The sequence below is a fragment of the Styela clava genome, chromosome 12 (assembly GCF_964204865.1).
Source record: "Styela clava chromosome 12, kaStyClav1.hap1.2, whole genome shotgun sequence".
NCBI lineage: Eukaryota > Metazoa > Chordata > Ascidiacea > Stolidobranchia > Styelidae > Styela > Styela clava.
The window spans coordinates 14,408,765-14,538,115 of record NC_135261.1 but is presented as its reverse complement, the minus strand read 5'-3'; the positions used below and the strand labels follow the sequence as shown (position 1 = coordinate 14,538,115).

Below are 129,351 nucleotides of genomic sequence, written 5' to 3'. Positions count from 1 at the left end.
CGCCCTACCTAGCAATTTAATGTAATGTATTACCCAGCCATACCTTTTGCCTATAATTCATATTGGGTGTAAAATGTAACGTCCATAAACCACGCTACAATGATACTCCGTCGATAGCATGGATTTATTGATAGCAGATAAATATATGAAGAATTTAAAATGAATTTAAAATTCCATTAAACTTAACCATTTCTATATTCAAGTATTGTCCTCTACTTTGGAAGAAAGCCAAAAAAAATAAAACGACAAGAATTTGAAAAATGGCGGTTATGCAGCAAACAATGGAATTATTTTGTCCGTGTGGGTGGAATGAAAACAGCATTCTTTTGTTAGACCATATCGAAAACCCCCAATTTTTCATTGTTTTCAGAGCGGATAAAAATATATACAATGCTTTGTGAATGTACGAACAAACTGTTGTCCAGTTGTAATAGGAGGATTGAATTATTCTAAGAATGACTTTTCTCCCACGCATGGACGCTTTTAGTAATACCGAAATGGACATAACAGTGCAACAATATCAACAGAAAGTAAAGTTTTGGCCGTAAGGCTTTTGTTTCCCATCTTGAGAATTTGTGTAACTTAGCCTACACACCACCTACGCATTCTGCATTCACAGAACCACGTAGCGTCATAGATACCTCATATCATCACATTGTATTGTGTTATACAGTGCACGTACAGCTGATAATGAAATAAATACATTGATACTACATATGATTTTTGTATTTTTCTCATTAAAGAAAATGACTTCAATATGTGGCCAGTGCAAAAATCATATAGTATATCTGTATAAGTACAAAAGCAAGTCAAATAGTCAACGCAAGTAGAAAATCAGAACCTTTTATAATACATATTCAAACGTAATATATCTCCGTATAAAAATTGAAAAGCTAATTATAGTTTTAATTTATGTATATGTTTTTTTTGTAACGAAAGTATTTTTTGTTTCTCGCTATTTAACACACTTGGCTTACAAGACGGAGTAGCGGAAAAAAACTGTATTATGAGTTGATTCGGGTTTCTCGAGATCGGGTTTCTATTGCTTTTGAATTGAACAACCTACAGTTTTAAAATAATTCCAATTGATCCCTTCAAAGACTACTTAGTCACCCAAGTCAGAAATGTCATATAATTCTCTGAGTTTCAACTTTTGAGCCACATGCAGAATTTTAAATTAAATATTTCATTTAAAGTAAATGCAGTTTTTGAACTTCGGTATGAGTGTACTTTCAGCTTTGATTAAAATTGCCATACCCAAAATAAACCATATAACTTGGTGAGCAATTTAAACAATTTTATTCTTGATAATTTGCTCAAATATTTCACTTATATCAAGTTTTAAAATGGTCGTTTATTATTTAAATTTACCTTACATTAACTTTTTGTAAAAAAAAAACTTGATATTATCCGTCTAAAGATATTTTATAAAAAATAAATTTAATTAGTGTGTTAATCCTAGCAATGGCCTCGTGAAATCAGGTTTTCAAATTCGACTCCACATTAACTAATACCAACGAAAATAGCTTCGTTCATTTTAAGTAGATTTTTGGACAAGAAATGAGCGCACGTGCTGTCGTGTCATGATTTATTGATAGCTTTTATTACACAGTTCTAAGGAATCTTTGTTTAGATAATTTTATGTTTGTTTGTGAGTTCGGACAACGCTCGCGCGCAAATCAGCTACGCCTCTGGTCGCCATGCCGTCGGAATTACGTTCCAAGCAACGCTGTAATGTTGTCACGACAATAGGACGCCAAACAATCGCACGCCAAGTGACCGAATTTTATCGACCGTTATGATTTGTAAGTGTCTTACAACAATAAAATGCTAACAATATACAGAGAGTTTTAAAAAACGAAGACAGTAAAAGATGATAAAAATTTTATGTATTGTCTTATATACATCGAAATTGAACTTTTGCTTACAGGTATCGCACAACCAACAAGTTATTAGCTGAAAATGTTTACTAGCTACCAATGAAATTATACCTAAGATTTATATATTGAATACTCTAAATTAAAGATGTATGACTTCATGATTACCATATTTTTCTTTTGAAACTAATGAGAACATTTGATAGAAAGTCAATAACCCAAGAGACATGTACTGTTATAGCGCATAGAAATCTGGAAGGGCGGTAACATTACTGCCTACATAGAAATCTAGGTGAGAAGTAATTTTTCAAATTATTCTAGGCACGATAAAGTGAACTTCGTTTGTCTTGATTTTATTTCGGAATATTTGAAAATTGAAGCCCACGCTGTCTAAACATTTGCTATGTCCAAACAAACCTTTATGTTCTCCTGCTTGATATCAATTTGGAAAAGGCGATTTATAATAGTAAACCATTCGTTACGGGTGGGGTAAGAGAATTTATCTTCAACTGTCCTAGTACAGACACGTCTTCAAAACGTGATCTATGTGTTTGTACAATCTTCAATTTCATTTTATTAAATGAAACGACCAGGAAAATATTTCGAACCTCTTTCGATTAACAATCAAAGTTTGACTGTTAGTTAAATCTGTTAAATAAAAACATCAGGTTGTTATAAAATTGTTGTATTTTCAATATTTGCAAAGGACGTGTTGAGGGTTTTGTCATCGTTATCTTTTACCCGTCCACGAGTGAGAATATTCACTTGACCATACCTGTAACGTGGCTGAGACTCGAAAATCTTAGTTGGACAAGCCCTGACGAAACACTTCAAAATGCTTGATTGACATATTAATATCCGTGCAACTGCTGCAACAATGAATCTAATGTTGTCGCCTCTTGTCCAAAACCTCGTCCGTGAGCCAGCTTCCATTAAAAACACATTCCTAGATGATTGATATCAGGTTTTTCCGAAGCAGACGATCGAACGACTCAAGATTTAAATTCAAAATTTTCTGTATCAGATGGTGGCATACCTAACAATTTCATTTGATTTATAATATTTCTGATATGGTGAATGTTAAGGATGCTTTTTGTATTGAAATTCTTTTTTCGGTGACATTACTTCAGAACTTTTAATACCGTAGGTCAGAAGTTCATTCCAGTGTGCTCTAAGTGAACAGTAAAAATAGCACTACGCTGAACTTTCTCTTTGCAACATGAGCAAACTTCAATGTTCTTTTTATCCACAGTAAAATTTGGTGATGCATTTTTTTGCTTGCAAAGTTTAGGACCCATGCAAATCAAATTTACCCCCCAAATGATTAAATTTGACGCGTTTGAGTCTCTCTGACGTAGATTAAAAACTAAAATCTTATTTCATGAACAAGTAGTTTGTGATTAATTTTATCAGATTTCATGTTGTCACACAAACTCAAAAATTACTTGTTTAAAAATGGAACGGAATCAGGAGAAGGTAGCTTTTGTATTGAGTTTTCTCATAGTGTATATAAAGTGTGTAAAAGAGCAGATACTAATCAAGAAATACGTATCAAACAGTGTCTGTATTATCTTGAAATATGACACCAAAGGGGTGAAAGAAGCACAAGCGTCAGCGTCGCATCTACTATGACAACGGATTTCTGTTGCGATCCATGTCAACAAGATTTTGATTGTGGTATCTACGCAAACGTTGTTTTTCTTTTTTCTCCTTCGGTAATGTTTGTGAAGAAAAGAAATGTTTGTTTTTTACTCCGGGCTCTCTAGATTTTTCTCTTCACTTGTTTTTATTACTAAAGCAAACATGACACCAATTCGCTCGCTTTCTTTTTTCTCCATCGCATACCCACTTTGTTCTTCTGCCAAACGCGACCGACTAAGAAAAACGAACACACATTGATTGAGATTTACTATTGTGTCGCAAGACTCAACGGTTGTCAACAATGGCGAACATAGTCGGGCTCGGTTTGAAAAGCTTTTTTCGTTTGACAAATATTTTTCTGTTGTGATCAGATTTACACTCGGCCAAACTCCGCCATAATAAGATGCCTATTATGCAATTTTACCGATACGCTAACGACTTTCAATTTTTATATTTCGCGAGGATATTTGTAATGTTTAGTGTAAAAGTTTAGATACCAATGAAGAAATACGTACTTTGCACAGATATATTTTCTTTTACAATATGCTTATAGGTATTCAATGTTGAAATGATCCAATTTTTTTAAATTGAGAGATCTTTATTTTTATACAAATTAATAGACACCAAAATATTGTTACTGGCAACCATTTCTATGTTCAAATTACTGGCAAGAAAATTTTATTCTCATTTTATATTGCTTATTGTCCGACTATGAAAATGACCTGTAGTACTCATTAATACACTGAATGTAAGAATATATTACAAATAACTAAAATCCATGTTTTTTTTTTATATTTTATTGTGTATTGTGATTCAAAAAAGCTTTCAAGTAGTAAGTAGTGTTGTTAGACTGCCTCTAGTGGTCGATCATAGAAAAATGTCGAACAAACATTTCGCCACTGAAATCATGTTTTGATTGTCAATATAGCAGGAAATGTTCAACAAATGATGTGCAGTTACAAAGTCTAATATCTGAACAGCAACGCGATTAAAAATGATGGCCATTACTCACGTTTCGTAAACCACCCATTCCAGTCAAATTTACATGTACTTTTAAGGGACCTGCTGATTGGGAGACTACTAATCAAATTGAACCAAATTAAAAAAATTAAAAATATGAAAGTGATAAAAAATCCTAATAGAGCCTAATAAAGCACATAAATTCTATTGAAGACGCTAGTAATTGTGGAGTATATTAAAAATTAAAAATTAAATTAACACCAGATTCTAATTTATTAAGTGATTATTAGAATGCATTAGGTGCAACTATCTCTTCTTTAGGAATTCCCAGTTAATAAACCAGCTGAGATGTTAACGAAAAAGATGAACGTACCTACAATCATATGCATTCTACTAATAATATGTGCCTGGATTATAATATATAATATGTGCCTGGATGTGGGATGTGCGACTAATTCTCACGATAATGCGATGCTTGTATTATTGCTTACAAAAAAACATTATTCTCATGGGATTATCGACGTTAAATATTAAATGCGATGAAATGAATATGCGTGCCATGTTAATTGCACCATGAATCTTGTCTTTCACATATGATCATGCACAACAAATGTTTGCACTACTAATAAATTTATATTATAATGAAACTACTATAGCGTGTGTGGTCCCAAGGTAAATTCAAAAGATGCTCGTATGCTCTGGCTTTTACCGTACAAACGTTAAGCACGAGTGCTTGGATATGTCCATACACAGTTACATTACGTATTCTGCAATGTTTATTAGCGCCACCGCGCGGAGTTGATAAATATAAATTACAAATAAAAATAATCTATCAATTCGTGGTAAACACTATCACGAATTGCGATAAATTTGCAGATGATTCAAACATTGTGAATAATTTATGTTAATGCGATTTTTGTCAAAAATGTATTTATATGAATCCTTAAACAACATTTGTTGATAACGCACCAATACTTTTGTAAGTTTGGAATAAAATGTATAAATTAGCGAACAGATAACGAATATTATCCTATTAATCTGATTGATTATTTATCAATTATTATGTTTAAATGACTTGGGACTAATTTTGTATAGATTATAATTGTTTCACCAACACAACATTGGTTTTTCTCCACTTCGATATGACAAGTGAGTATAATAAAATCGGATAACACTTCTGCCACAAGCATTATCGTGATTTACAATTTATATTATCACATCATAAAGAATCAGCAACAACTACAACATCAGCAAGCAAGGTACGGCCCGCGGTTTCACGGCCCGCGTCGCTCCACATCAATATACCCCGCTGCATCAAAATGTCACTCGACTTCAAGCAAAATAGACCCGAAAAATTGTCGATTAAAACCACGCCGCCTAAAGATTACGCTTATGTTTCTTGGCATGAAAACATGCTCGAAGACGAATTGATAAAACACGAGGCTATTCAAAAATGATTAAATCACTTTACCTTATTGCTTGACTGAATACGACGTGCAATCACGGCTGCATAAATCGTATATAGCGTATCTTTTTTCTCTTACTTATTGCACCCATAACTTCTATTAATTGCGAGGTAGAACTATGCTATCTCTTAACCGTGTTTTTTACTGTTGTCAAATATCGCAGTTGTTGTCCAAAAGTACCTACCTCTGTATCCCAGCAACATCCGCTGCATCAGAAAGACCATTAACTCCGCGATGCTTACTCATTCCAAATTGCGATCGAGACTCACAGGAAAACATGTGAACAAATTTACCCTTCTTGTATTGCAATAAATTTTTGCCATGACAGTATTTTCTTTATTTAACATGGTAATGTTTAGGTGGGTATGTTTTCTCAGTAAGCTATGTCGAGGAATCGAAATTAAGAATCGAGGATCGTAATCGAAAATTTAGGAATTGGATAAGAATCAAATACTTTTAAGTAGTCATATATACTTATCATTCTTAGCTTGCTAGTCGAGACAACAAAGACTGACTTTCCACATCCATATTGGTATAGAGGCGCATGGGTTTGATGTTTCGTTCATGCGTAGAAAATAAATTCAATTTTTGTTTTTATTATCATTTATTTGTCTATATTTCATTTTCATAAATATTCCCACGAACCTATTTGCTGTATAATTGCTGTATTTCGTTAATGTATCACATAAAATGAGTTGTATTTCGATAAGTTACACACATTTATAACTTCATCAATTTTAGTTGCATAAATACCAAATCGCTTGTTGATACCATAGATATGTTGCATCTCACTGTATGCGGTCACTAAAAAGTCATTTGTCATAGAAGTTAACCGTTACATTTAAACGTATGTGACCAATTCTCGCGACGAAGCAATTTTTTTACAGTATTTAAAAGAGGTCATTATTATTAGGTATTATTACGCTTAATCCGACGTGACAAATTAGTTTACACATCGATGTCTATTTTATTATAAGGTAGCCTATATTTGTATCTTGGATTTGTATATTGTCTTCTTTATTACATTCACGCGAATAATAATCTTTGTGATGGCTGTAATCGAAAATTGGATAACACCTCTAAGTAAAATATGCAAGTATGACCAGGAAGGTGGTAATGATTGTTACTTTAATGAGCCAAAGCTTTGTGTTCACACGATTTAATCGGTGCAACGGTATATATTGATAGTTCAAACTTGATTATTAAATCGATTCGAGCGGCGCTCTTTTTATTCCATTTACTTTCATTGTTATAGTCTTTTCTTGGTGTCAGTGCGGATATCATTACTGAGGTAGTGTCAATAGCTTAATGTTGTGAAATAATTTACAGAAATGTTTTTTTTTTCGATAGATATTGTTTTAATACCCTGCTCTCTTAATCACTAGAACACCCTACTCCAGTGCCAGTTTGAAACCTTGCAAGATTATGATACAATACATACCGGGACGGAGCAAGGTAATGCTGATGTCAAAGACAGAATTATACATTAATCAGTGAGATATTTCTTTCTGGCAAAAATAACACAGAATAATATATATATATGTAACAATTGAAGGTTAAATCTCCAATTACAATCCAAATATCTAATATCCGTACTGGCACCTCTTCTAATTTGTCAATCCCCGAAGTTATTGCAGACTCATTAATTCTAGCGCAGTTATAAACAAACCACGGGAGGAAAACGGATCACACATAAACCGTAAACTGCTAAATTTTCGATTTATTTTTACAAAACTGCTCATGCATTTGAATGACAATACAGTACATGTATAGGCATAGATAGACCACATTCTGAAGCCAGATTCATCATGACCTACACATGTATACAACGCAATCATCTACATTGTTCCAAATAGCATTATATATTTAAACACAAAATATTAGAAAGCATGAAGCATGAACGAGAGAACAAAAAAACTGCATTCAAATCCTGAAACTTTGTCGATGTTCAACTTATTTTAGTCAATACTTCACAGCTCAGTAATGAGCGGTCTATTCACTGATTGAATGTGGAGATAACACCTTTGAAACAATGAGCTAGACCAGGGGTCACCAAACTACGGCCCGCGGGCCGGATCCGGCCCGCGACGTCATTTTATCCGGCCCGCGGCGTCATTTTATCCGGTCCGCAATAACACGCAAAAATGGCTAAATTTTTTCCAAGGAAGATTTTCACGAGCATCGTCGTCCTTGTTTATTTTGTAACATTGGCCAATCGGCAAGATGCAGAAAAGTGACGTAATAATAGGCCTTTCCGCATCCGCTCAGACACTTTTGTCACTCTGACAGATTTTCAGTCGTGGTTGTAAACAAAACTTCGTTTTTGCGACTTTGAATGCTACCAGTACGTAACGTTTTCTGCGATACACTTGTACACTCGTGGCGCTTGCTTTCGACGAAACTGTTTGTTTTTCGTGCTAAAATAAACGTCGAATTTATTTTCGAATTTATTTCGTCGAATTTATTTATTTATTTTGTGCTAACAGTACTGTAATCCCTCGCGTACTGCTCGCGTCAAAAGCCACACTAACTTTTGTACCGCTTTAATGCGGATATTCATGTAGGTATGTTACAAAAAAATTGAAGTTCATCCGATTTAAATAAAAACTGCTCCAGTGGAAAGATCTGAGTAAAAATAGAAAACAATACCAAGTTTGGAATAAACGGTCAAGAAATAACGGAGATATCGGAATTTTAGTACCGCCCGACAGCCAATTTTTTCCATAATGATCCTATTACTTTTTTGATAAGAACTGAACTAAATATGGAAAAACACATATCAATCACTAATCTTTCGATGTGCGTCACATCTATAGTATATTGAGACTATTTCAGGATTTTATTCTGGCAACGGTCATTGACACCGCCGAAAGATCGTCGCAAACAAACGCTGGAGTTGTGCATGATAGTTTGACAGTGGTTCATTGTGGGTAATAATTAACGATGTTCTGATTGTACGAACTTCATAAAAATTGGTAAGTATCAAGTTAGACAAGAAATACACACGTCCATATAAATTGTATTGGTGTCCGTAGACAATATCATTATTTGCACTACGTATAACTGGAGCGTAATTTTTAAAAGCGTCGAATGTTGGGAAATTTATGCGCTATTGAAAAAATTCAAATACCAGATAATAGTTGTTTATTTTATCTAAATTATGTCAAAATTTCATAGAATTCCAAGCTACAGCAGGCAGTCGTTTTTATGAGCGGTTTTTCAACACGGCGTAACGGTAGACGTGATGCGTACATTTTTTGCCGCGGATTTTGTAACATTTCTAATTCATGACAGCAACGTTTTGATAACAGCTACCCTCAGGATAGTTGTCTAGATATAGAAATCTTGTTAATTTTTTTTCCTAGGTTGTTCTCGATCTATGTTCTGCGATATTCCCAACTTTTGTGAATTTATTGTATTGCATTGACAAAAATATTCATCCGGCCCGTTTCAACACAATTTGAGTCATACCCGGCCCGCGGTCAAAAAAGTTTGGTGACCCCTGAGCTAGACAATTAATGAATCATATTTTTGAATAGTATTCATTTAAGTACTCATTGAGATATTGAGTTGCAATGCTGGTAATTATGTAATATGTAAACAGCAGAAACGTACATTCATATATGTTAATTTTTGCGTACTTCTGATCTTCTCAGATATTCTTTCGTGCGTTTAATTTTTTCATTCCTATGATTTTCGCTGGCCCAATCTGTGGCTTTCTCATAAGACTCAACAGCCAACCCGTAATGTTTAATTGCCTCGGCAAATTTATTGTTTTCGCTGTAGGCAAGTGCAGCATTGTGGTGACAATGACCGAATACTCGTCGCTTGAGGGCACCACTGCTATATTCCCTTTCCATGAGTTCAATGACGGATAAGTTGACGGTAACAGATTTCTCTCGAACTCCACAGTAGTAATAGGAGAGTGCGACGTTATACAAACACCAGACTTCGCTTATGAATTTCACTCTGGGCTCTGCATCTACAACGCATGGTACCAATTCAGCCATCTCTAGCAGGAGAGGTAGAACACAACAGTGAATGACATTTTTCATCATTTTGTCATCTTTGGTGATTCTTTTAATAATTGATGTTATTTTCTCAACCGTCTCCTTTATTCCCAGAACAGAGAAATTGCGCTTTGCACTGATACGATGGAGTTTCGCAGCAACATAAAAACAGATGATAGAAAGAATATCCAGACGTTTATCCGCTAATATACTTCCCATGTTCATTACATCTTTTATTCGACCAACAAATTGTCGCAAAAAATCATCTTCTATTACAAGTTCTTCTAGACTTTGCGTTTTCAGATGTTTGCATATTGAAGCCAGAGCATTTCTCACTCTGTCTCCACCTTCCATGTTTTTATCGCGAACGTCTACCATTATCTTATTATAGAGTGTCTCCCATGTTTTACGTACTACTGGTATAACGTTGGCCCAGTCGTCTTTAATTCCTTCTGGCAGTGCAACCACTATTGAATAAAAAAGTTAGTTATCTTATATTTTACGGTCTAATAATAGTCTATGATTCTGGTATCACGGCCCCGCAAGCTTCTGGGGTGCAGTGGAATGTTACGCTCGTACCATGCAACGTTGGTGCAAATGCCGTTTCCGAATATAAGAAAATGAGGGCTTTATTTGATTAGGTTTCAATAAATCCATGGTCACATTAAAATATGTTTTAAACTTGTATAATTTTTTTCAACTTTAGCGCTCTATATTCTGGCCGTTCGAAAAAAAAGGTTGGCGGTTTGGGTTTCAAGGGTTCCATCGTTAAAAGTTAATAAACCATCATTTAGCCCTGAAAAAATCGAAAGACATTTTTGAGTTTTCTTTCGCGCCAAATAATTGGTTCGCATTAAGTTCTTTTTTTCCTATTTTCTCGAGAATTTGTCATTGATCAATTTTCTTGGACATACTATAAGGCTCGCTAACAAACGAGGCAAAATTCTTTCTTTCTATCAATCGCGATCGGTCATTACAGCCATATACATCAAATGACAGTGGACGATATTGGGCAGCAATCAAAATGAGAAAATCTCATTAGACTGAGATTTTTTAACATTTCCTTCTGTTGATTTTAATTCACTTCAGATTATCTGCCAGCGGCAAGTAATACTGTCGAGTGGTCAGGCAATGATATTTGTTCAACGACGAATGTGCGTAAGATCTTCAATGTTAATATCACAAGAGAATGTACGTGACAGTGCTTTACCATATCATCCGCGAATTATATTTGTGAGATTTCGATATATTGAGTTTTATAGAGACCCGTAACGCGTTGGTTAACCTCACTTTCAAGTGAAAGGACCTCTGGCTCATACGCCTATCATTGTACTTCACACCAACCAGTCAATGCGAACAAATCCAACGCAATTTATATCCACACACAAGCACTGGCTTGTCAAATTCTAAAAACAAAAACTGCGACATTTGCGCAATTCAGCAATCAGTAGCAAAATCTCTGCAATCTCATTCACGAAAGATCACGAAAAGACTGGATGCAGTCACATGCATTGACCTACTTTACATTTTGTATCTTTTTATCTTTCAAATCTGTGTTGTATAACAAAAATCGATGAGTTATTACGATGTTGTATTTGTCAGTCTGTGTGTACATAACTGCCTTTCACTATCCACTGGTCTATCTCAGAAAAGGTAGAGTTGGGCCGACACTTTAATAATCTTTTTGTGTAACGCCCTGATTGTGTATAATAAAATTTACAACGATATGGTAAAAAAACTCTAACATATAAAATTGATAATTCTTATTTTGGGAACTTCTCCAACATCGTCTACTCTTTTCCATTTGGTATGCCTGACAAAATAATAAGAACGCGCCGCGCTTCTGAAGAAGGAGAATTTGGTCTATATAGCATTTTAATCATTATTGATAAATGCCAATTTCTCAAGTAAAAAGAACTTTGTCAGAACCTACAAATTGGCGCAAAAAATCCCCAAAATTTTTATACGACGTTTAGTGAATTTTTATTATGATATTTGAGAGAGGGTCAATTTTACTGGCCAACAATTTAACTGTTAAAGAAGATAAGTGAATGCAGCGTTTAAATTAAGTAAATAAGAACTTATTGCGTCGGTTTAAACATGTGTATCATTGTGTTTTAGACGAATAAAAATGTGTTTTGAATAGGTGGGGTGTACTATGTAGTGATTCTAACCAATACTAAATTCAAGCATATTACTCTGTAGGATACCTTCTTTCCGGTATAAGTTGATGGATTTGGACGCTTCTTCATTTTCATGCAAAAGAGCTTCGTGTCCTTCATCAGCCATTTTGTTGAGTTGAGACTTGTCTGGCGCTTCTGTGCCTTTCCCAAAAGTTTGGCTTTCTGTGACCATAGCAAGTCGTTAATTCTACAAAAATCTACAATGAACAGCAATTGTCCATGGCAACGAATAAAAGAATATAATTTGGTATATATAAAGAGTTTGATAGAAAAAAAAATCAATTCACCCAAACATGACAATAACGTTTTTCTTCTTATTGATAAATATTCATAACATAGCAACTTACCCAGTTGAGTAGATGTTCCGCAGCCAGGTTGATTTCTAGAATATCAAATAACAAGAATCGTTACATATCCGAACTGAAATTATGCATCAACTTTACGTCAATTATATTTAAATTTTTTCAAGAAGTCTGCATATAAGCATGCCATTGGCGCATTTAATAAGTTTTTTGCACTGAAGCAATACTATTCTTCAATCTATTCATCGAACTCGGCTTGCCCTGTTCGCTATAATATCCAGAATAATTCTTCGGGGTCGGAGTTTACACGCACCTACACGAAATGGTTGTAATTGGAATAATAAAAATAATGATGATATTTAAAGAGTGGTGGTTCACTTACATGTGATTATGTATTAAATCTCCATGATGATGGTGGTATTGATTATGTATAGTACCAATGTTGTAAACATTGTTAATAACTCGTGGCTCTTCTGTCAGTCGCAAGTCTTCGGTTGGATTCGCTTCCGCCATGTTGGTATTGGAAGCTTGATGCGCTACGGGTCGTTCGTTAAAAGTTTTCTTAATATCTTATAAAAGTGCATTCATCTAAATTTAATGTACATGGAGAAAACTATTTAATAACGGATATAAATCCGAAGTCTATGCAACTTGTTTCTAACCTCTCTCTCAAGTCAATAGTGACAAATGTACATAAATAAATGTATCTACGGCAATGAATACTATATTAGGAAAATATCAGGAATATCTTTTACATTATTCAAAATCAACATGAACATGTTTACTAAAATTACATTGTAAGAACTTGTTATTGCTATATTCGACTACCTCGGGAAATTTATAAAATATTATTATAAATGAAGCAGAGCTAATATTCCACAATGTATGTTTATATACAAAATTAGTAGGTAATAACCTTGAATGAACTTTTTCATAATCAACTACTCAATTTCAGTATTAACAAGAAAGAGTTGACTCAACAGTACACTTTCATGTTGATGGAGTGAACTAATTTCTTAGGTTGGTTACCTGACCTATACAAAATTGAAAGTAAATTATTGACTTCATCTTCCGATATTCTATATAAAAAAAGCAAAATTAACGGAATTGTTGAGTTTATTATATTATTTAATCTATACTGTTCTTTTAATGAAATAATGTTTATTTTAAAAGTAATTCCCCACTTCCCACCTGTGGGAGATGTTTGATATCCTCGACGACACAAGTTGTATATATATTTTTATTTCACAGTGGAACTCTTGAGTTAAATTTGTGTAACTAGCTCTTCACGTTCGAGAGGTTGGTATATTTATTTATCTATTCATGTTTCAACCTGTCTAAGAACAATAAATATATACAAAACAAGATAAATAAAGTATTCTGGTTGGTGCGTGACATTCAACTCATATTCCTTATTGTATCTCAAGTTTGATAGGTAATACACTAGGGAGACAAAATACATACACTATAGCGTAATATTAAATGAGATGGATATTTTCACTCAATTTTCTATGAGTCTTCCTCATCACTTGTAAAGGAAACTTCTATCTAATTAATTGCAATTATATCTATTCATTTTGTTACGTGCGATCAATTTATGTAGTTTTTCTGTAAGTCACGTGAACTGGAAAATATAGGATATGTTCAATATGCAATGAAAGTTTCAAAATAGCATGTTAGTGATGATGAAATGATCAGTATTATTGGAACGCGCGGTCAATTATATTATAATATCTACAAACCTATAATAATTACTTTATATATCATATCCTCCTGATTACATTGATAACAATAATTTAAACATTTTATCAATTACACTTTAACCTGATTATTCGGAACATCTGAATTCACATAAACGTCTATCTACGATATTTGAACTCATTAGAAGTGATATCGAGCGTTAATAGACGCTATTGTGAAAACTAAACCTACTAATGAGATAACAACAATGTTATCGGAATATGCATTAATTTGTGCGATAAAAAGTGCAAGTTATCGCAGCGATACACTTAAATAGGCCGACGTAACAACGGAGAAGAACATATTTTCTTTTTAAGAGTATAACGCACGGTACATTATGAATCTGACTAATACGCATTTGTTCAAGCGACAATACTGTACTATGTTCAACGTCGCTCATTCATTTCGGGGATATTTTGGGCATCCAGAGTATCTTTGTCCAGTAAACGACACTGGATTCTTTTTATGTCCACCAGATTACAACAGAAGAGTCGGGGAAATAATATCAACAGCGATCGTAAATAAGAATAAAAAGCGAACCAGGTTTACGATTGATGCAATCCTCGGCAACGAAAGTGAAGATGAGAAACATAATCCATCAAAAAGAAGAAGAAAGTCCAACGAGTCGTCTGTCAACAATCCTGATACATCCGTTGATTCTGGAGTTATATCCAACTTTGATTCAGAGTCGTCAAACTCCAGCAGTTTCAATGTTTATGAACCGCATAAATCTTTCGATTCAACTTCAGGTCGATACCAAGCTGTCAGTTATCTCCAAAAACAACAGAATGATTGGAAGGTCGCCCATTACGATTCTCCCAATATTGACAATATGATTTCAAGAATACATAGTGGATTATTGCATTCAACTCCAGAGCCCATGGCCCAATATAAACAGTTTCATCCAGACATGAACGGGTCGTTTACGCTTTCTCCTATTGGTCAAGACTCAAAATATAACATGAAATCTCAAAGGATCCGGAATACATCAGAGACTAAAGTAAAAAGAAGCAGAACGGTTTTCACCAACAAACAACTTGAAAGATTAGAAAAAGAATTTTCACAACAACGTTATTTAGTTGGTAAAGATAGAACAGCACTGGCAAAAGTATTGAAACTAGGGGAAGCTCAAATCAAGGTTTGGTTTCAGAACAGAAGAATAAAATTTAGGAAGCAGATGTGTAAGGAATCACCTGTTATTGTCGATGATAACTGAAATTTTTTCTTCATTTTTAAATTTCTGCACTTTGAACAAGTTCCAATGATTTTCATGTTTTAATTTCTTTTCTTTTTTATAATAAAGCAAATTAAAAACAATTGAGTTATGACCAATTTTTCAATCATTGGAACCTCCAAAAATATTGCCCTATCGAGAACCAACGAAAAATACGCTGGAGTAAGGCCATGGCTGAAAATAACGAGTATTGAGCATTCATCAGAATTCAATTGGACTTGGCGGTTGGCGGAACATACTGAGATGTGTACGTGACTTGCATGTAATTCCGCTGCACGTGTAGCTCAAAACTACACAATATCAACCATGGATTATAAGGGCACTTGCTGAAGAAGGTTGAGCTTCTGTTCACGCAGACATTGATTAACATTGATTACGACCTAATCATATACCGTACCGCAGCCTCGCGTTCGGCTACCATGTGTTAATGTGGTTAATTGGTCAGTTATAATTTCAGATGCATGGATTTGAAGGTGAAGGAAGACATAACCGACCAGCGGTTACGAAAACCACCCTGCGCCGGCGATGAGTCCAGCTACCCTCTCGCACGTAATTGTCCCCCGCTAAACCCACACTCCTACATGATTTCAACATGCCTAACCCTACCTGAGATTTCTACGTATAATTTCTCCCGCCAATCTTACCTGAACTCCCCACATCTAACCCCTCCCGTTAAAATCATCAAATATATGCGATAAAAAATAATAAATTTATACGATGGGTACAACTGTTCGCGTTTTGGGTTGATCCAGCTTGATCAATATTAATCCGTAAGTTTTCCTATCAAATTTGAATTAAACAAGATCATCGCGTAGCTTATATGAAATGTGATACATTCAAATATATACAGACCGACCCCTCCTGCTGTGGTACAGGAGTCTTTGCGTATGAGGTCATATCCAGCTATGGATACAGCAGGTGAGGCTTCTCCTGGTTTGGTCTCAGAAACACCTATTACATCAGTTTTCTACCAACACTATTTGAATCAATAAATTAATTTCCAATTGATCATGCGGCTATTGATCTACATCAGTTAGTTATACATGACCAACTGAAAGAATGAGCAGTAAAACAGTATTGATCTTAAAGCCAATTACAGCCATGTCCAGGATGAGATATTTCATGTCCATATCAGGTAAGAGAAAAGCCGATAACAAGAGTTAACTTATCGCATGCCGGGGCCTGTCTTTTTACTATACCAGTCTGTACTTGATTCTGCACTATATCACCCATAATTGTTCTCAACTGAAATCGAAGGCACGCGCACTGCGCAGTATCTTCCGTCAACCACCCAGCCCAACAGTTCAATTATGATATATTCCCAATTTCCAATATTTTGCCCAGGGCCTTACTCAAGCGTATATTCACATGGGTTTCCCACATGACGGTGCTTCCAAATTTCGTAACGATCAAATAAAAATAATTGTTAGAACTCACTTGCTTTATTAAAAATAAAAAAAAGATATAATAGTTTTAAAAAATCATTGGAACTTGTTCGAAGTGCAAAATTTAAAAATGGAGAAAATTTTTCAATTGTCATCGACAATAACAGGTGACTCCTTACACATCTGCTTTTTAAATTTTGTTCTTCTGTTTTGAAACCAAATCTTGATTTGAGCTTTCCCGAGTTTCAATTCATTTGCCAGTGCTGTTCTATCTTCACCAACCAAATAACGTTGTTGTGGAAATTCTTTCTCTAATCTTTCAAGTTGTATGTTGGTGAAAACCGTTCTGATTCTTTCCACCTTAGTGTTTGATCTATTCCCGATGCTAGATTTTGAGTCTTGAGCAATAGGAGAAAGCGTAAATGACTCGTTAATGTCCGGGTAAAACTGTTCATATTGGGTCATTGGCACTGGAGTTGAATGCAATAATTCGCTATACTTCATTGTGGTCATATTGTTAAAATTGGGGGAATCGTAGTGAAACACCATCCAATCATTCTGTCGTTCTGAGAGATGACAGACGGAATGATATCGATCTGAAGTTGAATCAAAAGATTTATGCGGTTCATAAACACTGATGCTGCTGGAGTATGACGACTCTGAATCAAAGTTGGATAGAATTCCAGAATCGACCGAGGTATCAGGATTGTTGACAGATGTCCCGTTTGACCTTCTTTTTGATTGATTATGTTTCTCATCTTCACTTTCGTTGCCGAGAATTGCATCAATCGTAACCTGGTTCGCTTTTTTTCTTCTTCGCAAACGCTGTTGGTCGTATTTTCCCGACTGTTCTGCTGTTATCTGTCGGACATAAAAGAAATTTTGTGTCGTTTACTGGACAAAAAATCTCTGGGTGCCCAAAATATACCCGAATAGTAGGAGCGACGTTAAACATTGAACCGTATTTGTGCCTGAATAAGTGCGCATTGGTCAGGTTCATAAGGTGATGTACGTTTTAGTCTTAGAATGAAACTGTGATCGTCTCTGTTGTTACTTCGGCCTATTTAAGTGTATTGCTGTGATTAACTTCCACTTTTTATCGCACTAATTGTTGCATATTCCCATAACAATGTTGTTATCTCATTAATAGGTTTAGTTTTTACAAATGTGTCTATTAACGCGCGATATCACCTCTAATGAGTTCAATAATTGTAGATAGTTTTTATGTAAATTCAGATTTACCGATTTAATCAATTTAGAGTGTAATAGATAAAATGTTTAAATTATCGTTATCTATGGCCAACCCACAGGTTACAACAATAATTAAACAAGCGGGATTATCAGCCTAAATATCAAGAGATGAAATATGCGACGGGAGTAGGCACTAGATATTATCATATATTTAACTGTGCGTTTCTATAAATGTGATTTATCTCAGTTAATCTCATTTAATATTACGCTATATCGTACGTTCTTCGTCTCTTAATTAATTATATTACCAGTAAAAGCTTAGATACAACAAGGACTTCATAGCCTAAATGTTACTCATCCAACAAGATGGTTTATTTTGTTTTGCTTTTTGTATATACGGTATTTATTGTCCTTAGACAAGTTGAAACACGAGTAGATAAATGAATGTACCAACCTATCGAACGTGAAGTGCTAGTTACACAATTTTAACTCAATAGATCCACCGTAAATAAAAAATATATATAACTTGTATTTGAATACTTGCGTCCTTCAGTAAATTGCATTGTGGAAGATAAGATCAAATGTCATTATGAGCGCGACGATTCCGTTAATTTTGCACTTTTTACAGAATCACGGCACAGGAAGCTTTGTCAATAATTTAATATCAATTTTGTATAGGACAAATAACCAACCTATGGATGAAGTTCACTCTATCAAAATGAAACTGTATCGTTAATTCGTTTTAGTTTTACAGTTGTTCAAGTTTTGTAGTTTTTTTTTTTTGAAGGATTGCACTTATTGAATTATATGCTGTGATTATATGCTATGAATTGTTTTGCTAACTTCTTGTTGTTAAGAGTTAAGATTGAAATTGAGTAGCTAATTATGGTAAAGTTGTTTTGAGGTCATTCAATACTGTTAAATTAATTTTTGTACAAAAACATACATTGTGGAATATCAATCAGCATTGCTTTACAATAGAAAGATCTTGTATGTTATTTTAGTTTTCATGTTGACGTATATTTACGAGAATGTAATGAATATCATAATTTTTTTTAATATAGTCTCCATTGCCGCATTTGTCTTCCTGGGATTCATACCCATTTAAATATGTATATTATATTTGTCACTATTGGCTCGAGTGAGGGCTTCGAGTAGAGCTGCATTAATTCCGAATTTAATCTTCTTTCTTACTGTATATTTTTATCTTTACACATAAATTAAGATGATGAAGACTTCCAATACTGACTTCCAATACTCATGAAGCTTCCAATACTGACATGGCAGAAGCAAATCCACCTGAAGAACTGCGGCTGGCAGCAGAGCCACGAGTTATTAACAATGTTTTCCACATTGGTGCAATAAATAATGAATACCATCATCATCATGGAGATATAATACATAATCACGTGTAAGTGATTCAACACTCCCAAAATATTATTATTTTATTACTCAAATTACAGCCATTTCAAGCGGGTGTTTGTAAACTCTGCCACAGAAGAATTTTAGTTGCCTAGTATTTCCCACTAAAACTTCGCCGTTTCAATTTTGAATTCTGGATTTCGATTAGGACAATACCAGATGAATAAAAAGATTGAACTAAAAAAGTATTGTTTCAACGCAAAAAAAGCATATTCAATACTCTAATGATCAGCTTATATGCAGATTTCCCAAAAGTTATAACATATATGATGTAACATTGACGCGTAATTCAAGGTCGGTTATATAACGATTCATGTTACTTGATATTCCAGATCTCCACCTGCTCGCGGCATAGCTACTCAATTGGGTAAGTTATTGTACTATAAATATATCAATAAGACGGAAATATCCTTAAAAGAATGTATTTGTAATACTCAAGTGGATTGAATTTCCCAATCAAACCTATCTACCGACTTTTATACTTATAATTTGTTGCCATGAACAACGGCTGTACATGGTTGAAAGTAGGAATAACGACTCTCCATGGTCATAGAAAGCCAAACTTCTGGCGGAGGCACAGAAACGATGGACAGATATCAACTCAACGAAATGGCTGATAAAGGACACGAAGCACTTTTACATGAAAATGAAGAAGCGTCCAAATTTATCAGCATATACCGGAAAGAAGGTACAGAATAATATGCTTCAATTTTGTATATATTTTTTTCTTGTCAAATCGGAGGTTCTGAATAAGTTCTTTTTTTGAGAAATTGACATTTATCGATATTAATCAACGTGCTAGAAGCCAAAACTCTACTTTTTGATTGGTTAGATTTAGACTTCGTGCTCTATGCTTGTTATAAATTGTCAACATATATCTTCAACTTTTTATTCGACAGTGGTTGCAATACCGGAAGAAAATAAAGACGATTGGGCCAACGTTTTATCAGTAGTTAGTAAAACATGGGAGACACTCTACAATGAGATAATGATAGACATTCGCGACAAGAACATGGAAGGTGGAGACAGAGTGAGAAATGCTCTGGCTTCAATATGCAAACATCTGAAGAGGCAAAGTTTAGAAGAACTTGTAATAGAAGATGATTTTTTGCGACAATTTGTTGGTAAAGTAAAAGATGTAATGAACATGGGGAGTATATTAGCGGAAAAACAGTTGAATATTATTTCTATCATCTGTTTTTATGTTGCTGCAAAACTGCATCACATCAGTACAAAACGCAATTTCTCTGTTCTGGGAATAAAGGAGACTGTAGAAAAAATAACATCAATTATTAAGAAAATCACCAAAGAGGACAATATGATGAAAAAAGTGATTCACTGTTGTGTTCTACCCCTCCTGCTGGAGATGTCTGAGTTGGTACCATGCGTTGCAGATGCAGAGCCAAAAGTGAAATTTATTAACGAAGTCTGGTGTTTATATAACGTCGCTCTCTGCTATTACTACTGTGATATTCGAGAGAAATCTGTGACGGTCAACTTATCCGTCATTCAACTTATGGAAAAGGAATATAACAACGACGCCGTCAAACGTCGAGTATTCGGACATTGTCATCACAATGCTGCACTTGCCTACAGCGAAAACAATCAATTTGGTGAAGCAATTGAACATTACAGGGTGGCCGTCGAGTCTTATGAGAAAGCCACTGATTGGGCCAGTGAAAACCATAGGAATGAAAAAGTCAAACTCACGAAAGAATATCTGAGAAGAGCAGAAGTACGCAACAATTGACATATATATAATCATATACACGAAAACACGTTTCTCTTGTTCTATTACGTACAGTTCAGTGTTAATGAATAGACTGCTAATACCCGAGTAAAGTGTAAAAAAAGTTAGACCAGCGCCAAAGCTTAAGTAGCTGAATGTGGTAATTTTGTTTTTTCGTCCTTGCTCGGAATTATTCACAAAACTTAATATTTATATTCAATATGCTTTCTAATATTTTGTGTTTAAATGAAAAATGCTATTTAGAACAATGTAGATGATTGCTTTGTATACAAGTGTAGGTGATGGCGAATCTAGCTTCAGAATGTGCTCTATCTTTGCATATACACGTTTTGCAATTCAAATGCATTAGCAGTTTTATACAAATAAAAATGAATCGAAAATTCCTCGTTTCAACAGTTTATGTGTGATGCGTGGTTCTTCTATTACGGGGTCTGTTTATAAATACGCTACAATTATTGAGGCCAAAAGACTGCTGCAATTTCAGGGATTGACAAATTAGAAGGCCTGCCAGTACGGAATTTAGATTGATCTTGGAGATTTGGACTTCAGTTATTACATATATATTCTGACTTATTTTTCTTCCAAAAGAAATATCTTATTGATTATCTTATACTCTTACTTTTGATAACAGCATTGGTTTGCTCCATAACCGTATGTATTGTATCACAATCTTGTAAGGTTTTACACTGGTAATGGAGTAGGGAGTTCTAATGATTATGAGAGTATGGTATCATAACATTGGCTAGGGAAATTTGTGGGCTCCCGAAGTATGCGAACCAAGATGGCGGACATCGGAATGTAATATGTGTACAAGGTTAGGGTTAGGCCATAATTTTAGGTATAAATACTACGGGAGGCTTTTGGCTAGTCTTCGAACTGATAATAGGACTAAAATAAGGAAAATTGGAAAAAAATTATCGCCTAACCCTAACCTGTTACCCATGTTACGTTCCGATGTCCGCCATCTTGGTTCGCATACTTCGGGAGCACCGAAATTTGTAATTATCCAACAACACTGTGCTATTAACACGACCTTAGTAATGATGCTTCCAATACCATTTAAAAGCGACTATAGTAATTAATTAGGTTAGGACGCGATATGATAAATGATTTCCAACGAAACAGTTTGATCCCGATATGACGGTTCATTTACCTCACGGCTTCTCAACGTTGTCCAAGTGGACACAGCGGGAACTCAGGGGGTCAACAGATAAAGTGCTAATTATATTGAATAAGTACAAGTTGTTGCTCTTCTCGTGTGTTGTTGGATAAACTGAAATGAACGGAAGAGGAAATGTTAGATTAGTGCTTGGATTAAAATTGGATCTTGATGTTAGTTACAAAGTTCTCACTGAGACTTCTGTTAGTCCTTTATCAATAAATGTAACTTGTTCCCAATCCCAATCAAACCTATCTACCGATTTTTATCTTTATATTTGTTGCCATGAACAACGGCTGTTCATGGTTGAAAGTAGGAATAACGACTCTCTGTGGTCACAGAAAGCCAAACTTCTGGCGGAGGCACAGAAACGATGGACAGATATTAACTCAACGAAATGGCTGATAAAGGACACGAAGCACTTTTACATGAAAATGAAGAAGCGTCCAAATTTATCAGCATATACCGGAAAGAAGTTACAGAATATTATGGTTCAATTTTGCATATTTTTTTTTCTTGTCAAATCGGAGGTTCGGAATAAGTTCTTTTTATTTTGAGAAATTGACATTTATCAATATTAATCAACGTGCTATAAGTCAAAACTCTACTGGTTGATTGGTTAGATTTAGACTTCGTGCTCTATGCTTGTTATAAAATGTCAACATATATCTTCAACTTTTTTTTCGACAGTGGTTGCAATACCGGAAGAAATTAAAGACGATTGGGCCAACGTTTTATCAGTAGTTAGTAAAACATGGGAGACATGGTAAAAATTGACATATATGAAAACATATTTCTATTGTTCTAATACCTAATTACTATCTCTCGAACTCAATATCTCAATAAGTACTTACACAAATATTATTCAAAAGTATAATAGCAATAATTGCCCAGTTCAGTGGTAATGAATTGACTGCTAACAACCAGAGTAAAATGTGAAATAAATGTGGGTATTTTTGTTTTTTCGTCTTGCTCGGAATTATTCACAAAACTTAATATTTATATTCAATATACTTTGTGATATTTTGTGTTTAAATGAAAAATGCTATTTAGAACAATGTAGATGATTGCTTTGTATACAAGTGTAGGTGATGATGAATCTGGCTTGAGAATGTGCTCTATCTATGTCTATACACGTTTTGCTAATTAATTGCATGAGCAGTTTTATACAAATAAAAATGAATATAAAATTCCTCGGTTTAACAGTTTATGTGTGACGCGTGGCTCTTCTCCTACGTGGTCTGTTTATAAAAGAGCTGCAATTAATGAGCCCAAGAGGCTGCGGCAACTTCGTGGAATGACAAATTAGAAGGCGTGGCAGTATGAAATTTATTTTGGTATTGGAGTTGTTGACATTAGTTATTACATATATTATTCTGACTTATTTTTGCACCAAAAGAAATACTTCATTGATAATCTCACACTCCTACTTTTGATGACAGCATTAGTTTACCCAATAACAGTAAGTATTGTATCACAATCTTGTAAGGTTTTAAACTGGCAATGGAGTAGGGAGTTCAAATGATTATGAGAGTAGAGTATCATAACATTGGCTAACGAAAAAAAAACGTCATTTGTAAATATCTAACAACACTGAGCTATTAATACGACCTTAGTAATGATTAAAGAGTCCAGCTGCACACTAACACAAATGTATTTCTGTAACGTTTCGTACAAATATCAGTGGAGCTTATTTCAGATGTAATTAAAAAAAAAGTTTTATTACTGCATTTACGAAAATGATGGGTAACTAAATGTAATTAAAATTATGGGCACTTAGAGAACGACGAACATCTGAAATGAGCTCCACTGATATTTGTGGTTCTAATTTTCCCATCATTACTTCAACGGCTAAATGCAAATTAAATGTTTATGCATTACGTCATACTTGATTTGATGTTTCAAATTCATTTACAAAATTTATTTCTTGCCATTGTTGTAAACTGCTTGTCTGAGGAAGTCTGACTCTGATCGGACAAAACGGTACAGAAATACATTTGTGTTAGTGTGCAGCTGGACTCTTTAATTGAATAGAATAGTCATGTTTATTCCATTTACAGTATCCTTGCAGTATACGCATACGGATTCACTAGCATAAAGGCATAGAGAAAAGATAGGAAGTTAGTCTCGCGCAACCCAACTCAAACTTAGTAATGATGCTCCTAATACTATCAAAAAGCGACTATAATACCTCAAAATAATAAAATAAAATGAGGAATGAATTTGATTAGGATGCAATACGATAAATGATTTCCAAAGAAATAGTTTTTTTCCGAAATGAACGCCTTTTATTTACGTCAAGGGTTCCCATAGTGGTCCACAGTGCGATTTTAGGGGGTCCACAGATAAAGTGCTAATTATATTAAATAAGTACATTTATTTCATTAATAAAAGTTTTTACACTTCTCATATGTTGTTGGAAAAACTGAAATAATCGGAAGAGCACCTGTTAGGTTAGTGCTTGGATTAGTGTTAAATTGGATCTTGACGTTTGTGAATAACGAGCAATAAAAAGTTCTCACTGAGACTTCTGTTAGTTTTTTTACCAATAAATTCAACTTGAATTTATTTAAAGATGATGAGTTGGGAAGCCCTGATTTACGTTATCTCATTGCTCGAAACTCAAAATCTAGCATGGAATCGCGAAGGTTCAGCAATAGATCAGACAATAAGGTGGAAGACATCAGAACAGTTTTAACCAACATACAACTTGAAAGATTGGAAGAAAATTATTCATTTTTTATTATGTTCTTGGCAGCAATCTTTTCTTGATGTTGACGGCTTCCGCTTTGATTTTGCTAACGTGTGCTATGCGAAAGTCGCTATGTACAACTATTACAGTAACGTTATTCACGTTTACGGCTGATCCAGCTTGATCAATTTCAACTCATAAGTTACATTCAGTTGAATTTAATTAAACTAAGATCATCGCGTAGTCCATATGAAATTTGATACATTCTAAAATAAATAATTATAGAATGACGCCTTCTGTTTATTGCAGGGGTTTTTGCGTATAAATCAGTGTTTCTTAACTTGGGTTCGATCGAATCCCTGGGGTTCGATGAAGCTTTTCCATGGGTTCGACGAAGGTCCACTGAAACAATTGTATATTATGAGACCATTACCCAGCGTACTAATTATACAAAAAGATCTGTAGTTTATAGCAGATATACAAGTTTACACGTTTAAGCAACTCATAAAATAGCCGCGTGTAGCTTCGCATAGATAGTAGATACACGTTTTATTGGATCTGTCAATGACTGTCACACATAAGTTTTTTCAATACAATTCATCGAGAACACATATTGCTACATATATCGTACGCTCGGTGCACGTACTTCTCGGTGATAGAGTTTCGCGATGCTTTCTGCTTGTGAGCACGAGATATCTTGGCTATTTATGACAAACCTAGAAGGTTTAAGTTAATATTTGCGTGAACGACATCTTCATTCATAATTGACTAATAAAATGTAACTCAGTTTTACTAATGAGTGGAAATAAGAAGATAAGTAAGGTACGTAAATAAATATAATATCAAGGCATGTTTGAATTTCAAGTACTGTTTGTGGCAAAGATTTCCAAGCAAAGCGCCAAAGCAAAGATATTTTGATTTCCCCTAAACAAAAAAACACGCAAAACAACACAATGGATACACAGTGAATTGAGAAAATCGGTTGTTTTCTTGGGTCTTATCTCATATCCATTACGTATTTTCTAGACAATCTCAATATGGCGCTGAGTCATATGGTATCTCTATTTCTACAAAACAATGGACAAAAGCCCTTATCCAATTTTGAAGATTTACTCAAGCTACCAACGTTTTTGAGGCATAATACCATCTTTCGTGTCTAAAAAAAAATGCATTATTTTCTTTATTAGTATTTGGCCTTCACACTAGAGATGTAGTGATGTACCGGTATCGGCGATATTTGTCAATTTTTCGGTATCCGTAGTGTATCGGTATCGGCTAAGTTTGGACCGATATATATATTTAGCTTCTAAATATCATTCAGAATGTTTTAAAAAAATAGGTTAGAATACTAATCTTGAAAATTATTTTTTGTGTGGATAGATCATGATCTATGAGCGATTGCACGTTTCGTTCCCACACCCGCTGACCTGTTTTAAGCCATTTATCAGTCAAACTGGGTCAATCAATTTGGGTATTTTCGCTACCGAATTTTTATATTAAAATTTCTAATATTACATGTTAATTATGAAGAATTATATCAATCAAATATTAATGGATGTTCCGATGTGTAAAATTTAAAATACGACGTTATATTGGCACAAAATCCTACGCACGTTACTCAATGTATCAGTTTCATACGATAAGTAGGCTAAACATTTATTTTTTTTACCACCAACAGTAGCCAAAGCCGAGATTACTAGCGCAAGTTCTCAATGCATCTGAATCAATTAACGCATTTGGATCCCAAACATTTACTTCTTATTATGTGACATTTCTCGTTTTTGATCCGAAGAAATGTGCACTATTAATTATGCTCAAAGACTATTGTTTTAAACCGTCCGCCCTGCACAATTGAGGTAATAATTACATAGTATCGGAATATCGGTCGTTTCCGAATATCGGTATCGGCTTTTTTAGCTGGTATCGGTATCGGCGACAAAAGTGGTATCGGTACATCTCTACTTCACACCCGCTTTTTCACTCAACTTATAGAGAACTTGCACGGGTCACGTGACTTTGTTTACTGGACGGCAAAAAAACAAAAACGTCCATTTGGCTCCTGTCAGTTGCAAGTCGGATTATACGTTTCCATTTTGTTTGGCTGTTGGAAATGGTTATTTCGTATTGTTCCGTTGGCTGTACGTATAGTACTATAGACAACGAAATGAATCTTCAGTTATATGCCACTGTTTTCAAAAAATCCGGAACGTCCCGCAGTGTAGATATCATCTATTGGAAGGACTGCTTGGTGTCAAGTCCAGAAATCATCTCGCTTGTGTTTCACTGTTTGCGGACAGCACTTTGTTGATGGTGAGTGATAATGTGCCGTTATCAATTTTTTTAAATATTCATAAGCTCCCTCATTTCAATGGAAAGCAGATGACAAACTACTGTTATTGGTAGACCTGGGCTAGGCGTAGAGGATTGCAGCTCTCTTCCCACTGAGGGTGGTTCACACAACCGCTGGTCGATTACGACATCCCCCCACCATCAAGTCCATGCTTCTGATAAAAATAACTGGCTAACTAATCCCGACATAGAATGGTAATCGTACGATGTTGCCCCTTGCAATCCTCCCTCACCAGATAAATCCTATCCTAAAAACTACCGACATTGGTAGGCATATTTGCGTTTTAAATTGGAAGGAAATCTTCATTAATGGTCAGAAGGTGTTGTCTGATTGTTTTGTTAGTTAGCAGGTAATCTATTACCGGTCTGATACACAAACTTGGCAGTTGGCACTGTTAAATGATGATTAGTGTTTAATTTCTTTTCAGGAAAAAGGTGAGATAATCCATTATCAGCTGCTTATGTCCCATCAATATTTGAATTTTCGCCATCCCCAGAGTGGTAAATAATAGTTAGAAAAAGGGGGATTTAAAAAAAAGGCAGAATCATTTCAACAAATTCTGTTACCTTGTATGCGTTGCAATATCACTTTGCAGTTGTTAGCATAAACATTTAATGTGTCTTTCGACTGGACCTACCACACTTAAAAGAAGCCGCCTATACCCATTTCACTAGAACCATAACACTGTAAAATATTTAATAGAAATTACCCCTAAGGCATCATATCTTCCAATTGGAAGAGCTGTGTAGGCAGATACATTTTTTACTCTAAATTATGGCATGTTACTTCCAGGTTATCTTATCCTTGCTTATAGATATCTTGATGTTAGTGACTCCAACTGACCCATGCATGCCACATTGAAAGTTCTCTTGTGTACCAATAATATTAAGCAGTTGGAGCCTTCAGACGTTGAAAACAGTCGAATCTGAGCACGATGGATGTGAAACACGTAATGTGCATTTATGAGAAAAAATATCCCATCCTGAGCTGCACCGATCGACAACCTCTTGCCTATGGAATCAAAACATCAGACAAATTGGTGTACTGTGCGCATTCATAAATCTTTGCAAACCAAGTGTGCCTTTTGACTAAGGAAAATTTAGCATTAAAATGGTCAATCTCAATATAAACCTGGTATCTGCAGATAAAACCAATTGTTTTTTGAAAATACATTTTTAATGTGCTTTATTTTTCAAATATAATTTATAATTACTGTAAAGTGTGTGATACATTTGGTACCAGGAATACCATTTGCAAATTAGCTTGGGTTACACCCTTCTCAAATGAAAGTTCAGACTCTTAATCATATCTCATAATATTCTTTAAACAAAAGGTTGCGGCTAGCCGGCTACCCATTAAAATTTTCTTTCAGATCACAAAGTCGGAATATTACGCCTCGCTAAGTTTCATCGGCAACTGTATTTGGTTGTAGAATCGGTGTCCAACTTTAGACTGAAACCTTCACTACCAGACCCATCGAAACAAAAACAAAATGGACACTTTATCTCCACCAATCCACAGTAATCACAAGTTACTTTGTCATTACGATAAGCATCAATAAATGGATACTGAGGATGTATTATCAAGTCACGCAAGCTGAGGTCTTGTGCCACTGTGGTCTTGTTGCAACTTATACTTTGCCATCCATCTATTCCATGGTCGCACCCATATTTGTGAGATAATGGATACAGATTCATTCGATATCATGATCCTGCACTAGCTTTGTAATAATTGTAGAGTTTTCATAAAATCTAACAATCAAGTGGTGTGAAATTTATGTCCATGTCCCACCACAAACACTATTTGTAAATGAATTTGATTCCGGGTAGCATATCTTTTTTACCAGGTGCAACAACTAAACATATGGCGAACCACAGTCTCTCATACGATTACCATTCTCTGTTGGGATTAGTTAGCCAGGTATTTGTTTTCAGAAGCATGGACTTGAATGGAGGGGGAAGGTCGTAATAACGAGCGTATTCCTAGATGGCGAATTCAATTGAATTCTGGTTATTTTTTTGCGTGACCACTGGTGTTGAACTTCAGTTATCTATTCAACCTTTCACACTTAATAATAGATTACCTGCTAACTAGGGAAACAATACCTTATGACAATTGATGATTAATTTCTTACACAAGTCAAGTCTGCAAGTAGGCCCACGCCTAGGCCTACCAATAACAGTAGTTTGTCATCTGCTTTCCATTGAAATGAAGGAGCTTATGAATATTTAAAGAAATTGATAACGGACCTTATCACTCACCATCATCGAAGTGCTGTACGCAAACAGTGAAACACAAGTGAGATGACCACTGGACTTGACACCAAGCAGTCCTGCCAATAGATGACATCCACATTGCGCGACTTTCCGGATCTTTTGAAAATAGTGGAATATAACTAAAGTTCCATTTCGTTGTCTATAGTACTATACGTACAGCCAACGGAAAAATACGAAATAACCATTTTCAACAGTCAAATCCAACAGCTACAAATACTACTTATCAGTTATCATACCAGATCCATATCAAATTTGCAGCTGCGTACACCAGAACGTAGTCTGTGTAGCAGGTTAGGGTTAGGGAGTAACTTTATTCCAATTTTCCCTATTTTAGTTCTATTACAAGTTCGAATGAGTTTGTATAACTTTGGAACACTCTATCACTTTAACCTTAACAACATAAATAAGCATAAATTACCTGAACAATTTTAACCGTAATAATGCCTTTATTTTATGAGAAAAAAGTCGATACAGAAACTCGAAATCCTTATTATGGGATCATAACAGATTAGTTTTTTAGACATCAGTGCATCAGATGGGTCTTGCAATTAGCATAGCCTGTCTCGTCGTTTAATAAATCAGGTTGCCGCCGATGTATATTCTTAGTATATTCTTCATTATCATACCGCACTCGTTTTGCCGATGGCTGCCCTTGATTAAATAAGTTCCATGATTTTTCTCACTCGAAACGTCTCTCTGGTATCTCGGATAAATATTCCCGTTAAAATCGTATGACTTTGGTATAGAACAAACTCTCAAAGATACAATAGAAGAATTTTTACTTACATTTTTAAAAATATAATTCTGGCAACTTATGCGGTTTCACGGCTATGCAAGGGTTATTTCAATAAAGCAAATTGATTCAAAACAAGCCCTTGTTTTAAATCGAACCTTCACCTGATTAATTAACCATTTTTTAAACAAATATAGTTACCATTTCGGGAACGGGAAGAAGAATCGGCGGTTATGAAAACTCAAGTTCCCGCAGAATTAAATCCACTAGCACGGTCTCGAAAGGCAATAAACTTTTCCTTTCCCATTGAATGCAAAGTTTCGTGTTCTGATGACCGTGAGTTTGCTTAATCATGTAATTCAAACTGGATAACAAAGGGAATGAAAGTGGAAAACAAAATAAAGTGGTATCGGCATGAGCGACTTGGGCTTGCGGTATATAAAGTTGTCCTAATGCCTACATTCTCAATAACAAGTTGTATCCCATTTGTTAATTAGGTATACAGCCGCTGAAAGGTAACAGAGCTTTCAAAAATGCCACAGTTCGTTAAAATAGATTTTAATCTGAATTTCAACTGTGCAGCGTTCAATTTCCGAGTGTACCAATACAATGTACTAGTTGTTACCATAATTCTTTTGATTATGGATAGTTGGAAATAAGTTAAGCCAGTTAATGTAATTAGTATCATGTATTTCCAACAATGTGAAAAATCCTAGTGACGTCATATGGTTTTCTAAGTGAAATTAATTTTGGCGTCATAACAAAGATGTTCATGTAATACAGTGGTTCTCTGCCTTTTACTGACTGCGTACCACTTCAGTGTTTTTTAGTCCGGCCGCGTACCACCGACGAAGTCACCTTTTTCGGAGTGGGAAAATGGCACAAAAAACGCACTATGGAAGTATTTCACAATGTGGCACTACACTACATCTATTTTTTTAGAGCTTCATGCAAAGATTTCATATCAATTATACGCCGCAACAGCGTATTGATTGCGTGCAAAATCGCAAGAGGATTTACGTCGTCTACCGTCAGAGCTGAAAAGCTTTGAATATCGCCGCCACTAAATTATTGCAAACCTCGGGCGAATACACTTTGATCGGCGCTAGCCGCTATCACGAACAATTTGCTGAAATGTATGTATTATTGCAAAGCGTTATAGTTTAATGCGAGGGTTGCAAATTTTTTTCTACAAGCTGGTCTATGCGGGGTTTGACCATGGTTAACTGAATATTCAGTTAACCATGGTTTGACTCCACTCACAACATATCGGAAATCATGTCCAGGCTCATTCAGAGTTCGGCAAAAACGTTGAAGACATCGATTCCCTTTGTTGTAGCTGACAGATCCGTGCTCAGTAATAATTCTGTTTGCACAGAATTATTCTGGATAAAGCGGACATAAACGAGTAAGTCAGGTTTCAGGTTCAGGAGTCAGGTTTCTGACTCATATTCTTGTTGCTGGCAAAACAAGCGATTCCGCGATGGTATGAGCTTTCTTGTTTTGAGCCACGAGAAGCGATACTTCATAGGATGCCTTCACAATCCCGGCATTCGTTTGGTGAAACTGACCTCTCTGGTCTATGCGCTGTCGCTTCACATGTTCCTCGAGTCGCTCAAAATAACTTTTATCGCGGTTCTTCTTATCTGCGTGATTGGATTCTAGATGTCGTTTAAGCAAACTCGGTTTCATTACTGAATTTGAAAGGGTTTTCATGCAGACCACGCACTGCGGTAAACTTTCTTCATTCTGCTCGATAGCAATGAACCCATATTTGATGTATTCGGAGGTATACTTTCGCTTCGACATGATTAAATAAGTAATCAAAAAATTACTGATGAATTAGCCTTAAAACTCAAGAGTATGCCGATCAACCAACACGTCCTGCAGGTAGCACTTGTAACATCCGTATATCGATTTTCGACTCGCCTTGTCCGATTTTTCTCGATGCAGACGCATCGTGACATTACACGAAAAACGTGCAAGAACGTGCTCTTCTCATTTTGTTTCAGAACTAAGTGCAAGAACATGCCCGTCTCGTTTCGTTTAAAGCGGGCAGTAGCGGGGGAGGGCGATCTCTAAATACAAGTGCTGGTAGCACTATAAACGCCATTCCGTGAATACATACAGTATGGAAGATAAATAGAAAGCTTTGACGGCATATTTTAGTGAACGCGAAAGTTAATTGTTGCAATTATTCAAAGCTGCTCGCGTACCACTTGGAAAGCTTCCGCGTACCACAGGTTGAGAACCACTGATGTAATATGATGCCATAAATTAATATAAAAATTTCCGTTGTACGGAAGATCTGTATGTTAATCACGCAAGTATACTGAATAATAAGTTGAATATAGAAAACTAATAAACCGCGTCACCAGTAAACTTGAAGTCAGAGTAGCTATTTCTATTTGTGCCAAGGGAGCATGGACTTGACCAAAATCCTACCCTTCTTGTATTTTTTATGAAATCGCTCATCTGAGACTTCAAAGAGAGGGGTGTAGGAGTATTATTAAAACGTACCTGGACATAATTCAATATGTACAATAGAGATGATATGACAATATTGTTATCAGAGCAATGCAGATCGTGGTTTTTTATAGAAGTATGTTATGTAGAAGTATAATTACCCAGCTTCACTAAACTGCTAAATTCATCAAAACCAACTGGAAACGTCACAGTAATTACAAAATTACAAGTAAAAAAAGCTCTTGTACAAGAAGACCAATCCACCTTTTCAACTGTTGGTACGTCGCCCATCAAGATCGGTCTGTCAAAATCGGTGACAGCAAATTGACTTTCGCTGACCATGCAGTTTAGAGTGACTGTTCCGTACCATTGACCGACAAACAATTACATTGTGACAAGATATTACAAGTCATCGTTGTAATAAAATCTCCCGTTTGCTGTATCAAATAGACTCGGGGGTAAGTACCGCACAATTTGGGCACAGATAGCAAACGTCAGCTTCAATAACAGATGCGTCGTATGCCATGAAAATTACAAGATTGCAAAAAATCTTAGCCCGCTGCTTCAGGCAAATACTATGTTTGAATATTGTGACAAATGCCCATGTCTAGGCAATAAACAAACATGGGTGGAAAAATGTTAGAAGTCTTTCACGTTCATTATTATTCTGGTAATTGTAAATAATATTGCAAGCTGGTTCATATTTCTACACATTGCCATATGTTTATAAGAAAAATATTCCCGTAGTATGTGAACTGAGTTTGGGTTAATAAGCCATAACTTTATTCAGATTTTCCTTATTTTTGTTATATTTTGAAATCGGACTGCCTTTGTTGGCCAAGTACATATACCCCTTACCGTAGGTTTCAGTCCTTGATGTAAAGTGGGCCAACAAAATTAGTTACCTCCATATTTGTACACACACTTCTGGAGCGCCGTTTATAGGGCTTGAGCTGGCATTTTAAAACCTTGTGCAAGTTTTGAATGACTGACATCAGGTTAAATAACTATCTTAATTAAGCAGAGACTTAAATTAATTAATTAGCATCTCGACATAACATGTTATAGACAAAGTTTCTTTGTTTTATTTTGTATATATTTGACCGTGTTTATTTTAGGAGATATCGGTCATCGAGGTTTCTTATATGGTTGACCGCTTATAAAATACTTCCTTTTTAAAACAATTTCACCATCTGTCCGTGGGCAGGAATAGGCGTGTCGGCGTAAACAAAACCCTTTATCAGGCTTTTCTCTTATTCTTGTTTATTTATTATTTCGAATCATTGCCAGTCGGCTGTTTACTATTTATTTAGTGATAGAAGTTTGCCGTTGAGTAGTGCTAATTTACTTGTCGCAATGAGCGGATATGTTTGCTTGTTTTTTTTAAGTTAAATGATGAGGTTTGATTTGTTTTGCATAATTGGACACGTTTAGTGGACATAACGATCGTTTCAATATTATGTTGGTATTGTTATTATTTGTCTCCATCATTTTTAAATAATCGCTTTTCTCTTCGAATACTGGACCAATTGCTTTGAAATTTTCAGTGAGTAAAGATTGATATTTTTGCCAGAAGGCTATTTATTTATTTCTAAATTTTGCATGAAATCTGATATTTCGTCTAAAATTTCGGTGTATTATTTATCCTTGGGAACACTGGCTGTCCGGTTTGATTCTGTACATCATTTCTACGCAAAACTTGGAATTTTTTGTGGGTACCGGTGGCGTCAAAGGTAAATACTGCTTCGCTCTGGTTAACGTGTCCATATATTTGAGCACAGCTCTCTTGTTTAATGTTGCTATTGTTTGCATATTTTAGAATAAAGTATGTTAATAACCTGCCTGTTGGGTTTGCCGTAAACCTTAGCAACCCTCAACATTATCATATATTTATTATTCACACGTCTATATCTACGATACTGGAATCATTTTGTTTTATCACCTCACTATTTCGTCGTTTCATTCATCACATTTACATATTCAAAGTGATGAAGTTGTTAAGTATAGTAAAACCTGGCAAAGATACATCAAAGGAAGTTAATAGCCCGAAGTGTCACCGCCCAACACGATATAGGCTTCTTGTAGAGCCTCATCATAAATACTAAGTCGCTTATATTCTACATAACATATTGACACACTCGGTTGAATTAGCTTAACATATATGTACACAACTGCGTGACGAATGCAAGGATTGGCTGGTATAAATTGTCACGTTTTTTGTTCAAATAGCAAGATCTTGGCCAAAGCAAACCTAGAAAGAAAATTCTCTATGCATGACGTTACAAAGTAAAGTAAATACGTGCATTCATGCATAACATTACAAAGTAAAACTGACTGCGCTCACTCATGCATGATGTTACAAAGTAAAACCGACTACGCTCACTCATGCATGATGTTACAATGTAAAACTGATTACGCTCTCCCACGCATGAAGTTACAAAACAAAACTGAATACGCTCACTCATGCATGACGTTACAAAGTAAAGCTGACTACCCTCACCCACGCATGAAGTTACAAAGTAAAACCGACTATGCTCACTAATGAATGAAGTTACAAAGTAAAAACTGACTCTGCTTACTCATGCATGAAGTTACAAAGTAAACCCGACTACGCCAACTCATGCATGACTCATGAAATTACAAAGTAAAATAGACTACGCTCCCCATGCATGACATTACAAAGTAAAACTGACTACGCTCACTCATGCATGACGATACAAAATAAAAATGACTCTGCTCACTCATGCATGAAGAAGTTACAGTGAAACAAACTACGCTCACTCATGCATGACCTTACAAAGTACAACCCCATCAATGAACTGACTACGCTCACTCATGTATGACATTACAAATTAAAACCGACTATGCCCACCCATGCATGAAGTTGCAAAGTGAAACTGACCATGCTCACCCATTCATGAAGTTGCAAAACTGCCAATCGAGGTTGCAAGGTAAACCGACTATGCTCATATGAATGAAGTTGCTAAGTGAAACTGACCATGCTCACCACCCATGTATGAAGTTTCTTGGTGGCCTCTAACTGCATTTATTTTGGTGATAGTCTTTCGGCATATTTGTCTAGTATCCACCAATATCACTTTGCTCTGCCATTTCGAAACGGAATGGAACAAGAGAATCAATCAAAGCAAATAAATTTATTTTATTATACAGATATATTTTCTCCATTTATTATATATATATATGCAAAATACAACTAAAACATATTGCAAAGTAAGTGGAGTAGTCACATATTTAATTAAATAATCTAAATAGATTCGAAAGTAATATATATTCATTGCAACATTGCATTTTTCAATAATTAAACAAAAAAAGTATTTTCTAAAATGTCAAAATATAATTCCGAGCTTCCATGTGGACCCAAGGGGTGTCGGTTTTCCCACTCGTTAGGACTTGTTGATGGGGTCCTATCGCGCTTCAGAAAAATCTGAAACGCCCTATGCCCATATTTAAATTCCAAACAAATATAAAAACCCAGTCATTAAGGCATTATATTATACCTCATCGTTTGTAGATTTTCCTTGCATCCGTCTTTTCCTAATTTCCCCAGCCCTTCCATAGTTCTTTGCCTGAGAATCTAGAATACCATCAAGATATCTAAGCCTAATAAAAACCCTATAAATCCTAATGGCGGGAATGGGTCTGAATCTAACTATACCAAATAAAATATTAAAAACAAAAAAGCCATGGCAAGCTATGTTAATACTTTTCTTCTTTTGTCGGTGTCACGACATTCTGTTTCCTGTTAAAAATACATCAAAAATAGAAGAGAAAATAATGATCAAGACAAATAAGATAGGCAAACATGGATGGAGCATATTACTAAAAAAAGCTTTATTATTAAATATTCAATATCAGCATTACTGTATCAGTATTAATATAATCAAAAAATATTATATCGAACTAAAATCAAAATTAACACTAAATAGGAGTAAGCCTGACTAATGAAACACTTGTAACATACTTACCGGAATTTCAGATTTGTCTGTGATTCCGTCTTTTTTCAATTTCCCCAGTGCCTCCAAAATTCTGCGCCTGAGAAGCTAAGATAATATTAACAATATCTAAGCCTAATAAAATTCGTAAAATATTTACATGTAATTTGTAGATTTTCCTTGCATCCGTCTTTTCCTAATTATCTCAGTCCCTGCATGGTTCTGTGCCTGAGAAGCTAGAATAACATTAAAAATATCTAAGCCTAATAAAAACCTAATATTCCTAATGGCGGGAATGGGTCTAAATCTATCTATACCAAATAGAATATTAAAAACAAAAAAGCCATGGCAAGCTATGTTAATACTTTTCTTCTTTTGTCGGTGTCACGACATTCTGTTTCCTGTTAAAAATACATCAAAAATAGAAGAGAAAATAATGATCAAGACAAATAAGATAGGCAATCATGGATGGAGCATATTACTAAAAAAGCTTTATTATTAAATATTCAATATCAGCATTACTGTATCAGTATTAATATAATCAAAAAAATATTATAACGAACTAAAATCAAAATGAACACTAAATAAGAGTAAGCCTGACTAATGAAACACTTGTAACATATTTACCGGAATTTCAGATTTGTCTCTGATTCCGTCTTTTTTCTATTTCTCCAGTGCCTTCAAAATTCTGTGCCTGAGAAGCTAAGATAACATTAGCAATATCTAAGCCTAATAAAATTTGTAAGAATATTTACATTCAATTTGTAGATTTTTCTTGTATCAGCCTTCTCCTATTTTCTTCATTGTTTCCTCGTATAAGTCTTTTCCTAATTTCCCCATTGCCTTCATAATTCTTTGCCTGAGAATCTAGAATACCATTAAAAATATCTAAGCCTAATAAAAACCCTATTAATCCTAATGGCGGGTATTTCTAACATTGCATTACTGTATCAGTATTAATATAATCAAAAAAATATTATATCGAACTAAAATCAAAATGAACACTAGATAGGAGTAAGCCTGACTAATTAAACACTTGTAACATACTCGCCGGAATTTCAGATTTGTCTCATTTCGTATTTTTTTCAATTGCTCCAGTGCCTTCAAAATTCTGTGCCTGAGAAGCTAAGATAATATTAACAATATCTAAGCCTAATAAAATTCGTAATATATTTACATGTAATTTGTAGATTTTCCTTGCATCAGTCTTTTTCTAACTTTCCCAGTGCCTTCATAGTTCTGTGCCTGAGAAGCTAAAATAACATTAAAAATATCTAGGCCTAAAAAAAACCTAATATTCCTAATGGCGGGAATGGGTCTAAATCTATCTATACCAAATAGAATAATAAAAACAAAAAAGCCATGGCAAGATATGATAATACTTTTCTTCTTTTTTCGGTGTCACGATATCCTGGTTCCTGTTGAAAATATCTTAAAAATAGAAGAGAAATTAATGATTATGACAAACACAGATAGGCAAACATGGATAGAGCATATTACTAAAAAAGCTTTATTATTAAAAATTCAATATCAGCAATGAACATAATACTTCGTGCATTACTGTATCAGTATTAATATAATCAAAAAATATTATATCGAACTAAAATCAAAATGAACACTAAATAGGAGTAATCCTGACTAATGAAACACTTGTAACATACTTACAGGAATTTAAGATTTGTCTCTGATTCCGTCTTTTTTCAATTTCCCCAGTGCCTTCAAAATTCTGTGCCTGAGAAGCTAAGATAATATTAACAATATCTAAGCCTAATAAAATTATTTACATGTAATTTGTAGATTTTCCTTGCATCCGTCTTTTCCTAATTTTCTCAGTCCCTGCATGGTTCTGTGCCTGAGAAGCTAGAATAACATTAAAAATAATATCTAAGCCTAATAAAAACCCTATTATTCCTAATGGCGGGAATGCGTCCAAATCTATCTATACCAAATAAAATAATAAGAACAAAAAAGCCATGGCAACATGTAAATACTTTTCTTCTTTTGTCGGTGTCACGATATCTTGGTCCCTGTTGAAAATATCTTAAAAAAATAGAGAAATTATTGATTATGACAAACACAGATAGGAAAATATGGATACAGCATATTACTAAAAAAGCTTTATTAATTATTAATAAATATTCAATATCAGCAATAAACACTATACTTCGTGCATTATTGTATCAGTATTAATATAATAAAAAAAATATTATATCGAACTAAAATCAAAACGAACACCAGATGGAACGAGTAAGCCTGACTAATGAAACACTTGTAACATACTCACCGGAATTTCAGATTTGTCTCCGATTCCGTCTTTTTTCAATTTCTCCAGTGCCTTCAAAATTCTGCGCCTGAAATGCTAAGATAATAATAACAATATCTAAGCCTAATAAAATTCGTGAAATATTTACATGTAATTTGTAGATTTTTCTTGCATCCGTCTTTTCCTAATTTTCCCAGTCCCTGCATAGTTCTGTGCCTGAGAAGCTAGAATAACATTAAAAATATCGAAGCCTAATAAAAACCCTATTATTCCTAATGGCGGGAATGGGTCTAAATTTATCTATACCAAATAAAATAATAAAAACAAAAAAGCCATGGCAACCTGTTAATACTTTTTTTTTTTTTGTCGGTGTCACGATATCCTGGTTCCTGTTGAAAATATCTTAAAAATAGAAGAGAAATTAATGATTATGACAAACACAGATAGGAAAATATGGATAAAGCATATTACTAAAAAAGCTTTAATATTAAATATTCAATATCAACAATGAACATAATACTTAGTGCATTACTGTATCAGTATTAATATAATCTAAAGAATATTATATCGAACTAAAATCAAAATAAACACTAGAAGGCGTAAGCCTGACTAATGAAACACTTGTAACATACTTACCGGAATTTCAGATTTGTCTATGCTTCCGTCTTTTTTCAATTTCTCCAGTGCCTTCAAAATTCTGTGCCTGAGAAGCTAAGATAGCATTAACAATATCTAAGCCTAATAAAATTTGTAAGAATATTTACATTCAATTTTAGATTTTTCTTGTATCAGTCTTTTCCTATTTTCTTCATTGTTTCCTTGTATCAGTCTTTTCCTAATTTCCCCATTGCCGTCATAATTCTTTGCCTGAGAATCTAGAATACCATTAAAAATATCTAAGCCTAATAAAAACCCTATTAATCCTAATGACGGGTATTTCTCACGGTGGGAATGGGTCTAAATCTATCTCTAACAGAGCAAATATTAAAAACAAAAAAAAAGCCATGGCAAGCCTGTTAATACTTTTCTTCTTTGGTCGGTGTCACGACATTCTGTTTCCTGTTGAAAATACCTCAAAAATAGAAGATAAAATAATGATTAAGACAAATAAAATAGGCAAATATGGATATAGCCTATTACTAACAAAGCTTTAATATTAAATATTCAATATCAGCAATAAACATAATACTTCGTGCATTATTGTATCAGTATTAATATAATAAAAAAAATATTATATCGAACTAAAATCAAAACGAACACTAGATGGAACGAGTAAGCCTTACTAATGAAACACTTGTAACATACTCACCGGAATTTCAGATTTGTCTCCGATTCCGTCTTTTTTCAATTTCTCCAGTGCCTTCAAAATTCTGCGCCTGAAAAGCTAAAATATTAATAACAATATCTAAGCCTAATAAAATTCGTGAAATATTTACATGTAATTTGTAGATTTTCTTTGCATCCGTCTTTTCCTAATTTTCCCAGTCCCTGCATAGTTCTGTGCCTGAGAAGCTAGAATAACATTAAAAATATCTAAGCCTAATAAAAACCCTATTATTCCTAATGGCGGGAATGAGTCTAAATCTATCTATACCAAATAAAATAATAAGAACAAAAAAGCCATGGCAACCTGTTAATACTTTTCTTTTTTTGTCGGTGTCACGATATCCTGGTTCCTGTTGAAAATATCTTAAAAATAGAAGAGAAATTAATGATTATGACAAACACAGATAGGAAAATATGGATAAAGCATATTACTAAAAAAGCTTTAATATTAAATATTCAATATCAGGAATGAACATAATACTTAGTGCATTACTGTATCAGTAATAATATAATCTAAAGAATATTATATCGAACTAAAATCAAAATAAACACTAGAAGGCGTAATCCTGACTAATGAAACACTTGTAACATACTTACCGGAATTTCAGATTTGTCTATGCTTCCGTCTTTTTTCAATTTCTCCAGTGCCTTCAAAATTCTGTGCCTGAGAAGCTAAGATAGCATTAACAATATCTAAGCCTAATAAAATTTGTAAGAATATTTACATTCAATTTGTAGATTTTTCTGGTATCAGTCTTTTCCTATTTTCTTCATTGTTTCCTTATATCAGACTTTTCCTAATTTCCCCATTGCCGTCATAATTCTTTGCCTGAGAATCTAGAATACCATTAAAAATATCTAAGCCTAATAAAAACCCTATTAATCCTAATGGCGGGTATTTCTACTGGTGGGAATGGGTCTAAATCTATCTCTAACAGAGCAAATATTAAAAACAAAAAAAAAGCCATGGCAAGCCTGTTAATACTTTTCTTCTTTGGTCGGTGTCACGACATTCTGTTTCCTGTTGAAAATACCTCAAAAATAGAAGAGAAAATAATGATTAAGACAAATAAAATAGGCAAATATGGATAGAGCCTATTACTAACAAAGCTTTAATATTAAATATTCAATATCAGCAATGAATATAATACTTCGTGCATTACTGTATCAGTATTAATATAATAAAAAAAATATTATATCGAACTAAAATCAAAATGAACACTAGATAGGTGTAAGCCTGACTAATGAAACACTTGTAACATACTCACCGGAATTTCAGAATTGTCTCTGATTCTGTCTTTTTTTCAATTGCTCCAGTGCTTTCAGAATTCTGTGCCTGAGAAGCTATGATAATATTAACAATATCTAAGCCTAATAAAATTCGTAAAATATTCACATGTAATTTGTAGATTTTCCTTGCATCCGTCTTTTCCAAATTTTCCCAGTCCCTGCATAGTTCTGTGCCTGAGAAGCTAGAATAACATTAAAAATATCTAAGCCTAATAAAAACCCTATTGTTCCTAATGGCGGGAATGAGTCTAAATCTATCTATACCAAATAAAATAATAAAAACACAAAAGCCATGGCAACCTGTTAATACTTTTCTTTTTTTGTCGGTGTCACGATATCATGGTTCCTGTTGAAAATATCTTAAAAATAGAAGAGAAATTAATGATTATGACAAACTCAGATAGGAAAATATGGATAGAGCATATTACTAAAAAGCTTTAATATTAAATATTCAATATCAGCAATGAACATAATACTTCGTGCATTACTGTATCAGTATTAATATAATCTAAAGAATATTATATCGAACTAAAATCAAAATAAACACTAGTAGGCGTAAGCCTGACTAATGAAACACTTGTAACATACTTACGGGATTTCAGATTTGTCTATGATTCCGTCTTTTTTTAATTTCTCCAGTGCCTTCAAAATTCTGTGCCTGAGAAGCTAAGATAACATTAACAATATCTAAGCCTAATAAAATTTGTAAGAATATTTACATTCAATTTGTAGATTTTTCTTGTATCAGTCTTTTCCTATTTTCTTCATTGTTTCCTTGTATCAGTCTTTTCCTAATTTCCCCATTGCCTTCATAATTCTTTTCCTGAAAATCTAGAATACCATTAAAAATATCTAAGCCTAATAAAAACTCTATTAATCCTAATGGCGGGTATTTCTAACGGTGGGAATGGGTCTAAATCTATCTCTAACAGAGCAAATATTAAAAACAAAAAAAAGCCATGGCAACCCTGTTAATACTTTTCTTCTTTGGTCGGTGTCACGATATTCTGTTTCCTGTTGAAAATACCTCAAAAATAGAAGAGAAAATAATGATTAAGACAAATAAAATAGGCAAATATGGATAGAGCCTATTACTAAAAAAGCTTTAATATTAAATATTCAATATCAGCAATGAATATAATACATCGTGCATAAATGTATCAGTATTAATATGATAAAAAAAAATATTATATCGAACTAAAATCAAAATGAACAGTAGATGGGAGTGAGCCTGATGAAACACTTGTAACATACTCACCGGAATTTCAGATTTGTCTCTGATTCCGTCTTTTTTTCAATTGCTCCAGTGCTTTCAGAATTCTGTGCCTGAGAAGCTAAGATAATATTAACAATATCTAAGCCTTATAAAATTCGTAAAATATTTACATGTAATTTGTAGATTTTCCTTGCATCAGTCTTTTCCTAACTTTCCCAGTCTACCTCATAGTTCTGTGCCTGAGAAGCTAGAATAACATTAAAAATATCTAGGCCTAATAAAAACCCTATTGTTCCTAATGACGGGAATGGGTCTAAATCTATCTATATCAAATAAAATAATAAGAACAAAAAAGCCATGGCAACCTGTTAATACTTTTCTTTTTTTGTCGGTGTCACGATATCCTGGTTCCTGTTGAAAATATCTTAAAAATAGAAGAGAAATTAATGATTATGACAAACTCAGATAGGAAAATATGGATAGAGCATATTACTGAAAAGATTTATTATTAAATATTCAATATCAGCAATGAACATAATACTTCGTGCATTACTGTATCAGTATTAATATAATCTAAAGAATATTATATCGAACTAAAATCAAAATAAACACTAGTAGGCGTAAGCCTGACTAATGAAACACTTGTAACATACTCACGGGAATTTCAGATTTGTCTATGATTCCGTCTTTTTTCAATTTCTCCAGTGCCTTCAAAATCCTGTGCCTGAGAAGCTAAGATAACATTAACAATATCTAAGCCTAATAAAATTTGTAAGAATATTTACATTCAATTTGTAGATTTTTCTTGCATCAGTCTTTTCCTATTTTATTCATTGTTTCCTTGTATCAGTCTTTTCCTAATTTCCCCATTGCCTTCATAATTCTTTGCCTGAGAATCTAGATTATCATTAAAAATATCTAAGTCTAATAAAAACCCTATTTATCCTAATGGCGGGTATTTCTAACGGTGGGAATGGGTCTAAATCTATCTCTAACAGAGCAAATATTAAAAACAAAAAACAGCCATGGCAACCCTGTTAATACTTTTCTTCTTTGGTCGGTGTCACGATATTCTGTTTCCTGTTGAAAATACCTCAAAAATAGAAGAGAAAATAATGATTAGGACAATTAAAATAGGCAAATATGGATAGAGCCTATTACTAAAAAAGCTTTAATATTAAATATTCAATATCAGCAATGAATATAATACTTCGTGCATAAATGTATCAGTATTAATATGATAAAAAAAAATATTATATCGAACTAAAATCAAAATGAACACTAGATAGGAGTAAGCCTGATTAATGAAACACTTGTAACATACTCACCGGAATTTCAGATTTGTCTCCGATTCCGTCTTTTTTTCAATTGCTCCAGTGCTTTCAGAATTCTGTGCCTGAGAAGCTAAGATAATATTAACAATATCTAAGCCTTATAAAATTCGTAAAATATTTACATGTATTCTGTAGATTTTCCTTGCATCAGTCCTTTCCTAACTTTCCCAGTCCCTTCATAGTTCTGTGCCTGAGAAGCTAGCATAACATTAAAAATATCTAAGCCTAATAAAAACTCTATTATTCCTAATGGCGGGAATGGGTCTAAATCTATCTATACCAAATAAAATAATAAGAACAAAAAGGCCATGGCAACCTGTTAATACTTTTCTTTTTTTGTCGATGTCACGATACCCTGGTTCCTGTTGAAAATATCTTAAAAATAGAAGAGAAATTAATGATTATGACAAACACAGATAGGAAAATATGGATAGAGCATATTACTAAAAAAACTTTATTATTAAATATTCAATATCAGCAATGAACATAATACTTCGTGCATTACTGTATCAGTATTAATATAATCTAAATGAATATTATATCGAACTAAAATCAAAATAAACACTAGAAGGCGTAAGCCTGACTAATGAAACACTTGTAACATACTTACCGGAATTTCAGATTTGTTTATGATTCCGTCTTTTTTCAATTTCTCCAGTGCCTTCAAAATTCTGTGCCTGAGAAGCTAAGATAACATTAACAATAAATAAGCCTAATAAAATTTGTAAGAATATTTACATTCAATTTGTAGATTTTTCCTGTATCAGTCTTTTCCTATTTTCTTCATTGTTTCCTTGTATCAGTCTTTTCCTAATTTCCCCATTGCCTTCATAATTCTTTGCCTGAGAATCTAGAATACCATTGAAAATATCTAAGCCTAATAAAAACCCTATTAATCCTAATGGCGGGTATTTCTAACGGTGGGAATGGGTCTAAATCTATCTCTAACAGAGCAAATATTAAAAACAAAAAAAGCCATGGCAACCCTGTTAATACTTTTCTTCTTTGGTCGGTGTCACGATATTCTGTTTCCTGTTGAAAATACCTCAAAAATAGAAGAGAAAATAATGATTAAGACAAATAAAATAGGCAAATATGGATAGAGCCTATTACTAAAAAAGCTTTAATATTAAATATTCAATATCAGCAATGATTATAATACTTCGTGCATAAATGTTTCAGTATTAATATGACAAAAAAAAATATTATATCGAACTAAAATCAAAATGAACAGTAGATAGGAGTAAGCCTGATTAATGAAACACTTGTAACATACTCACCGGAATTTCAGATTTGTCTCCGATTCCGTCTTTTTTTCAATTGCTCCAGTGCTTTCAGAATTCTGTGCCTGAGAAGCTAAGATAATATTAACAATATCTAAGCCTTATAAAATTCGTAAAATATTTACATGTATTTTGTAGATTTTCCTTGCATCAGTCTTTTCCTAACTTTCCCAGTCCCTTCATAGTTCTGTGCCTGAGAAGCTAGCATAACATTAAAAATATCTAAGCCTAATGAAAACCCTATTATTCCTAAGGGCGGGAATGTGTCTAAATCTATCTATACCAAATAAAATATTAAGAACAAAAAGGCCATGGCAAACTGTTAATACTTTTCTTTTTTTGTCGATGTCACGATATCCTGGTTCCTGTTGAAAATATCTTAAAAATAGAAGAGAAATTAATGATTATGACAAACACAGATAGGAAAATATGGATAGAGCATATTACTAAAAAAGCTTTATTATTAAATATTCAATATCAGCAATGAACATAATACTTCGTGCATTACTGTATCAGTATTAATATAATCTGAATGAATATTATATCGAACTAAAATCAAAATAAACACTATAAGGCGTAAGCCTGACTAATGAAACACTTGTAACATACTTACCGGAATTTCAGATTTGTCTATGATTCCGTCTTTTTTCAATTTCTCCAGTGCCTTCAAAATTCTGTGCCTGAGAAGCTAAGATAACATTAACAATATCTAAGCCTAATAAAATTTGTAAGAATATTTACATTCAATTTGTAGATTTTTCTTGTATCAGTCTTTTCCTATTTTCTTCATTGTTTCCTTGTATCAGTCTTTTCCTAATTTCCCCATTGCCTCCATAATTCTTTGCCTGAGAATCTAGAATACCATTAAAAATATCTAAGCCTAATAAAAGCCCTATTAATCCTAATGGCGGGTATTTCTAACGGTGGGAATGGGTCTAAATCTATCTCTAACAGACCAAATATTAAAAACAAAAAAAGCCATGGCAACCCTGTTAATACTTTTCTTCTTTGGTCGGTGTCACGATATTCTGTTTCCTGTTGAAAATACCTCAAAAATAGAAGAGAAAATAATGATTAAGACAAATAAAATAGGCAAATATGGATAGAGCCTATTACTAAAAAAGCTTTAATATTAAATATTCAATATCAGCAATGAATATAATACTTCGTGCATAAATGTATCAGTATTAATATGATAAAAAAAAATATTATATCGAACTAAAATCAAAATGAACAGTAGATAGGAGTAAGCCTGATTAATGAAACACTTGTAACATACTCACCGGAATTTCAGATTTGTCTCCGATTCCGTCTTTTTTTCAATTGCTCCAGTGCTTTCAGAATTCTGTGCCTGAGAAGCTAAGATAATATTAACAATATCTAAGCCTTATAAAATTCGTAAAATATTTACATGTAATTTGTAGATTTTCCTTGCATCAGTCTTTTCCTAACTTTCCCAGTCCCTTCATAGTTCTGTGCCTGAGAAGCAAGAATATCATTTAGAATATCTAAGCCTAATAAAAACCTATTATTCCTAATGGCGGGAAAGGGTCTAAATCTATCTATACCAAATAAAATAATAAGAACAAAAAAGCCATGGCAACCTGTTAATACTTTTCTTTTTCTGTCGATGTCACGATATTCTGGTTCCTGTTGAAAATATCTTAAAAAAATAGAGAAATTAATGATTATGACAAACACAGATAGGAAAATATGGATACAGCATATTACTAAAAAAGCTTTATTAATAAATATTCAATATCAGCAATAAACATAATACTTCGTGCATTATTTTATCAGTATTAATATAATAGGAAAAATATTATATCGAACTAAAATCAAAATAAACACCAGATGGAACGAGTAAGCCTGACTAATGAAACACTTGTAACATACTTACCGGAATTTCAGATTTGTCTCCGATTCCGTCTTTTTTCAATTTCTCCAGTGCCTTCAAAATTGTGCGCATGAAAAGCTAAGATAATAATAATAATATCTATGTCTAATAAAATTCGTAAAATATTTACATGTAATTTGTAGATTTTCCTTGCATCCGTCTTTTCCTAATTTTCCCAGTCCCTGCATAGTTCTGTGCATGAGAAGCTAGAATAACATTAAAAATATCTAAGCCTAATAAAAACCCTATTATACCTAATGGCGGGAGAGGGTCTGAATCTATCTATACCAAATAAAATAATAAAAACAATAAAGCCATGGCAACCTGTTAATACTTTTCTTTTTTTGTCGGTGTCGCGATATCCTGGTTCCTGTTGAATATATCTTAAGAAGAGAAAATAATGAATATGACAAACACAGATAGGAAAATATGGATACAGAATATTAATAAAAAAGCTTCAATAATAAATATTAAATATAAGTATTAATATATTCAGAAAATATATTATATCGACTAAAGTCAAAATGAACACTATAGATGGCAAGCTTCTGTTAATACTTTTCTTCCTTTGTCGTTGTCACGATAACTTGTTTTCCTGTTGAAAATTTCTCCAAAACTACAATAGAATATAATGAATATGACAAATAAGATAGCTGAATATGGAAACAGCATATTACGAAAAAAGCCTATTATAACATATACAATATCAGTAATTAATCAGTAATGTTCAATAACAGTAATAAAAATATAAGAATAACGTAAAATGAAAGAATCATTTTAAACTTATCATACCAAGACATCAAATATAGGATTGCATTACAGGGTGTTAAAATACAAATAACAATTGTATTTAGTTTTCTGAGATATGATTCAATTCATTAATAAATATACAATCAAGAATCCGTTTGCAATTATTCAAATTACATAAATAGTTAGTTCCTCACGGGTCGACCCATGTCAAACTTCCGCATATAATCCTTTTACAGTGTGTATGACATTTTGGTATAGTTTCAAACAACAGTCTTATTTGATATAGAAGACATGTGTATGTAGAAGACATGTGTATGTGCTGCCAAATGCATTTGTTTGCAATCACATATTAGTAATCAGTGCACATACATACGAGCTTAAAGTACGTATGGCAATGGAATACAGTCTCAAACAACGGTCTATTTTTCTATATCAAAGTCTTGTGTGTGCCCTCGATGCATTTGTTGGCTAGCACATCTTAGTTATCTTTAATAAAACTTTTCTTCATATTCAAATATTTGAGTTGTATTTTCTTTTGAAAAACAGAACGATTCTTCAAGTTCCATAATTGAAGAATCCTGTAAAAATATATATACATTTAGTTATTATGCACTTTTATAGTAGAGGAAGTAAATTATGAGCAACTTATCACGTATGATGAGGCTCTACAAGACACCTATAACGTGTTGGGCGATGACGCTGCGCGACTCCCTTGGACCTATAACCTGCCAGTTTTCTCGATATTAACAACTCCACATCTTTGAATATGATTGAAGTCGAGTACTGGCAATGAAATATCCAGTCTACATGAACAAAGTACGAGAAACGAATAATATGTGATCAAAAACGTCAAAAAGTGTTCTGATAAAAATGATTATTGTAGAGGTCGAAACGCATAATGTAGAAGTCAAAACTATTAACCCTACTATTCACATATGTCAATATATTGGGACATCTGTCATACTTGGTCATAATGTATTGGGTTGCTAAAGTTTACGACCAACCTAAGTATGTCGACAACATACTTAATTCCAAAAGATGCAAACAATAGCAACATTAATTTATGCAATATGAATAAACCCTATCATTTAACCAAAATAAAAAACAAGCAGACAATCCGATTACTACGGCAATTAAATTAACACTACTTGAACGACAAACTTCTAATGCGAAATAACTTTTATATAGCCGACTTGCAATGATCCGAAATAATATTAAACAAACAAGAATATGAGAAGACCGATACAAGATTTTGTTGAAGTCAACATGCCTCTTTTCTCCCCGCGAACAGAAGCTGAAATTGCCTCAAAGAGAGAAGTCTATGAGTCACCGAAAGTACAATGCCCGATAACTTTCGAAATACCCCGGGTCAAATATATATATATACGGAAGAAAACAATTAAACTTTGTCTGTTGCTAAGGAAATAAATCTTAGTAGTAGTATGTGTAATATACTATTACATGCTTGAGATGGCTTAAAAAAGATGCTATTTGATATCATACGAGTTTTTTAGGTTTGCAGTAAAAGAGTATATATCTATTTTAGACATTACATTAACGTCCATTACATTATACTAGAGATTCCAACTAAGAGATGTACCGATACCTTTTGTCGCCGATACCAATTCGACAACAACGATAAAACGACGATATTAATATTTTAAAGCAGAAATTGCCTACATTTACATGCTATGTAATTCTTATCCCAGGTGTGCAGTCGAAACAAGTTAAATTAACAGTTTGCAAGATTTATTCATGCCACACAATTTTTCAGATTTGAAAAAGACATATTTCAGATAAAAAGAAATTAATGTTTTGGATCCTGATACGTTTTTATTTAAATATATTGCACACTGATGTTAATTTTATCGGTGTTCGGTTAGAAAACTCATCGGGTTTGGCTACTGTAGGTGGTAAAATAAAAAAATGTTCACTCATTCTATCCAACTGATAAATCGAGTTGCGTGCGCAGAATTTTATGCCATTATAACGTCATATTTTGTATTTTGCACATCGAAAAATTCACATTCGATATATTTCTTCATAATTTCCATGTTAAAATTGTCAATATAAAAAAAAGGTTGCAATAATAGCCAAATTAGTAGAGTTAGTTGGGCTGATAAATGGCTTAAATCAGGTCATAATCATATTCCCGTTTCTATTCGCGCGGTTTGGAAACAGCATTGCTCCTACCTAACGAGGATAATACCGCGAACACGATCACACACGATCACAAACGAACACAAGCAAAAAATAATTTCAATATCAGTATTTCAACCTACTTTGTAAAACATTCAGAAATAGATTAAAAGTTTAATTATCAAGGAAATATCAGTCTACATTTAGCCGATATCAATACGAATACCGATACCAAAAAATTGCCGATATTACCGATACCCAATAACTTTTACCGAAAGCCTTTTATAATAGGTTTGACCAGCACTTGCTGCATGTGTAACGACATTGATGTTTGTTTTAAGCAGAAAGTAAAACACTCATTTCAAGCATTCCGAACCGAAATTGAAATAAATGAAAAGTCAATATACCGCAATTAATGATAAAATAAAACTAGTAAATAATACACGATAGTAATACGAAAATTTGGTAAAAAAATCACAATTCAAGACAGCCAAAATTATTGCAAAATGAACATATTATATTGGGTTAGATTAGCTGTCTTTAGGTAATATTTGGACGTGATTCGACTTAAAATTATTCTAATGTGAATCAAGCATCAAAATTAGAACCAAGCTGAAGTATAAAATGCGACTATCAGAAGATAACCCGTAGGTTACAATGACAATATATTTTCGTGGCATCAAGATACCAGAACAACACAACACAACGCAAAGAACTACAGAAACAAATGTTCGTAGAAGTATGTAATGGACAGACATTTTTCCTCTTTACAGGTATCCCATATTTTCCTTTCATATTGTTAACGGCGTTCTATATTTTGTACTAAACCCAAAGTGGGTTTATTTGATTTGAGAGATTCGTTTTCCTGTATGACTTAGATTTATAGTCACGTTAACATATTTTAGAATATGACTTTAAAAAAATCGCACTACAAATAGGAGTTTTAAGATGTACCTACATGAAAGCCAGTAGAATCCGCATTTTTATTTTTTTAAAAGCTCAAACTGATATGCTTTTGTCACAATTACATCCAAGCGCCTTCAGTTAACAGTTAGTTGGACGTGTTTTAACCCTAAATATTCTAATACTCTCCAACATTAAAATTAGAAGCAAGTTAAAGTAGTAAGTAGGATAAAGTTAAGCAAGTTAAAGTAGAGTTTATAAATGTCCACTTATTAACAGAGGTTCAGCTAAAATAGAAGAACAAACGATTAAACGAAGGCTTAAATAATAAATAATCTAATAATCAAACACAGCAATTTGATAACAATCACAAACTATATGAAATGTGTTGTACAGAGACAAACCAAAACGTGAATAAAAAACTAGCCTTGACAAAATGAAAAATTTGGAATGTTAGGAACTCCGGAAAAACATACGATTGAGCAAGGGATTATTAAATATGACCTTGCATGCGTGCAGTGTAACTAAGATTTTTCTAGCCTGTCAGCTTGCTTAAAACATTTTAACTTTTCGTTTACAAATAAACTATTTCAACACACATATTAGAAACTATGAATAGTCAGTATCAGCGTCGGATAAATAACAATTCAGCTAATAAAACAGAACTATTCTAAAGTATTCGCAATCCCTAATGAAGAACAAACTGATCAGTGTCGTTGCGACAAAATCAGAAAATTTATTAAAAAGTCCTCTTGTTGCGTGCTTTCGAATCTACCAATTTATTACGCTTCATCGGAGAATTAGAAGTGACCATTTCATTTTTTTCTTAAATTCGTGGACACGTCCACCGCTTTTTTGTTAATAAGTTTCTTCATTTCCCCAAATGTATTTTTGTACGGCTAAGACATTCACGCGACAATGACTTAGAAATGAATTGTTATTTATCAGAATTTTTGGATTTAAATAAAAATTTATCAAACACAAATCTGGGTCGGGCATTCAATTCAATTCAACGAAAGCATTTATTTCAAAAAACACCCCCGAATGCAGATTTCAAATTTTTTAATTTCTTCTAACCCGAAACCTAAACCAAGCTGGACAACGACTAATTTGTTATTTTAAAGCTTTAAGTTAACGACGGATTCAAATTCAATTCAATAGGAGCATTAATTTCAAATAAAATCTCTCATTTTTAAAGAAACAGTCACAACTGTGGTAATATACTTAGATAATTGGTATATTGCACTATAAGTTTTTTCAGAAATATTGAATCTTTTCCGATCTAGCGGGTCAATATTTGAATATTCCATTAAATCGAGGACTAATATAAACGAGAATATCGGTCAGAGACCGAAGACTCATTGATCGAAAGTTAGGGGATCCCCCAGAACAGCGCTCTTACTCCATAGTGACAACTTCTGGTACGCCATATGATGAATGCACATGCAAAATCTGGAGCAGATTCAATATCGCTTTCGTGAGATATCGAGTGCATCTAACAGACAAACAGACTATACCTATCAACAAACTTACCGATTAAAATCGATAAGTAACGAGAGAGCTGTGCTCAAATATATGGACACGTCACAAGGTGTCGTTATTTTTCATTCTGACCCAAAAAAAACTCGAATATCTTGAAGTCCACACAAATTTTTAAAATAAGTAAAAGTAATAGCCTTCTCTCATTTGATTCAGTATTCGAAAAGGAAAGCGATTTCATCATGACGATTCATCATGACGAAAAAGAAGAATACTAACAAGAACAACAACATTAATATTGAAACGATCGTTATGTACACTGACGTGTCCAAAAAGTTAATTCAACAAAAACTTGCGGTGGCACAATGTAGTATTCGAAGATTGTAAATTTTACAAAAATTGATTGATTTCAGTAAAATATTTAATTATTTCGATCTAATTTCGGCTTGTGGGTTAAAATTTGAATGTACCAATAATTTTTCGAACTATGGCATTATGTGAACTATATGAACTATGTCAAGTTTTGGGTTTATGAATGACCGAAAATGTAATTTGATAAATTAGATATGAATTGGATATATATTTAAACCAATCTATTCGTACCTGTCTGCTCTAGTGATATGGCAACATCAAACAAAATAATACACCGTGGATTTTCCAAATTCTAAACCCTAACCATTCCGAGCCTGTCGAACCCCTGCGCTACCCTGAAAGCTCCCGCCAAACCCCATTGTACCAGATGGTTTAAATTAGGAGCCCAATTAAGACTTTATAAAGGGGAAACATAATTTTGTGCAAGGTTATAGAAAATGAAAAGATTCAGGTTGAAAATCCTTGGTTTGCCATAGCAATCGAAGATGTTTCAAAGTCATAAGCAGAAAGCACCAAAAGCCACTATCATATAAGCACAAACACTAAAGCGCGCGACATCCATGAAGATGACGGGTTCACTAAAACTTACAACTGCGCAACGCTATACAAACAGCAACGCTAATTTATAAGTTGTTGAACGTGTAAGTTTAAATATCTGAGATGAACTGTAGTTAAATTTGCATAATTAGTAGACGATGTGATACAAATTCCCATAATAGAAAACTGTTTTAATTAAAGATACCTCGTCGAACTCCTGTTACCCCAACAAAAAACAAAAAGTCGATTGAACCATGGTTTAAAACTACTCTTCTAGACTATTGAAAAACTAACAAAACGCTATGGCAACGAAATAAACCCATAAAGTACGAATACAACAAATACTATAAAATGAGGCCCGACAAATTGTAATAATGCAGCCGCAATTGCCCCATTACCTGTATTATAACCCCATTGCTGGCGGACTGCCGCATACTTCGATACTTGTCAAACGATGGGAGAACGCCCAAAAGTAAACATAACCCGCGTCTTTTCGGGAATTGTGCAAACGAAAGTAACACAGCAGAAACATTTATTGCATACCAGCTAAAAACTGCACATCTTCCGTGAACTAGCGGGTGGAAACCATTGCATTATATGAATTTTGCAATTCTTCCTGACTAGCGGGATTTAACATGATATTTCAGTTCATACCTGAAAAAATATGAATTGAAAGATTTATAAGATTTCATACTTGCTCTTTACTCTTTACACTATATAAAAGCTTCCATCTCACTCCGTGAGGCACCAGACTAATAACAACGTCCGTTTGATGCAATGACTCTTTCAAGCAGTGATTTAGAAAACTGAAAATAAATATATAGTTTCATTAATAAGTTTCGGAGTTACAAATCACAAAAATATGAATGCTTATTAACAGAGGTAAAGCAAAGGTAAACTTATATTAAAAATGCATAAACAATATTATTTTGACCACGTAGAAATACCAGTATTGCCGATTTATTCATGTAGTTAGTATCAATAAAAAAAAGTGTTTCACCAAAGCTGAGTTACGTGAACACTCAACACCAAGTATTGTAGTAATTACCAATTTGTGAAGTTCTTTAATTATTATTTAATACGAAAGTAACACCGACACGATCCAAATTTAAACGCATAGAAATGTCCAACTATCCGCTTCACAAATATCGCACCCCGGGGTTAATAAGAATGATATTGTTCGCTTAAAATTGGAACTGTAATTTACAAACTGTGATAGAAATCCTACACAGAAGATAGAAATCATAATAAAATTGCATGCGAATGCACTTGTTGCCCCTCTTCGTCGATGTGAACTCACAATCATGTCCGAAATATAAAAACTACGATATCCGCCGTGATAATTAATATATACTAGTGAATAAAAAAGTGCTTTGATATAGTCTAACAACATTAATTGGAATGTCGGCCGCCAAAACGATCGCGGTGACGAATATTTAACTGAGGCCTTCGATTACGACAAAATTATGAAATAAAAAACGCCGCACTGTTACGAGTTTTCAGTCTTCTAGTAAAATTCGAAAAAAAAAATATATATATATATTGTCACGGCGGTGGTTTCGGCGGCCAACATCCCAATTAATGTCGTTTATAATGCTGATTATTCGGTGTTCGTTAAAAATATTCGATTAACTCGATTCAAACATACGATTTTGCCCGCCCCTGATTACGGCGCGAGTAAATAATAATTGAATGAAAATAAAAATTTAACTTCATAACAATAAATTCCAAGTAATAGTTTCACACCTCATGCATTCGGTCGGCGCTACATGCGAGCGTATTTTTGTACATATAAACCATTATGACACTACTGAAATGTTTTAGTTCTCTCTGAAATTAATTTTCCCGAATTTTTGATGTTTTATTTCTAAATGCGGGTACCCGATGACTACGGATTAATAGTCGATGATTGAAATACGACTTGTAAAATACTCGCCTACACCGGCAGGCAAAGAGAGACGGGCTACAACGTAACTGTGAAATTTCGCTGTGAACGACCATACATTTTAGTTTATTAAACGCATTACGTCGTCGTGAATTGCACTTTTGGCGCACTCTTTTAATTTCATCTTAACCCCCGTTGGAAAATCCTGACTGCGCCCCTGGATGCGGACATATTTAAAATGCGGTATTTGATGGCTTAATTGTGTTCAACGAAACCTGCAGTTGCGACGACTTACGACAATATAAAATCATTACAACTCAAAATTACCGCGTCAATCCGCGGACATAAAATGAAGAACAATGAAACCACGTGTAACAACACCGACTCCGCCCCGCCGCAGGCCTGTCACTCTGATTCTTTTTTTTAAGTTTCACCGTTTGAAATATCCCAAGATGTGGACAAAAAACGAACGATTGTATTTAAATTATTGCAAAAAAATGCGATCGATATATTTTGCATTTATTATTTTATATATAGTCACATACCGAGAAAAAGTCGTATGCGGTTTCATAGGTAGTTAGTTTCAAAATAGACAAAAGGTACATCGCGCGAACAATTTACAGTGTTTCGATTTCAGTTACTATTATGGTATATATTTTAAAGAAATACTAACATAACACCAAATTTTGTGCTTTACAATGTCTAAAAAGCGTTTTCAAACTGCTGCGAGACTGCTAAAACAAAACCTATGGTGATATCTTTCGTTTTAGATTTTTGTTTTATTATTTTATAATGCCGCTTTTCAATCAAGAAATTGGGTTGCGGATTTACCTCTTTATCATTTATCTCTTCACCGATTTTTATAATATAGTATTCTAACTTGTTTGTGATGAATGTAAATTAGGAAGATTCAAAAGATTTTAATAACATACTTACTCTTCAGACTCGATGCATCCACTTCTCTCAGTGATGTATAATCGGACAAATACCTCCGCGTGTCTTTTGATGTAATGATAAACTGTCTTTTCCGCTTCCAAGAAGTGTTTCAGAAAGCTGAAATTTATGCGAGATAATGAAATGTAGGTAAATTTTGTATAATATTGATTTGATTAAACATAGTTGTTCGAACTATGTCATTATTAAGATTTAAGTTTATAAGTTACGGAAAATGTAATTTGACAGGAGCACAGAGAAGCTATGCTTATACTTTGAATACATAAAATAAAAATATTAATTTTCAGTTCATTCACAAATTATTCACAGATTTCCTCCTAATTTACAAACATTACTTTGGAATGATCTGTCAGGTTATAATATTGCAACACATCATATAAACTATATTTATAATCATTTGAAAGCACGTTGAAAATACGGCTACATATTTAAGAAATGAAAATATCAAAAATAAGGTGGAAAAGATAAAATCTAACAAATATTTTTGTTTCTAATTATCTTTACGCCCCTCAAAAAATTGCCCACGCCCTTGTGATAAGCTGTGCTTATTCTAAAGATACAAAGATGATAACTTGTACTGATATTCATTTACGTTCATTCTTAAATTATTCGCAGATTTTCAACATTATAAAAATTACTTATTCGGAATGATCTGTCAGTGTGTTATGTTGTATCTCATTATTTAAATCTTAACTAGTGAATTATTTATTAGTGTGTTATATTTTACCTTCAAGTGTTCTATAGTCTGTCCTTCCCAGCGACTACCTGAAAATATACGTCTATAAATAACTTCAGCCAAAGACATTGTAGACATTATATATATATATAAGAACATGATAGATCATAACTAGGGAATAAACTATAGAGAAATAAGGAATATATTCCCAGATTCGAACACTAATGAACATGGGACGGTATGATTATTAAGGCTATTAGCATAGGGATATAGCCTGACTATACTAGATTTACAATTGGTGGGATCTCATGTATATAGTAACCTTGGAAATTTTAGTTTGAGACACAAATCACATTGTCAACCAGTACTAAAGGGTGTACGATTCCCGGTTATATTGATGCATATTGATGCACTTGATTCTACCCACTCATATAATATCGTTATGGGAAACAATGCCATTTCAGTTCAAAACACATGTGAATACGAATGTCATGGTTAACTAGTACCAAAGGGGGTAAGATACACGATTAAATTAAGTCAAGTCAAGTTTATTTTTTCCAACCAGCAAAATGTATCACAATCATAAAATACATGACAAAAAAAAATTACACAGTTTTCTACTGGGGAAGGGAAGTCGCGGGGAACCAAACTGGTTATCGAGCAGGAACACCCAAGTTCCTAATATCTAATTAAAAAAGTAAGAATTCTGAGTTTTCAAGCTGCTCTATCTTATATTGACGGTGAGTGCCGTATGAAAGAGACCATTCAGTAGAGATTATATAGGAGAGTTTATATTAATTAAGCTCTCCCTAATACACGTGATTAGGCATAACATGACGTGACCCGCACTAACATTAGGGAAAATATGACACATATTTTTATTTTTCTATATTTATAGTTATGAACATGGATGGTATGATATCTTAGAATATTTACCAAGGGGATAAGAACCAAAAAGTTTACACTTGGTTGAATATAATTTATACAGTATCGTTTTTGGAAATTTTAGTTGGGACACATTTTGAAATTGTAATTTTTAGAAAATTTCATTTGACAGACAAACCAAAACTGAGCTTATACTCAATATATTGAAAGTAATAATTTGTCTGTAGATTTCCCGTAAAAAAAATACAATATATCATTTATTTATAGATATCTAAATTGAAAAGATTTCAAATGATTTAATTACATACTTGATCTTCAGACTTGCTAGGCCTTCATCTCACTCAGTGATGAAAAGCTGGCACTTGACGAATTTCTTTTGGTACAATGATAAATTGTCCTGTAAACCTTCAAGCGGTGTTTCAAAAAGCTGAAAATCAATATATATGTTATGATTTTGTGTAAGCCAATTCTAAATTTAAATTAAACTAAATTTCGTTGCGCCAAATATGTCATTTTAAGGTAGTTAATTCACACAAATGCTATTTGACAGAGACACTGCAAAGCAAAAAATATACGTTAGCATTTTAAACGTGAACGTGGGTCTTACTCTTTTGGACTTTTGATTCGAAAGACAATTATTAAAACTTGTGAAAATATAAACCTTCAATTTCGAGGGAAAAAACAAGATCAAATAAGTGGCATAACAATGCCGACTTTGATTGCAAGACCCGAGAGGTGGTGCGCTTGCATCTGATTGTTTAGCATTTTATAAGAAAACAGTGGTATGCAGGAATAGAATAGGCGTCGAAAGTCAAATAAAATGTTTGAATGAATTTTACTTGTATTATTCCTCGTTCGTTACTTTGTGTCTTTTAATCTTCAACCTTTAATTGTTTTGCATCTGAAAAAAAGTTAAGATATTGTTAAACAAACTGTCGAAGAATTCTCTTGCTTAATAAATGAAGAGTAGGGCTCTATCTGATCTTTTGCACAAAGCTCCAGCCACGTTTTAAAATGACATATTACTAATTATCTATTTGGGGTTAGGACTGATTTATAGAATTTCCAGTGCAATCTGCATTCCTAACTTAAACTGGATAATTACTAATTCTCTTATGTTGAACGTTAGTAGGGTCTTTGTAGAAAGATCCAATCTATACACGGCGATCGGTAGTATTCGTACCAAGATGGCGCACAACCTGCAGATACACATACTGTGTTCAGGTTGTGCGCCATCTTGGTACGAATACTATGGGAGCCCCCTAAACACTATAAAATATGAAAGTGAAAAGGCTACGTCGAATCTCTAATAAACCCTTGATTTTGCGATACATTTGAGAAAGTTTTGAAAGTTATGCATTACATTCATGTAAATCTTGCCATGTGGAATGCAGCTTACGTAGTGACGTATATCAGTATATTACGTTTAAGTTTCTTAATATGATAAGTCTATGTATTGCCTTATAGCTTTTAAGTTCGACCAGTTGTGAGAAAACGATGGAACCCGATGTTAGTGAGTTCGATACAAAAGAGAATCACCCACCAATCTAGACTTCTGTATTAGATTAATAATTCCAATTCGTATAGGCCCGAAAACCTCTAATTTACCACTTATACAATAGTAAAATGAAGGCAATAGAATAGCAATGAAAACAATATTAATAAAGAACATTTAGCTCACCTGAATATTGTTTCGAACTCGCTGTCATAACCCAACAGACAGCTTATCCATACTTCCTAAACAAAATCAAAATCAAAACCTCATCCTACGACAAACATTTGTGACTGCGATGTCGCTTGTGGCTTCCCGCGCACAAATATTTGACGAAAAAAGCTAACTGATTGTTGTAATCAAATTATTTAACTGATTACTTTAATTACTCCAGGTTGCCGTTATGAGCCGATCACGTTTCTAACGCGTGATCTTAAATTTGCAGAATGAAGAGGACGGTTGGGATTTGCTTTATACATTTTCTGATCGTTAATACCTAGTCCATATTATTTTCGGGGGTGTTTATCTCGGTGACCGTAGGGAAAGGTGGGGCACGTTGGGACATGGGGCACAGTGAAAAATCAGCTCTCACACTAATACTATATTCGGAATCCGGTCCGCGGTTTGATGTTTCAATCCGCCTTTCGGTGAGTTACAACGTCCCCGCAAACGGACAGCGTACGGGTAGAGCGACGCAAGCTTTGAGGTGAAATTGGTTTTGGGGGGTTGAAACTAAAATTTCACCGTTCCAGTTTTTTCTTTTTTCTAACTTAGTCTTTTCAACGTCTGATATATCAACCACCGTCTGATATATTTCAGCTATAGTCAGTCCACTGTGAAATATTTATAACGTTGTCGAGTGGATGTGCCTTCCGAATTTCGCCGTGGGATGATCTGAAGATATTTGTTGATTATGGGGAACAATGGACCGGGGTTCAGTGAGACATGCCCTACATGGCACAATTCGACAGTGTTTGATACAACAAGTGCTTAGAGACCTAGAGATGCGTTATATTTTTATGTAACATTATGGTATCTTTCGACTCATGGTCCAATATGAAATATATTCGAGAATCAAAAATATTCCCAGATTTGGATTCGGATTATAAAATAATTTAATTTGTAAGTGAATTTTTTGGTGAAATATCTGAAATATTTCGGCTGAACATTGATTTTAAAAATCTTAAATCTTCAAATTTGAGGCCTTCCTGTTATTTAGACGATTATGCTGATTGATTGCTTATTTTTAAGGGCATACTTCGTTGAACTTTTACAGAATGACCCATTGTGCCCCTAGGTCTGTCCGAATGTGCCCCACAAGTGGGGTGCAGTGGAACACTTGACAAAAGTTTTTAAAAGCATTTTGGTGGTAAGATGTGTGTCGCAAGGGAATTTCTTAGTCGCTGAATAAAAACTACATTTACCCCTCTCTGCATTAATCTCGCAAAGTCATATGTATGTGCAGAATAAAGGACTCAAAATGTGAAAAAGAAAAAAAGTGTCCCAACCTTCCCCACTTTCCGCTACATTTGAACCCACTTACATTTGAATCATGTGCATTTGAACCCATGTGTATATCCGCGGGTTCAATCTATATGCGGGTGCTAAAACCCATGGATTAGGGTTAGTAAGGGTTCAAATATCCGTAAAACAAAAAAATTCCATAGGTGCAATAGTATGCAGGTGCGATTGCCGTGGGTTCAGATGTACGTGGTTCAAATGTACGTGGGTTCAAATGTACACGGGTTCAAATGTAATGGAACCGTTTATCTCAGATCTCACATTTTTGCATCAGTGACGGGAGCTTAATACAAAGAATCCAGCATTTCCATTACATTCGTCTGTTTATATTTGTCGAGTAAACGCGCACGTGGATGTCATTAAAAATGTAACCTTCCTTCCACCCAATGAAAGAATAACGGCGTGTTTAGCGTTATATCAATGCATTCTCTTAATTGAAGTACAAATCTTAGCTCATTGACTTTTGCAGTCAAGAATGTTTTCATACAATAACGTGCCGGCGATGTCCTTAAAAGTGGAGTCACAATGTGACGTTGTTCCGATGCCTACGCCCTACTGTAAAGGTAATTTCTCCGCCCAAACCAAACGGCAGAGACATAACATCAGCAACAGCATTTATCACGGTTCTATGTGAAGTTAATACGGTAATTGACTGCTCCGGACAAGAGCATTCCGACGACAACGACTGATTCACATATTTGGTGTCATGGAGCTCGTGAAGAGGTAGACTGTTATTTACGGAGCCCCACAATGAGAACGTAACAAAAACAAATTGTTACTTAATATTAATGAGTGATTTGAAATTACTCTATTTAATAACTCGGATGTATTTGCTGCTTCTTAAATTTTATTAATGTCATTTTGAGTAAACAATTAGTTCATGGAGACTCTAGTTCTGCATGAAGCACTTTGAGTCTGTCTCTACAGTAGATCTCTTGGTAAAAAGCGATCATGATACAGATATGTACGGCCATAAAGAACAATCCTGAGATTTCGTCATCCAGCGTAAGGGTATAGACGTGTATTAATGTGTTTAGTATCTATGTCAGCCAGTGCACTACAGTTGACTACGTTTGCGTTGAGTGTCGCATCGTGCTAAGCCTTAGGACTACTCTTGATTTCTAACCTGAGATTACCCCGCTTGGATTGGCAGGTTCAAATCCAGTAGAGAATAATTTAGTACCAGAGTATTGCTGGCGGCTTCCTCCCACTATCCCTACCCTAAGCTAGCGCTTCCCAAACTTTTTTCGCAACGGAATATTAATACTTTTTATGATGTAATTAAAGTTTTTTCTCTACTTTCGCTTGAGGTACATAATATGCAGCACCTACGCCAAATGGATTTTTCGAACCGTCAGTAAATACTTGTACATAGTCTTGATAGTTTTTGTGTATATGGTCAAGAAATGACGTTTGAAGTATTGTTGGTGAACATGTTGTACCATAAATCGTTAGAGATGTATCAATTTGCGGCGGCTTCATTATCCAGGAAGAAATCTTGAAATTGACATCTTTTGCAACAGAGAAGTCGGTAAAAAAGCTGTTGGTTGTTTTTATATTAAACGTTGCAAAGGATGATTTGTCAGCAAAATATTCTTCCCACGACTGTTTAAATAATTGTGCTGTAATTTCGCTGTCATGAGGAATCATGCTGCATTTGTAATGTAGACATTTTCTATAATGTATAATATGTAAAGACAGTTCGTTACACTGGGTTTGTAACGCTATAATAGGAGTACTTTTTAATGCAACCAAACATTGTGATTGGAATACAGCCAGTTTCCGCAATATAGTCGTTGTGCTTATTGTTCCTGTTCTTGTTCTTTGATACGTTTTTAAAAAGTCGCTTTTCTCTTTGATTACTGGACCGATTGCTTTGAAATTTTCAGTAGTTAAAGATGGAATTTTTTTCTAGAAGGCTATCACTTTTATTAATTTCAAATATTCCTGTGAGCTTTATGAGATTCATTTTTATTTTGAGCTATGACGTCATCAGACTTTGCCACCATGTGGCGATTCCGCAAACATATATCGATCACTTGATCAACGAACAGGTTCCGTGGTCAAGCCTGCTGGTAAGTTACCGTGCCGTACCACAGTGAATTTCAGCGTAACGTGTCTATATATTTGAGCATAGCTCTCTTGTTTATGATGTAATCCCTTCAATATTTGTATACTGTAAGTAAACAATTACTTTCGACTGTGACCACTTGTAACACAAACATTTGTTTGATTTATGTGTTTATTATCACAGCTGAGTCCTATGAAAATGGCAACACGAAGATCGTGTTTGCATCAGATTATTCAACATTTATCCTGACTGTTGATTGTAATAAATTTGAAGGTAAATTTTGAAGTGTAACAAGTGCAGAAAACAAATTAACTTTTACTTTGCATACAATCGCAAGTTTAGGAACTTGGGCGAAGATCTTATTTATTAAGTAACCGCGTCAGGAAACATCAAGCGCATTAAATAAAATAAAACTATAGTACTTCTTCAGCACAAAATAAATGACGCCATAATCATATAAAATGAAATAACTCCAAAGGGTGTAAAATAAGGTCTCAAAACTGAAACCGTGGCGCCGTGATTAGTTCATACCAATATTCACACTGAGACCAATAGTCTCAAATTTTTCAGGTATTCGATGAATCGGAGTGTATACACCAACATCATATATCCAACAGCGGAAGATCTTCTTGGCGCCAGGAATACTTCACATGATTTGAATGTGACATTACCTCTAAGCAGCGCCGGATTAATCATCAAACAATATAAGCATGTGCTTGGGGCACCAAGCAAAGAGGGGCACCACAAAAATTTTAGAGCATAATTTTTTATAGTTTATCGGTATTTATTAAAATATTACGAGTTCACCAAACGACTAAAACTTCAAAATATTCGCTTATTTTTTGTCTTCAAGTATCATATTAACCTTCTTTACTAAAAATAAACACTGAAACTTATTTATTGGACACGAAATGGCCTATGAGTCGTTTTCTTAAATTGTTGTTGTTTTTTCGTTTCTAGTATTCACCTTGTTGATGCATTTTTGTTTTGTAAAAATTTTTATTCTCTTCAACAATTGTACCAATGAACTATTTACACTATGTGGCGGTTCCACTATCGCATTTCAACGATATAGTGGTCAGCAAAGTCGGGAGTTTTTTGATAAGGTAGACCAGGGTGGTTCAAACTCTGTCATGCTGATACATTCCGTGCGGCTCACAGAACAATTTTAGCATATATTTGTATCTAATGAAGGAACGTTTTGAGTTTTTTTCTAGATATTCCAACTGGGGGTTGAGATCCCGAAATTCAAACCTTTTTTCTAACGCTTTGTGCCTTTATTTTAGTAAAAACACTCTTCTGTTTACAAGCGTCAGCCATGTGACAGTAGTGACGAAACGCAGAGCCGACTTAACGCCGCGTAATCCAGTTTTTTTTTAGGTAGGTCCCGAAATACCAACTTAGACTGACTTGGTTGGTATTTGACGATGTCACTAAGCTTGCTCACGCTGCAAGTTTTTAAATAACTCAATATAACAATTCGTAATAAAATAAGTGTCGCAAGAAAGGTGAGATAAGAGAACACGGCGGAAATGTATTTCCTTGCCCATCACACAGTGTCTGGTTTGATTTCAAGTAATATCTGTCACGAAAGAATATAATTTAAAGCGACAATAAACGCGAGATGCGCAAAAAACAACGGTAATTCTCGGGAATTAACTTTAAAATAACTGAAGGCTTTATATATCTTCTTTACAAGAACGCCACCCATGCAACATAATAATAGTCTGATTAGAACGGTAAACTCTGGTTGTTTATTAAATTTAAAGTAAGTAAACTCGCGATATTTTGATCGCTTTGGCTCGCGAGGACTGTTTTTTTTTATAAAAAAAATACAGCATCTAAATCGATATATTCATTTAATTCTAATATGATTTTGATCGGTAAATACACTATTTTAATAATGTAAACCCACGATTGAAAGACAACATTTCTTCGTTATCTAAAACACATAGGCTACTTAGTAAAATACAGTTGCCCAGTGATATTTTTCTCCGGTTAACGTATAATGAGCTACAACTCTACTCAAACGCAGTCTACTGCTTGATTACTAACACCGTGGACAAGGAATATGGTAAGTCATATATATATGATTGTTCCAGCGACATACATTGATTGAGTTGGTGGCGAAAGCCGTGTTGCCTTCAGGGAGCTAGAGCCGAGGATCTATTCTAGGACCTTCATGGCATTTTACATTTTTCTGAATGGTCTTAGTAAACGGGATTTGAATCCTTTAAAATAGGTTACATGTTCTCATGGATGATTAATACCACAGAACCTGTTAATAAATGCGTGTATTACGTTATTTTGAAATTTCTTTGCGTCTTAAAATTGACCTAAATTATCGAAATCATCGCGATTAAAAACTGTAACTTAAAATAATCACGAATAATTCAATCAATCAATCAAATCGTTTTTTAGTAGCCATCCATGCAGGCAAACGCGCACAACAAAGTCAAAGCAAAATTTAAAAAATATATATATACATATTCATGACTTTCCCATAATGGACAGGATCACCGCGAAATGACCATTCGGTATACATTGGTTAGGTAATTGTGCTTGCGGTGATTCTGCATTTCCTACTATAACTTTTTGTCTTCAAAACTGTAAATATGATGCATTAGCAACTGTGTTGTCGGTTTATGTATATTAGCAACGACCGGAAAGTAAATTTAAATATGAGCCTGTAACAATTTGATTACAACACGAAGGAACCCACGTCTTAATCAACTTTCCTATAGGAAATATCTTTTTACTATTTACCAAGCGTGGAGTATACAGGTTTTGATGCACGAATAACGTAAACCATGCTAAATTTATTTTACCTCTGCTCGTGATCACCTTACCATTCATGTCATAGACAAATTGTTATGACTAACAAAGTAAGAAACCTGCAATTGCTTGGAGTTTAAAAAACAAGTATTTTCATCGGCCTTACATATCAAAACACTGTCTATAGGTTTGAGTTATTGAATGTAAAGCCATTTGGTTGCGAGGTCGAAACCATATGAAAAGGTAGAAACCGAGCGATTAAAGGATTGTTGCGAGTCTTTAGTGAATATAAAATAAGCCGTGCCGGAATGTCGAAATGAAACGTTTGTTGTTGCAGAAATTCATTTAGGTTATAAGATAATCCAAAGAAATTGTTTTGAAGTGCATGAGGAAGTGAGAACAGGTACGAAGTTATAAGTCGCATAGGACATTCCAGGTCAATGCGTAGATTGAGTTTATCTTGAAAGAATATGATGAATAAACAAACAAACCTATTGGTTTATAAATGAGTTTAAGTTAGAGATAGAAGGTTCTGCTGACAAATACACACCGTTCGAGTAAATTTGTTATTTCAGTTATTTCGCTTATTACAAATAATTTTATTGTCTGATTCGGAATCGGAATTTAATTTTGATTTTTTAAACCAATTTCAATTTACCCAAATTCAGATTTTTGAGTATTAGTCTATTAAAAGCTATACTTTTTCAAAGATCTGTGTCTTTATGTGTTTTATTGGACAATTAAGATTATGATATACTGGTACACAGCAGGTGAAGTTTAAATATGTTTTGGATTATACATATATACTAATTAAATTGTTACTTATGCAGAGTTTATATCTAGAGTACTAATATATGAAAAATACCTAGTCGGTACCTTCAACACTTTACCGTTTATGTCTACCGCCTTTTGAATGCAGCTGAGTAGTGACTAATAATCACCTTATGTTATGACTACCTAACATTGTCTTAAACTCGACAACGTAGTATATATACAGTATAATAGCAAATACCTTTGAAAAGTTCGCGAATAAAACAAAGAATATTGTTTCATTGGATAAAATTTGTAGTAACTTTATATATTTTGCTTATCGAAATTCACCTATAATTTAAAAACTACGTAAATGCAAATTATAGGGAAATTCGTGGTTATATAAAAAAAATTGTGTCATCAATGACCTCTTAGCTCATATTGTTTCAAAATATATCGGTCGAAAGTTAAATTTGGCCAAGCATTCATCTGATGCATACAGCATTGAGTGATGAAAGATGTTCATTTATATACCCGTTCTTAGTGGTACTTTAGGACACAGAGAGCAGTTTAGAATTAGGCTGTACATCAATACGTCTAATTACTATAATGTGTTAAAATGGAATCTATAACATCTATACAACAACAAACCCATGTGGTCTCCAATCGTGATGGTAGTATACATTCAAAAACCGGAAGCTTTAGAAAAAGACAACTTCAAAGACAAAATATGTCGTTCAAAGAAGAACCGGAATCCGAAAGTCAAAACTTTTCATTTCCTTCTGCTATATATGAAGAACGAAACGCAACTGAAAGACATGGATACCAAACGGAATTATATGGAAGGTTAGATGTTTCGCAAACCATTTTCTCTTATTCGAATATATCTGGCCTTACTTTGTTTTAACGTCACATCTCAATATCCAGAAACGCCTAAAATTTCTCCTGATTTAATATGAATAAGTATGTTTGTTCAAAATTTGAAAGATATTACAGATTATCATCCCTTGTGTCGTCATTAAACTTATTTTGTCATCAATGTAACAATTGTTCATACACTGGTAAAAATATCTAAGAAACTATTGATGTTCTAAACCTCACCTATATATAAATGAATATGCAACGGGTTATAACGGATGGCTAGCATAAAACGGATCCAAACTAGTAGGGGAATCGATTAGGTAATAGATTAAATTTTATAGCACAATACGTACAAGCAAGCAATGTGCTATTTTTGAAAATGAATAAAAGGCACTCTACAATCGGCCCATCGGTATTTGAGAAAAATCAAGATGGATAGAGTTCAATCATCGAACTGTTATCATTTCTCTTCAAAAAACATGAATCATAGACAAAGCGCCCACTGATTTGGTGACAGTATACGGACTCGACTCGAATTTGCGAAATACAATGCAAAACTAGTTGTCGAAAAGTTTGGATCGATAGATGCATTATCACTGAATAACAACAAGTTGAGGGGAAAGGCAATTTACTCTCCATTGTGCCCGAGTTCCGGCTCTTCTTGGTCTTTGTCCATTTTGAGTTTATTTTAACTCGATATTTTGTGTAACAAATTAAGCAAATTACTGACTGGAACTTGTTGATGAGAGACTTGATATTAAAGTTAATCATGAGCTACAACGTTTTGTTTGGGTACACCTCGAATCTAAATCTGGAAATATTATTGATTCTCGAATATATTCCATATTGGGCCATGGGTCGAAAGAAACCATAATCTTACACAAAATATACGGCATCTCTAGGTTTCTGAGCACTTATTGTATCAAACACTCTCCAATTGTGCCCTGTAGGACATGTCCCACTGAACCCCGGTCCATTGTTCCCCATAGGAAGCAAATATTTTCAGACCATCCCTCGGCGAAATTCGGAAGGCTCATCCACTCGCCAACGTTATGAATATTTTACAGTGGACTAAAGCTGAAAAATACCAGACGGTGGTTTGTCATGTTAAAAGGCTAAAGTAGAAAAAAAAAACTGGAACGGTGAAATTTTAGTTTCAACCTACCTAAACCAATTTCACCTCATAGCTTGCGCCGCTCTACCCGTCCATTGTCCGTTCGCGGGGACGTTGTAACTCACCGAAAGGCGGATTGAAACATCGAACCGCGGACAGGATTGCGGATATAGTATCAGTACGAGAGCTGATTTTCCACTTTGCCCCATGTCCCAACGTGCCCCATCTTCCCCTGCAATATTGGTTATAAGCACACTGAAATTTATTTATAGCACATTTGATCTGTTTCTGGAACTGAGCAAAAGCATGTGCCGGCCACGGAAATGAGATGATAAAATGTCCTTCAAACTAAAAAATCTATTTTCACGGTGACTAACCCCGAACAACAGTAATTTTTCAAATGAAACTTTACAGCACCTATGGAATCATTTGTACTATTTTTATTACTTGACAATTAACAACCTCCGAAAATATTTCATCTAAAGATTTAGATGAAAAATACCACTAAGAAAGAAATTCTGTAAAAGAAGTTGAAATATTATTAAATCTTAATCAGTGCTGGGTTCAAAAATTTAAAATTGGGTTTTCTCTCGTATCGCCCCACCATCAACAGGTTCTACGGAACGCCAAATATAATCGTAATCGTTAACTACGGTGTTGCATTTGTTTAACGTCTAAAACAAGAACGCTTTCATTCCAATAACGAGCTCGCACGAACCCGCTGAATCGTACCACGAATCTTAATTGTAATTATATTTTCGGGTTTTCCCAAGATATATTGCTTCGAGGTCCTACTTTACAATACTAGGTTTCAAAATCACAACTGAAAGAATATTATTCTAGATATTTCAATATGCTTTGTATGAATAAAAAAAAAGCGTAATGCTTATAAAATGAAATAAAAACAACGATAACACGCAGCAAGTTTTCAATATTATGACGGTATACAATTGGCACGAATAAAATTTAAAAGAAAACTCAGTCACGAAGGAGAAAAATTTTGTTTCATTCCCGAAGCTAATTTTATTTTAACCATAATATATATATTTACTCATTACTTCGGACTAAATTAATTCATAACGATGTCAATAACGTTCGGGATAAAAGCTGTCAATGTTCATATATCTCAAGTTTAGTAACGTTTCATGTCAGACATCTTTGTATGTAAAATATATTGTGGACAAAATATTAAAACTTGTATATATATTTGGGTCGTGAAAACAATTCCTCGCATAATTTGATGAAAGACATTACAAGGTCTGGTTCAGATTATAATCAAAGGGGTGAAGGGCCCTTTTTAAGCCAAATAGAACGATGATTGGACATTAGAGCATTACTTGAACTATTCACTTAATTGCCGCTGTATGGAGTATCGTTACAACATTTACGCTGGCGCTCCCAGTACTGTTATTAAGCTTCATGACCATTATCAAGAGTTGTAAATATGACAGGTCTCAAACTTGTTTCGAGATGCGTCATTTTTCTCACCAATGAAGTGTTGAGGCACGTTGGCTTAAAACTTTGATGGTTAACAACAGCAGCAGTCAAGGCAACTTTTTTAAATAAATCCATTTCTTCAATTTGTTCTTGGTTCTTACAGGACCCGATATTTAACCTAGAACTTTGCTGTTTACTTATAGTAGGACACTTTCTAGTTCATTTCGCACACTTTTCATCAGTGTTCCTCAAAATCCCCTCATTTCCTGGAAACTTAGCCGATCTTTCGTAAACCAAAAGTCATCGATAATTAAATAGAATCAAATTCTTGAAAAAAAATTTTTCGTAAATATGAAAAGTATTTTAAACAAAGATATGTTTCGGATTGTGATATAACAAATCCCTGATAATATGTAAAGCATTAATAAGCGATCCTGCGGCATTGCGACAAATTTTGTTACTTCGTCCGAGTGCTCGACTTTCATTTGATGGCTTTCAATTATTCCCACTTTCACGATGAAGCGATCGCATCAGATTATACAAAAGTTAAAAACAATGCGTTCCAGGCCTGCCGAAATCTACGTTACTATTCTAAAAGAAACATTCTATTATAGCCTATGTCTGAATATTTATTTGCTACATTGTTCTATAATAAAATGAGTAGATAATTAGTCCTAAGAACCATCAGATAATGTAATATTTGCGTCGTTGCATTATTTCGTTGAGAAGTCGGAAGCACTCATAACATCTGAGCATTGAGAATCATTTAGCATTGAGTCGATGTCACGTTCAAATCAATCAAAGTATTCCTAATGCCATAAAGGTATTTTGCCGAGAGGTATGGGGTTGGGTGTACACTTCGATCCACTGAATCTCTGCGAGATGTTGACTATGTCAATATTAACATTGTGTTTTAAGATAAGCATAAACCATATGACGAACCACGGCCTCTCGTCCCGTTACCATTCCATGTCGGGTATGGGATTAGTTAGTTATTTGTCTTCGGTACCATGGACTTGATGGTGGATTATTGGGATTTGTTCAAAGATAATGGTTTTAAAACAATTGTTTTAAATCAATTTTTTTTTTGCCTGTTTTGTTCAAAATGACTGTACTATTTGATTTTTTTGTATTAAATAGGTTGAAGGAAAATGGATGTAAAAACTTGCCAAGCGCTTCTTATTTGCAATAAATTCTTCGAAACGGCGCAAATATCGATAACGGCTCATACACACCTTCTCAAGCTTTAGTTCAGTGCGACCGCAAACGTGGTTGGCGCAGTAAGACGTAATCGATAAGGTATTACGTGAGCGACCCTGCGACGAAACCACCTTGCGAAAATTGAAATGTGATTTCAGTTTGTAAAATTTTGAAGACTCACTTCAACCTTAAAAACAAAGTATGCAAAGCATAAATTAACCGAACAGGATTAATTAACCGTAATAATACCTTTATTTTATGAGAAAAATGTCAATACATAAACTCGAAATCCTTATTATGGCGTTATAACAGATTAGTTGTAGCGTCTTTGCATCAGAGGACTCTTACAATTAGCATAGCCTAGGCCAGGGCTACTCAACTGGCGGACCGCGGTCCGAATCCGGCCCTTCTGAGTATTCGATTCGGACCGCGCATAATTCTTCATTCTGAATCATTAGCCCCACTCTTAAAATTTTATTTATAAAACTTTTATAGATTTAAAAATATATATGAAAAGAACTATAACGTCATAACAAACAATTTTGATTAGCTAATAATCATTGGTTGGCCGAGGAATAGCGTGTTTAAAGATGCCGAAATATAATTTCTGGAAAGTCCAAAATATTTTTGAAGTTTTGTATGCGGACCTTCGGTAAAAATAGTTGAGTAGCCCTGGGCCCTAGGCTAGTGCGTCTCATCGTTTAAATCAGTAGATTGCCGCCGATGTAAGTTTATTCTTCATTATCGTAACGCACTCGCTTTGCCGAAGGCTGCCTTTCCCTAAATCAATTTTGTAGTAGGCTCGTGAGCTAATTTTCATGATTTTTCGTCTCAAAATGTCTCTCTGGTATCTCGGATGAACATTCCGGGTAAAATCTTATGACTTTAGTTTAGATACCACCGTGGCGATGAATGTACGCAATAAAAATAAAAGTCAAAACAAGAATTTTTACTTACATTTTTGAAATTATAATTTCGGCAGCGTATGCAGCTGTTCGAACGCAACGTTTTGACGTAGTTTAGCGGCGATGCAGGGGGTAATTCAATGAAAAGTACAAAGAATAAAGAAAAAAATTGTTATAAAACATGATGTTTTTTTTTTAGAATTGATAAAAAACAAAACCCTACTGGAGGAAGGCGTATCCGATCAGCGATTACGTGAATCACCCTACGGCGGCGAAGATTCCAGCAATCCTCTCGCACATAACTATCCCCGCATGGGATTCGAACCTGCAAACTCATACAGAGTAATCAGAGATGCGATGGCGAGCGTATTCCTAACGCTTAGGACGATTAGTAACTCACCCAGTGTCTCACGGGGGATTTTACTTGGCTCATCCGTGAAAAAAATTGCTCGTAGAAGTAAATGCTGTCAAATATTGAGGTCATAAAACTGCCTTTCCTAGCTTTACTGAAAAAAAAGAGAAAAACAGATTGAAATACATGACAGACGATAAAAATAAATTCAAACATGTGTCACTGGCAATAACAGCCATAAATGGACATAAAAGAAGCTTTAGATAGCTAGGTGATGCTTCTCGCGCGTTTGAACGACATTTTTTTCATTAGCGGTTCCAATAAGGGCTCAGATTTGTGAAAGACATTGGGATTCGAATAATACCGCGCGGGCCACTCGAAAACTTTCGGCGGGCCACGGGTTGGACCACCCTAACCTAGATGGTCAACAGCAGCAGCCAGAGCAACTTTATTAAATTTATTCATTTTTTCAAATTTAGTCCTGATTATTATGGGACCCTATACTTCACCTAGAACATTGCTGTTTACATATAGTAAAGCACTTTCTAGTTCATCTCGCACAATTTTCCCTCAGTGTCCCTTAAAAATTCATTATTTGGAAACTTCATCGACTTTATGTAAACCAAAATTCCTAGATAATTGAATAGAATTAAATTCTTTGAAATATGGAAAGTAGGCTATTCTAAACAAGGTATATCGAACGAGCATTAAAATCGGTGACCCAAAAGCAATTATGTTCAATATGTTTCGAATTGTGATACAGCGAATCACTGATAATATGTAAAGAAATAATTAGCGTACCTGTGGTATTGCGACGAATTTTGTTATTTCTCCCGAGTTCTTGACTTTCGTTTGTTGGCTCTCAACTTATTTCCACTTCCACAATTAAGCGATCACATCAGATTATACAAACGATAAAAATAATGCTTCCCAGGCCTGTCGAAAGCATAGTTCTTTAGACTACGTCTGAATATTTATTTGACACATTATTCTATAATAAAATGAGTAGATAATTATAAGTCCTAATAACCGTCAGATAATATAATATTTTCGTCGTTGCATTATCTTGTTGAGATGTCGAAAGCACCCATAACATCTGAGCATTGAGAATTATTTAGAGGTGAATTAAATCAATCAAAGCATTCTTAATGTCAAGAAGGTCTTTTGCTGATGGATATGGTGTTGGTGTATACAATTCGATCCACTGAATCCCTGCAAGATATTAACTATGTTTTTATTGACATTGTCTAATCCTAACGGTTTGACGCATGCGCGACGTTTCAGACGTTTTGCAATGCTGTGTGTATACCATGAGGTCTGGAATGTTTGTTATGGTCTTGCTTGAAAGGAAATCTTATTCCCCACACAACGATATGAGAATGAACCTTACATGACATTTAGAAGTGATAAAATTTCGCTTACATATCACGCGTGTACTTCCCGCTGCGATATAAAAACGTCGCACAACAAGAAAATGATTCCATAAACCTTGGCGTTGCGCGCTAACCAATAACAAAAGCTAGTATGATAAGGTCTTATTTTGAAGGTCATTTTATATGCTACATAACATAGGAGAGTGGACATCTCACAACGTCAGGAAGTTATAAAAATATCGAGTCGTTTGATCGCAGCTGCCTCACCGAAAAAAAGTTAGGCGTTTTATCTCGCAAATTCTCCTTGTCTGACGATTATAAGCTTTTATGATTCATAATAAATGTTTTATTATGACTCACAAAAGCTTTCAACGCGATAAAGCACAAACAAACAACCGATCGATCTATCAAGCTTAGCCTGGCCTGATTCGATGTGGTGACTTCTCAAACGGAAAATTTCCAAAACGATTGAACGACACGCGCTAACGAAAAGCGTTTAGTACCATATGAAAGAGAAAACCGATGTGCAGTCAACTGTATAGTTACATTTCAGCTTTACAATAGCTGTAGACGTCCAACAGCTGATAGAATGAGAGAGTGTAAATATTTTTGTTATTTTTTGACGTTACGAGAGACCTCTTGAAAGAGGTGTTTTAGTTTACGGTCCTCCAGTGACATCTAGCGTATAGTACTCTAAAATACCTTTCCAATGGTATATAATTATTGTATATTGGGTAAATTTTGGGGGTCGTATGACATTAATAAAAATGTATTTAAAATTGGGCTCGATTGGGCGTCTGAATCAGGTTTAAAATAAGACATGTTTGATATTTGTATGAAATAATCAACAATGAGTACGATGCCATTTTACGTAACAATATATGATCATGGCAGCTGTTCTCTTGTGCTTGTCTGATTTCCTTGGCAGCACAATACTCAAAATCACATTTCAAAGTTATACCTCGATTTCAGTTAACGCATTTGCTGTAACTTGAAACAGTTAATTTACAAATAAGATGCTTTACTCGTTTTCATAAACTTACGGTTGTGTATGAATAAAAAGCTAATTCGTTTCTTGCCATTTCCATTACAATCAATACAAACGATGTATGTTGAATAGTCGGTTGCAACAATGATCTCCGTGTCACCATTCAAGATTCACCAGATTCATCTGTAACCGTAAACACATGGATTATACAAACGGTTGTGTTACGACCATAGTGATCACAGTCGAAGTCACACTATATAGAAATATTGAATCAATCAGATTATAAAATGTTATTTTTTAAAACTGCCTTCGTTATCTAATGAGTTGCTTGGTGTATTAGATATCAGATATTGCTTTTTGCTAAAAATGGATTCTAGTGCATAGTTACTTTTTTAATAAATCGAATATTCTAGTTTTCCGTCCGTTGGCCCAATATCACATTTTCACATACTTATTTACACGCAAGGCTGTATTCACGAAAAAAGCTCATTCTTCAGCTACCCCTGGATGCTGCTTTCGAACATGTATATAATTTGTGTACTTATTTGAAATGCCTCATGATAACTATAGATTTGTAAAACTTAATCGCCGTGAAATCCTGATGGATTCCTTTTGAAAATAACACAAAACCTTCCTGCGCAACTGCTGTGTCATGGACGTGAGAAGAAACTCGAGAGTCGGCTTCTCTATGATCTGCGTCTTCTGTATTTATAGAAATAGTTCCAATTTACAATAATAAATCGGGTAGTGTTTAACAACTGATAACTCACGAATTCCTCGATATGTGTTGTTTCCTTGGTTTTGAAAAGTGCGACCACGAATTCTTTAGGGCCCAGGGATGGCCATTTCCGAATACTAAACTATTCCGAATACATTCTAAAATAATGTTTTCGAATCTGGAATTCCGAATACATTCTAAAATCGAAAATAACACATTTTTGTTTTAGTTGATTAAAACCCAGTAAATTAGGAAATAAGCTTCAATAGAAATATCAGGATGAAGCCACAGACCAACAGTATATGTACACAACGTAATTGATAGTTTATAGCTATTAATAAAAAATAATAGCAACTTGTGACACAGTCAGTTCATTAAAATTATTCACTTTGTACAAATGACCATATGAAAAGATAGCCAAGGAGTTGTCGGACGTTTTCTATCATTGGTACCATGATATAACGATAATAGTCGAGTCAATTGACAAAAATACTACCTGTATTCAGATAATTGTGTATATTTTCTGAGAGTAATAAAATTTATTGGCAATACAGGCAACAACAATCGAAAATCCATTATGCCTTTAAAAATTCTAATATTTAAGCCCAGAGTATTCTACTACTTACCAGTATATTTATTGTTATTATGTGTAACATATTGTTGTGTTTGGAGTTAGAAATAAATTAGTAGAGAATAGATGACCACCACTGCCAGCGCGCAGCCGGAATTTTCAAAATCGGAAATTCTCATTGCCGCCTGTAACACCCACCGCGATTCCGCGCTCGTTAAAAGAGCCGTCTTGTCAGCGTATAATGATCATTCTGTTACGTAAAATATTCAATCCATGACAACTACGAGATTCTAAAATATCTTTGTATATTAATTTAATGTGTCCAACATAACTCGGGGTTGCTTCTTCTTACGTCAAAAAAAAACATTACTATTCGGTCCACGGCGATCTGTGACCTAAAATTACGAGATAAACTGCTTGATGTATTTAATTTTAATATGTATTTTTGCAATCTTGCCAACTCGTTATTGCCGTTAGAAAAATCTCAAACAATTATATAAAATCCTGTTAAGTGTAGAGAATAATTCATTTCATACAATGAATATACATATAAAGTTTAGCAGTAAATTAAAAATACATATTCATCGCCGCGATTATGCCACCTGTTAAAAGAGTCGACTTTTACAACAAATAATATAACAACGAATATATATTTTTCTGTTGTGCAAAGTGATGAATTCGTGACCAACACGGGCATATTTAAAATGTCTTGCTCTGATTAATTTAATTGTCTTCAATTTAAACTGCGGTTGCGTCGACAAAATAAAATCCTCACCACTCTTATATACCATTGCAATCCGCGGCCATAAAAATAAAAACGTGAGGTAAACTGTCCGATTAAATATTGTTTTTATCCGTATTTTGCGAATTCGGCAAATATTTAGATGTACTTGTTAACAGTGACTCCGCTCGATCGAAATGCTCAGAGTAAAATATCTCAGAGTAAAATTTATTTCATCACAATAAAATTGATTGAATATACCTCAGATTAATTATAATATAACATCCTCACAACCAGGGAAGAAGTCGCGTTTCAAACCTTGTATCGTGTTAACCCGAAAATATTTGACGGCAATTTAAAGTAATGGATAATCAGGCAAATCCCGCCCTCAGTGACGATACGTTCCTAAACGCTGACCAAACATAATGTGTGCCAGAGGCACACGAAATTTTGTGATTTTCACTGCCTAGAGAAGCGTTTTTTAAATTTTCGCGGGACTATATAAAACTTATGTTGTTTACGGTTTTGTTTTCAGTATTTTAAATTGCCGCTTTTCAATCAAAAAGTTGCGTTGTCTTTAGAAACTCGCCGCCGATGAACGTATTTACCAGATTCACAATTCCGTGCGCGTACAAAAATAAAATAAATGTTATCGTTATCGTGGAACAAATTTGTGGAAAATTTTCGTTTTAGAAAAAACAACACAAACTCGCCGCCGATGAACGTATTTACCAGATTCACAATTCCGTGCGCGTACAAAAATAAAATAAATGTTATCGTTATCGTGGAACAAATTTGTGGAAAATTTTCGTTTTAGAAAAAACAACACAATCGTAATAGCGTTTACGGGCCTAAATAACACGTTACGCTGATGAGTGATAAAAACAATCGCGCGCAAGTTTCTATCGAGAATGTTTTCATTCAACGGAAACGTCTTGAAAGCGGCGTCGAAAATGTGTGACGTCACACAATTATCCGATATTCTTATGAACGTGAATTCCGATATTCGAATAATGAGATATTCGAATACATTCGAATACTTTATTCGAATTGGCCATCCCTGCTTTAGGCTCAGATATATGTTCGAAACTATAAATAACGTGTAATAGACTGCTTGTCAAAATACAATTATGAAGCTGCTTTAGATTCATTTTATATTAAGCTTTCTAAAACAGTGTTTCTCATTATCTACTCAAAAAGAAATAGCAGGTGAAATTCACTTAACTAATGTGCTTCGCAGGGTACACCCAAAATTTATTTATCTGCACAATCGATATGCTTTTGTGCCCTAAAGATACGAAAGATACCAATCTGACGATGAAATCTATTAAAACAAAGTTAAATATTATCGGATATCAATTAAAATATATTTTTGTCATCACCCAGAATTATCAAATTGCCATAGTTTCAATCATTGTGAGATTGAGCACGCATTGCAGCACCATATTGCAACGAGAACACACACTTGTACAAAAATGAAGAGTGCTCCCGAAGTATGCGAACCAAGATGGCGGACATCGGAACGTAACATGGGTAACAGGTTAGGGTTAGGCCATAAAATTTTTCCAATTTTCCTTATTTTAGTCCTATTATCAGTTCGAAGACTAGCCAAGAGCCTCCCGTAGTATTTATGCCTAAAATGATGGCCTAATCACAACCTAGTAGACATATCACATTCCAATGTCCGCCATCTTGATTCGCATACTTCGGGAGCCCCAAATGAAGTAAGTTTAATTTTAAACATTGTTTACCCTTGGACTTCTGTTTGTGTATGATTATACCAGAACGTTACAGTAGTCTAAGACGCTTTGTACAAAAGTTGTTCTCTCCCTAGAACACTGGTTTTCAACCAGTCGGCCATAGCTGGTCCACAGGAACATTTTGAGGTGAGCCACAACCTATTAAAAATTGCTAGAGTTGCTGATAAAGTTAATTAAATTTGATGGTAGTAGCAATGGATGATGCTGCTTTTTGTTACAGGGTGGTAATTTTTACCTAATTATTATCAAAAGGAAAGTATCAATTTTCGCAGAAAAAATTTCATGTTTTTCGTGAAGTTTTTCAAGAAAATAGGTTGAGAACCATTGCTCTAGATTCTAGAATGTGTTGTATAAGCCAGGGGTTCTCAAACTTTTTGTGTTGCGGAGCCCTTGAAAAAGTTGACTATTATTCACGGAGCCCCAAAATAAATGTTAAAATTGTTACTTTCCGAAAAATATTTTTGAGTAAGTCAAAAGTAATGTACTTATTTTAAATGCTTAACCTCTTTTAATAGGGTTAATACAAGTCATAAATGAATCTAAATGTAAAAGATGAATTATATATACTAAAGCTGTAAACTTGATACTTGATACTTGATACAAACATATTAATAAATTAGGGGTCGGATCTTTTACCTTTAGATATTTTTGAAAGACTCAAAAGGCCGCTAATAACGTACTAGATTGCATTTTGTTACGATCGCCGATTGTTTTCGTCAGCATGGCGGTGTTTATTCTCCCTAAATCAAAAATTTTCCTCGACATATACATGTATGATGTATTGTTCCACAATGACGACGAGTATTGCTTTTTTGTTCTCGTGGGGAATTATGAGTTCAATGTGAAAAACATGTTACCATATTATAGTCACCGGAGACGAAATGCTAAAAATAATAAATAATAAAAGGTAAATCCGCAACTCAAATTTCTCGATTGAAAAGCGGCATACTGAAATATTAAAACTAAAACTTAAAATGGGAGATAACACCATAAGTTTTGTTTCAGCAGACTCACGTCAGATTAAAAACACGTTCATAGACATTGTGAATCAAAAATTTGGTGTTATGTTGGGTTTTCTTTGGTTATTCGTCGTAGTAACTGCGAAACCGAAACACAGTCAATTGTGCGCGCGATGTACCTATTTTTCCATTTTGAAACTACCGACGGAGCCGCATGCAATGAAATAAATTTCCATCTTTCGTATTTTGCCCCGACCTCTTGTTTTGTAAACGGCGACATCTTGCTCGTGAGTGCGAAAGAACAAAACCAAGCTTGACAAATCCCAAGATCGCAAAAATACGACTTCAATTTATGTATAGTTGGCAGTTTTTCGCGTATTTTATGTTATTTCAGAATAGTAGTCTTTCATTTCAGTAATCCTAATAGTAAAATTAGCCAATTCAGTATTTTAAAAAGTAGTCGAATAACTTGCGGAGCCCCTGGGTTTCTCTCACGGAGCCCTGGGGCTCCGTACGGAACACTTTGAGAACCTATGGTATAAGCTAAACTATCTTTGTGATGTTGTAGACAGACCTGTATACGCTGCGCAAAATTGCCTTGGTCCATTGGTTTTATGCTGAAGCGCACTTTCTGCTACCTGGGCATGTCAATAACAAAAATATCGTTTACAGGGGCACATCGGGTAGTCTTGCAGAGAATGTCACACCCAGTGCGCGGCATGTGTAGCCATTTGCGTACGAAATGTTCCGGACGAACAAGGAAACGAATATCGAACGGTGAATATGGAACATTATGTGACGGTGCTAGCGAAGTGCTGAATATTATTTGAACGACGTCGATGATTAAGATGATTAGTGGTTTCAGCAAAAATTTTTGTAAACAAAATTAGATAAATTTTCTCGAATTTCGAAGAAGTAACTAAGAAATTTAAGGGATTTGTTTCTTAGGTCACTCTGTATTTCGCCTTTTCTTTTCGAAGTATTTCATCCTTTTAACTTATATATTTAATACAGTATATTGCTTCAAACAAAGTTTTCATTTCAATTTCTTAACTCTTCAGGTCACAAAGACTTGAATACAAAACTTGCCTCCGACCAGTCCACATTCTTCTTTGGTGTCAAACCACATTTGTCATGAATGAACGAGGTTGATTGACTATGGGCATCTATAGCCATGCACAGTTATATACACTAATACAAATAGGCTGCATTTCAACTTAAATATTTTGCAGTTTATACAACCTTCCGCCAGCAATACTTCCAGGATCATATCGGCTGATGTGAGTCATTCCATATAGATATCCGACGGGATAGGAAATGACGTTTCCAATAATACTTCATGATTTCTTAGCTTTGTTTACAATCCTCTACCATGTACTCGTATATATCTGCACATTTTCAATGTGTACTGTTGTAAAGTTTCAGGTTCTTTGGAGAATAAAAGGGGCTAAATATAATTCAGTAATAAAATAAAATTTATTCCGAAGTTAGCACCTCTTGAAATTGAAGATTAAGAAAAAGTTAAAGTAGGAAATATGGATCCCAAAGATCTCGATGCCCACGGAATTATCCGTATATATTCTTCTCATCGTTTTATAAACTACCGCTCATCAGTATATTTTCCAAAAGAATATTATTTTCAAACATTTTACTATGATTTGAAATAAATAAATAAAAAAAATGCTCATAAAATTAAACGAAAACGAGAAACGACAACATAGAAATATCAAAATTAATAAACCACAAGTTGAGTAACGTTTTATCTCGAAAATATATGTATGTCAAACACATAGTTGACGAATTGAATGATTTATATGGGTCGTGAAAACAATTCATCGCATAAATTGATGAGGGATATCACAAATTAGTATCAAAGTAGTGAACGTCTTTTTTGACCAACCAATATCTGACCACCAAAAGTAAATTTAAATGAGGACTTCACCTGAACGAATCATTGGATTGACGTTGTACGAAGTATTGCTGCCACATTAGGGGTTGTGCTCCCGTGACCGCAGTCAACCCCAATTACCGATTTCGCAAAAGTCATGAATATGATTAATCTAATACGTGATTTGTGGTGCAGCCTCTTACTCACCGATGAAGTGTGGCTTCACCTATAGCCTATTTTATAGATAGCGTAACAGAGCGAAAGCATTGAGGCACATTGTTTCAAAACTTGGTTGGTCAACAGCAGCAGCCGACCAGGAAAGTTATTACATTTATTCTTTCATATTACTCCGAGTCTACGGACCTGATATTCCACAAAATGTTTTACTGTTACCTTTTAGCGGAACAATTCTTAGGTAATTTTATAAATTTTTATACCAACGTACTCTGCAAAGTCAGAAGAAATCGATCGCAGTCACCTAAATGCTCGCAGAACCGAACGACTTTTCATCACGTAGGCCCCAGAGTCCCATCCTAAACTCTGATTCACGTTTTATAATTATGTACGATTATTACAATTATATTTCTCTTTCAATCGGAGCTTTTCTCCGTGTATATAGATAAAGAGCAAAACAATATTTTGATATAGAGCATAACCAGATAGAAGATTCTCAACGATCGAGTAAAATCCCATCGCAGTCACTTCAAAGATCGCAGTATAGACCCAAACCTGCATGACCCATTGTTGCAGAACAAAGAAGGGCGTCTCAAATATGTTGCGACACAGTTGTCTCACCTGTGGCATGTGTCTCATTTGCCCCCCCCCCCTCCCAATTGTACAACGTGCCACAATTTTTCGCTCAAATTGTCCCACTTTTTCCATGTGCCCCACTTGTCCAATTTGCCGCCCGGAGTGTCCCACTTGTCGGACGTATCCCACGTGTCCCGCTTGGAAAATGAGGCACTACATATATATATCAATTTAATATGTTCTGGAATACCTGTTCGTCAATCTGAAAAATGATCACCGTAAACATAGTTCGCAGATACTATTTAATACTGTTTGTCTCCTACAATTCAAATAGGAAATAAATATTATCTGAATATCAGTATCGAAATATTTTTATAAATAGTAATTACAAAAGTTCAATCAGGTATAATTTACTTATACGCCAATTTTCATCACATTGGTACAAGTATGACACGAGGAGCAACTGGGACACGTGGAACACGACATATCCAAGACATCGAGAAAAGAACCCTGAAGGTCTGCGTAATACAAATACAAAATAGATTCATTACTCACGAATCCACGATTATGATATCGTTAACACTATAGGCTCATATCAAATTGTTCCCATTTCTAAAACCCAGACGTTCATGGTGCAGCTCTTTTTCGGTCCTACTGATTTCAAGCGCTATAAGCTTCTCAGCGATATATTCAAATTCATACTTAATTCCTGCTGTAAAACTTTTATTGCACATCGTTCCGATTTTGTTTCTTTTTTCATATTCGTCGCCACTTATCCTGCCATCATACTCACATATTTACCTGATTTTTTAAATTTTGAAATACATAAATTATATCAATTCGAAGCAAAATTAGGACTAATATGATAGCCCTGTAGATGGAATCAGTAAGCGTATGGTAATATTTTTCAAACGATTCCGAATTATTGAAGATTACTTGTGGCTTGTTCTAAACTACACTTTTGATCACTTTTCAATTTATGTGTTTTTGCAACCTCCTTTTAATAAAAACTTTTAATATGTCAACAGTATGTATTTTAAAACAGGATGTTTTTTCCCGGCAAGTTCATCGGCGTTTTTTCAGAATTGATAATAACCGAAACCCTAACTGTGTGCTATCAAACTCCTCCGTTATGACGTTAGCCGCCGTTATGAGGCCATAGACTTAACAAACATCCAGCTGTTCAGGGTTTGAAATGAGCAGAGGACTTCTAACCAAGTTCGGTTGTTAGACGAATACCGGTACTACGAATAAATAGGAGTTCGGAAAAAAATCATGAAAATAACGGATATGCCGTCAATACTTTGTATTTTGCAATTTGCTTTTAACATATTAATATTAGAAAAATATTTGGCGGGCCGGTAGCAACGTTGCCGGCGGTTGAGAACCACTGGTCTATATAACGAGAAACACATGCTTCTCATTCGGGATACACAATTGTTATACAACAATGGCAATTTAAATGTATATATAAAGTCACACCACAATGGTAATATTCTAAAACCTTCCATAGAATAGCTTCCCCTTTATAAAGTTCCTAATGCGCTCCTGGTTTTAACCGCTTTGTACGGTGTGGTTCGACGGGAGCTTACAGAAAAGAGTAGGGGTTCGACAGACTCACGAAGGTTAAGAACCACTGGTATGAGGCCAAATCCATCTATAGATAAAGCAGGTGAGGCCTCTCTCAATTTGGTCTCGCCATGTAATTTGACATCATTTTGTTTGACAAAATTATCTGAATCAGTATATATATTCATTTTCAGTGACCATTCATCTCCCCCAGTCAAAACGACTGCCTGAATGAATTAGCAGTGGAACAGCATTGACTTTCGATTACAGCCATGTTCAAGATGAGATATTTCACATCCATACCGGAAAAAAAGAAAGCAGATAAAAACGTATCGCGTGGACGGGCTGTTTTTCACTTCAGTCTGTACATGCCCGTTCCTGCAATATATAACCCATAATTGTTCTCAGCTGAAATTGAAGTCACGCACACTGCGCAGTATGATCCGCCAACCATCCAGCCGAACAGTTCAATTCTAATAGATTCCGATTCCCGTTATTTTTCCCAGTGCCCCACTCCAGCGCATATTCACGTGGGTTTCCCCACATGGCAGTGCATTCGAATTTCGTTACAATCGAATAAAAATAATTGTTAGAGCTCAGTTGATTTTACGTTGCTTTTTTAAAAAATGAGATATAAGAATTTTGGAAAATCATTGGAACTTGTTCAAAGTACAAAATTTAAAAATAAAGAAAAATTTTCAATTGTCATCGACAATAACAGGCGATTCCGTACACATCTGCTTTTTAAATTTTATTCTTCTGTTTTGAAACCAAACCTTGATTTGAGCTTCCCCGAGTTTCAATTTATTTGCCAGTGCTGTTCTATCATCACCAACCAAATAACGTTGTTGTGAAAATTCTTTCCCAAATTTTTCAAGCTGTTTGTTGGTGAAAACCGTTCTGATTCTTTTCACATTAGTGTGTGATCTACTCACGATGATAGATTTTTAGGTCCTGGGCAATAGGAGAAAGCGTAAATGACTCGTTCATGTCCGGACGAAACTGTTTATATTGTGCCATTGGCCAGTGCCTTGAAGTCATGTTGTTAAAATCGGGGTAATTGTAGTGCCACCAATCATTCTGTCGTTTTGAGAGATGACAGACGGAATGATATCTACCTGAAGTTGAATCGGAAGATTCATGTGGTTCATAAACACTGAAACTGCTGGGGTTTGACGACTCTTAATCAAAGTTGGATATAACTTCAAAATCAACCGATGTATTAGGATTGTTGACAGACGATTCGCTTGACTTTGTTTGTTTTGATGGATTATATTTTTCGTCTTCCCTTTCGTTGTCGAGAATTGCATCAATCGTAAACCTGGTTCGCTTTGTGTTTTTCTGTAAGCTTGCTGTTGGTAATATTTCCCCGTTTGTTTTATTGCTATCTGATGGACCAAAAAAGGGCCTTGTTTCGTTTACTGGACAAAACATACCTTGGAATAGGGGGAAACGACGTTGAACATAGTACAATATTGGTGCCTGAAGAAATACGTATTGGTCAGATTTCTTATGTACCATGCGGTATACTTTCATAAAGGAATTCTGATGCTATCTGTAGTGACCTCGGATTGTTCAAGTGTATCGACGCGATAACTTGCACTTTTTATCACACTAAATATTGCGTATTCCCGAAGGGGAGCGGTCGCCCCCCAATAATTTCGCAAAAAATTTTTACACATGTTATTTCCGCCTTACAAAATTATCATGTTCGAAAAGTGCGATAGTCGAGCACGATTAAACGGTTGTTAGTTACCGATATTATAACTGCTTTCTTACAATAATGTAGACCAACGCGCTTTCGGAGCACCTTACATTTTCGTGTAACATGCGCACCCGCACGGGTAATACTCCGTCTTCAAACGCACCGCCGATCACGCGCCACGGTTTTGCACAACTAATTACAATTTAATACGGTTTTCTTATTGTCAAAATATTTCAATAGTGTTATTGTTGGCACTTGCGAGAGAAGTGAAAGAGGCAAACTTTCATTACAACAATTATTCATTATCGCTAAAACATTAAATAGATTTAAAGATTTAAACAATTTTCACCGCTGGACGTATCTTTTCACGTTTTGGGTTTCGTGCAAGGCCCAGCATAATTTGCGGGCAAATATCAAAGCAATTACTATGTCGACACGCTTATTCGACTTTTCAGACCACAGAAACTATCTGAAAAAGATATCCCCCCCCCCTTGGAATTTTTTTAAAAACTGAAAAAGTCGTCAATAACGCGTTCAATTGCCTTTTGCTAAAATCGCCGGTTGTTTTCATCATTGTGACCTGTTACGTTGGCGTTTATTCTCATTGAATCACATCTTTTTTACAAATTTGTGACACGATGACTATGATAATTATTTTATATTTGTACTAGCACGGAATTATGAACCCGGCAAGTTCATCGGCGAGATTCTAAAGACAAATGAAGGAGTAAAATCCGAGATCTATATTTTTCGATTGAAAAGCGGCAATATAAAATACTAAAAATAAAACCGTAAACAATATAAGTTTTGTTGAGGCCCGCGACAGTTAAAAAACGCTTTTCTAGGCATCGAAAATCGCAAAATTTCGTGTTCCTACGGCACACATTATAGTTGGTTTCCGGTTGGCCTTCAAAAACATTTCGTTACTATCGAAACACAGTTAATTGTGGGCGGGATTTGACTTTTTATCCATTACTTTTAAGTTGACGTCGAAAATTTTCGTGTTGACTTTAAACAAGGTTGAGTACGCGACTTTTTCCCGGTTTGTGATGATATATGAGATAATTAAAGTATATTCGATTAATTTTTATTGTACTGAAATAAATTTTACTTCGTGAAAATTGACAGAAAATATACAGATTTTTCGAAAGGTTTTATTTTTAAAAATAATCCGAGTGGCAGCATTGCGATTGAGCGGAGTCAGTGTTACAAGTACATCTCAAATTTATCGAATTCGCAAAATAGCAAAAATACGGATTAAAACAATATATAAACGGGCAGTTTACCACACATTTTTATGTCCGCGGACTGCCGTATAGTGTTTTAGAGGGGCTCTTGTTTTGTCGACGCAACCGCAATTTTAATTGAAGACAATTAATTTAATAAATCGAGACATTTTAAATGTGCCCGTATCGGTCTTTGATTGATTACTTTGCACAAGTGAAAAATCATTTTTCGTTGAAAAGTCGTCTCTTTTAACAAGTGGCGTAATCGCGGCGACTGTTCGGCGTGGATTTCGAGGCGGTGAATTTGTATTTTCGATTTACTTGTATACTTTATAATTATTTTCTTTGTATGAAGTAATATTGTACGTTGAAGTAATATACGGGATTTTATATCAGATATCGAGATTTTTGTAACGGCGATAACGATATCGGAAGATTGCAAAAATACGTATCAAAATTAAATAGATCTGGCAGCTTATTTCATATTTTTATGTCCACAAATCGACGTTGTATTTAGTTCACGAATATTTTTATTTTGACGTAAGAAGTCGCAACCGCGAGTTACGTTGCACACAATTAAATTAATAAATAGGGACATTTCAAAATCTCGTGGCTGACATGGATTGAATATTCTACGCGACAGAAAAATCATTATACGCTTAAAAAGGCGGCTCTTTTAACGAGCGCATAATCGCGGTGACTGTTACAGACGGCAAAGGGAATTTCCGACTTTGACCCCCCCCCCCCCCCACTTTTTTTTTTGAAAATCCTGGCTGCGCTCCTGAACTCGTGCCTGTTTGTTTTCGTATTAAATTATGAATAAAAACCCTGCAAAGTCATTGCGTGAATCCTGAATGTTATTTCGAGTTCAAATGATGATTTAATAAATCGGCAATAATGGAAATTCTACTAGTCAAATCATCAAATGATAATTCCTTGGTAAAATTTAGGAAAAAATTCGCACAATAGCTTACCTTGTTTTGCATTTCTGATTTTATGAAACGGCGTTAGTGCGCTTTATGCAGAACTAGGAATTGAAACCCAATATGACTCCTCCAATTTGTCGTTTCTGTTTGTTAGCAAAAGCCGTGGGCTTATATTCAAGAAATTAGTTCAGTGACGCGCAAGTTCCGTGTCCAAGCAAAGCAGCCTAGGTATGCTAGGAGAATGACATCGACAGGTTATTGTTACGTGACAATACACGGCGCGGTCTTTTTCGGTAGGCGATCCAAGTTCGCCCCCCAAAATTATGGAAAGTGTCCGCCCCTGGTTACCACGTATTTAAATGAAAAGATGTAATTCCAAGCAACTAGAAAAGTCCGGCCTCTATAACAGATACGGATGGACTGTAGAGAATGACATGAATATATCCATCTCATTTAATATTATGCTATATCGTACGTTGTTCGGCTCCTAATTATATTACTATATTACCAATAAAAGCTTAGATACAACAAATACTTCATAGCCTAATTGTTTATCATCCAACAAGATGGTTTATTTTGTTTTGCTTTTTGTATATACGGTATTTATTGTCCTTAGACAAGTTGAAACACGAGTAGATAAATGAATGTACCAACCTATCGAACGTGAAGTGCTAGTTACACAATTTTAACTCAATAGATCTACCGTAAATAAAAAATATATATAACTTGTATTTGAATACTTGCGTCCTTCAGTAAATTGCATTGTGGAAGATAAGATCAAATGTCATTATGAGCGCGGCGATTCCGTTAATTTTGCACTTTTTACAGAATCACGGCACAGGAAGCTTTGTCAGTAATTTAATATCAATTTTGTATAGGACAAATAACCAACCTATGGAAGAAGTTATGAAGTTCACTCTATCAAAATGAAACTGTATCGTCAATTCGTTTTAGTTTTACAGTTGTTCAAGTTTTGTAGTTTTTTTTTTTTTTTTTTTTTGAAGGATTGCACTTATAGAATTATATGCTTTGAACGTCAGCTAGATGATTGAATTGTTTTGCTAACTTCTTGTTGTTAGGACTGAAATTGAGTAGCTAATTATGGTAAAGTTGTTTTGAGGTCATTCAATACTGTTAAATGAATTTTTGTACAGAAACATACATTGTGGAATATCAATCAGCATTGCTTTACAATAGAAAGATCTTGTATCGTTATTTTAGTTTTCATGTTGACGTATATTTACAAGAATGTAATGAATATCATAATTTTTTTCAATATAGTCTCCATTGCCGCATTTGTCTTCCTGGGATTCATAGCCATTTAAATATGTATAATATATTTGTCACTATTGGCTCGAGTGAGGGCTTCGAGTAGAGCTGCATTAATTCCGAATTTAATCTTCTTTCTTACTGTATATTTATCTTTACACATAAATTAAGATGACGAAGACTTCCAATACTCATGAAGCTTCCAATACTATCATGGCAGAAGCAAATCCACCTGAAGAACTGCGGCTGGCAGCAGAGCCACGAGTTATTAACAATGTTTTCCACATTGGTGCAATAAATAATGAATACCATCATCATCATGGAGATATAATACATAATCACGTGTAAGTGATTCAACACTCCTAAAATATTATTATTTTTATTACTTAAATTACAGGCATTTCATGCGGATGTTTGTAAACCGTACTAGTTGCCTAGTATTTCCCACCAAAGCTTCGCCGTTTTAATTTTGAATTCTGGATTTCGATTAGGACAATACCAGATGTATAAAAAGTTTGAATTAAAAAAGTATTGTTTTAACGCAAAAAAAGCATATTTAATACTCTACTGATCAGCTTATATGCAGATTTCCCAAAAGTTATAACATATATGATGTAACATTGATGCGTAATTCAAGGTCGGTTATGTAACGATTCTTGTACTTGATATTCCAGATCTCCACCTGCTCGCGGCATAGCTACTCAACTGGGTAAGTTATTGTACTATAAATATATCAATAAGACGGAAATATCCTCAAAAAAATGTATTTGTAATACTCAGGTGATTTGAATTTCCCAATCAAACCTATCTACCGATATTTATCCTTATAATTTGTTGCCATGAACAACGGCTGTTCAGGGTTGAAAGTAGGAATAACGATTCTCCATGGTCACAGAAAGCCAAACTTCTGGTGGAGGCACAGAAACGATGGACAGATATCAACTCAACGAAATGGCTGATAAGGGACAAGAAGCACTTTTACATGAAAATGAAGAAGCGTCCAAATTTATCAGCATATACCGGAAAGAAGGTACAGAATAATATGCTCCAATTTTGTATATTTTTTTCCTTGTCAAATCGGAGGTTCTGAATGAGTTCTTTTTTTGAGAAATAGACATTTATCAATATTAATCAACGTGCTATATGCCAAAACTCTACTTTTTGATTGGTTAGATTTAGACTTCGTGCTTTATGCTTGTTATAAAATGTCAACATATATCTTCAACTTTTTATTCGACAGTGGTTGCAATACCGGAAGAAATTAAAGACGATTGGGCCAACGTTTTATCAGTAGTTAGTAAAACATGGGAGACACTCTACAATAAAATATTGGTAGACATTCGCGACAAGAACATGAAAGGTGGAGACAGAGTGAAAAATGCTCTGGCTTCAATATGCAAACATCTGAAGACGCAAAGTTTAGAAGAACTTGTAATAGAAGATTATTTTTTGTGACAATTTGTCGGTAAAGTAAAAGATGTAATGAACATGGGGAGTATATTAGCGGAAAAACAGTTGAATATTCTTTCTATCATCTGTTTTTATGTTGCTGCAAAACTGCATCACATCAGTACAAAACGAAATTTCTCTGTTCTGGGAATAAAGGAGACTGTAGAAAAAATAACATCAATTATTAAGAAAATCACCAAAGAGGACAACATGATGGAAAAAGTCATTCACTATTGTATTCTACCCCTCCTGCTGGAGATGTCTGAGTTGGTACCATGCGTTGCAGATGCAGAGCCAAAAGTGAAATTTATTAACGAAGTCTGGTGTTTATATAACGTCGCTCTCTGCTATTACTACTGTGATATTCGAGAGAAATCTGTGACGGTCAACTTATCCGTCACTCAACTTATGGAAAAGGAATATAACAACGACGCAGTCAAACGGCGAGTATTCGGACATTGTCATCACAATGCTTCACTTGCTTACAGCGAAAACAATCAATTTGGTGAAGCAATTGAACATTACAGGGTGGCCGTCGAGTCTTATGAGAAAGCCACTGATTGGGCCAGTGAAAACCGTATGAATGAAAAAGTCAAACTCACGAAAGAATATCTGAGAAGAGCAGAATACGCAAAAATTGACATACATATAATTATATACATGAAAACACGTTTCTCTTGTTCTATTACATACAGTTCAGTGTTAATGAATAGACTGCTAATAACCAGAGTAAAGTGTAAAAAAAAGTTAGACCAGCGCCAAAGCTCAAGTAGCTGGATGTGGTAATTTTGTTTTTTCGTCCTTGCTCGGAATTATTCACAAAACTTAATATTTATATTCAATATACTTTCTAATATTTTGTGTTTAAATGAAAAATGCTATTCAGAACAATGTAGATGATTGCTTTGTATACAAGTGTAGGTGATGGCGAATCTAACTTCAGAATGTGCTATATCTTTGAATATACACGTTTTGCTATTCAAATGCATTAGCAGTTTTATACAAATAAAAATGAATCGAAAATTGCTCGGTTTAACAGTTTATGTGTGATGCGTGGTTCTTCTATTACGGGGTCTGTTTATAAATACGCTACAATTATTGAGGCCAAAAGACTGCTGCAATTTCAGGGATTGGCAAATTAGAAGGCGTGCCAGTACGGAATTTAGATTGATCTTGGAGATTTGGACTTCAGTTATTACATATATATTCTGACTTATTTTTCTTCCAAAAGAAATATCTTATTGATTATCTTATACTCTTACTTTTGATAACAGCATTGGTTTGCTCCATAACCGTATGTATTGTATCACAATCTTGTAAGGTTTTACACTGGTAATGGAGTAGGGAGTTCTAATGATTATGAGAGTATGGTATCGTAACATTGGCTAGGGAAATTTGTAATTATCTAACAACAATGTGCTATTAACACGACCTTAGTAATGATGCTTCCAATACCATTAAGAAGCGACTATAGTACTTAATTAGGTTAGGACGCGATATGATAAATGATTTCCCACGAAACACTTTGATCCCGAAATGACGGTTCATTTACCTCAAGGCTTCTCAACGTGGTCCAAGTGGACCCACAGGGGTCCACAGCGGGAACTCAGGGGGTCAACAGATAAAGTGCTAATTAAATTAAATAAGTACAAGTTGTTGCTCTTCTCGTGTGTTGTTTGATAAACTGAAATGAACGGAAGAGGAAATGTTAGATTAGTGCTTTGATTAAAATTGGATCATGATGTTAGTTACAAAGTTCTCACTGAGACTTCTTTTAGTCCTTTATCAATAAATGTAACTTGTTCCCAATCCCAATCAAACCTATCTACCGATTTTTATCTTTATATTTGTTGCCATGAACAACGGCTGTTCATGGTTGAAAGTAGGAATGACGACTCTCTGTGGTCACAGAAAGCCAAACTTCTGGCGGAGGCACAGAAACGATGTACAGATATCAACTCAACGAAATGGCTGATAAAGGACACGAAGCACTATTACATGAAAATGAAGAAGCGTCCAAATTTATCCGCATATACCGGAAAAAAGGTACAGAATAATATGCTTCAATTTTGCATATAAATTGACATTTATCAATATCAATCAACGTGCTATAAGTCAAAACTCTACTGGTTGATTGGTCAGATTTAGACTTCGTGCTCTATGCTTGTTATAAAATGTCAACATATATATTCAACTTTTCATTCGACAGTGGTTGCAATACCGGAAGAAATTAAAGACGATTGGGCCAACGTTTTATCAGTAGTTAGTAAAACATGGGAGACACTCTACAATAAGATAATAGTAGACATTCGCGACAAGAACATGGAAGGTGGAGACAGAGTAAGAAATGCTCTGGCTTCAATATGCAAACATCTGAAGACGCAAAGTTCAGAAGAACTTGTAATAGAAGATGATTTTTTGCGACAATTTGTTGGTAAAGTAAAAGATGTAATAAACATGGGGAGTATATTAGCGGAAAAACAGTTGAATATTATTTCTATTATCTGTTTTTATGTTGCTTCCAAACTCCATCATATCAGTGCAAAACGCGATTTCTCTGTTCTGGGAATAAAGGAGACTGTAGAAAAAAACACATCAATTATTTAAGAAAATCACCAAAGAGGACAACATGATGAAAAAAGTCATTCACTGTTGTGTATGATTTATTTATTATTATTAGTATTATTTCCTTGTTGTTGACAGCTTCCGCTTTGATTTTGCTAACGTGTGCTATGCGAAAGTTGCAGTATTTACAAATATTACGGTAACGTTATTCACGTTTACGGCTGATCCAGCTTGATCAATTTCAATCCATAAGTCACATTCAGTTGAATTCATTTAAACTAAGATCATCGCGTAGATAATATGAAATTTGATACATTGTAATATGAATAATAATAGAATGACCCCTCCTGTTTTAGTGCAGGGTTTTTGCGTATAAAGCAGTGTTTCTTAACTTGGGTTCGATCGAACCCCTGGGGTTCGGTGAAGCTATTCCATGGGTTCGACGAAGGTCCTCTGAAACAGTTGTATATTATGGGACTTTTCCATTACCCAGCGTACTAATTATCCAAAATGATCTGTAGTTTATACCAGATATACAAGTTTACACGTTTAAGCAACTCGTAAAATAGCCGCGTGTAGCTTCGCGTAGATAGTAGATACACGTTTTATTGGATCTGTCAATGACTGTTACACATGTTTTCTTTCAATACAATTCATTGAGAACACATTGCCACATATGGGTGTCTTTCTCGGTGATAGCGTTTTGCGATGCTTTCTGCTTGTGAGCCCAAGATATCTTAGGTATTTATGACAAACCTAGAGTGTTTAACTTTCTAAATATACGTGCTCCCGTCAATGACTTGCAACTTTTAATTTTGGCCGCGAACGACAAAAGTTTGCCTACCTCTGGTTTAGACTTTAGAGTCAGTGAAGATATACATAATATACAGTCAACCCGATTCAATCGTACGTCGACAAAACATTATTGAAGGCATTCGTAAATGTAGGCTGGAATCTCAATTTGCCCTTTAATTCAGCGTATAGTCCCGAAATTGAGCTTAAATTATCTGCAACTTAATGAAGTTGCAAAGGACGCAGTTCGTACGTAATCTTTGGCATCGCTTTTACTATGAAAAGTTGAAAAAAATACTTTATACGGACCAGAGCACTATTGCTTATTTCGGATCAGCATCATATTGTCACAAGAATCACGACATGGCCAATTATTAAGGGCATCAAACGGCTTGTTAAAATTTAGAAAACTGTCATTCTCAACAAGAAACCATCAGTAGCCCAATTAGTAACACATTTTTTAACTGCCAATTATGGTTATTGTTTACAATTTGAGATTCAAGCCTACATTTACGAATTCCGTCAATCATGTTTTGTTGACGTACAAATGAATCATCTCATTGGCCTACACGACCAGTATAACCAATGGAAGTTGGTCGCAAGATAGTAAAGTTCAGTGTGGTGATCGGGTCGTGAATAAAGCGCCGTTAGGTCAGGTACTGAATAGTGTAGCACTGTAGGTCAAAGATAAGTAAGTTGTGGCAGATAGGGCGGTGGGTCGAGAATGGGAAGTTGGGGAGATAGGGTAGTGGGTCGAGGATAGAGAGATAGCGTAGAGGGTCGAGGATAGGAAGGTTTAGGGAGACAGGGCAGTGGGTCGAGGATAGGAAAGATCAGGGAGTTCGGGCAGTGGGTCGAGGATAGGTAAGTATATGGACATAGGGCAGTGGGTCGAGGACAGTTTCCGAGTAAACGAATAGCTCGCGGAGGCCCTAAGCGTCTCCTGAGGCTCCGTACGGAGCACTTTAAGAACCTAAAGTGTACGTAGAAGGATATAGCAATGCGAACAACTAAGTAACGAATGTTTCCCCGACTTTTGATCTTTTGAATTCTTCCTCTTTACACTTTACCATTGAAAAATTATTGGTACTTATTTCAAGAATGGTTTTGCGAGTTTAGGACTTATATTTACCAAAACACAATTAAAATCTAACAAATAACACGCGAAAACTGACAAAACGAGGTAATATTCACAACCATAAAAATTCAATCATTCATCCCAATGCAATTCTCGGCCGATTGCCCTATCTCCCTCCACTTTCCTATTCTCGATCCACTGCCCTGTCTCCCTCGCCTAGGCCAACCGCTCCAACTCCCTCAACTATCCTATCCTCGACCCACCGCCCTATCTCCTTCAACCTTCCTATCCTCGATCCACTGTCCTAATTCCCCAAACCTTCCTATCCCCTTCAATCTTTTTATCCTCGACTCATTGCCCTATCTCCCTCAACTTTTCCATCTTTGGTCCACTGCACTATCTGCCTCAAGCTTCCCACCCTCGACCCACTGTCCGACCTCCCTCTACTTACTTACTTATCTTCGCCCAACGGCGCCATAATCACGACTCGATCGTCAAAACGAACTTCACCATCTTGCGACCAACTTCCATGTGTTATACTGGTCGAGTATGCCAATGTAGAGGATTCAATCGTACGTCCACAAAACATGATTGGAGGCATTCGTTAATGTAGGCTGGAATTGCAATTGGTAATCAATAACCATAATTAGTGGCTTAAAAATGTGCTACTAATTAGGCTACTGATGGCATCAGGTTTGGAGTCACTGTTTTTGAAAATTTAACAGGCCATTCGATATCGAAGTATATGAGTTCCTTTCCACAAACTCATTCAATGTCGCCTGTATTTCCGTGCAAGGTAAAACGATGAGGAAATATTCAATTATTTACACGCTTGGTCTTTTTCAACGAATGTTCTGCCATATCCTGCATTTTTTAATCCTACTCAGATAGTTGTATATACAAATTTCTTTTACGTGACTGAGAAGGCTTAAAACTCAAAACCGGTCAAAAATATAAGTCTCTCAGTGAGTGTAATCCCATCCAAACTATTTTTAATCCGTGAAATGTTTTGTCGTAGCTAGCGTTGCCAACTGCCCTTTAATTCAGCGTATAGTCCCAAAATTGAGCTTATCTTATCTGCAACTTAATGAAGTTGCAAAGTACGCAGTTCATACGTAATCTTTGGCATCGCTTTTACTATAAAATGTTGAAAAAAATACTTTATACGGACCAGAGCACTACTGCTTATTTCGCATCAGCATCATCTTGTCACAAGACTCACGACATGGCCAATTATTAAGGGCATAAAACGGCTTGTTAAAATTTAGAAAACTGTCATTTCCAACAAGAAACCATCAGTAGCCCAATTAGTAACACATTTTTTGAACTGCCAATTATGGTTATTGTTTACCATTTGAGATTCAAGCCTACATTTACGAATGCTGTCAATCATGTTTTGTCGACGTACAAATGAATCATCCCATTGGCATACACGACCAGTATAACCAATAGAAGTTGGTCGCAAGATAGTAAAGTTCAGTGTGGTGATCGGGTCGTGAATAAAGCGCCGTTAGGTCAGGTACTGAATAGTGTAGCACTGTAGGTCAAAGATAAGTAAGTTGTGGCAGATAGGGCAGTGGGTCGAGAAGAGAAAGGTTGAGGGAGATAGGGCGGTGGGTCGAGGATGGGAAGTTGGGGAGATAGGGTAGTGGGTCGAGGATAGAGAGATAGCGTAGAGGGTCGAGGATAGGAAGGTTCAGGGAGTTCGGGCAGTGGGTCGAGGATAGGTGAGTATATGGACATAGGGCAGTGGGTCGAGGACAGTTTCCGAGTAAACGAATAGCTCGCGGAGGCCCTAAGCGTCTCCTGAGGCTCCGTACGGAGCACTTAAAGAACCTAAAGTCTACGTAGAAGGATATAGCAATGCGAACAACTAAGTAACGAATGTTTCCCCGACTTTTGATATTTTGAATTCTTCCTCTTTACACTTTACCATTGAAAAATTATTGGTACTTATTTCAAGAATGGTTTTGCGAGTTTAGGACTTATATTTACCAAAACACAATTAAAATCTAACAAATAACACGCGAAAACTGACAAAACGAGGTAATATTCACAACCATAAAAATTCAATCATTCATCCCAATGCAATTCTCGGCCGATTGCCCTATCTCCCTCCACTTTCCTATTCTCGATCCACTGCCCTGTCTCCCTCGCCTAGGCCAACCGCTCCAACTCCCTCAACTATCCTATCCTCGACCCACCGCCCTATCTCCTTCAACCTTCCTATCCTCGATCCACTGTCCTAATTCCCCAAACCTTCCTATCCCCTTCAATCTTTTTATCCTCGACTCATTGCCCTATCTCCCTCAAATTTTCCATCCTTGGTCCACTGCACTATCTGCCTCAAGCTTCCCACCCTCGACCCACTGTCCGACCTCCCTCTACTTACTTACTTATCTTCGCCCAACGGCGCCATAATCACGACTCGATCGTCAAAACGAACTTTACCATCTTGCGACCAACTTCCATGTGTTATACTGGTCGAGTATGCCAATGAGAGGATTCAATCGTACGTCCACAAAACATGATTGGAGGCATTCGTAAATGTAGGCTGGAATTGCAATTGGTAATCAATAACCATAATTAGTGGCTTTAAAATGTGCTACTAATTAGGCTACTGATGGCATCAGGTTTGGAGTCACTGTTTTTGAAAATTTAACAGGCCATTCGATATCGAAGTATATGAGTTCCTTTCCACAAACTCATTCAATGTCGCCTGTATTTCCGTGCAAGGTAAAACGATGAGGAAATATTCAATTATTTACACGCTTGGTCTTTTTCAACGAATGTTCTGCCATATCCTGCATTTTTTAATCCTACTCAGATAGTTGTATATACAAATTTCTTTTACGTGACTGAGAAGGCTTAAAACTCAAAACCGGTCAAAAATATAAGTCTCTCAGTGAGTGTAATCCCATCCAAACTATTTTTAATCCGTGAAATGTTTTGTCGTAGCTAGCGTTGCCAACTGCCCTTTAATTCAGCGTATAGTCCCAAAATTGAGCTTATCTTATCTGCAACTTAATGAAGTTGCAAAGTACGCAGTTCATACGTAATCTTTGGCATCGCTTTTACTATAAAATGTTGAAAAAAATACTTTATACGGACCAGAGCACTACTGCTTATTTCGCATCAGCATCATCTTGTCACAAGACTCACGACATGGCCAATTATTAAGGGCATAAAACGGCTTGTTAAAATTTAGAAAACTGTCATTTCCAACAAGAAACCATCAGTAGCCCAATTAGTAACACATTTTTTGAACTGCCAATTATGGTTATTGTTTACCATTTGAGATTCAAGCCTACATTTACGAATGCTGTCAATCATGTTTTGTCGACGTACAAATGAATCATCCCATTGGCATACACGACCAGTATAACCAATAGAAGTTGGTCGCAAGATAGTAAAGTTCAGTGTGGTGATCGGGTCGTGAATAAAGCGCCGTTAGGTCAGGTACTGAATAGTGTAGCACTGTAGGTCAAAGATAAGTAAGTTGTGGCAGATAGGGCAGTGGGTCGAGAAGAGAAAGGTTGAGGGAGATAGGGCGGTGGGTCGAGGATGGGAAGTTGGGGAGATAGGGTAGTGGGTCGAGGATAGAGAGATAGCGTAGAGGGTCGAGGATAGGAAGGTTCAGGGAGTTCGGGCAGTGGGTCGAGGATAGGTGAGTATATGGACATAGGGCAGTGGGTCGAGGACAGTTTCCGAGTAAACGAATAGCTCGCGGAGGCCCTAAGCGTCTCCTGAGGCTCCGTACGGAGCACTTTAAGAACCTAAAGTCTACGTAGAAGGATATAGCAATGCGAACAACTAAGTAACGAATGTTTCCCCGACTTTTGATCTTTTGAATTCTTCCTCTTTACACTTTACCATTGAAAAATTATTGGTACTTATTTCAAGAATGGTTTTGCGAGTTTAGGACTTATATTTACCAAAACACAATTAAAATCTAACAAATAACACGCGAAAACTGACAAAACGAGGTAATATTCACAACCATAAAAATTCAATCATTCATCCCAATGCAATTCTCGGCCGATTGCCCTATCTCCCTCCACTTTCCTATTCTCGATCCACTGCCCTGTCTCCCTCGCCTAGGCCAACCGCTCCAACTCCCTCAACTATCCTATCCTCGACCCACCGCCCTATCTCCTTCAACCTTCCTATCCTCGATCCACTGTCCTAATTCCCCAAACCTTCCTATCCCCTTCAATCTTTTTATCCTCGACTCATTGCCCTATCTCCCTCAAATTTTCCATCCTTGGTCCACTGCACTATCTGCCTCAAGCTTCCCACCCTCGACCCACTGTCCGACCTCCCTCTACTTACTTATCTTCGACCAACGGCGCCATAATCACGACTCGATCGTCAAAACGAACTTTACCATCTTGCGACCAACTTCCATGTGTTATACTGGTCGAGTATGCCAATGAGAGGATTCAATCGTACGGCCACAAAACATGATTGGAGGCATTCGTAAATGTAGGCTGGAATTGCAATTGGTAATCAATAACCATAATTAGTGGCTTAAAAATGTGCTACTAATTAGGCTACTGATGGCATGGGGTTTGGAGTCACTGTTTTTAAAATTTTAACAGGCCATTCGATATCGACGTATCTGAGTTCCTTTCCACAAACTCATTCAATGTCGACTGTATTTCCGGGCAAGGCTAAACGATGAGGAAATATTCAAATATTTACACGCTTGGTCTTTTTCAACGAATGTTCTGCAATATCCTGCATTTTTTAAATCTTACTCAGATAGTTGTATATACAAATTTCATTTACGTGACTGAGAAGGTTTAAAAGTCAAAACCGGTCAAAAATATAAGTCGCTCAGTGAGTGTAATCCCATCCAAACTATTTTCAAGCCATGAAATGTTTTGTCGTAGCCAGCGTTGCCAACTGCCCTTTAATTCAGCGTGTAGTCCCAAAATTGAGCTTATCTTATCTGCAACTTAATGAAGTTGCAAAGGACGAAGTTCGTGCGGAATGTAATCTTTGGCATCGCTTTTACTATAAAATGTTGAAAAAAAAAAAAACTTTATACCGACCAGAGCACTATTGCATCATATTGCCACAAGACTCACTACATGGCCAAGTATTAGGGGCATAAAACGGCTTGTTAAAATTTAGAAAACAGTCATTCCCAACAAGAAACAATCAGTAGCCCAATTAGTAACACATTTTTGAACTGCCCCTTATGGTTATTGTTTACCATTTGAGATTCAAGCCTACATTTATGAATGCCATCAATCATGTTTTGTCGACGTACAAATGAATCATCCCATGGCATTCACGACCAGTATAACCAATGGAAGTTGGTCGCAAGATAGTTAAGTTCGGTGTGGTGATCGGGTCGTGAATAAAACGCCGTTAGGTCAGGTTCTGAATAGTATAGCACTGTAGGTCAAAGATAGGAAAGTTGTGGCAGATAGGGCAGTGGGTCGTGAAGAGAAAGGTTGAGGGAGATAGAGTGGTGGTTCGAGGATGGGGAAGTTGGGGAGATAGGGCGGATAGAGAGAAAGCGTAGAGGCTCGAGGTTAGGAAGGCTGTGGGCCATAGGGCTTTGGGTCTAGGATAGGAAAGTTCAGGGAGGTCGGCCAGTGGGTCGAAGATAGGTATGTAGATGGACATAGGGCAGTGGGTCGAGGACAGTTTCAGAGTAAACGAATAATTCGCGGAGGCCCTAAGCGTCTCCTGAGGCTCCGTACGGAGCATTTTAAGAACCTAAAGTCTACGTAGAATGATATAGCAATGCGAACAACTAAGTAACGAAAGTTTCTCGGACTTTTGATCTGTTGAATTCTTCCTCTTTACACTCTACCATTGAAAAATTATTGATACTTATTTCAAGAATGGTTTTGCGAGTTTAGGACTTATATTTACCAAAACACAACTAAAATCTAACAAATAACACGCGAAAACTGACAAAACGAGGTAATATTCACAACTATGAAAATTCAATCATTCATCCCAATTCAATTCTCGACACTCTGCACTATCTCCCTCCACTTTCTTATTCTCGATCCGCTGCCCTGTCTCCCTCGCCTCGGCCAACTGCACCACCTCCCTCAACTTTTCTTTCCTCGACCCACCGCCCTATCTCCTTCAACCTTCGATCCACTGTCCTATTTCCCCCAACCTTCCTACCTCCTTCAACTTTTTTATCCCTGCCTCATTGCCCTATCTCTCTCAACTTTTCCATCCTCGGTTCACTGCACTATCTGCCTCAAGCTTCCCACCCTCGACCAACTGTTCGACCTCCCTCAACTTACTTATCTTCGACCCACGGCGCCATACCACTCAGTACCTAGCCTAACGGCGCTATAACCACGACTCGATGGTCAAAACGAACTTTACCATCTTGCGACCAACTTCCATGTGTTAAACTGGTCGAGTATGCCAATGAGAGGATTCAATCGTACGTCCACAAAACATGATTGGAGGCATTCGTAAATGTAGGCTGGAATCGCAATTGGTAATCAATAACCATAATTAGTGGCTTAAAAATGTGCTACTAATTAGGCTACTGATGGCATCAGGTTTGGAGTCACTGTTTTTGAAATTTTAACAGGCCATTCGATATCGAAGTATCTGAGTTCCTTTCCACAAACTCATTCAATGTCGCCTGTATTTCCGTGCAAGGCAAAACGATGAGGAAATATTCAAATATTTCAATCATTCATCCCAATTCAATTCTCGACACTCTGCCCTATCTCCTACACTTTCTTATTCCCCATCCGCTGCCCTGTCTCCCTCGCCTCGGCCAACTGCACCACCTCCCTCAACTTTCCTTTCCTCGACCCACCGCCCTATCTCCTTCAACCTGATCCACTGTCCTATTTCCCCCAACCTTCCTATCTCCTTCAACTTTTTTATCCCTGCCTCATTGCCCTATCTCTCTCAACTTTTCCATCCTCGGTTCACTGCACTATCTGCCTCAAGCTTCCCACCCTCGACCCACTGTTCGACCTCCCTCAACTTACTTATCTTCGACCCGCGGCGCTATACCACTCAGTACCTAACCTAACGGCGCTATAACCACGACTCGATCGTCAAAACGAACTTTACCATCTTGCGACCAACTTCCATGTGTTATACTGGTCGAGTATGCCAATGAGAGGATTCAATCGTACGTCCACAAAACATGATTGGAGGCATTCGTAAATGTAGGCTGGAATCGCAATTGGTAATCAATAACCATAATTAGTGGCTTAAAAATGTGCTACTAATTAGGCTACTGATGGCATCAGGTTTGGAGTCACTGTTTTTGAAATTTTAACAGGCCATTCGATATCGAAGTATCTGAGTTCCTTTCCACAAACTCATTCAATGTCGCCTGTATTTCCTTGCAAGGCAAAACGATGAGGAAATATTCAAATATTTACAAGCTTGGTCTTTTTCAACGAATGTTCTGCCATATCCTCTATTTTTTAATCCTACTCAGCTAGTTGTATATACAAATTTCTTTTACGTGACTGAGAAGGCTTAAAACTCAAAACCGGTCAAAAATATAAGTCTCTCAATGAGTGTAATCCCATCTAAACTATTTTTAATTCATGAAATGTTTTGTCGTAACTAGCGTTGCCAACTGCCCTCTAATTCAGCGTATAGTCCCAAATTTGAGCTTATCTTATCTGCAACTTGATGAAGTTGCAAAGGACGCAGTTCGTACGTAATCTTTGGCATCGCTTTTCCAGTGAAATGTTGAAAAAAATTATTTTATACGGACCAGAGCACTATTGCTTATTTAGGATCAGCATCATATTGTCACAAGTCTCACGACATGGCCAATTATTAAGGGCATCAAATGGCTTGTTGAAATTTAGAAAGCTGTCATTCCCAACAATAAATCATCAGTAGCCCAATTAGTGACACATTTTTAAACTGCCAATTATGGTTATTGTTTACCATTTGAGAATTAAGCCTACATTTACGAATGCCGTCAATCATGTTTTGTCGACGTACAAATGAATCATCCCATTGGCATTCACGACCAGTATAACCAATGGAAGTTGGTCGCAAAATAGTAAAGTTCAGTGTGGTGATCGGGTCGTGAATAAAACACCGTTAGGTCAGGTTCTGAATACTATAGCACTGTAGGACAAAGATAGGAAAGTTGTGGCAGATAGGGCAGTGGGTCGAGAAGAGAAGGTTGAGGGAGTTAGAGTGGTGGTTGGAGGATGGGGAAGTTTGGGAGATAGGGCAGTGGGCCGAGGATAGAGAGATAGCGTAGAGGGTCGAGGATAGGTAGGTTGAGGGAGATCGGGCAGTGGGTCGAGGATAGGAAAGTTCAGGGAGGTCGGGCAGTGGGTCGAGGATAGTTAAGTAGATGGACATAGGGCAGTGGGTCGAGAACAGTTTCCGAGTAAACGAATAGCTCGCGGAGGCCCCAGGAGTCTCCTGAGGCTCCGTACGGAGCACTTCAAGAACCTAAAGTCTACGTAGAAAGATATAGCAATGCGAACAACTAAGTAACGAATGTTTCCCCGACTCTTGATCTTTTGAATTCTTCCTCTTTACACTTTACTATTGAAAAATTAATGGTACTTATTTCAAGAATGGTTTTGCGAGTTTAGGACTTATATTTACCAAAACACAACTAAAATCTAACAAATAACACGCGAAAACTGACAAAACGAGGTAATATTCACAACCATGAAAATTCAATCATTCATCCCAATTCAATTCTCGACCGATTGCCCTATCTCCCTCCACTTTCCTATTCTCGATCCACTGCCCTGTCTCCCTCGCCTCGGCCAACCGCTCCAACTCCCTCAACTATCCTATCCTCGACCCACCGCCCTATATCCTTCAACCTTCCTATTCTCGATCCACTGTCCTAATTTCCCAAACCTTCCTATCTTTAAGAGCACTTTAAGAACCTAAAGTCTACGTAGAAGGATATAGCAATGCGAACAACTAAGTAACGAATGTTTCCCCGACTTTTGAACTTTTGAATTCTTCCTCTTTACACTTTACCATTGAAAAATTATTGGTACTTATTTCAAGAATGATTTTGCGAGTTTAGGACTTATATTTACCAAAACACAACTAAATACTAACAAATAACACGCGAAAACTGACAAAACGAGGTAATATTCACAACCATAAAAATTCAATCATTCATCCCAATTTAATTCTCGACCGATTGCCCTATCTACCTCCACTTTCCTATTCTCAATCCACTGCCCTGTCTCCCTCGCCTCGGCCAACCGCTCCAACTCCCTCAACTATCCTATCCTCGACCCACCGCCCAATCTCCTTCAAACTTCCTATCCTCGATCCACTGTCCTATTTCCCCAAACCTTCCTATCCCCTTCAATCTTTTTATCCTCGACTCATTGCCCTATCTCCCTCAACTTTTCCATCCTCTGTCCACTGCACCATCTGCCTCAAGCTTCCCACCCTCGACCCACTGTCCGACCTCCCTCAACTTACTTATCTTCGACCAACGGCGCCATAATCACGACTCGATCGTCAAAACGAGCTTTACCATCTTGCGACCAACATCCATGTGTTATACTGGTCGAGTATGCCAATGAGAGGATTCGATCGTACGTCCACAAAACATGATTGGAGGCATTCGTAAATGTAGGCTGGAATTGCAATTGGTAATCAATAACCATAATTAGTGGCTTAAAAATGTGCTACTAATTAGGCTACTGATGGCATTGGGTTTGGAGTCACTGTTTTTGAAATTTTAACAGGCCATTCGATATCGAAGTATCTGAGTTCCTTTCCACAAACTCATTCAATGTCGCCTGTATTTCCGTGCAAGGCAAAACGATGAGGAAATATTCAAATATTTCAATCATTCATCCCAATTCAATTCTCGACACTCTGCCCTATCTCCCTCCACTTTCTTATTCTCGATCCGCTGCCCTGTCTCCCTCGCCTCGGCCAACTGCACCACCTCCCTCAACTCTCCTTTCCTCGACCCACCGCCCTATCTCCTTCAACCTGATCCACTGTCCTATTTCCTCCAACCTTCCTATCTCCTTCAACTTTTTTATCCCTGCCTCATTGCCCTATCTCTCTCAACTTTTCCATCCTCGGTGCACTGCACTATCTGCCTCAAGCTTCCCACCCTCGACCCACTGTTGGACCTCCCTCAACTTACTTATCTTCGACCCACGGCGCCATACCACTCAGTACCTAACCTAACGGCGCTATAACCACGACTCGATCGTCAAAACGAACTTTACCATCTTGCGACCAACTTCCATGTGTTATACTGGTCGAGTATGCCAATGAGAGGATTCAATCGTACGTCCACAAAATATGATTGGAGGCATTCGTAAATGTAGGCTGGAATCGCAATTGGTAATCAATAACCATAATTAGCGGCGTAAAAATGTGCTACTAATTAGGCTACTGATGGCATCAGGTTTGGAGTCACTGTTTTTGAAATTGCAACAGGCCATTCGATATCGAAGTATCTGAGTTTCTTTCCACAAACTCATTCAATGTCGCCTGTATTTCCGTGCAAGGCAAAACGATGAGGAAATATTCAAATATTTACACGCTTGGTCTTTTTCAACGAATGTTCTGCCATATCCTCCATTTTTTAATCCTACTCAGCTAGTTGTATATACAAATTTCTTATACGTGACTGAGAAGGCTTAAAACTCAAAACCGGTCAAAAATATAAGTCTCTCAGTGAGTGTAATCCTATCCAAACAATTTTTAATCCATGAAATGTTTTGTCGCAACTGCCCTCTAATTCAGCGTATAGTCCCAAATTTGAGCTTATATTATCTGCAACTTAATGAAGTTGCAAAGGACGCAATTAGTACGTAATCTTTGGCATCGCTTTTCCCATAAAATGTTGAAAAAAATATTTTATTCGGACCAGAGCACTATTGCTTATTTCGGATCAGCATCATATTGTCACAAGACTCACGACATGGCCCATTATTAAGGCATCAAACGGCTTTTTGAAATTTAGAAAGCTGTCATTCCCAACAAGAAACCATTAGTAGCCCAATTAGTGACACATTTTTAAACTGCCAATTATGGTTATTGTTTACCATTTGAGATTCAAGCCTACATTTACGAATGCGGTCAATCATGTTTTGTCGACGTACAAATGAATCATCCCATTGGCATTCACGACCAGTATAACCAATGGAAGTTGGTCGCAAAATAGTAAAGTTCAGTGTGGTGATCGGGTCGTGAATAAAACACCGTTAGGTCAGGTTCTGAATAGTATAGCACTATAGGTCAAAGATAGGAAAGTTGTGGCAGATAGGGCAGAGGGTCGAGTCGAGTAAGGTTGAGGGAGATAGAGTGGTGGTTGGAGGATGGGGAAGTTGGGGAGATAGGGCAGTGGGTCGAGGATAGAGAGATAGCGTAGAGGGTCGAGGATAGGTAGGTTGAGGGAGATAGGGCAGTGGGTCGAGGATCGGAAACTTCAGGGAGGTCGGGCAGTGGGTCGAGGATAGGTGAGTATAGGTGGACATAGGGCAGTGGGTCGAGAACAGTTTCCGAGTAAACGAATAGCTCGCGGAGGCCCCAAGGGTCTCCTGAGGCTCCGTACAGAGCACTTCAAGAACCTAAAGTCTACGTAGAAAGATATAGCAATGCGAACAACTAAGTAACGAATGTTTCCCGGACTTTTGTTCTGTTGAATTCTTCCTCTTTACACTCTACCATTGAAAAATTAATGGTACTTATTTCAAGAATGGTTTTGCGAGTTTAGGACTTATATTTACCAAAACACAACTAAAATCTAACAAATAACACGCGAAAACTGACAAAACGAGGTAATATTCACAACCATGAAAATTCAATCATTCATCCCAATTCAATTCTCGACCGATTGCCCTATCTCCCTCCACTTTCCTATTCTCGATCCACTGCCCTGTCTCCCTCGCCTCGGCCAACCGCTCCAACTCCCTCAACTATCCTATCCTCGACCCACCGCCCTATATCCTTCGACCTTCCTATTCTCGATCCACTGTCCTAATTTTCCAAACCTTCCTATCCCCTTCAATCTTTTTATCCTCGACTCATTGCCCTATCTCCCTCAACTTTTCCATCCTCTGTCCACTGCACTATCTGCCTCAAGCTTCCCACCCTCGACCCACTGTCCGACCTCCCTCTACTTACTTATCTTCGACCAACGGCGCCATAATCGATAATCGATCGTCAAAACGAACTTTACCATCTTGCGACCAACTTCCATGTGTTATACTGGTCGAGTATGCCAATGAGAGGATTCAATCGTACGTCCACAAAACATGATTGGAGGCATTCGTAAATGTAGGCTGGAATTGCAATTGGTAATCAATAACCATAATTAGTGGCTTAAAAATGTGCTACTAATTAGGCTACTGATGGCATCAGGTTTGGAGTCACTGTTATTGAAAATTTAACAGGCCATTCGATATCGAAGTATATGAGTTCCTTTCCACAAACTCATTCAATGTCGCCTGTATTTCCGTGCAAGGTAAAACGATGAAGAAATATTCAATTATTTACACGCTTGGTCTTTTTCAACCAATGTTCTGCCATATCCTGCATTTTTTAATCCTACTCAGATAGTTGTATATACAAATTTCTTTTACGTGACTGAGAAGGCTTAAAACTCAAAACCGGTCAAAAATATAAGTCTCTCAATGAGTGTAATCCCATCCAAACTATTTTTAATCCGTGAAATGTTTTGTCGTAGCTAGCGTTGCCAACTGCCCTTTAATTCAGCGTATAGTCCCAAAATTGAGCTTATCTTATCTGCAACTTAATGAAGTTGCAAAGTACGCAGTTCATACGTAATCTTTGGCATCGCTTTTACTATAAAATGTTGAAAAAAATACTTTATACGGACCAGAGCACTACTGCTTATTTCGCATCAGCATCATCTTGTCACAAGACTCACGACATGGCCAATTATTAAGGGCATAAAACGGCTTGTTAAAATTTAGAAAACTGTCATTACCAACAAGAAACCATCAGTAGCCCAATTAGTAACACGTTTTTAAACTGCCAATTATGGTTATTGTTTACCATTTGAGATTCAAGCCTACATTTACGAATGCCGTCAATCATGTTTTGTCGACGTACAAATGAATCATCCCATTGACATACACGACCAGTATAACCAATGGAAGTTGGTCGCAAGATAGTAAAGTTCAGTGTGGTGATCGGGTCGTGAATAAAACGCCGTTAGGTCAGGTTCTGAATAGTATAGCGCTGTAGGCCAAAGATAGGTAAGTTGTGGTAGATAGGGCAGTGGGTCGAGAAGAGAAAGGTTGAGGGAGATAAGAGTGGTGGTTCGAGGATGGGGAAGTTGGGGAGATAGGGCAGTGGGAAGAGGATAGAGAGATAGCGTAGAGGGTCGAGCATAGGAAGGTTGAGGGAGATAGGGCAGTGGGTCGAGGATCGGAAAGTTCAGGGAGTTTGGGCAGTGGGTCGAGGATAGGTAAGTATATGGACATAGGGCAGTGGGTCGAGGACAGTTTCCGAGTAAACAAATAGCTCGCGGAGGCCCTAAGCGTGTCCTGAGGCTCCGTACGGAGCACTTTAAGAACCTAAAGTCTACGTAGAAGGATATAGCAATGCGAACAACTAAGTAACGAATGTTTCCCCGACTTTTGAACTTTTGAATTCTTCCTCTTTACACTTTACCATTGAAAACTTTTTGGTACTTATTTCAAGAATGATTTTGCGAGTTTAGGACTTATATTTTCCAAAACACAACTAAATACTAACAAATAACACGCGAAAACTGACAAAACGAGGTAATATTCATAACCATAAAAATTCAATCATTCATCCAAATTTAATTCTCGACCGATTGCCCTATCTACCTCCACTTTCCTATTCTTAATCCACTGCCCTGTCTCCCTCGCCTCGGCCAACCGCTCCAACTCCCTCAACTATCCTATACTCGACCCACCGCCCAATCTCCTTCAAACTTCCTATCCTCGATCCACTGTCCTATTTCCCCAAACCTTCCTATCCCCTACAATCTTTTTATCCTCGACTCATTGCCCTATCTCCCTCAACTTTTCCATCCTCGGTCCACTGCACCATCTGCCTCAAGCTTCCCACCCTCGACCCACTGTCCGACCTCCCTCAACTTACTTATCTTCGACCAACGGCGCCATAATCACGACTCGATCGTCAAAACGAGCTTTACCATCTTGCGACCAACATCCATGTGTTATACTGGTCGAGTATGCCAATGGGAGGATTCAATCGTACGTCCACAAAACATGATTGGAGGCATTCGTAAATGTAGGCTGGAATTGCAATTGGTAATCAATAACCATAATTAGTGGCTTAAAAATGTGCTACTAATTAGGCTACTGATGGCATTGGGTTTGGAGTCACTGTTTTTAAAATTTTAACAGGCCATTCGATATCGACGTATCTGAGTTCCTTTCCACAAACTCATTCAATGTCGCCTGTATTTCCGGGCAAGGCTAAACGATGAGGAAATATTCAAATATTTACACGCTTGGTCTTTTTCAACGAATGTTCTGCAATATCCTGCATTTTTTTAATCTTACTCAGATAGTTGTATATACAAATTTCTTTTACGTGACTGAGAAGGTTTAAAAGTCAAAAACAGTCAAAAATATAAGTCTCTCAATGAGTGTAATCCCATCCAAACTATTTTTAATCCGTGAAATGTTTTGTCGTAGCTAGCGTTGCCAACTGCCCTTTAATTCAGCGTATAGTCCCAAAATTGAGCTTATCTTATCTGCAACTTAATGAAGTTGCAAAGTACGCAGTTCATACGTAATCTTTGGCATCGCTTTTACTATAAAATGTTGAAAAAAATACTTTATACGGACCAGAGCACTACTGCTTATTTCGCATCAGCATCATCTTGTCACAAGACTCACGACATGGCCAATTATTAAGGGCATAAAACGGCTTGTTAAAATTTAGAAAACTGTCATTTCCAACAAGAAACCATCAGTAGCCCAATTAGTAACACGTTTTTAAACTGCCATTTATGGTTATTGTTTACCATTTGAGATTCAAGCCTACATTTACGAATGCCGTCAATCATGTTTTGTCGACGTACAAATGAATCATCCCATTGACATACACGACCAGTATAACCAATGGAAGTTGGTCGCAAGATAGTAAAGTTCAGTGTGGTGATCGGGTCGTGAATGAAACGCCGTTAGGTCAGGTTCTGAATAGTATAGCGCTGTAGGCCAAAGATAGGTAAGTTGTGGTAGATAGGGCAGTGGGTCGAGAAGAGAAAGGTTGAGGGAGATAAGAGTGGTGGTTCGAGGATGGGGAAGTTGGGGAGATAGGGCAGTGGGAAGAGGATAGAGAGATAGCGTAGAGGGTCGAGGATAGGAAGGTTGAGGGAGATAGGGCAGTGGGTCGAGGATCGGAAAGTTCAGGGAGTTTGGGCAGTGGGTCGAGGATAGGTAAGTATATGGACATAGGGCAGTGGGTCGAGGACAGTTTCCGAGTAAACAAATAGCTCGCGGAGGCCCTAAGCGTGTCCTGAGGCTCCGTACGGAGCACTTTAAGAACCTAAAGTCTACGTAGAAGGATATAGCAATGCGAACAACTAAGTAACGAATGTTTCCCCGACTTTTGAACTTTTGAATTCTTCCTCTTTACACTTTACCATTGAAAACTTATTGGTACTTATTTCAAGAATGATTTTGCGAGTTTAGGACTTATATTTACCAAAACACAACTAAATACGTACTAACAAATAACACGCGAAAACTGACAAAACGAGGTAATATTCATAACCATAAAAATTCAATCATTCATCCAAATTTAATTCTCGACCGATTGCCCTATCTACCTCCACTTTCTTATTCTCAATCCACTGCCCTGTCTCCCTCGCCTCGGCCAACTGCACCACCTCCCCCAACTTTCCTTTCCTCGACCCACCGCCCTATCTCCTTCAACCTTCGATCCACTGTCCTATTTCCCCCAACCTTCCTATCTCCTTCAACTTTTTTATCCCTGCCTCATTGCCCTATCTCTCTCAACTTTTCCATCCTCGGTTCACTGCACTATCTGCCTCAAGCTTCCCACCCTCGACCCACTGTTCGACCTCCCTCAACTTACTTATCTTCGACCCACGGCGCCATACCAGTCAGTACCTAACCTAACGGCGCTATAACCACGACTCGATCGTCAAAACGAACTTTACCATCTCGCGACCAACTTCCATGTGTTAAACTGGTCGAGTATGCCAATGAGAGGATTCAATCGTACGTCCACAAAACATGATTGGAGGCATTCGTAAATGTAGGCTGGAATCGCAATTGGTAATCAATAACCATAATTAGCGGCGTAAAAATGTGCTACTAATTAGGCTACTGATGGCATCAGGTTTGAAGTCACTGTTTTTGAAATTGCAACAGGCCATTCGATATCGAAGTATCTGAGTTCCTTTCCACAAACTCATTCAATGTCGCCTGTATTTCCGTGCAAGGCAAAACGATGAGGAAATATTCAAATATTTACACGCTTGGTCTTTTTCAACGAATGTTCTGCCATATCCTCCATTTTTTAATCCTACTCAGCTAGTTGTATATACAAATTTCTTATACGTGACTGAGAAGGCTTAAAACTCAAAACCAGTCAAAAATATAAGTCTCTCAGTGAGTGTAATCCTATCCAAACAATTTTTAATCCATGAAATGTTTTGTCGCAACTGCCCTCTAATTCAGCGTATAGTCCCAAATTTGAGCTTATATTATCTGCAACTTAATGAAGTTGCAAAGGACGCAATTAGTACGTAATCTTTGGCATCGCTTTTCCCATAAAATGTTGAAAAATTTATTTTATTCGGACCAGAGCACTATTGCTTATTTCGGATCAGCATCATATTGTCACAAGACTCACGACATGGCCCATTATTAAGGCATCAAACGGCTTGTTGAAATTTAGAAAGCTGTCATTCCCAACAAGAAACCATTAGAAGCCCAATTAGTGACACATTTTTAAACTGCCAATTATGGTTATTGTTTACCATTTGAGATTCAAGCCTACATTTACGAATGCCGTCAATCATGTTTTGTCGACGTACAAATGAATCATCCCATTGGCATTCACGACCAGTATAACCAATGGAAGTTGGTCGCAAAATAGTAAAGTTCAGTGTGGTGATCGGGTCGTGAATAAAACACCGTTAGGTCAGGTTCTGAATAGCATAGCACTATAGGTCAAAGATAGGAAAGTTGTGGCAGATAGGGCAGAGGGTCGAGTCGAGAAGGTTGAGGGAGATAGAGTGGTGGTTGGAGGATGGGGAAGTTGGGGAGATAGGGCAGTGGGTCGAGGATAGGTAGGTTGAGGGAGATAGGGCATTGGGTCGAGGATCGGAAAGTTCAGGGAGGTCGGGCAGTGGGTCGAGGATAGGTAAGTAGATGGACATAGGGCAGTGGGTTGAGAACAGTTTCCGAGTAAACGAATAGCTCGCGGAGGCCCCAAGAGTCTCCGTACAGAGCACTTCAAGAACCTAAAGTCTACGTAGAAAGATATAGCAATGCGAACAACTAAGTAACGAATGTTTCCCGGACTTTTGTTCTGTTGAATTCTTCCTCTTTACACTCTACCATTGAAAAATTATTGGTACTTATTTCAAGAATGGTTTTGCGAGTTTAGGACTTATATTTACCAAAACACAACTAAAATCTAACAAATAACACGCGAAAACTGACAAAACGAGGTAATATTCACAACCATGAAAATTCAATCATTCATCCCAATTCAATTCTCGACCCTCTACCCTATCTCCCCCCACTTTCCTATTCTCGATCCGCTGCCTTGTCTCCCTCGCATCGGCCAACTGCTCCACCTTCTCAACTTTCCTTTCCTCGACCCACCGCCCTATCTCCTTCAACCTTCGATCCACTGTCCATTTTCCCCCAACCTTCCTGTCTCCTTCAACTTTTTTATCCCTGCCTCATTGCCCTATCTCTCTCAACTTTTCCATCCTCGGTCCACTGCACTATCTGCCTCAAGCTTCCCACCCTCGACCCACTGCGCCATACCACTCAATAACTAACCTAACGGCGCTATAACCACGACTCGATCGTCAAAACGAACTTTACCATCTTGCGACCAACCTCCATGTGTTATACTGGTCGAGTATGCCAATGAGAGGATTCAATCGTACGTCGACAAAACATGATTGGAGGCATTCGTAAATGTAGGCTGGAATCGCAATTGGCAATCAATAACCATAATTAGTGGCTTAAAAATGTGCTACTAATTAGGCTACTGATGGCATCAGGTTTGGAGTCACTGTTTTTGAAATTGTAACAGGCCATTCGATATCGAAGTATCTGAGTTCCTTTCCACAAACTCATGCAATGTCGCCTGTATTTCCGTGCAAGGCAAAACGGTGAGGAAATATTCAAATATTTACACGCTTGGTCTTTTTCAACGAATGTTCTGCCATATCCTCCATTTTTTAATCCTACACAGCTAGTTGTATATACAAATTTCTTATACGTGACTGAGAAGGCTTAAAACTCAAAACCGGTCAAAAATATAAGTCTCTCAGTGAGTGTAATCCCATCCAAACAATTTTTAATCCATGAAATGTTTTGTCGCAACTGCCCTCTAATTCAGCGTATAGTCCCAAATTTGAGCTTATATTATCTGCAACTTAATGAAGTTGCAAAGGACGCAGTTTGCACGTTTTAATATAAAATGTTGAAAAAAATACTTTATACGGACCAGAGCACTATTGCTTATTTCGGATCAGCATCATATTGTCACAAGACTCACGACATGGCCCATTATTAAGGCATCAAACGGCTTGTTGAAATTTAGAAAGCTGTCATTCCCAACAAGAAACCATCAGTAGCCCAATTAGTGACACATTTTAAACTGCCAATTAGGGTTATTGTTTACCATTTGAGATTCAAGCCTACATTTACGAATGCCGTCAATCATTTTTTGTCGACGTACAAATGAATCATCTCATTGGCATACACGACCAGAATGACCAATAGAGGTTGCTCGTAAGTTAGTAAAGTTCAGTGTGGTGATCGGGTCGTGAATAAAGCGCCGTTAGGTTCAGGTACTGAATAGTATAGCACTGTAGGTCAAAGATAGGTAAGTTTGGCAGATAGGGCAGTGTGTTGAGAAGAGAATAGAAAGGAATTCGTAAATGTAGGCTGAAATCTCAATTGGTAATCAATACCAATAACTAGTGGCCTAAAAATGTGCTACCAATTAGGCTACTGATGGCATCGGGTTTGGAGTCACTGTTTTTGAAATTTTATCAGGCCATTCGATATCGAAGTATGAGTTCCTTTCCACAAACTCATTCAATGTCGCCTGTATTTCCGTGCAAGGCAAAACGATGAGGAAATATTCAAATATTTACACGCTTGGTCTTTTTCAACGAATGTTCTGCCATATCCTGCATTTTTTAATCCTACTCAGATAGTTTTATATACAAATTTCTTTTACGTGACTGAGAAGGCTTAAAACTCAAAACCGGTCAAAAATAGAATCGCTCAGTGAGTGTAATCCCATCCAAACTATTTTTAAGCCATGAAACGTTTTGTCGTAGCTAGCTTTGCCAACTGCCCTTTAATTCAGCGTATAGTCTCAAAATTGAGCTTATCTTATCTGCAACTTAATGAAGTTGCAAAGTACGCAGTTCGTACGTAATCTTTGCCATCGCTTTTACTATAAAATGTTGGAAAAAAAAAAACTTTATACGGACCAGATCACTATTGCATATTTCGGATCAGCATCATATTGTCACAAGACTCACGACATGGCCAATTATTAAGGGCATAAAACGGCTTGTTGAAATTTAGAAAACTGTTATTCGCAACAAGAAACCATCAGTAGCCCAATTAGTAACACATTTTTTAAATTGCCAATTATGGTTATTGTTTACCATTTGAGATTAACGCCTACATTTACGAATGCCGTCAATCATGTTTTGTCGACGTACAAGTGAATCATCTCATTGTCATACACGACCAGTATAACCAATGGAAGTTGGTCGCAAGATAGTAAAGTTCAGTGTGGTGATCGGGTCGTGAATAAAGCGCCGTTAGGTCAGGTACCGAAATTTGTATATAGACCTATCTGATTAGGATAATTTTTTATCACATATTTATCCCGGGGGAGAGGAAAGCCGATAAGACGGCTTATCCATATGGCAAACCGCGGCCTCTCGTCCGGTTACCATTCCAACTCGGGTATGGGATTAGTTTTTCTGTATTGTTTGGTTTCGGAAGCATGGACTTGGTGGTGGAGGAAGCCGTAACCGACCAGCGGTTACGTGAACCACCCTACGACGGCGAGGAGTCCAGCAATCCACTCGCACCTAACCATCCCTGCATGGGATTCGAACCTGCGAACCCACGCAGAGTAATTAGAGGTGCGGTGGCGAACGTATTCCTAACGCTTAGCCCGTTGAGCCACACCGCCGCGCCGGATATGGCAGAACATTTGTTAAAAAAGACCAAGCGTGTAAATATTTGATTATTTCCTCATCGTTTTGCCTCTCACGGAAATACAGGCGACATTCAATGAGTTTGTGAAAAGGAACTCATTTACGTCGATATCGAATGGCCTGTTAAAATTTTAAAAACAGTGACTCCAAATCCGATGCCATCAGTAGCCTTATTAGTAGCACATTTTTAAGCCACTAATTATGGTTATTGATTACCAATTGAGATTCCAGCCTACATTTACGAATGCCTTCAATCATGTTTTGTCGACGTACGATTGAATCCTCTCATTGGCATACTCGACCAGTTTACACATGGTAGTTCGTCGCAAGATGGTAAAGTTCGTTTTGACGATCGAGTCGTTAATATAGCGCCGTTAGGTTAGGTACAGAGTGGTATAGCGCCGTGGGTCGAAGTAAGTTGAGGGAGGTCGGACAGAGGGTCGAAGGTGGGAAGCTTGAGGCAGATAGTGCAGTGGACCCAGGATGGAAAAGTTGAGGGAGTTAGGGCAATGAGTCGAGGATAAAAAGGTTGAAGGGGATAGGAAGGTTGGGGGAAGTAGGACAGCGGATCGAAGGTTGAAGAGATAGGGCGGTGGGTCGAAGAAAGGAAAGTTGAGGGAGATAGGGCAGTCGGTCGAGAATTGAATTGGGATGAGTGATTGAATTTTTATGGCTGTGAATATTACCTCGTTTTATCAGTTTTCGCGTGTTATTTGTTAGATTTTAGTTGTGTTTTGGTAAATCTAAGTCCTAAACTCGCAAAACCATTCTTGAAATAAGTACTAATAATTTTTAATGGTAGAGTGTAAAGAGGAAGAATTCAACAGATCAAAAGTCGGGGAAACATTCGTTACTTAGTTGTTCGCATTGCTATATCCTTCTACGTAGACTTTAGGTTATTAAAGTGCTCCGTACAGAGCCTCAGGAGACGCTTAGGGCCTCCGCGAGCTATTCGTTTACTAGAAAACTTTCCTCGACCCACTGCCCTATGTCCATCTACTTACCTATTCTCGACCCACTGCCCTATCTCCCTCAACCTTCCTATCCTCGACCCTCCGCGCTATCTCTCAATCCTCGACCCACTGCCCTATCTCCTTAACTTCCCCATCCTCGACCAACCGCCCTATCTCCCTAAACCTCTCTCTTCTCGACCCACTGCCCTATCTGCCACAACTTAGCTATCTTTGACCTACAGTGCTATACTATTCAGTACCTGACCTAACGGCGCTTTATTCACGACCCGAGCACTACACTTAACTTTACTATCTTGCAACCAACTTCCATTGGTCATACTGCTCGTGTATGCCAATGAGATGATTCATTTGTACGTCGACAAAACATGATTGACGGCATTCGTAAATGTAGGCTTGAATCTCAAATTGTAAACAATAACCATAATTGGCAGTTTAAAAATGTGTTACTAATTCGGCTACTTAGGGTTTCTTGTTGGGAATGAACGTTTTCTAAATTTTAACAAGCCGTTTGATGCCCTAATAATTGGCCATGTCGTGAGTCTTGTGACAATATGATGCTGATCCGAAATAAGCGATAGTGCTCTGGTCCGTATAAAGTATTTTTTTCAACATTTTGTACTAAAACGTGCGAACTGCGTCCTTTGCAACTTCATTAAGTTGCAGATAAGATAAGCTCAATTTTCACAACAACGTTATTTGGTTGGTGATGATAGAACAGCACTGGCAAAATAATTGAAACTTGGGGAAGCTCAAATCAAGGTTTGGTTTCAAAACAGAAGAATAAAATTCAAAAAGCAGATGTGTACGGAATCGCCTGTTATTGTCGATCACAAATGAAAATTTTTCTTTATTTTAAAATTTTGTACCTTGAACAAGTTCCAATGATTTCCCAAAATTCTTATATCTCATTTTTTAATAAAGCAACGTAAAATCAACTGAGCTCTAACAATTATTTTTATTCGATTGTAACGAAATTCGAATGCACTGCCATGTGGGGAAACCCACGTGAATATGCGCTGGAGTCGGGCACTGGGAAAAATAACGGGAATTGGAATCTATTAGAATTGAACTGTTCGGCTGGATGGTTGGCGGATCATACTGCGCAGTGTGCGCGACTTCAATTTCAGCTGAGAACAATTATGGGTTTTATATTGCAGGATCGAGCATGTACAGACTGAAGTCAAAAACAGCCCGTGACACGCGATACGTTTTTATCTGCTTTCTCTTTTTCCGGTATGGATGTGAAATATCTCATCCTGAACATGGCTGTAATCGAAGGTCAATGCTGTTCCACTGCTAATTCATTCAGGCAGTCGTTTTGACTGGGGGAGATGAATGGTCACTGAAAATAAATATATTGATTCAGATAATTTTGTCAAAAAAACTGATGTCACATTACATGGCGAGTTTGAATATTCATATATTTTTTTTTAGGCCAAATCAAAATATTTCCCCATGTAATAGGTGTTTCTGAGATAGGCCTCACCAGCTCTATTCATAGCTGGATATGACTTCATACGCAAAGACCACTGCAATAAAACAGAAGGGGTCATTCTATAATTATATATATTAGAATGTATCATATTTCATATGGATTACGCGATGATCTTAAGCTAATTAATTTCAACTGAATGTGATGTATGGATTTAAATTGATCAAGCTGGATCAGCCGTTAACTTGAAAAACATTAATTGTAACAGTTGTACATAGAAACTTCAACCACCAACAACAAGAAAAGGAATACTGCCAATAACATAATAATAAATGATCTTTTTCCAATTCTTCAAGTTGTAGGTTAAAACCGTTCTGATGTTTTTTCACCTTATTGTCTGATCTATTGCTGAACCTTCGCGATTCTATGCTAGATTTTGAGTTTCGAGCAAAGAGATAACGTAAATCAAGGCTTCCCAACCCTTTTTCGCAGTGGACACCTAAAGTCGTTTGGACCCCCAAGTGTTTATTGGAGATATCCAAGTTAAATAACTTGCTGTCTTAATAGAACTATTTAATTTTAGTATCAGTATTATTACCATATTCAATTTTGTACTGCCAGGAAGGTATGACTGTGGCGCGTGCTTGTCGAGTTTTAGCTTTTCATTTCGTTTGGTTCGGTTACTAGGTTTGCATATTCATTTCGATTTCAATATTAAATATTCCATGTTGCACTTTAATTAGTGTAGCTATGATAGATTAATTCAATTATTTTAATATTTCCTTTTTTAATTCAGAACCCTAAGACACCTCACATAGATTGGGACGGTTTTGTCACCCTGCTGCCCGCTGGTTTGCCTAAAACAAAAAGTATTTTTTAGTTAAGTTAAAGTTACCTTTATTGGTAAAGGACTAACAGAAGACTCAGTGAGAACTTTGTAACTAACATCAAGATCCAATTTTAATCCAAGCACTAATCTAACAGGTCTTCTTCCGTTCATTTCAGTTTATCCAACAACACACGAGAAGAGCAACGACTTGTACTTATTTAATATAATTAGCACTTTATCTGTTGACCTCCTGAGTTCCCGCTGTGGCCCTCTGTGGGTACCTCGCATTTATCGTATTGCGTCCTAACCTAATTAAATATTATATTCCCTTCTTGATGCTATTGGGAGCATCATTACTAAGGTCGTGTTAATAGCTCAGTGTTGTTAGATAATTACAAATTTTCCTAGCCGATGTTATGATACCCTACTCTCATAATCATTAGAACTCCCTACTCCATTGCCAGTGTAAGACCTTACAAGATTGTGATACAATCTTATACAACGGTTATGGAGCAAACCAATGCGTCAGGTTGAGAGAGTATCGTCGTTCTGGGGATTCAGAGTTCAAAGTAGGGCTATGTAGTAAAATCTGGAACTGTAAAGTTAAGGGTCGTGTCTTTGGAGGCGTCCCGCTTTGAAGTTGAAAAATATGGTGCCCCAGGCATAGACAAAGCACATTCTGAAGCCAGATTCACCATGGCCTACACTCATATATAAACATAGCAATCATCTACATCTTTTAAAATAGATTTATTCATCAATACACATAAAGTTAGAAAGTATATTGAATACAAATATTAAGTTTTGTGAATAATTCCGAGCAAGCACGAAACCCTTTTGAAACACTGCTCTAGCAGATATTGATAATATACTTTTGAATGATATTTGTAGTACTTATTGAGTTCGAGAGATAGTAATTAGGTATTAGAACAATAGAAGCGTGTTTTCATATATGTCAATTTTTGCGTACTTCCTTCTTCTCAGATATTCTTTCGTGCGTTTGATTTTTTCATTCCTATGATTTTCGCTGGCCCAATCAGTGGCTTTCTCATATGACTCAACGGCCAACTTGTAATGTTCAAATGCTTCGGCAAATTTATTGTTATCGCTGTAGGCAAGTGCAGCATTGGGGTGACAATGACCGAATACTCGACGTTTGGGGGCGTCATTTCTATATTCCTTTTCCATAAGTTGAATGACTGATAAGTTGACTGTTACAGATTTCTCTCGAACACCACAGTAGTAATAGCAGAGAGCGACGTTATACAAACACCAGACTTCGTTAAAGAATTTCATTTTTGGCTCTGCATCTGCAACGCATGGTACCAACTCAGATATCTCCAGCAGAAGGGGTAGAACAAAACAGTGAATGACTTTTTTCATCACTTTGTCCTCTTTAGTAATTTTTTCAATAATTGATGTTATTTTTTCTACATCCTCCTTTTTTCGATGAAAGAGAAATTGTTTTTTGCACTGATGTGGTGGAGTTTCGCAGCAACATAAAAATAGATGGTAGAAAGAATATTCAACTGTTTTTTCGCTAATATACTTCCCATGTTCTTTACATTGTTTTATCGGCCGACAAATTGGCGCAAAAAATCATCTTTTGTCTCAAGTTCTTCTATACTTTGCGTCTTCAGATGTTTGTATATAGAAGCCAGGGCATTTCTCACTCTGTCTTTACCTTTCAAGTTCTTGTCGCGAACGTCTATCATTATCCTATTGAAAAGTGTCTCCCATGATTTACTCACTACTGGTAAAACGTTGGCCCAATCATCTTTAATTTCTTCTGGTATTGAAACCACTGTCGAATAGAAAGTTGAATAAAGAAGTTTTTTTTGTTTTACAATCTAATAGTATATCATTCTGAAATAATGACGACATCAGCTTCTGGGTGGACTGAAATGCTATGCTAATAGCATGCAATGTTGGTGGAAATGCGATCTTCGAATATAAGGAGATGAAGCTGGTAGCTTTCACACATACTCTAGTTTTTCCGGTGATTAGGTTTCAGACAATGCATGTTTTTGAATATGGGCCACAATAAAACATTTTTGTAGACTTTTCTATTATTGAGTCATAGGGGTTACCATATTTTTGTGACTTCAAGTCGGGACGCCTCGAAAGACAATGACCCCTTAGCTGTGATTTTATAACTTCTCATTTTCCGATTTTACTACATAGGCCTACATTCCTACATTTAAAGCTGTCTCGGCTGTCTCTATTGACCATATTGTTATCGAAATGTCATGCGCATATTTTCTGTCAAAATATCGGGTTCAGTTCGAAAAATAGGAAGGAAATGACTTTGACGATACCGAAACAAATAATTCGTATTTAAACTAATTAGTATTGGTTTTACATGCGATACGTCTGCCATCAGTGGGAATCAGCGGGAAACGAACACATTCACCTTTAGTAAGTAGGCTAGCGCTGCGCTACACAGAAACAACAGTAACGAGAACATGTTTGTGTATTATGCTGAAAAAGCGGGACATTTGGCTGACTTATCGGGACGGCGGGACAAAACGCTGAAAAGCGGGACTGTCCCGCCTAAAGCGGTACGTATGGTAAGCCTATTGAGTCACAATCTGAAAATTCTATAATTGGCTTTGAACTCGTGCAATATTATTTTGCAAGTCTCGTTGTGTCCCATAATATCCAACATACATGATGAAGTCCTAATCTAACCGATTAGACAGTACAGGTTTGTCTCAGCACGATTAATATTGATACATAGCAATTTCTAGAATCTAGAAAGAAAGAAAAAATTTAGTCAGAACCTCCGATTTGGCACGAAAAAAATTCTCTAAATTTTAGGATGTTTAGTGAACCCTTTATTTCAATCCATACCTCGACTCACTATATTCTACTAGGATCGAGGTATGGATTGAAATAAATGGTTGAGCACGGGAGATTTATCATTTGTCTGGATCGGTACGTTACGACTGTACGGTATGGGGCAGGAGCAGAGAGTGTTTCAGTAGTCTATATTCTACGAGACTATCCGTATCTCCCATTCTTTCATGAGTGATTGTATGGCTACCGGTACGGTCAGACGCAAAGCGACTATAACCGACTACCGGTATTTGGTAAGACGGTACCGGCATCGCGAGTGTCCAGACAACTGAGTAGTTAAGCAGCATTCTCCAATTAAATTACCTTATACACGTAAAAACAAATTTTCCGAATTTTCGTATTCAATTCTATATTCTCTTATCATTATTATAAATATATTACTTCTTGTTGAACTTGTAGCATGGAGAATTTATAGAACATTTTCATATTGAATATTGCTCAAGAAAATCAGTAGTGAGTTTGAAACCCAGGGAACACATTTGTGCGCGTAGGATTATTCCTGACAACGTTGGTCCCAAGCAGAAGCAAATTTTCTAAAAAGAAAAACGCGTGACAACGATGGGCCACGAGGCAGATCATCGTTGTCAACCTTTTTATTTTCTTTTTATTCAATTTTTTTTTTTTAATTTTTTTTCGTTTTTATTTATTTATTTTTTTTAATTTTAATTTATTTATTTATTTTTTTTTTAATTATTTTTATGTTTTTTTACAACAATTTATTTATTTTCGGTTTTTTATTTTATTTTTTATTTTCAATTTTACGCGTGACAACATGGGCCACCATACACGTGTATTATATCCCCATGATGATGATGATTTTCATTATGTATCGCACCAATGTAGTAAACCCTAGTAATAACTCGTGGCTCTTCTGCCAGCCGCAGATCTTCGGATTGATTTGCTTCTGCCATGCCTGTATCGGATCAAGTTTTCAAAATTTCCAATATTTGAACCCAAACAAGTTCGAAACATGAACGTCGTCTGATATTAGCGTCGATGCGCTATGGCTAATTCGGTGAAATACTTTTTGTTCATTTATTCATAAAAAAAACGATTATTCATCTAAATTTATGTGTAAAGAGGAAAATATATATATATATTAAGATGAAGATTAAATCTGAAATTAATGCAACTCAATGCTCTCACTCGAAGCCAATACTGTAGTGACAAATCTACATATATAAATGAATCTCATGGAACCATAGGTATCAATACGGCATAGGAGACCGTATTAGAAAAATATTTATAATACCCAATACATTCTTACAATTCTACGCTCCCATATATATAAACTGAAATAACAATGTAAGATCTTTCTATTGTACTACTTGACTACACAAATGCTATTATACATTATACAAAAAATATATATCAATCATTACCTCAAGAAAAATATTTCCATAATCAACAATTCAATTTTAGTCCTAAAAACAACACCTTAGCGAAACAATCCGAACATCTGTTCAAAATCATTCTGCCTATAACTACAAACTTTCAACATCTACTAAACTTAAACAACTGTGAAATTAAAACAAATTGAAGATACAGTTTCATTTTAATAGAATGAACTCCTGAACTTTATTCCCAGGTTTGATATTTATCCTATTCAAAAATTAGGGTAAATTATTGACAAAACTTTCTTATCTTAGATTCTATAAAAGGCAAAATTAACGGAATTGTAGCGTTTATAATGACATGTAATCCAATCCAATCTGTTCTTTTAATAATAGATAAAAAAAATTTCGGTTCGGTAAAGCGGTTACTCAATATCCACCAACAGAGTAAATGCAAGGTATATACATTGTTTTATTCCACAGTACATCTATTGAGTTAAATTTGTGTAACTAACTCTTAACGTTCGATAAGTTGGTACATTTATTTATCTATTCATGTTTCAACCTGTCTAAGGACAATCAATATCTACAAAACAAGATAAATAGAGACTCTCGGTTGTTTCGCATTCGAACTATAATGTTCTTATTGTATCATAGGTTTCATAGGACGAAAGACATACATTATAGCGTAATACTAAATGAGATGAATATATTCATGTCGTTCTCTACAGTTACGACGAATTCAAATACGTGGTGTAAACATGTGTATTTTACTGTAAGTCGCGTGAACTGGAACATATAGGGCCTGTTCAGTAGACAATAAAAATCCTGAGAAAGTGAAAAGGAAACATTCCGTTTTATCGAAACGCACAGTCAAATATATTATAATTTTCACTACAAGTAATAATTCATGTTGTTTAATTATTGTTGCATTCTGCGGATTGCATTGATAACGATAATTTAACATTACATTTATAAAACTCTAACCTGATTACTGGGAACATCTGAATTTACATAAACGTCTATCTACGATTATTGATCTCATTAGAGGTAATATTGAGCGTTAATAGACGCAATTGTAAAAACTCAACCTACTAATGAGATAACAACATTGTTATCGGAATACGCAATAATTAGTGCGATAGAAAGTGCAAGTTATCGCGGCGATACACTTAAATAATCCGAGGAAACAACGGAGAGTATCATAATTCCTATCATAAAGTATACGGCATGGTAGCCTACATAAGGAATCTGACCAATAGGTATTTCTTCAGGCACCAATATTGTACTATGTTCAACGTCGTTTCTCCTATTCCAAGGTATTTTGAGCATCCAGGGATGTTTTGTCCAGTAAACGAAACAAGGCCCTTTTTATGTCCAGCAGATAGCAATAAAACAGTCAGGGAAATATTACCAACAGCAAGCTTACAGAAAAACACAGAGCGAACCAGGTTTACGATTGATGCAATTCTCGAAAACGAAAGGGAAGACAAAAAATATAATCCATCAAAACGAAAAAAGTCAAACGAATCGTCTGTCAACAATTCTAATACATCGATTGATTCTGGAGTTGTATCCAACTTTGATTCAGAGTCGTCAAACTCCAGCAGTTTCAGTGTTTATGAACCGCATAAATCTTCCGATTCAACTTCAGGTAGATAACATTCCGTCTGTCATCTCTCAAAACGACAGAATGATTGGCCGCACCACAATTACCCCGATTTTACCAACAGGACTTCAAGGAAGCATAGTGAATTATTGCATTCAACTCCAGAGCCAATGGCACAATATAAACAGTTCCATCCGGACATTAACGGGTCATTTACGCTTTCTCCTATTGCCCAAGACTTAAAATCTATCATCGTGAGTAGATCACACACTAAGGTGAAAAGAATCAGAACAGTTTTCACCAACAAACAGATTGAAAGATTAGAGAAAGAATTTTCACAACAACGTTATTTGGTTGGTGATGATAGAACAGCACTGGCAAAAGAATTGAAACTCGGGAAAGCTCAAATCAAGGTTTGGTTTCAAAACAGAAGAATAAAGTTTGAAAAGCAGATGTGTACGGAATCACCTGTTATTGTCGATGACAATTGAAAATTTTTCTTTGTTTTTAAATTTTGTACTTTGAACAAGTTCCAATGATTTCTCAAAATTCTTATATCTCATTTTTTAATAAAGCAACATAAAATCAACTGAGCTCTAACAATGGCCGTGACACGCGATACGTTTTTATCTGCTTTCTCTTTTTCCGGTATGGGTGTGAAATATCCCATCCTGAACATGGCTGTAATTGAAGATCAATGCTGTTCCACTGCTAATTCATTCAGGCAGTCGTTTTGACTGGTGGAGATGAATGGTCACTGAAAATGATTATACGGATTCAGATAATTTTGTCAAACAAAATGATGTCAAATTACAGGGCGAGTTTAAATATTCTTATTTTTTATAGGCCAAATCCAAATATTTCCTGATGTAATAGGTGATTCTGAGACCAAACTGAGAGAGGCCTCACCTGCTTTATCCATAGCTGGATATTACCTCATACCAGTGGTTCTTAACCTTTGTGAGCCTGTCGAACCCCTACTGTTTTCTGTGAGCTCCCGTCGAACCACACCGTAAAAAGCGGTTAAAACCAGGAGCGCATTAGGAACTTTATGAGGGGGAAGCTATTCTATGCAAGATTTTAGAATATTACCATTGTGGTGTGACTTTATATATATATATTTAAATTGTCATTGTTGTGTAACAATGGTGTATCCCGAATGAGAAGCATGTGTTTCTCGTTCTATAGAGAAGTGGTTCTCAACTGCCGGTCCGCGGCAACGTTGCTGCCGTCCGCCAAATATCTTCCTAATATTAATATATTAGAAGCAAATTGCAAAATACAAAGTATTAAACGACATATCCATTATTTTCTTGTTTTTTTTTCGTACTCTTATTGATTCGTAGTACTGGTATTCGTCTAACAACCGAACTTGGTTAGAAGTCCTCTGCCCATTTCAAACCCTGAACAGCTGGATGTTTGTTAAGCCTATGGCCTAATAACGGCGGCTAACGTCATAACGGAGGAGTTTGATAGCACACAGTTAGGATTTTGGTTTCATCAGTTCTGAAAAAACATCCTGTTTTAAAATACATACTGTTGACATATTAAAAGTTTTATGGAGGTTGATAAAACACATGAATTGAAAAGTGATATCACAAAGTGTAGTTTAGAACAAGCCACAAGTAATACCCAATAACTCGGAGCCGTTTAGAAAATTATTATTACGCGTAACCGGGCATGTAGGACAAGTGGGATACGTCCGACAAGTGGGACACTCCGGGCGGCAAATTGAACAAGTGGGACACATGGGAAAATTTGAGCGAAAAATTGTGGCACGTGGCACAATTGGGAGGGGGGGGGGCAAATGAGATACATGCCACAGGTGAGACAACTGTGACGAGTGGGACGCGACATTTTTAAGTCGCCCTTATTTTTTCTGCGACAATGGGTCATGCAGGGTTGGGTCTATACTGCGATCTTTGAAGTGATTGCAATTGAATTTTACTCGATCGTTGAGAAATTTCTTTCTGGTTATGCTCTACATCAAAATATTGTTCTGCTCTTCATCTATAGACACGAAGAAAAGCTCCAATTGAAAGAGAAAAATAATTGTAATAATCGTACATAATTATAAAACGTGAATCAGAGTTTAGGGTGGGACTCTGAGGCCTACGTGATAAAAAGTTGTTCGGTTCTGCGAGCATTTTCTGCGAAAATGCAGAAAGTGACTGCGATCGATTTCTTCTGATTTTGCAGAGTACGTTGGTATAAACAGTGTATAAAATTAACTAAAAAGTGTTCCGCTAAAAGGAAACAGTAAAATATTTTGTGGAATATCAGCTCCGTAGACCTGGAGTAAATATGAAAAAATAAATGTAATAACTTTCCTTGTCGGCTGCTGCTGTTGACCAACCAATTTTGAACCAATGTGTCTCAATGCTTTCGCTCTGTTACGCTATCTATAAAATAGGCTATAGGTGGAGCCACACTTCATCGGTGAGTAAGATGCTGCACCACAAATCACGTATTGGATTAATCATATTTATGATTCTTTCGAAATCGGTAATTGGGGTTGAGTGCGGTCGCGGGAGCACAACCCCTAATGTGGCAGCAATACTTCGTACAACGTCAATTCAATGATTCGTTTAGGAGAAGTCCTCATTTAAATTTCCTTTTGTTGTTCAGGTATTGGTAGGTCGAAAAAGACGCTTCACTACTTTGATACTAATTTGTGATATCCCTCATCAATTTATGCGATGAATTGTTTTTACGATCCATATAAATCTTTCAACTTGTCAACTATGTGCTACTACTACAACTACTACCCGATGTGCCCCTGTAAACCATATTTTTGTTATTGACATGCCCAGGTAGCAGAAAGTGCGCTTCAGCATAAAACCAATGGAACAAGACAATTTTGCGCAGCGTATACAGCGTATACTCCAACATCACGAAGATAGTTTAGCTTATACAACACATTCTAGAATCTAGAGCAATGGTTCTCAACCTATTTTCATTCGTGGCACATTTTCGCTGTACAATAATTTTGTAGCCCACTAACTTTTTCATGCTGGGGAAAAACTTCACGAAAACACTTTCCTTTTAATAATAATTAGGAAAAATTACCACCCTGTAACAAAAAACAGCATCATCCATTGCTACTACCATCAAATTTAATTAACTTTATCAGCAACTCTAGCAATTTTTAATAGATTGTGGCCCACCTCAAAATGTTCCTGTAGACCACCTATGGCTCACTGGTTGAAAACCAGTGTTCTAGGGAGAGAATAACGTTTGTGCAAATCGTCTTAGACTACTGTAACGTTCTGGTATAATCATACACAAACATAAGTCCAAGGGTAAACAATGTTTAATAAACTTACTTCATTTGGGGCTCCCGAAGTATGCGAACCAAGATGGCGGGCATCGGAATGTAATATGTGTACTAGGTTAGGGTTAGGCCATAATTTTAGGCATAAATACTACGGGATGCTCTTGGATAGTCTTCGAACTGATAATAGGACTAAAATAAGGAAAATTGGAAAAAAAATTATGGCCTAACCCTAACCTGTTACCCATGTTACGTTCCGATGTCCGCCATCTTAGTTCGCATACTTCGGGAGCACCCTTCATTTTTGTACAAGTATATGTTCTCGTTGCAATATGGTGCTGCAATGCGTGCTCAATCTCACAATCATTGAAACTACGGGAATTTGATAATTCTTGATGATAACAGAATTATATCTTAATTGATATCCGATAATATTTAACTTTATTTTAATAAATTTCATCGTCAGATTGGTATCTTTCGTATATTTAGGGCACAAAAGCATATCGATTGTGCAGATAAATAAATTTTGGGTGTACCGTGCGAAGCACATTAATTAAGGAATTTCACCTGCTATTTCTTTTTGAGTAGATAATGAGAAACATTGTTTTAGAAAGCTTAATATAAAATGAATCTAAAGCAGCTCATAACTGTATCTTGACAAGCAGTCTATTACACGTTATTTATATTTTCAAACATGTATCTGAGCCTAAAGAATTCGTGGTCGCACTTTTCAAAACCAAGGAAATAGCAACATATCGAGGAATTCGTGAGTTCTCAGTTGTTAAACACTACCTGATTTATTAGTTGTAACTTGGAACTATTCCTATAAATACAGATGACGCAGAACATAGAGAAGCCGACTCTCGAGTTTCTTCTCACGTCCATGACACAGCAGCTGCGCAGGAAGGTATTGTGTTATTTTCAAAAGAAATCTATCAGGATTTCACGGCGATTAAGTTTTACAAACTTATAGTTGTCATGAGGCATTTCAAATAAGTACACAAATTATATACATGTTCGAAAGCAGCAGACAGGGGAGGCTGAAGAATGAGCTTTTTTCGTGAATACAGCCTTGCGTGGAAATAAGTATGTGAAAATGTGGTATTGGGCCAACGGACGAGATACTAGAATATTCGATTTATTAGAAAAGTAACTATGCACTGGAATACATTTTTAGCAAAAAGCAATATCTGATATTTAATACACCAAGCAACTCATTAGAAAACAAGGGCAGTTTTGAAAAATAACATTTTATAATCTGATTGATCCAATATTTCTATATAGTGTCATCAACTACTTCGATTGTGATCACTATGGGCGTAACACAACCGTTTGTATATCCCATGTGTGTACGGTTACAGTTGCATCTATTGAAAATGGCAACACGGAGATAATGGTTGCAACCGACTATTCAACATACATCGTTTGTATTGATTGTAATATTTTTGAAGGTAATTTGTTTCTGATTTGGAAATGGCAAGAAACGAATTAGCTTTTTATTCATACACAACCGTAAGTTTATGAAAACGAGTAAAGCATCTTATTTGTAAATTAACTGTTTCGAGTTACAGCAAATGCGTTAACTGAAATCGAGGTATAACTTTGAAATGTGGTTTTGAGTATTGTGCTGCCAGGGAAATCAGACAAGCACAAGAGAACAGCTGCCATAATCATCTATTGTTGCGTAAAATGGTATCGCACTTATTGTAGATTATTTCATACAAATATCAAACATGTCTTATCTTAAATTACAATGTCAATAAAAACATAGTTAATATCTTGCAAGGATTCAGTGGATCGGAGTGTATACACCAACACCATGTTCATCAGCAAAAGACCATCCTG

General features: G+C 36.0%; 6 protein-coding genes across 6 annotated transcripts; 4 read left to right on the top strand and 2 right to left on the bottom strand.

The window, feature by feature from the left end:
- Positions 1–8,786: 8,786 nt before the first annotated feature.
- LOC120330073 (uncharacterized) lies at positions 8,787–12,294 on the bottom strand. The gene is made up of 2 exons (XM_039396897.2): positions 12,165–12,294; positions 8,787–10,421 (listed from the first exon to the last, which is right to left on the bottom strand). The coding sequence occupies exons 1-2, from the start codon at positions 12,241–12,243 to the stop codon at positions 9,571–9,573; spliced, it is 930 nt and encodes a 309-aa protein (XP_039252831.2). The 5' UTR covers positions 12,244–12,294; the 3' UTR covers positions 8,787–9,570.
- Positions 12,295–14,488: 2,194 nt separating this feature from the next.
- On the top strand, positions 14,489–15,513 carry LOC144430761 (uncharacterized). Its single transcript, XM_078118842.1, has one exon. It carries the CDS (start codon positions 14,517–14,519, stop codon positions 15,393–15,395), a length of 879 nt encoding a protein of 292 aa, XP_077974968.1. The 5' UTR covers positions 14,489–14,516; the 3' UTR covers positions 15,396–15,513.
- A 985-nt stretch (positions 15,514–16,498) lies between these two features.
- LOC120329618 (uncharacterized) lies at positions 16,499–85,275 on the bottom strand. Its single transcript, XM_078118617.1, has 5 exons — positions 85,191–85,275; positions 58,288–58,303; positions 56,401–56,517; positions 54,274–54,385; positions 16,499–17,659 (listed from the first exon to the last, which is right to left on the bottom strand). Exons 1-5 carry the CDS (start codon positions 85,273–85,275, stop codon positions 16,943–16,945), a joined length of 1,047 nt encoding a protein of 348 aa, XP_077974743.1. The 3' UTR covers positions 16,499–16,942.
- Positions 18,195–21,549, top strand: LOC144411668 (uncharacterized). Its single transcript, XM_078118572.1, has 4 exons — positions 18,195–19,400; positions 19,744–19,778; positions 19,965–20,099; positions 20,311–21,549. The coding sequence occupies exons 1-4, from the start codon at positions 19,270–19,272 to the stop codon at positions 21,159–21,161; spliced, it is 1,152 nt and encodes a 383-aa protein (XP_077974698.1). The 5' UTR covers positions 18,195–19,269; the 3' UTR covers positions 21,162–21,549.
- LOC120329614 (uncharacterized) lies at positions 66,954–91,297 on the top strand. Its single transcript, XM_078118703.1, has 5 exons — positions 66,954–67,434; positions 89,052–89,224; positions 89,555–89,589; positions 89,776–89,910; positions 90,121–91,297. Exons 2-5 carry the CDS (start codon positions 89,052–89,054, stop codon positions 90,333–90,335), a joined length of 558 nt encoding a protein of 185 aa, XP_077974829.1. The 5' UTR covers positions 66,954–67,434; the 3' UTR covers positions 90,336–91,297.
- A 672-nt stretch (positions 91,298–91,969) lies between these two features.
- LOC144430375 (uncharacterized) lies at positions 91,970–93,464 on the top strand. The gene is made up of 2 exons (XM_078118295.1): positions 91,970–92,375; positions 92,539–93,464. Exons 1-2 carry the CDS (start codon positions 92,273–92,275, stop codon positions 92,934–92,936), a joined length of 501 nt encoding a protein of 166 aa, XP_077974421.1. The 5' UTR covers positions 91,970–92,272; the 3' UTR covers positions 92,937–93,464.
- The last annotated feature ends 35,887 nt before the right edge of the window (positions 93,465–129,351 follow it).

Coding starts and splice junctions, on each gene's coding strand:
- LOC120329614 (XM_078118703.1), top strand. CDS start 89,052: ATGACGAAGACTTCCAATACTCATGAAGCTTCCAATACTATCATGGCA. Junction 89,225..89,554: donor GATATAATACATAATCACGT/GTAAGTGATTCA, acceptor TTGATATTCCAG/ATCTCCACCTGCTCGCGGCA. Junction 89,911..90,120: donor CAGCATATACCGGAAAGAAG/GTACAGAATAAT, acceptor TTTATTCGACAG/TGGTTGCAATACCGGAAGAA.
- LOC120330073 (XM_039396897.2), bottom strand. CDS start 12,243: ATGGCTGATGAAGGACACGAAGCTCTTTTGCATGAAAATGAAGAAGCG. Junction 10,422..12,164: donor CAACTTATACCGGAAAGAAG/GTATCCTACAGA, acceptor TTTATTCAATAG/TGGTTGCACTGCCAGAAGGA.
- LOC120329618 (XM_078118617.1), bottom strand. CDS start 85,275: ATGGTACATAAGAAATCTGACCAATACGTATTTCTTCAGGCACCAATA. Junction 54,386..56,400: donor GGATGCATCGAGTCTGAAGA/GTAAGTATGTTA, acceptor ATTTATTTTCAG/TTTTCTAAATCACTGCTTGA. Junction 17,660..54,273: donor GTGTAAAGAGTAAAGAGCAA/GTATGAAATCTT, acceptor TATGTCCGACAG/ATAACAGCAGAACAGTCGGG.
- LOC144411668 (XM_078118572.1), top strand. CDS start 19,270: ATGGCAGAAGCAAATCCACCTGAAGAACTGCGGCTGGCAGCAGAGCCA. Junction 19,401..19,743: donor GATATAATACATAATCACGT/GTAAGTGATTCA, acceptor TTGATATTCCAG/ATCTCCACCTGCTCGCGGCA. Junction 19,779..19,964: donor CGGCATAGCTACTCAATTGG/GTAAGTTATTGT, acceptor CCATGGTCATAG/AAAGCCAAACTTCTGGCGGA.
- LOC144430375 (XM_078118295.1), top strand. CDS start 92,273: ATGTACAGATATCAACTCAACGAAATGGCTGATAAAGGACACGAAGCA. Junction 92,376..92,538: donor CCGCATATACCGGAAAAAAG/GTACAGAATAAT, acceptor TTCATTCGACAG/TGGTTGCAATACCGGAAGAA.
- LOC144430761 (XM_078118842.1), top strand. CDS start 14,517: ATGAATCTGACTAATACGCATTTGTTCAAGCGACAATACTGTACTATG.